The following is a 144,179-nucleotide window of genomic DNA, read 5'->3' as shown; positions in this document are numbered from 1 at the left end:
TGCAAATCTAGAGGTCTGAGGGTTCTGACATGATTATTTCATTAATACAACCACACTTTCAACATGTGAACAAAAACACTTCCCAAATGAGTCACTGAGAAAGCAATGCATTCTCTTTATTTCAACCACCAAAAAGCTGAAAGTGGATCTGTAACTCACATGGTATGGTGCTAATGTAGAGCAGAAAAGCTCTGGGGTAGCACCTACGGCCTGGGTTCAAGCCTAAAGTTTGGCACAAAATGAAATAAAAGCACCAGAAATGTGAAGGTTTCCAATCTTTTCTTGTAAGTGTTAATGATTGCAGATTTTACTTTTGCTTCACATTTCCTTTTACCTTTCCTCAATAGTAAAAAACAAAACAAAACAAAAACAAAAACACTAGTTTAGTCAGAACTAGTTACAACCTAGCAGGGGGGAAAACAAATTTTAAATCTGTCAAGGGCCTCTGCTGACATAGCCTTTACAGAGGTTGGGGGGGGGGGATTTCCTCTAAGTCACATCATTTTTTTTTCTCTTTTTCATGATTTTTGTTTGTAATTCTCTTTTATGATTTTCCTTCATGATTTTATTAGCCACTTTTAAGTTACAAGTGCTGGAGCGATGGCCCCACACTGGCAAAAATCCAAACACAGCCAACAGTTGGTTTCACTGACGGAAAATTCCCACTAGTCAAAACCACACTCTTGACTCGAGCTCTTTTTACAAGAAGCCTTGGAAAACACAGTCCTGCTTGGAACACAAATACAAATTAATAAAGCAATGCTTCCTGTAAAGGAAAGGCAGCTGAAGAAAGCGATATTCTTCCTATGCATTGATATTTAAGAATCTGTTTTACTGAGAGCACAACACCCAGTCAAAGCGATGATCAGGATCGTGAACACTTTATAGGTTTGAATGAAATCCCTTTCACTGCAGAACTCTGAAAAGTCTATGTGGGTCTGATGCACGTGTGGAAGGATATCTTACTATTTATTGGCCCAAAAGACTAAAGGGAACTTGTGTGTGTGTGTGTGTGTGTGTGTGTGTGTGTGTGTAAGACTCATAGCATCTGAGTCATAAGTTTGGTATCTATAACTCATGTTGGAGTCCCGTACAAAACAGAAATGGAAGGATCTAGCCAAACTACTTTTTCAAAGCCTTTACCTCTCTTTGACATGCTGCTAGTCTTGGGGGGAGTTAGCGTACTTAACATGAAAAGCCAACAGTCTCTCCAGCTCTTCCCAGACCAGGCCCAGAAATCCCAGGGTCGAGTGCCTTAGACTAGAGCAAATTGGTAGCTGGCAAATAGTCACAGCTCACTATTTTTATTCTCTAAAGAAAGTGTTTTCAGGGAGGAGCAGAAAGATGGCTACTGCCTCCTTGAGCCTGCAGGAGGCTTTAGGAAGGCGAAGCATTGGGGGGACTTCATGCGACTGTGTGAAACATGAAGGGCCCCTCAAAATAGGCAGGTGAGTCCAGCAGTCACAGGAATGGGTAGGTCCGCAGCCCTGACCTGGGTGCGTTTGGTCTGTGCTACAGGTAGGGAATTCCACTAGGGTGTCTAGCACTGCCCTCTGGTGGCTGTGATCGGATTCAAGCTCGTGGGATTCCGCCCCCCCTCCCCCCTCCCAAATACAGAATATCTACCTTCCTGGTGAAAACTGATTCAACTTCAGTTTACCTCAGATTCTAGATGACCATCACAAATGGACTTTTAAAATATGTATAAGTAAAGATGGTTCTTTTAAGATTATATTTGTTTAATTATATATATATATATATACATATGTTATCATTACATCATTGTATTTAATGATAATGATTTATCATTATATTTCCAAGTACGGAGGTGATCTCGCACACATTGATACGGGTTTTTCATTTCTTGGTTATGGCATTGCAAATCATCTGGAAAAAATGTCAGAGAAAAGGAAGAGACAGAATAATGAGAAGGAAGGAAGGGTGGGAAAGAGAGGTGAGGGTGTTGCTCATGAAAATTCTAGTATTTTTCCAACAAAGGGGAAAATCCAAATTGCATACTCCATTCAACTTCATTTGTCTCCATGATTTTGTGGATTTATTTATTCATTATTTTTATCCTTTCAACAAATACTGTGTCCTAGGCAGAGTACCAGTGCTGGAAATACATTAGAGAGTGGAAGAGAAGAGTTGGCTCTCCATTTCCACCAGCTTCACATTCTCTATCTATCTATCTATCTAGATATCTCTATGAATATAGATAGATATCTATCGACATATCTATATTGATCTATTTATCTATAGATAGGTGGATATCTAGATAGAGATAGAGATAGATCCAGTATTTCAGTCATAGAAATATTTAGGGAAAATTATGACTGTACTGAACATGGACAGACTGTCTTTGTTGTTCTAAACAGTGCAACACACACACACGGTCACAGAGCATTCATTCTGCATTTGGTGTAAATAACATAGACATTATTCAAAGTATAAGGGAACATGTGCACAGAACATGTGTATTATGCCCTATGTTCAGCATCTCTGGATTTGAGCATCCATGAGGAGGTGGCTCTGAACCTATCCTCTGCAGACACTGAGGGATGGCTGTAGTCACCCACGGAGCTTGTTCTACAGTGAGGATACAGGTGTCCAGCAAGCAGGAAAACTGATGAGAATATAATTAAATTGATAAATGCAAGGAATGAAACTCACAGGTGTTAGAGAACAGTGGAGTAGAGGCGAGATAGCAAAGGCTTCAGGAGATCATTTCCCTCCCTCCCCTCTTCTCCCCTTTCTTTTCTTTTTCTTTCTTGGCTTTCTTTATGCTGGGGTACTAGAGCTGGAACTTGGGGCCTCAAGCTCTTACTTTACAGTTTTGCTCAAAGCTGAGCTCTACCACGTGGTTGAGCCACACCTACACGTCAGGCCTTTTGCTGATTAATTGGAGATAGGAATCACTCAGATTTGTCTGCCTGGGCTGGCTTTGAGCTACAAGCCTCAGATCTCAGCCTCTGGGGTAAGATTATAGGCACCTGGCTCAGAGAGCATTTTCTTTAAACAACACTAAAACCATGTGCCAAGGAATGCACCAATCATGTCATGACTTTTCAGAAATAGATGCTTGTGGCTCTCCTCGACCATGTCTGGAAATCAGGAACTCTATGGCTTGGGTGGGCCTAGCAGCCTTCAATGGCACCCAATGAAGTTCATACCAAGTTCAGACCAAGCTCCCATGAAATGCATTTCTCCTACAGCCAGTATCATGCACTTTGGTCTGTGTCACTCATGTCATAACACCCCGTAGGCCTTCTGTAACTCTGAAGGCATCTTCCTGAGTTGTCTCTGATAGCCTTGCTCGTTTTAATTCTTCCCCTGTAGGAATGCTTTGGCCAGTTTCCAGAGTTAGTAATATTTAAACACGGAAGTGAGTTTCTTGTCTTTTACTTAAATGATCTAAAATGTCATTAATTAAGTGACTTCACTGGAGCTTTTTGATTTTCATTGTCCTAACTTATTAGAGATGTATCCTTTCCCTCAACACCTCTAGGTTCATACATACCATATAAAAAACACCCCCCCCAAACAGAAATATGACAAATTAAAACCAGCAGATGAATGTTAAAATCCTCTCATAAAGGGGAACCCAAAAGATGCCAAGTAGTATTACTGGAAAAGACAAAGTCAAATGGATTAAACATGGCTCATTTTTCAATGAGGAAGGAGTTTGCAAGGAAGAACAACATTCCAAGTTGATGTTTGGTGATTCCTCACAAAGTCTGGGAGAGACTATTTGCCATTCTCTATACTGCCATTAAAAGCCAGAGAAATCATGCTGATATTTGGAAAAGATGGTCCTAGATTATAGTTTCTTGTCATCATCTGTTGCTTGTCTGGCACTAAGTTACTGTAGGATGTCACTTACCTGCTTTCACAGGGAAATGAGAAATGACCTCAAAGAACCTCTGGCTGTCTCTCGGAAGTTCTGGCCCTTCTGTCAGTTTGGTCAAGTAGGAGTCTGTGAAGAAGCCCGCGTGCTGTTCACAGGGAGAGAGGTGACATTGTACATGGGTTAAGAGAACTGAATCTGCAGACTGTGTCTACCGTAGCTTTGTCAACTGCCTCAAGACCAGAGTCTTACTTTTCTCTGCCTCCTTTTCACCCACTTGGAAAATGCCCATGCAAATAAGATATCAAATGGACTTTGGAAGACTCAATGAATCAAAAGATATAAAGACTCAATGAATCAAAAGATATAAGCCTATATAAGGATCTGTAGGAGAGGCAATATACTTATTATTACTATGATTTAAAAATTTTTTTGGTTTTTGGTGAGTCCTGGGGCTTGAACTTGGGACCCAAGTGCTGACTGTGATCTTTTGTGCTCAGGGTAGTGCTTTACCACTTGAGCCACAGCTCCATGTCCACTTTTTGGTGGTTAAGTGGGGCTAAGAGTCTCATGGACTTTCCTGCCCTGGATGGCTTCAAACCATAGTCCTCAGATCTCACCCTCTTTTATTTTGTTGGTTGTGGGGCTTGAACTCTGGGCCTGGGCGCTGTCCCTTAGCTCTTCAGCTTAAGGCTAGCACTCTACCATCTGAGCCACAGCGCCACTTCCGTTTTTCTGGTGGTTTATTGGAGATAAGAGTCTCACAGACTTTTCTGCCCAGGCTGGCTTTGAACTGTGATCCAGGCTGGCTTTGAACTGTGATCCTCAGATCTCAGTCTCCTGAGTAGCTAGGATTACAGGCATGAACCACCAACACCCCACGATCACAACTTCTTGAATAGCTAGAATTACAGGCATGAGCCACTGGCACCGGCTACTATGTGGACTTTTAACTGGCTATGGACTGCTTATGGAGCGACTGTTAAATCCCTGCGCATGCCCACCATTCACGAGGGATCTTGGCTGCCCACCCTTTGCTGGAATTTGTCCTCCTCTTGAACCTAGTGTCTTGTGTTGAGCCCTCTGGGTTAATACTCTTTCAGGCAATAGTAGGTAGGAGAGAATTTACCTAATTATATACTGAATATTTTTACCTTTTAGGAATATTCATCTGCTAGTATGTGAAGCATGGAAAAGTAGAGCAGAGCTAGGACACATTGAACTTAGTCTGAGAAAAATAAAGGCCCAAAATAGAATAGTGCAATGCAACCGCAGTGGGTGGAGGTGGAAGAGACGTCAGCAGGGCTTGGTGACTGGCTGGTGGGAAAGAGAGGGATACAGTCTCAATAAAAAATCGTTAAGTCAACTGACCTTCACTGTATTTTGCATATTGAGTAACATACTTGTCGAGCTAATTATTTCTTTCATTAAGAACCCAACCAACAGAAAGAAAGCAATATTTATCTTTTTCTGTCATGCGCTTATGATTTATTTTTTTCCTTAGAATCAAATTTATTCCTATTTTTAAATGCTAGGATCTTGGCACAACAGAGGTTACATGTCTGTTAACTGAGAAAACCTGCATGTAAAGTACAAAATGTTTACCGATATTTTTCCATTAATCCATTCCCATTTGCTTGGTTTGGAGTACGGCTCTCCCAGCAGACTCTTTTGATTTGTTAAGTGTGTGTGTGTGTGTGTGTGTGTGTGTGTGTGTGCTGGTACTGGGGCTTGAACTTAAGGCCTGTACACTGTCCCTGAGTTAGAGGCTAGCACCCTACCATTTGAACCACAACTCCACTTCTGGCTTTTTTTATGGGGAAGGAGATAGTTAGTTGGAAATAAGAGTCTCACAGACTTTCTTGCCCAAGCTGGCTTTGAACCACAATCTTCAGATCTCAGCCTCCTGACTAGCTAGGATTACAGGTGTGAGCCACTAATGCCCAGTTCTTTTTTTTTTCTTTTTAAATGAAGTCTTCTTGTGTTATCTAGTCTGATCTCAAACTACCACCCAGCTGGAACTCCAGAAAGGGATGGGCATATGGCCCAGCCCTATAATTCCAGCCACTGGGGAGGTGGGGATTAGGAGGCCATTTCAGGCACAAAGTTAACAAAGACCCCACCTCAACAGCAGTCTGCTGTAATGGTGCATGTATAATACCAAGCCCCAGGACCAGCACACACACACAAGACAAGAATATTAGTCAATAGAAATACTGGTGCATGAGTTGTGACAAATGTCAATATAGAACATCGGGTACAGATATAGTTTGGGATAGTTAGTTGGCCTTCCATCTTTGTGGAGAATAGGTTGCAGCACCTCCTCACTGCAGATACCAGACTACAGCTGTTCAAGTCTCTGAACAAGAAATGGAGCTATATTTACACACAGTCTTGCTGTAACTTCCAGGCTGGCCTCACACTTACCATCTTCTTGTCTGAGTCTCCTGAGTGCTGAGATTACAGGCATGCACAGGCCTGAGCAGGCCTGGCCCAGAGAGTATTTTTAGGACATGTTTTTGTATTGGTTGAATGTATGGATGTAGAAAGCAGGGCCAATCATCCAGGTTTTTGTAATCAAAAAAGTAAAATGTAGGAAACAAAATGCCAAAGTGTGTATTTATCACATGTTCTTCATGATTGTTCTATTACTTTACTGAATACTTCAAAGAGATATGCTTAGCTTCATCTTAGGAACAAGGTTTGTTTTTTTTTGTTGGTGGTGGTTGTTTCTCTCTCTCTCTCTTTCTCTCTCTCTCTCTCTCTCTTTGATGTTGTTGTTGTGCCAGTCCTGGGGCTTGAACTCAGGGACTGGGTACTGTCCCTAAGATTTTACTTTTGCTCAAGCCTAGCACTTTACCACTTGAGCCACAGTGCCACTTCTGGGTTTTCTTTTGGTGATTAATTAGAGATATGAGTCTCATAGACTTTCCTATTCAGGCTGGCCTTGAACCATGATCCTCAGATCTCAGCCCCCTGAGTAGCTAGGATGACAGGCATGAGTCACCAGTGCTAGGCAGGATCCACTTTATAGCCAAGATTCTGTCACATGTCAGGTGCCTAGGGGAATAAGGAGCCTGGAGATGGGGGTGGGACAGGGGCTACTCCTCTGTGTGAATGAGGAAGCCCCATTCTCTACTTTAAAGATTCACAAGCAGTCTCCACGTTTGAAACCTCTCCACAGATCTGCCTCTCTCCATCAGTGGCCAGTCCCTCTCTTCTTCAGTGGCCAGACCCTCTCTTCAGAAAGAATCTCTAAAAACCCCTGAAAACAATATTTGCCTTTCAGTGTTTTGGATGAAATCCTCTATTGTCTTCTGCCTTTGAATGGTCTTCTCTCTTTTTCCCACAGAGAAGATCCAGATTTTTTTTGTTTGCTTTAAGATTGTGTGACTGAACCAGACAATCCATCTTGATCCTTTGCTTCTCAGCCTAAAACCAAAACACACACACACACACACACACACACACACACAACAGCCACTGAGCATGCTATGGGAAGCAACAAACATATGTACCTCTCCTTTCCCAAACCTCCATCAGCTGCATCATTCCAACAGCACTCACAGTAGATCGACAACTCCAAAGCCCATTCCTCCTGGATTTTAGTGCTGGCCTTCCACCAAGAACTTGCTCCAGCTGTGCTGGCCTTCCAGCTTCCTTAACCCTTTCACCTCCTGTATACTCCCTGTGAGGGTTAGGGAAGGAGGATTTATTCCTTCTGTCCACACACACTCACTAGCCATAATTGCCAGGAACTAAGGTCACAGCATAGACATGGCAGGTGACACCCCTGGCCACAGAGTAGTCAACACTCAAATGGCTGGGTAGCAGCCCTCGGGTTTTTATTACTTTACCAGATCTATCTGCACGTATGGTTTAATTTAGTGTTTATGATGTCGGCACTATCATCACCCTATTTTACTGAAACACTGAGACACTATTACTAACTTACCCAAAGTCATGCGACTACTAAGTGATGGAGTTCCAATACAACTCCAAGAACTCAACTTTCAGAATGTCTACTACTAGTGATTGTAATATTGATAAAAAAATCATTTTTAGTAGATACATACTAGACTACTCTTATCTTTCTCTTTCCCTTTTTATAAAAACCACCACACAATGCTTTGAACTGTATCTGTAATGTCTCCTCATTAAAATTCTGGGCAGAGAAGGAAAATGGTGCAGTTGACAGTCACTACCTGTCTTTCCCATCTCTATGAAAAGCTGTTCTCTTGCTTTTCCTTCCCCATCACAGACAGGTGGAGCTGACTTACCTTCAAGTCTATAGGTAGGCTCTGGTTGGGTATAAGCCAAGCATGTACTATCCTTCTGGCCACAATGATTGGTTCAGATAAGGTCAGTGCTATATGCGTGAGCCAATCAGCGCCTGATATCCAAACATACATCTCCAATAGCTATACAACCAGGTCTGAAGGGAGGTGAGGCTTTCTTTCTTCCTTGCTGGGAAGGAGGAAGTATATAACTCTAATTGCTGCTAATTGCCATCAGAAAGAAGGGAGGAACCTGGAGAATCACAGATAGAGGAAGCCAGAGCTCTAACCACATGATCCCTTATGGACATCACTGATTTCTGGACATTTCAGTTACATGAGTCATAATCTTTATTGTATAAGTCACTTTGAATGGGAATTTCTTGTACTTTCATTCCAACTCATGGCAATTGATATAAATAACTCAATATACTTTAAACATATATACCATTGATATTTGAGTTTTAAAAAAACAATTTCACAAAGGACTAAACAACAACAACAACAACAACAAAATATCAAGTTATCTGGAGAGCTTCAAATAACCAGAGGACAGTTATACACACATTTGAATCTGTAACTTACATGGAAAAAAAAAGAGATGAAGTACAAAACAAAATATATATAGCCTGGGTGATTGTTCTATTTCCCATATGAAGACGATCAAGGTTGTGAGTAGTTGGGACCAGCTGTAACAGATGCTCACTTAATTGGCTCATGCTATGCTCGTTTCAGATTGTAGCGTAGAATTGTCTTGGATTTTGTTGCTAGAAACACTTCTGTTTTTGCCAGACAACCCTGTTTTGGAGACTGGCCATCCCAAACACAGAGAGCTTGCTGCAATAAAGATCTGTGCTTTTAGAGGGACTGTAGGACACCACTAGATTATTATAATGGGAAGGAGGAAGACAGCCGGCCTGCGCTCCATTTGTCACACATTGCTGATGAGATTTAAAAGCACAGCTTCCTTCTGGATAACCAGTAACCAAGGGGGAAGATAATGGCGTTGGCATTGTTAAGACTTGACAATGCATGAGGAGATGGAGACGTGTGCATATCTAAGGACATTCTTTCCATGACCAATTTAATGTTCCATGGATTCCTTGGCCAGAGGTAATTGCCAGCCAGTAAAGCAGACTCATGTGAGTTTTACTCAATTGGGAAGATGGAGTCTGCAGAAGATGAACTTCCTCATCGGACAGATTCCATCATATTTTTGGTTTCTTTTAGCTTTGTGGGCCCATGCTGGCTCTCTAGAAGAAGAGCCAGGACAGTGAGAAAAACCAGCTTTTGTTTCTGCTCTTAGAATGAACTATTAAGAAGATAGACAGCTCCCTGGCAGTGCTTAAAAACAGAAGTGTCTAGAAGCCTTCACTTTCTATACCTGTTTCTTTTAAGATTCACTACTGCGTCTGACATGGATTGATACAAGCCATCATTTTTTTTTTCTCATCAGGAGAAAACACATCTGCATCTGTGCTCTGTTCTACTAAAGCAAATGAAACTCAAGTTAACTCACACATGTCAGGAGAGAGAAATGAGCTCTGAATAGATTATGCTCCCAAAGTCTGTTTTTATGGGCTCTTTGGAACTTGAAGCTCATTGCCTGATAGCATCAAATATGATTATCTGAACGCCAGCACACAGGTTTGCTTGCACCCGCCTTTCATGGAATGATGTGGCCCAGCGCCCCAACCACAGTGTGGGTAGGTGTTGTGGGAACAGTGAGTTGGAGTCCTTCTTAGCTTGCTGTCTTCCCCAGCTCCACTGGGACCGGAGGCTCCTTGTGATTCAGTGTGGCAAGGCTTGGGAGTAGGCCCAGACACTGGTACAGGGAGTAAGGATGAAGAGGACAGGGGTGTTACAAAGTCAGGGTAGCCTATGCCTTAATATCTGTGGGTATGAGCCATCCGCTTAAAACACTTGCTGGTCATCTTCAAGCAGCTCATTTTGCCTACGTTGGCTTCATGGATGGAGGAGATAATGAGACATTCTGTCAACTCAAAGCAGTGGGGGTAAACATGAGCCTGGATTTTTCTGATATTGAGTTCTAGCACTCTCCATGGATGACCACAAATTTTAAGCATTTGTGGTTATATCTGAAAGACAAAGTTGAGTAGATATTAGGGGCGGATGGTGTGAGTCAGTAGTAGAGTTTTCCTTGAGACCCTGGGTTTGGCTACCAGCATCACAATTTAAAAAAGGAAGAAAGAAAATAACAGAAGGAAGGAAAGATAGAATAAATATAAAAATGTGACACATAAGTCCCTGTCACAAGTTCATAGGACGCTTTCTTTTTGTCTTTGAGAAAAGCAAAATACAACTTCCTATGAAGACACAAGAAGAATTAAAATTTTATTTTTTCAGTCAGGATTTTTAGTTCAAATTTTATATTTGACATTATACATCAACTTTCTATGAAAAATATGCATGCAAATCTTAGTATATTTTTTGTGACAAACCTATTATCTATGAAATAAATTTGATCCACTTTTTCTTAGAAGAGCCAAATAGTTTTCATCAGTCTTTCCAAACATTTAAGTCTCCAGGAATATTGAGTTACTGGCTCTCCAAAGAATGAGAGTAGTAACTATGCTCAATTATTTCTAGTAGTAACTATGTTCCTATTTTATGTTCACTGTGTGATGGATGCTTTTTGAGAAGTTTTTTTGGTTTTTTTTTGGTCAGTCATGGGGCTTGAACTCTGGGACTGGGTGCTGTCCCTCAGCTCTTCAGCCCACAGCGCCATTTCTGGTTTTGTGGTGGTTTATTGGAGATAGAGTCTCACGGACTTTCCTGCCCTGGCTGGCTTTTACCTGCGATCCTCAGATCTCAGTCTCCCGAGTAGCTATTATTACAGGCATGAGCCACTGGCACCTGGCTGAGAAGAGTTTTGAATGTCCAATCTCTTGTTTTCTATTATTTTACATATATGATTTTCGGTTGCCCATGCATGTAAGGTAAGCTCTTACTGCTGTTTTAGTTAGCTTTCTTGTCCTTCATCTTCTTACTACCTCCACCTGCTCCACTTCGTAGTGAGTCTCTGCAGTGGCCATTCCCTTTGCCAGCCTTCTCTGATGCTCCTCTGCATGTTTTTCTAAATCATTTCTTCTATTATGATCTCTGTTACGTTACCAGACTTTGGGAAAGCAATTTGCAGATTCCTTAAATTCCTCCATATCCCAATCACTTTTTCCTTGGCAAGGAAGAACAGAGAACATGGTCATGTGATAATTACAATCCCCAACCATGCTCAGGCATTGTGTCGATGTCAGACAATAAACTTGGTGTGCCAGGCATAAGATACACGGCCTTTGCCACCAGGACTTAAAAATCCAGGCAGATGAAGCAGCCTGGCCAGATTCCCCCAAGGCCTTTTGTCACTCAGACAGGAAGTGATCATTTCAGTGCTATCCCTGCCCCCCTGTCTATCACATGGTAGTCCTGAGAGTTGTATGGGCACCAGGTAAATATGCCATTCCTTAGCCCCACTGAACGGAGGAACACACAGAGAGGGTGATCATTCTATAAACAAATTCATATAAAAATATCAACCACTGAGAATATTCCAATTTTCTTACAAAGAAAAAATAAGTCCCATTTCTGCTTAAGCCACTGTGACGATGCACCAGTAGTTTGGACAAGACCGCTTTGGACTTTAACCAGTAAATGCTTGCTGAGCACAGGTGGTTAAATTCTGGGTATCTAAGGGTACAACAAAGGCCTCACCTTCAGGAATTTGCAATCGACTGGCAAAAGAACAGATGGAGAATCTATTACATTGTCTCTTGCCAGCTTTCTCTTAGGCCTGGTCTAATTTCATTCAAGTTATGGAAGTCCTGCAAATAGCTGGTTCGGTTTGTGAAGTGGTAGCAAACTTGGAAGTCCTAACTCTCCAGCCTCTGGGGTACAGTGGTGCCTCTTATAATACCTCAGTCAGGAGTAGTAACTATGACCTGTTGGCTGCCAAGAATGGCATTATTAGTTGTACAGATCACTGTTTTTTTTTCTAGAGAGACCATTGTAACCTTAACAACACAGAATTGAGCCACAATAAGATCCTTTTGCCAAATTCTCCCACACTATAGACTGTCTTCCATTGGTTCACCTTCTGTGAAACTCATAAACATTCGGTAGATGTGGTCTACAATCGTACTAAGGGTTTTTCCAGATCCATTTTAATCTGATATTTGGGAAAACAAATGGCAGACTTTCCCCCCCAGAAAAAGCACGTGATGTAAGTCTCCAAGCACTTCGAAGCAAATACCCCCTCTGAATGGAGTTTCAGCAGTGTTAGATTTCACACCACTCACCCTAACACACCTAACACACAGTGGACAAACACATTACACATGTGTCTATTCATCCTCATTAAGACCCAGAATGTTCAAACACACTTGGAAACACAGACTCTCTGTAAATGGCACTGTTTGTCTTCCTATTCTTTCCAACATTGCAAACTCTCAGAAGGAGTTGGCGAAAACTGGTGGTGTCTCAGACCATTTGTCCTGCTTACAACGTGACACCTGAGTCTGGGAAGTTCACTTGAAAAAGAACAGGAATTTCCCATAGTTCTGAGAGCATGGGAAGTGTGGGGTAAGGGGGCCAGCCTCTAAGCAGGGGCCTCCTCTGTGGCAACATCACATGGTGGAAGGTGGAAAGGCAAGATGGCCTGCACATGGAAGCATAGGGAAGAAAACCAAAGCATCCTTGGCTCAGAATCCCACTCTGTCATAACTGACTGTCTCTCATGATTGCTGCTCCAATCTTCTCAGCAGGGCAGAGCTCTAAGGCTCTGCCTTTCCACACTCTTGCCTTAGGGATAACACATCGAAGTGATCTTGGAGGTGTTGGGTCCCTCTACAGCTAGTTCTTTTGACCATTCCACTACCACTTGGACAAGGGATAGAGTCCCTATTTCTGACCACCAGTGCCCATTTGTTACTCTCTACTGCTTAGGTAATCTAGGCCAACAAAGGGGGGAGGAGCACTCAGCAGCAGGCATCTGCACCCCAAGGCCTCCTAATGTAAAATCCTTGGGTCATGATGTTGTAGCTCAGGCTAACCAAGGCGTAGCTGTTTTATAAAGGCCCCTTTTCCTGATGAGGCAGCTGTTATGGATGGCAACGCTTGTGGAGAGAGGATACGGGGAGACAGTGGCCTGAGCCCATGTCCTTTGTCTACATATGGCACCAGCCAGCTGACCATGGGACCCATTGGAAATATTAAAAGTGATATAAAGATACTTTGGATGGCCTATGTGTGTGTGCAGTGGACATGCCTATGGGGTGATTAATCAGAAGAATGTGGACCATTGGTACCCACTCTCCTCCCGAAACTAAACACTCAGTACCAGAACTTTAAAATAACATGTGTCCTACTCATTGGGAAGATGGTAAAGGAGAAGGTTTTGTCAGCAATGGAGTATCTATAGTCTACACTTCCACCCAAGGTCTCAGGGAGGATATATATATATATATATATATATATATATATATATATATATATATATATAATTAAATATATTAATAACATATACTAAGCTATTAATAATTAAAATATATTTGATTTTAAGTAGTTGTACAAAGAAGGTGGCATATAACAAAGTGGTTTATGAATACAGTGCATCTTGATCAGTGTCACCCCTTTAACATTCTCACCCCACCCCCCTTTGACTCACCCCTTCAGGATATTTTTAAACTACAATTTTGTTATTAATTAGGCACTGTACAGAGGAGTTACCATTTCATAAGTCAGGTAATGAGTATATTTCTTTCTGGGGCAATGTCATCTCTTTTTTGCTTTCCCTCCCCCTCCTGTCCCTGGCCACAAGTGACATAGTTCTATGTGTGTACTGAATAGCATGACTGCATCTGTTCACCCTTCCTCCTTTCCTCCTGCACCCTCTTATGTCCCCCCAAAAGGGAAAACAGATACCAGCACCAACCACAATATCTACAAAACAAAACCATGTTTCTATTTCCTGAAAATTGTTTTGATAAATAGTATTTAACTGTTCTGTGGGGTTAGGCCCTGAGGTTTCGGGGGGGGGATATTTTTATAGAATAGTCTATGTAGTTGCCAAAAGCTAGCGGGAACAATCCGGTTGTACTCCGGTTGGCAGATGCAATCGGAGCATCTTCCCTAGCTTTCCCTCTGGGAATATCCTAGAGCAGAAGTTGAATCTGTTGATCAGCCTGGTTTTCCACTGCTCCTAGGTTCTGCTTTCTCATCTTCTCCCTCCCCTCCCATGTTATCAGTGCAGAGTTCTGTCTAGTAGAAAGTATAGATGAACCATTGGCCTATTTGGCAACATCCAATCAGAAGTGTGCTGATTCAAATCCTATTTATATAACATACTTAATTAGATATTTACTGAATGTTGTAGCTTCACCTAGCCTCCTTTAAAGGTGCGTGGCCCTTGATTAGGCAAAGATCAAGTTTCAAAATTCCAACTACAGTTCCTACTAAGCATTGTTTATTGGAAACTGTAATTAGGAATACGAGCTGTTCTGGCTGTGCCTGAATAAGATTATCTTTAATTAGTTATATAATTTAAAATCTGTAAACCATTGTCAGTATCTAACCTGACATGAGTTCACTCTGACTCTTACTTCTCTTCCAAGAGAGATCATCAATCCCTTGCCTATTATCTTGTGGTGAAAGTACATTTGTCTCCCATGAATTTCTGTATCAACAAGTGGTCCTTTATCTGGAAGGCCTTCTGTGTCCACTGATTTTCTAAGTATGAAACAGGCCCCATGGCAGGTGCAGTAGCTCACACCTGTGATCCTAGCTACTCAGCAGGCTGAAATCTGAGGATCACAATTTGAAGCCAGCTGGCGCAGGACAGTCTGTGAGACTCTTATCTCTAAACACCCCAAAATTGGAAATGGAACTGTGGCTCAAATGGTAGAATACTAGCCTGAGAAAAAAAATGTGCTCAGGGATAGCCCCCAAGCCCTGAGGACTAGTGTGCTCACACACACACACACACACACACACACACACACACACACATACACGCATGCACCCCAATATTATCCCCATACACTGCCTGAAGCCATAACATCTCTATGGTGTAACCAACCATTTACAGTCCAAAATCAGCTCGCCTTTTGGATCTTCCTGTAGACAGTGGTTCACATCTTTGTACTTTGAATCACCTTCAGAGTTTTTTAAGTTAATTTTTTTGTGGGGAGGCAGCATTCCTTCCCTGAATATTATGATTCAATAGACCCAGGAGGCGATCCTCTGAGTCTTAACTTCACAGATGATTCTGCAGACCAAAAAGTAGGCCATTTGAAACCTTCCAAGTCTGCTTCCATATGTTCACGGCCTGCTCCGTTCAGCCCCTGAGCCATGTGGATTATATCCATTCATACTCAGATGATCATTCTTGAGTAACACCTCTTCCCAAAATAAAACACAATGGCAAATGAGCTATGCATGCATGCACAACAGAATTCAGTTGTAGTGACTCACTCTTCTTCCTTGGCCAGAACATTGCCTTTAGTATCTATCACTCTTCCTCTCCTGCTGGTCCTTTACCATTCCTGGCACCACTGTTACCCTAACAGCTGGTGAGCATTAAGGAAGCTGTCACCATGTATGTATATCTAAGGAGTTTGATGACTAGTGCTGGGCCCTGACAGGCTGGGGATATGGTGGTAGGAAGTTTGTGAGTCTTGGTTTGTCTCTGAACATAATTACACCTTTTGCCCACTCCAGCTGCTTGCTGGGAGGCCCTAACTCCTCACCCTGCAGGTAACAACAGAAGTAATCTTGGAGCTCTCCAAACCCTGCTTTCCTGCCCCAGAATTCTATGAGATGCTCATCCAAGATGTCTGACTCTCAACCTCTAACCCTACGTGGATGTTGGAAGCAGTTCTGGGGACCCCACTGCATCAACATGGGTGACCGGAGAGTGTGGGGGGAGGGGGATCAAGGGAGCTAGATGAGGGAACTGTTATTCACTTCAGAAATACTCAAGTGAATTGTTAGGGCTCAGGTCTGGATAAAAGCTGGGAAGAGCCAGGCCCTCCCCTTCCTTCCTTCCTTCCTTCCTTCCTGGAGAGTCTGGCTTGGTGGTGGGAGCATTTCAGCCAAGTGAGCCCTTTTCTTGACTCGGCCCATGAAGATCCAAGGTTGTAATTCTCTACTAAAAATGGCTGCAGTTATTTGATCTAATCCAGGGATTGCTGCAATCTCTGCTCACACCCTATCGCAAGCCGTTCACCTGCCCAGGCTTCCCCAGCTTTCAGCCGCTCACCTCCCTTGAACCTCCTCCCTCCACACCTTATATCCCTTTCTGTAACCCTCGCCAAGGCTCTGGATTCCTGACTGGTGGTTTCACAGGGATTTGGTTGAAATTGCTCTCAACGATTCAACTTCTAGAGTCTCCAGGAGCCCACATAACAAGTATCCCTCACATCCTTCCCCAATTTCCTTTGGGTTAGAGCATTGTGACTGAGCTCCAGCACCTCAATCATTGTGTTTTGTATATTGCAGAGGTGTCTGGAAAGTTCAGTGAGACTGTAGGCAAAACGAATCCCTCTTACCATGTATAATGTGGAAATACCAGAATACTTGGGATGAAACGAATCCCTCTTACCATGTGTAATGTGGAAATACCAGAATACTTGGGATTTTTTTTCCTTTTAGATCCTTCAAACTATCCTTCTGACAGCATCATTAATTCATTGTTTCTTTTCCTATTAAAAAACTCACTGTATTGTTAGCTGTCAAAGAGTAATATCGTGGTGCATATACTTTGTTACCACCTAGGATCTGGTATAGCCTTTCCTTTGGAATAGATGGCTAAATAAGCATGATTGTATATAAAAGCACTAAGAAATATTGAGAAAACCATGGTTTCTCTCTGTACAAAGACAGAAGCAAACATAATGGAGTTAGGGACATTTCTTTGATTTATAGATAGAACCTCCTGGTTGAGTAACTGGTGGTCTCTAGGAATCAGTGATAGATAGGAAGATCTATCCAGCCCTTGCCAAGGGGGAGTGGAAACACAAACTCACAAAGAAAGTAAAACAACAACAACAAAAAGATTTATTGGGAATACCAAGGCTCTTTGGTCTGAGATGAGAGCACAAAATGCAATTTACTGTCGATTTTTCCAGATTCTTCCCTCCCAGTTCCCTAGAACTATAACTACGATAGCTTTAACCAGAGTGGAACTCTTTTCTGGAATCTTCTTTTTCCAGGCCCTGGGCTTTGTTCTGCCCCAGCTGTTCTGTGACATATTTTTTTTTCCCTTTCTTCAAAGTCTGCATAACTAAGCACAGGAAGTAACTAGTCTTTTGCTTATGTAATTGCTCCCAGTCCAGTCCTTTTTATTTTCTACCAACACAGGCTCTGGTTCAAGCTGGTCGCAAAAATCACCATTCAGTCTAGATTGGCCTTGAGTTTGTGATCTGCTTGCTTTTGCCTGGTGAGTGCTGGGATTACAGGCAGGCACTGGCACACCTGGTTTCAATCCAGTCTTTACATGATGAAACTTTATCAGCTGATTTTCATGGGAAGGTTTTGTTTTGCTCAATATGTTCTATAATCTACTAGCAAGATGCTTTTACAATTCAATGCTGCACCTCCTTGCTTTGTTCTCTCTCCTGGACTTACAGCTTTGGTGCTCTTTGTTTTCTGTGAGCAATGAGAATCTCTCTGGCTAGTTAAACTAATTCAGAGCAGTTGTTTTAAAACAGCTGGTGGAGTGATGCTTCCTGCTTGCGGTCTGATGAGGACATGGGTCCCCCTCATGCTACCATGACACCCCAAGGGGTTCAGATTGAAGCAGCCCCAGGGATCCTGGGCTCAGTGGCCTTCCTGGGACTGGGCCGACCAGCACAAAGACAATGGCTGCTGCTATTTGTAACCAGAAATGAAGGTTGTTGGGTGCTGGTAGGAGAATGCAGAGTAAGCAGCCTTGTAAATGGATAGTCAGTTTTGATTTGGTCATAATAAATATAATTTAATCACATTAGAGTCAGGGCTTGATTCTGAAAGCAGGGTGACCAGTGCGAGAAGATATGGGAGAAGACAAGACAGAGGCAGAAAGATGGGTAGGAGCTCATTACAGGAGGCCATTTAGGTCTCATGGCCGCATCATTTAGGAGAAAGGAAATATCCAGGATGCATAATGGATGGAGGTTATAAGGGGAGAAAGATTATGCGCTTGGAAGCCTAGAAGAATAGTGGCGCCACTGCCCACATTCAGGAAATCTGAGTAGGGCAAGCTGGCTGGAAGTTAATGAGCTGTATGGATGACAGTCTTTTGAGTAAGAGGCCAAGTGCCCATGTTGACTGGTTCATGTGTTTCTCAGCCTTGGGTTTCTAGCCTGGGCTTCAGCTCTTCTCCCTGGACACAGATCTTACAGAGGCTCCTTAGTCCCCTGTGTGCCAGTTAGCATTGAGCTCCAGATCTACCTTGTGGCCACATGTCTTACTGGTGCCATGTCTAACTAATTTCCACTTTTCTACTTTTCTATAGCATTGTCCTACTGCTAGCCTCTGTATAGCTTCAAGGGCTTGCCTGACTCTTCCTGGGGTCAGTCTTGTTACTCTGATCATTTATATACGTTTCATATTTCATAGTAGTTTATAAGAAAAAAATCATAATAGTAAGTGTAGAGTGTTTCATGAATTTCCCTACCCCAAATCTACCCAGTGGTGTGCGAGTTCTCTGTCTGTCTGTCTGTCTGTCTGACTGTCTGCCTCTCACCCTGCAGATGGAGAGAAGGGGATGAGGTAGGGAGGGAGTGGGAAAGAGAATGAAAAAGAAAGAGCAACCTGGGAGATGCATTTTTGGCAGCAGAAAAGGGTTCTCTGGTGCACTGCTTGGCTTTTGTTTTGTTTTGCAAGCAATAAAGCTGAGGGCTCAATTTGTTTTTGATTAGCTCCTATGGCTGAAAGGAGACCCTTTGTCTCTGGCAAAGCCAGGGAGGCGTTTGTAAGGCAGTAATGCAATCCCAGATATTTGATTTGGGCTCTGTAATGAAGGCCACCAGTGATAAGTGGGATCTCTAGAGGGGGCTGGGGCGATAATGCGTGAGAGGCGGAATATGTCCTAAATTCAAAAGACAGAATTTCAAATGCATCTGGAGTTGTGGCTAAATTTGCTCTTTGTAATGTAGGTGACTTGTTTAAATCAGAAGGTGCAGGGTTCAGTTCCCACAAGGTTCTTGCCAGAAGCTGCGTGTGTGTGTGTGTGTGTGTGTGTGTGTCCTAGAGTTTAGCTTTAAGAAATAAGGTTCAGATATAAGAGGTTGTCTTGTGTTTTCCTATTGTACAGCTTAGATTTTTTTTCAGTGGAAGTATTAAAAAAAATACAGTCACTGGAAAGTCTTTAGTGAAGCCATTAACAGCTCGCCAGCCCAGAATTAGGAAATTCAACATGACCCACTGATGTTCCTGAATCCTTGTGTGGATTGCAAAGCTTTTGCTGGTCGTTAAGACGAAGTGGCCTATAGCCATTTGTCCTCTTCTGACACATCTGTGATCCATGAAACTCATAGCACTGTCCCATGAGACCCAAGTATTGAAAGAATCATGCAACTTCCTTTGTGTTCTCACCAAACATCTCAGACCTCTGAAAACCAAAATATACACAACCACACACACACACACAAACACACACACACTAAATTTTAAGGAAATAAAAGAATTTAAGTCCAATTTATGTATATAGTCACAAAATCTATCAATATTTAATAATCCTGGAAAGTAGTGAAAAAAGTGCCTGAAATTATAACATTGCAAACTGTCATCCTATTAAATGGATTATATATGGAGAATTTCCAAGTTTTGCTGACAGCATTTAAAAAATATTACACACTAATACAGCTGTGGAACTTTTTATTAAGCCATTTAGTTTGTATTTCACATGCTAATTGTCCATACAGAAAAATATGGACAAGAAGCACAAATACAGTGCTGAAAACCTCATACCATCATGTCTAAGGGCCAGAATGTATTTTTTTCACACAAGTGAAGTTGCTAATATTTGACTCAGCCTATATTTTAGAAAACAAGTTCCTAGGTCATAATATTCTAGAGCTATATATAATTTTCTAGAATATTGAATTAGAATAAATGTATTTTTTCTTACAAGATGAACACATGGAAAAATATAACAACTAGGAATAAAAAAAGAAAAGAAAAGGAATCTCTAACTTGTCTTTACCAGATTAAATACTGTTAAGGCCTTGAGGTACCTTCTCCCAATTCCTTTGTGATGTGTCTATACATGTATGTACAGAGTAGAGTGATCAAAGGCCCTAGGGCAGAGGTATTTAGTTCCACAAATTGGGCAATCCTGAGTAAGCTGAGAGAACTGATTTGCATAGAGGCACTTATGTTTGCGCACATAGATGAGGAACAAATATAACTATTCTTACTGAAGACTTCGAATTCAATGACAACACTATGCTCTTTATGCGAATTACTCCTACTTTTTCAAGAGGTGTTTTTATTATTGAAAGTCTTGTCACACCCTACATCTATTTTCTAATGATGATAGAGATAGAAGCTGCTAGTTAGCCATAATATATATATATATCTACAGATATATGTATTTTGTTTAGCTCATCATTTCCTTTTAAATGTTTCCTATGATTTTCTACACTCAGAAATTATAAACTTTATATATCATTTCCTCTCTTTATATAATGCTTAAAAAGTCATCTTCTTTTCTAAGACCATATCAGAATAACTTTAAAACTTTCACCACCCCATCAGGGTGTTAAATACATTTGTTGTGTTTTTTTTTTTTTTTTAGTACAAGGTATTGGTAGACATGTGATTATTTTTCTTGTATGGATACAGGAAAGTTGCAGAATTAAATAATTCAGCCTCTTCACCCCTCCTGCCCCCGATTGAAAATCCATATATCAAGTACACATACAAACACACATGTTAACACATATGCATGGGTTCACTTCTGGACCCATTCTGTTCTGTTGGACTTCTATTTCTAGGGTTCTCTCACAGTAAGCTAAATCTTATAGCTCTGTGCTTAGGACAGGGTGGACAGAAAGAATACTAATTAATTGTAGCCCTAATTTGAGAAATACGAGAGTACTCTTATAATGCAGCCAGTAAAGACTTCCTCCAACTTTATCATACTCTATGGGGCTGGTTCTGTTCATTTGGAGGGAAAGGTCTATACTCATGATCACATGTTGGTGTTTTGCAGTTTCCATAGCAATAAATAGACCTGCCATGAGATAGATCCAACCTTGTGAAATTCTTAATAGCAGTAAGAGCTTTTTGCCTCCTGTCTGTTTTATTGCTACAAAAGCACAACCCGGTAGAAAGTGCCCTGTTCTTTCACGTTGAAAGTTCTGAACTCATTATTCTTTTGGGGCTGGGGCCAGGGAGTTCCTTCTACTTTCTGCACAAACATGGAAGTTGAAGGGATGATGAAGAAAAGACAATTTATAGTTCATAAAACACCCTTAAATCTGCAATTCTGGTCACATGTGGTTTCGAGTAGTTAATGGAGCATCCCAAGTTTGCCTTTTCATCCTCACGTACGCTATTTACTAGAATGCAAAATGAAAATAAAAATATTATTGACACTGCCTAATCAGCACTGATAAAAAGTGCTTTTCCTTGTTTAGTGATTGTATTGTTAAAAGCCTTAAGCTGATTTCAGCTGTTTGTTTGCTATATGTAGTTTATAGTATTTTATTTTATTTTTAAGTGCTAAGAAAAAAGACAAGCAATTTTTCATTTTGCTTATGCTGTCGTAGTGGTAGCAAATCGCTGTCTTATCCAAAACATGCTTGGCCTGTTTTAGATTTGCTTGGACTATAAACTAGTGATAAAAATAGACTGAAAAGTTTATCAAGCTTTGATTAACATGGCAAATGTTTTGTAGTCAAGTTCTTGAGTGTTGTGAAGAGTTTTGTCTTTCCTTTCAGACTTGGTGGTGTAGTTAGCAAGCAAAGGCATCCCAAAATAGTCAACTAAAGACAAAGAGCTTCTACAAGTCAGGCATTGTTAAGAGTTTATAATCAACTCCATGCATACTTAAAACTTAATTTAGTTCCTAAAGACTGCATTAAACTAGTGAGCTTTCAAAAGTCAAATAAAAATCAAAGATGGAAAGCATACATCAGTTGATCTACCAGCACAAAATAATCAAAAGAAGCACGGATTTCCTTGATCAATAAAATGGTGGAATGTGCTATTTGTTGTGAAAGTAAGTCATAAAATTACTAGAAAAATGGGGTCCTGGGAGCTCACACCTGAAATCCTAGCAACTCAGGAGGCTGAGATGTGAGGATCTCAGTTTAAAGCTAGCCCAGGCACGAAAGTCTGTGAGACTCTTTATCCTCAATAAACTAACAACAACAACAAAGCCAGAAGCAGAGCTTTGGCTCATGTGGTATAATGATAGCCTTAAGCAAAATAGCTCAGCGACAGTGTGCAGACCCTGAGTTCAAGCACCAGGACTAGCACAAAAATGAAACAAAACCCTACTAAGAGACATGCCATCCTGGATCTCTCACTTTTCAACTTCTTTTTCCTGCCCTCCTTTAAAAACTTTGGAACTGTATTCAATTAGCATATTCATTAATAAACTTTTTAAGTGTCTAAGGGTGTGCCAGACACCAGGTACTGAGTGTACAGCACTGAGCAAGTGAGATCTGTGCCCAGGTGTAGGAAAGATAGGCAACAGAGTAATAAACCAGTTCAGCTACGAAGAAATACAGCACAAGGGAAGAGATACAGCAAACACTTGCCTAGTACATGGCGGGGATGGGGCTGTTGCTCTTTGTGTTAAATTTTTCATCAAAAGGAAACCTGTAAAAACAATCCTGAAAGGATTCATTTTAGCTCAGCTTCAGAAATCTCAGTAGGTGGTTGGTTTGGGTCTGTTGAATTTCACGGCAGGTGAGGCTGACACATCACAGCAGTGACATCACAGTGGTGGGAAGGTGGTACAAAGGCTGCTCACCTTGTGGCAGCCAGGAAGCAGAGAAGAATCACAGCTGTGCTAAGGAGCTTCCCTTCCTTGCATTCCATCTGGGCCTTTAGACCCATTTAGGGTGAGTCTTCCCCCACCTTAATGAATTGTCTCAGAAGGGCTTCACAGACACACTCAAGAGTGTGCTTAACTAATCTCCTAGCTGTTTCTTAATTCCATGAAGTTGATGCTCCTTTTCCTGGATCACGAAGGCCCTTGGAACTTGGTGACTTTTCAGCTCTCTTTCCAGAGTCTCAGAATAGACAAACCAATACACAAGGACCTGCAATGGCCATGGCTAGTAAAAAGTGACCTCTAAGGCATGGTGTCAATTTGGGCTGCCTGAATCTCTCTCTACCCTGACTAGGTTTCTCAAGTAGCTCTCTAGCTCTTCTTCCTCCTTCTAGTTGCCAAATAAGAATATTCTCCTTTGTATGACTTACTGTTCCCTCACTTAGCCTGTATGTGAACACTTCATCCATATTTAGGTTGATAAATCTTCAATGTTAACCTTTTACCTAGATTCTAGCTGTATGCCTGTTTTCTGGTATCTAGAGAACTGGCCCATGTGCACTATCTTGGCTGTACTCTCTTCATGCCTGTCAAATTGGGTGTGTGTGTCCATGTGTGTGTCTGTCCCTCCTTCCCAGTGTGTCTCACTTTCTGTCCCTAAGGTATTCAGGTACCAGTCTTGCAAGATTACTTCCCCCAACCCCAACTTTCCACCTTGATTCCATCATCTGTGCCTGTTGGCTCTTCCATCACAGTATGTCCACTGCCTGGACAGTTCTCACTGTCCAGCTGTCCACTGTCCACTGAAGCCAGTATCATTTGCATGAAGTCCTGAAACAGCCTCTTTCTTCATATTTTACCTCCACATTACGCACTTCATCATATACCCACAAATACCGCCCCCCCCAATAAGTAGCCATATAATCTTTTCATTCAGACCTTAGCACTTTCTTATTAAATGCATTTCACTGTTAGAATTCATCTTGTCATCATGGCCTAAAGCTCCTGTATCACCTGACCTCTGTCTACTTTCCCCACACAAACATCTCATTCCTAGCTTCTAATCGTGCAAACCTGGTTACAACCTCAGGGCCGGCTTATGGTGTGTGTGTGGGGGGGGTACACATGCACGTGACAGTCCTGGGACTTGAACTCAAGACCTGAGCACTGCTTCTGAGCTTTTGTGCTCCAGATTAGTGCTCTTCCACTTTAGCCACAGCTCATAAGAGTATCACAGGCTTTCCTGCCTAGGCAGGCCTCGAACCATGATCTTCAGATCTCAGTCTCCTGAGTAATTAAAATTACAGGTGTGGGTCACTGGCACCTGACTTGTACTTGCTTTAACGGTACCTGGACCTGGGTTATTTTGATCATTTGGGTGTCACAGTTTCCTTGAGCAAGAAGGCTCCTACTGCCTCTAACTGTCCCTTTTATTCTCTTCCTATTTCCTAGTTTTTTAATTTCTTAGAATATTTATGTGGTATTAATGGAAATTATCTTATTTGGTTATAATGGTGGTTAAAGTCTGCCTCTCTGTAATAGAACATAAGATCCCTGAGGGCTGAAGCCAGTTCCTAGAAGCTACTGTATGCTAGAGCCTAGCTCAAATGACTTTGAGTTTCATTTTTTCAGCCCCTCATATTAAAAAATTATTTTTATTTCCTCACATTTTTTGCTTACCATGTCCAACATCAGTCTCAAACTAAGTCCTATTCACCTTTCTTTCCTATGTTTTATCACATCCCTTCTTCATCAATTTATTTTCCACAGTCTTTCTATTCTTCTATCATTGGCCTTAGTGATGCCAGACGGGTGTTTCTAAACATCTGGTTGTCCTTCTAAGAGACCATTAAAAAATGTCACTGTGAATACCTCTTAGGATATGGAATCCACCATGAGTTTTTCTGTGTATATATTTGTTGCTTGAATTCCATCCAGAAACTGCCAAGTAGTGGAAGATGTGTCCTTGGGTAACTTGGTGGTATTTAATTCTGAAATAGTAATTGTACGTGCTCATAAAGAATAAATTAATATAAATGCACAAACAAAACATATTTTATAATTGCAGGACTGTTTGAGGGGGAGTGAGAGGGAAGGGGAGAATAATGGGAGATAAGTAATATCAAAATATGTTGTGTCTATGTATGAAGACAGGCTAACCCACTGAAAACTGTTGAATGTTAGAGGGAGAAGATGGGAAAGGAAGTTTGGAACAGTAGAGGTTACTGATTATAGCATAATACATGCATGTATGAAATAGCATGGTAATCCTTTGTCTAGAATTAATGTCATAAAAGAAACGAATAATAGGAATTTAGAGAAAGCTCTGTTGGGAGGAAGGTACCAGTGGGATGGGAGGTGAATGGAGAGGGTGAATATGGCCATCGTCCTTTATACAGTGTATAAAACAGAACAATGAAACTTGTTGAAATTGTTTTCTGAGGGGGAGAGGATGAAAGAGTGCTAAAGGAGGTGGCCAGAGTATAGTGTATGCATGTATGGGAATGTCACAACGAAATCCCCCATATATCACTAACATATATGCTAATAAAAGTAAACAATAACCAGACGGAACTTTAGAGAGTGAAGGGTTCTGATCTGGTTTGTCTGTCTAGCATTGTAGTAGGGCTCATTTTGTTGATACCTAGAAAAAGCTCCAACGAGGCTACTTCCGTAGCAATGCAGGCTCCTCCCCTTCCTGCCCTGCCCCCCCCCCCCAGCTCCCATCTCCTGTGGAACAGGGCAGATCCATGCATCCATGTCTTCTCTCTAGGGCTCTCCATCTTACAATAACTCACTCAGCCTAATGTGTTTTTCTTGGCCCTTTTCACTCCCCTGCCCATAAACCCAAGATGAGGATGAGGGGGTGAACAATGACGGAAACTGGAGCAGAGCTCAACAGGGGAAGCCATCCAGAGCACTTGTTTTGGATGAGAAGGAACTGGGTACAGGAAGAAGGTCCTGTCCCCAGGACCTGGTCCTGCCCAGAGGCTTGCTTGGACTCCCTGCTGAGCCCTGTGTCACGTGTGACCTTGGGCCTTAAGCTCCAGGTTCTGCTTTGTCATCTGTGAAGGGAGGGTGTAATCTGAACTCTACTGTGTGCCCTCTTTCTAGTTGGCTCTTCTTGCTGAGATGTGGAAGTTTCTTCCATTGTGTATTCATGTCTTTTGGAGATTGGTTTTGGTTCCTAACTCCCCTCACTTTCAGTTCTAGACACTATCCTTTTTTTTTTTTTCTTCTTCTTCTGAAAACTATTGAACAGGGCTATTGGCATTTGGCCTCATTCTAATCACTTTCCACAGCCTCTTCCCGAGACAGGGAGGCACCAGACTTGCTCATTCTGATCTCAGATCCTGCATACACGAGTCCATGCTTAGCCCCCATCAATTCTCTTCCAGGATTCTAAAATCAAAGCTTTAGTCCTTCCAGCTCTGATTCAGTGTTAGGAGAGACAGCATCCTTTCTCCTAAAGCCATCTTTCCTATCTCATTGCTAGAGGTTTTGACCTAACCTTGCAACCTTACCTGAAGATTTATCTGGGTCATTCAACATCATCTCTTGGAATATGAACTATATATAACCCATGTCTTAGTATGGTACTGCCTTCCATGTTGCAGTCTTACCCAGGCTTACACTAGGTCTTACATTTCCTGAGGACAATTGGGAATACGACAGCTCCACATTGTTGAGAGAAGCCATCAACACGTACAGTTCCTCTTACTCTGAGTCAGGTAGAAAATAATGGTTGACAAGTGAGTTTTCCATTCAACACACCACAGCTGAGTCCAAATTTTTGTTCTGTAAACTGCTACTAGAACTACAGCTGTAAATATGATCTCATTATTGCTTCTAAAAAGATGCAAGTTCATTGGAGTGATCATTAACATAGTGAGGTCATAACTCATTTCTGGATCTCTTTTGGAAATACCTACTATTGGCCTGTTCCTAAATAGCTGGATTATTTGGGAGGTTGAATATAAAATATAGCTACTATTTTTGGCTAATGCACAATATGCCTGTGTACCTTCTCCTTCAAAATGGAGTATTTTCCCCTTATACCTCATTGTTAGCGTAGGAAGTAGTGTGTATTGATTGGCTGGAATATCAGTTTATTGGTTGGGAAATAAGCTGATAATGAAAAATAATGATTACAAACTGGGTACTGGTAGCTAACACCTGTAATCCTAGTTACTTAGGAGGATGTGAGTTGGAGGACCAGCCTGGGTAGAAAAGGCCATTAGATTCCATCCCAAAATAGTAAGCAAAAAGCAAGAGCAGGGGTATGGCTCAGGTTGTAAAGGACTTGCCTGACAAACATGAGACCCCCCAAGTTCAAATCCAGTACTGTAAAAAAATAAAATTATAATGCCCACTAATAATTGTTTAAGAGTAGAAAACTCAACACAATATTTAGAAAGATCACAATAACCCAATTTTCTAGTAAGAACTAATAGAAATCAGGTACCTTGTTGAAAGATACATAGCTAGTAAGTGGTTTAACTCTCCTCCCTTAGGACCATATCATTATGCTAACTTCTGGCTTATGAAGCTATAGCATTTAAGAAGGGTTTGGGAACTCTGCCATGTGGGAAAATATAATACTGGCAGTCTTAAAAATCATGTAAGTAAATTAGACTATATCAGAAATACAGTAAATAAAGCAAACACTATTTTATTTCCTGTTTCCACAGCACTGTGATTGTTGACATGACATCTTTCTCCCATTAAAATATATGTGTTAGTAGTCAAAATGTTTTAATGTCATGAGACAGCTGGAAACTGCTCACATTTTCTTTTTCCACTCAAAATATTTGTCCGGTATTAGTTGGTTTAATATGGACCATCAGCAAGTGACAAGAGGAGGGAATGACAGGGCGGGAGATGTGTTGATTGCGCTAGCATTCTTCAGTAGAGGTTTAGTATTACTTCAGACTTGGAACATAGCAGAAAAAGTATTTATACCCTCAGCCTTATACTCAGATCAAAATACCTTCACGGCAAGAACTCTGTCCAGCTTAGAATACGGAGAGCTATATAACCTGAAATAATGAATACTATCGTATATAGTAATGGGCAATGTATAATCTTTCTCTTCAATTAAATCAACACTGTAAACTGCATATTGCAATGGTAAGTTATATTGTGTGGTTACAGTTGAGAACATACTGTAAGGTCAGCAAAATATATTCAATATCTACATTATACATTTTTCATGGGAATAAAGGAAAAAAAACCCAGTGTGTGTACAAAATGACAGAAGACTGGATGACTGTTGTTCAACTCTGGGCTGGTGAATTTGGTGTGGCTGGAAACATCTCACCTATGTACGGCAACACTTCCTCTCAGGAAAAGGTAGAGAACAGGTATCTGTTGATGCCTCAATATGTATTTGATTGCTTTGTTTAAAACCTTATTTGATGCAATGTTCTTGTGAATTAAGATGAATACTGCCAGGCACTCATGGTTCATGCTGTAATCCAAGCTACTCAGGAGACTGAAATCTGAAGATCACTGTTTGAAGTCAGTCTAGGCAGGAAAGTCTGTGATACTGTCATCTTCAATTAACAACCAAGAAAAAACTGGATGTGGAGCTGTGACTCAAGTGGTGGAGCACTAGTAGCCTTGTGCAAAACAGCTCAGGGACAGAGGCCAGGCCCTGAGTTCAAGCTCCAAGACTGGCACACACAAAAAAGTTAAGCTTTATTTGCAACTTGATCATATATAAGACTTAGTATTTAGTTGCTAAGTGCACACTGGGACAAGTGGTCAGTCTGTATTCATTGTGCTGTGTTTTGCTAGCTGTTGATTATTTTTGCAAGTGTCTAACACTAACTTCTCAGGGCTTGTGGGTACCATGGTTCAGAGGGGTTCAGGGGGCAGGTATGAGGGTTGATCCAAGTTTCTTCCCATCTTTAAATTTGGTTGTCTTTTACTTTTGGATAATAATTCTTGTAAGTTCTAAAGTTGTTTATATATATTATACACACATATATGTGCTTGTTTGTATGACATGTATATATTTAATGCAGATATCTTGTCTCATTCTTAGTACTGCTTTCTCTCCACCCTGCCCACTCCTCCATATTTTTTTGAGATAGAATCTTGGGGACTTTGTTCCCCAGGCTAGTCTGGAAATGTGATCCACCCAATTTCAGACTTCCACACATTAAGGATGTGGGCAGTGTCACTGAACTTAGCTGTGGTTGAGGAGGGGTCATAAATGTGTCTAGGCTCACCTCAGACCACATTCCTCCTGAGTTCTTCCTTCCAAGTAGCTAGAATTACAAGTTGCAAAGGTGTGTAGCCTGTTTTTGGATCAGTCTTGTTTTTGATTCCACTGCTTTTTCCCACAATCTAGTTTTAGGACATTTCATCACTCCCCCAACAGAACTACACCACTAGCAGCAATTCCCCAGTCTTGCTATTCTACTCCAACTCCACCTTAGTTCCTGGTAACTGTTAATCCATTTTCTATGGTTTACCTTATCTGAAAGGTCCACATAAATACAATGATAAATGTAGTCATTCTTTTTTTTTTTTTTGTAGGTCATGGGGCTTGAACTCTGGGCCTGTGCACTGTCCCTGAGCTCTTCAACTTAATACGAGTGCTCTACCACTTGAGCCACAGCACCACTTCGGGTTTTCTGATGGTTAATCGAAGAGTCTCATGCATGTTCCTGCTCAGGATGCCTTTGAACCATGAGCCTCAGATCTCAGCCTCCTAAGTAGCTAGGATTATAAGCATGAGCCACTAATACCCGGATGTAGTCTTTCTCTTTTTATGCCAATGCTGGGGCTTATGCTCAGGGCCTAGGCACTGTCCCTTAGTTTTTTTTTTTGCTCAAGGCTGGTGTTCTACCACTTGAATCATACCTCCATTTCTGGCTTTTTGGTGGTTAATTGGAGATAAGAGTCTCAGACTTATCTGCTCTGACTAACTTTGAGTAATGATCCTCAGATCTAGCCTCCTGAGTAGCTAGGATTATATGTGTGAGCCATGAGTGAGTATTTCGTCTAAAAGTAGTCTTTTTTGAGTAGCCTCATTCAGCATCAGGTTTTCAAGGCCATCTATATTCCAACGTCAGCCATTTGTTTTGATAATTAAAATTCAGCTATATTTAAATTTGCACTCTAGCTGTGGATGAACATCTAGGTTGTTCCCATTGTTTGCTATTATAAATGACACGTCCTTGTTTCTCTTAGAAAAGCAGGAGTGGGGATGCTGAGTTATCTCTGTGCTTAACTGCCTTCTCAAGTGTGCTGCCACTTTCTATCTGTACAGCCATGTGTGATGATTCGCACATCTGCACATCTTCCTCCATGCTGTCTGTTATGTTTTTTTTTTCAATGAGCATGAAGTGGTATCTTGGTTTTGATTTTATTTCCCTAGTTCTACTAAGGCTGACAAACCTTTTTACATATTTATTGCTAGTGTCTGCCACATTTTGGGGCTGGCTCTGAGCCATGATCTTTCACCTATACCTTCCACATGGTTGGGATTAGGGCAATTTGCTACCATGTCAGCTTGTCAAGTTGAGATGGAGGTCTTTTTACCAAGTTTGGCCTTAATCCAGGATCCTTATGGTCCTTGCCTTCCAAGTAGCTGAGTTTATAGGCTTGAGATATCATACCAATCTGGCATTTTACCTTCTTTGATTATGTCATTTTAGGCAGTTTTAAATCTTGAGAAAGTCTAATATCCTTTTTGTCTTCCAACCTTTTCTGTTGTGATGTGATTATCTGATGTGATTACATGACCCACTGTTGCAGCGGACAACAGTGCCCATCTGACATTTGTATTTAAAAATACAATCTGTTTTTAAAAAAATACAATTTGTATTTAAAAATATAAATGTCAGATGAAAAACCTGCCTAACCCAAAGTCACGGAAATGTATTCCTGTTGTCTTATGTGAATTTCACCCTTTTAACTCTTAGAAGTATTTAACTCTTAGCTTACTAGTACCTACTTTTTGTAGGTGTGAAAAGCCCAGCCGCATCCTTTTGCATGTGTTTGTCTCAGTATTTTATCTCCTTTTATTTACTTTGGGTTTTGCCATTCTTGAAATGAAAGGCCAGCCTTCAAATTTCCAAAATTCTGAATTGTCTAATGTAGTTAAAGCTATACATTTCATCTTAAGCAATAAGTATGTTGATTCTCACTGCAATTTCTTTTTGTCATTTGATTCTTTGAAGGTGCGCTAACTTCCCGACTTTCAGGATGCTCGATCTTCCATCATACTGCCAGTTCCGTGTGCGATGACTACGGATGACTGTCGGTGGTGGTGGTGGTGGTACATCCACCTGGGAAAACGAGATCACGCTATGTATGTCTTAGTCATGCCTGTCCACTGAAGGTATCAGCTGAGCTTCCGGAATGGGAGAGAACAAGCTGTCCTGCTGTGGTGCCATTGAACCATTTGAGTGACTACATTTGTGAGAATGTTACCTTCACATAAATAAACCTATAAAGATGATTTTATGCCAAGAAGCTTTGGGATGGTCTGTTGTTGTACAGCAATAGTAACAGAACTATACATACTATTTTATAGGTAGATGTTTATGAGATCTACCATAAACATCTAAATTCTATAAGAGAATCGCATGAGAATTTACAATTTATGGAGCTAGTTAATTCTGACATAATGCACTTCATGTGCTTTCAGAAGCAGACACGATTAGGCCAAAAAGACTGACTTTTTTACAGCCTGCATTTCAATAGTATACTCTTGGAACAGAATGTCAGCAAAATTACCCATAAAATCTGGCCATTTTTTTTGTCCATGCTCCAATCTACTTACGTGTTTGTAAAAGGAAAAAAATAAAGCCCCAAACAAACATTCACATATGAGATATACTTCTCTGAAATGTGCAAGATCACACGGAGGAACTGCTTCCCAAGAGAAGGACAGCAGGCCCTTCCAGCTCCCCACATTTCAATTGCTTGGCATGAGCAAAGTGCTCTTCAGAGGACAGGGGATGAGGCTTCTATAGCTTAGCTCTTAGCTCAGTCAACACAGCTGCCACCCAGGACTTGTGCTGACAGCGTGGAGTTAGCAGAGCTTTAGTGAAGCTTAACGCTTGGTCTCTCAGGGAAGGTCTTTTCTGAGCCCATGAAGAATTTTTACATACTCAGGGTTGCTAGGCAGAAAGGGTTAAAAGCATTTACTTATTTTAAGCTACTAATGTATGAATGCAAAGTTAAAGCTAAACAAAAAAAGTCTTTATTTAGGCTAGTAGCTAGGATCATAATAAATAATGCGATATACTAAGGTAATAACAGATGTTCTCATGCAGTCAGGTATACAAGAGAGCTGGCTTATGGGGCCATTGGAACACAGTGGGAAAAGTGTACTTAGCAATACAGCCAAAGTTAACAGTGTTAAGACTATCAAACATTCTTTTTTTCTATCATTTTAAAAAATACATCCCCTCTCCACCTGTGAGTAAGCGGGAAGTTCCTAGTTTGTAAACATGCCAGGGTTCTGTCAGCTGTTCAAGGACCAGGGTTGGTAATTTGGTACTCATCAGTATTTCTAATGGAAAAACAGATTTTAGAAAACAAGTAACAAAATCAATTCCAGCATTTCACTGTGGAGGCTAACAACAGAATGGGCCCAAAGGAAAGAAAACCTAGAACAGAAGATTATATAAGTAGTGAATTTAATTCTTTTATGCTATTGTATTAGGCTCGTAATTTGAGAGATGACCAATTATCTGTCTGCAAGTAATGAATTCTGATTAAAGCTTAATTTTGCTAATAAACTTCATAGAAAGGGTTAAAATAGGATAACCTTTAACATAAAGCTTTAAAAACGAATAATTTAAACATATTTTAAACACTAAAATGTGTTTTGCTATTTACAGTTAATCAATGATACCAGTGTTTAGTTTAACTTAGCCATGTGCCGGTCACGAACCCCTCTGTTGTCATCTGTTATCAGTCTTCCTCATAAATATGTAGGCAAATCAGTTTAGGGAAGGCGAGCGATCTGTGGTCCAGAGTAATTCAATGCATGGCCATTTGGTTTGGAGACAGCGCTTGATAGGGGTGTCATCGGTCTGTAGCATCGTATCTTCAAACCCCATGACCACTGCAGTCCCTTCCACATACATTACCTGTGGGGGGGGAAAGCCACACCAGTCAGGCCACAATCTGAGCAAGTTCTTACATGGGATACAAACAATTTTTACAGGCTGTAAGTTATGACATGCTTTTTCATGTAGAGCTTCACATCTACATTTGTTTTTAAAGAAATTATAAGCAGGAAATATCTGCAAATTAAGGTGAGAATAAAACTATAAATGAGATGGTGACACACATTTTAATTGCTAGCTAACCAGTAAGCTTTAGAATTCAAGATCATGACCCATTACAAAGTGCACTCCAGTCACAGAGCATATACAAATTGATTCTGATCAGGAAAGCAGTGTTACACGACTCAATCTACACATCATGCTTTCGTTCTACCTACTGTGGGCACTGGGATACCCCGCTCCCTCAGGAGATGGAAAGCCACAGGGAAATACAGCTACGCCCTCTGAAAATAACTATTTTCTCCCTTTGGTTGAAATGGGTATCCAAAGCTGAAGACAATGAAAAACTGCTATTAAATATTTCTAAAGTTCAGTTCATGATTATACTTTATTCTGCAAATTTTTCATGAAGAAAAATCTTTAAAAAGATGCCAGGACAGAAGCGAAAATCAAGTCAAAGTAATCAGTACTTTACATGAGTTGGCAATTAGATACCAGAAAAAAAATTCTTTTAAAGAAAAAGTAAAATACTTGGAAGTAGTTATAACACTACAACCAACAAACACCCTTACTCATTATGAAGAGCTTCCATGGTATTCATTAAAAACCATAATTCCAACTCTTGGGTACTTTCAAAGGAATGAACATATAGATCAGTTTCTTGCACAGTATGTATCATTACTGTTATATATTCAGTATGGCTGACTGAGATGACTGTATCATGTTCCAATAAAAAGCCCATAAGGTATTTAAAGAGTTCAAAGAATAACTTAATCAACCTTAAAAGACAGTTTCTTTAACAGCACACTAAATATAGAAATAGAGTGTATTTTTTTTTATTACTACTAGGTCAGATTCTCATTTTTAGGACGTTTAAGAGATACTCCTTCATGTGAAATACATTTTTTTTGCATCTTTGGTTAATGTATTTATTACTTTGGTTAATGTGTTTATTTCTAATGTGGATTAAATATCTATTAAAACTTCGACTCACATTTTTCACTTCTCCAGTGCAAAAGTGATTCCTGTTGAAAAGCTGTCTCCACGGCCCAGAACTCCAGATGCTCACAGCATTGGAGCAGAAACCTGGGCGCTGCTCTGACTGACCCCTGGTGGCCTCATCTAGCTTTCTCTGCCTGGTGGCTCAGGCTCAGCATCCACTTGCTGCTTCCCTCGATGTTTTCAATAGGTCTTCACCATTAACTCTTAACATATCTAGCTCCTGAACAACTTCATGACATTCTATTTCTGTAAGTTAACGACAAACATGCTTTGCTTTTGAGTTATAGTCATCTGTCATGTTAATTCTATTCAATTTCTGATCTTAGTGTTAGTATGTCAGATGCCTGTGACAAGCATGATTTGGAAACTTACTATCCACAGGTAGCGTGGCCAAGCAGACCAAGGACAGGACTGGGAATCAGGAACTCAGTTCCAATCCCTGCTCTGTCAATGACTTGCTGTGTGACTCTGGGTGAGTCACTTAATCTCCCTGTCTCAGAGGCCTCATCTGTAAAATATGGATAATATTTGACTGACTACCTTGCAGGGACTGTGTAGATGAATAACTGTTGAATGATTACAAAGTACCTATTACAACAGCTCTGTAAAACTTCCAAGTCTAGATGAAGCACTCATTAATACACATTAAGAGACAACATGCAAATGTTCTGACAATTTATATTCTGCTAGCAATAAATTGCATTTCGTGAAAATATCTTGAACATAATAAAACCTCTCAGATTTTCTAATTTGTACTAAAATTGCACTTCTAATTTACATTATAAAGTATTTTCTGTCGCCATTTCCAGTTTAGATATTTAGGAAATCAGCAAGTAGAGGTCAGATTGAAAAGAAAGAAATGTTTGGCATTATTTCAATATTAATTGTATATCCTCTATGACTGATATTTGATCAAATGCACATAGAACAGACATACCACATGTGTGCACAAGATTGGTATACCTGGTGGTACACTGGAAAGATGCACCCACATGCTTTTGCCTATGGTTTTACAAATGTTAGTAGCAAAGCATACTGAGTAAAAAGCCTACTGGGCAAGACCATGAGTGTGAACTGGACTTTTAAGTTTCTATTCCAATTATGCCACTCCGGGCTGCTTGACTTCAGGACATTACTTACCTGTGCTCAGTTCCCTTCTCTGTCCAGTGAGATACACAGGCACAGGCAATATTTACTTGATAAGATGGTATAAAATTTAAGATTAAGGAAAGACTTAATACAATTCTAGGTAGATGCTCAATAAATACTAGCCATTATGATTATTTTAATCCCTTAAAGTATTAAAAACCTCTCTCTGAATGTAAGTAACAGTAATGGCTTTCACTGGCTAAACCATAAATACTGATTTAGAAATGCACACAAGGCAGGGTAACACTATACATGCACATGTAGTTCTGTCAATAAACTATTGTTCAAAGCCCACTTCAGAGCCAGATTAGTCTAACTGAATATGGTTAATTCTAGAATATGTTGTGGTATAGAGATTTTTGGAATAATTTCATGGGTAGCAACTGTAGGGGAATGAGACATTGTTAATACTCACTCGTATATGTATTTCATCAACCGAGTTGAAGGCAAATTACTATGTGAATTCTCATACCTTTTCATTATAATTTGATTGCTTCAGTCCATTGTAGTGGTAGACAGTAAATGATTCTGGACCACTGGAGCCCTAATATAAATAAAGTGCTATTAAAACTTTGTTTCAGGAAGTGGCTAATTAGCAGTAAAGACAAATGCAAGTTCCTGACATCTTCATTCTTTCACTGGGAATCATTTGAAACAACGCAAAACAGAAAACCTAAAAGCAGAAAGGCTGCTTTTAGAAAGAGACTGGGAAGTAGGGGTGTGCTGATTTTCATGACAATCTCTTCTGCATACATTTATGTTTTCTGCGATATGCCTTTTTAAAAAAATTTATTTCATTTTTATTTTTTTGTTGGTCATGGGGCTTGAACTCTGGGCCTGGGCGCTGTCCCTCTGCTCTTCAGCTCAAGGCCAGTGCTCTACCTCTTGAGCCACGGCGCCATTTCCAGTTTTCTAGTGGCTTTTTGGAGATAAGAGTCTCATGGACTTTCCTGAGCGGGCTGGCTTTGAACCGTGATTCTCAGATCTCAGCCTCCTGAGTAGCTAGGATTACAGGCTTGAGTCACCAGTGCCTGGCTGCCCTTAATTTTTTAAAGGATAAACTTCTTTAGAAATCTTCTAAAACACACCTTTGTCTTTTCTCTTGTAAATAACTTGTTCTTCATAAATACATGGTATTATTTTTATCAAAACAATACTTTTAATCTATGATTGAAGACTTGCCATTTGGATAGTTAACATTTAATCAGTGCAAGGAGCACTGAAGCGGTAATACATAGTGCTGAAAGAGACTTTCAACAAACAGGCAACATTCCATGAAGAAATCATGTCCTAAACATCACTACCAGCCTAAATTTGCACAACAGATCAAGCTCTTCTGTCTTAACCTAGCATTCAAGTCTGTGGATTTGAATGTGCCTGGCTCCCAGTCATTACCCTCAGGACCGACAGAGTCCTCAGTACCTATCCCCTTTACCTTCTGATGTATGCAGGGACAGACATGTGACCCAAGCAGGGTTAGAGTTCCTCCTTATTATTCCAACTGGAACTAAGGGAAGAGAGTTGTTGGCAACTGTGGCTCTGGCTCCTAGAGAAAGGAAGACGAGAGACCCTGGGCAGTGCTCATGACCTCTGCGCCAGTCTCTGACATTCCACGTTCCTACAGCCACCTTCCCTTAATGGGGCTTGCTGCTTCAATTTCTTTGAGCTGTCTTTCCCATTTAAGGTTGTGTGGTATTATTTACAAGCAAGACTACTAGAATAAAACACAACCTATTTTACCTTTTCAGTCTTATCTCTAACTACTCAACTTTCTGAATTCTGTTTTAGACAAACATGACTCATTTTCCCACGAAAAGATTTTTTTTTTGTTGGCCTTCTGTACATTTGTGAGCTTTTTTATTCCTAAAATGAGCTCCTCTAGTTCCTCCCCCTCGTTTTTTTAAGATCTGCTTCAAGCTAGCATTTTCTGGAAAGCTTTTCCTGAACACACACTAGTTGGATTCTATACTATTTTGGAAGCTCTATAAATAAAAGTTGCCAGAATAATTGGAGAATAGATCATATACTACTTTGCATTATCTTTTCTAATGTTACTGGAAGACTTTAAATTTTTAACTCCTTTAATTTTCCACGTTTTTATGTTCCTGACTAAAATCTAAACCTCCATATTTTTGTACCCTACTCAACATACCAAATAGAAAAACTAGAGTATGTGATCATTTAATTGTATATACATGAGTCAACGCAATTAGTTCCTAGAAGTGTAATTTGGCTGTTGCTTCTCTGAATTTGAATTAAGCATTTTACTATAATTGAATACAACTTATATTTTGTAGCTACAATAATTTACAATGGCATAAAATGCAGAAACACTGGCAACAAGGCAGTGTGATATGGAGAAGTGCTTAGATTGGCATTACAAAGAACCCTGTTGGATAGGTTCGCGAATCCTATTCCTTGTTGCCAAACGGGAAAAATAACAGTACTTAATTTATATTAAGGCACAGAGTGCCTGGTGCATATTACATTTTGATAAATAGGAGCTGCCTCTCGTCCCACTGTAAACAAACTGTCCTGGAAAGTTTACAGCTATTCCCACTTTCCCCCCCCCGTGTGGGCTTCTACTCACAATGCTCTTCCCATGCAGCTTGCTAAAGTATTTGTAAAGATTACTGTAGTCTCCTGCTGCCATTCCAGTTTCAGATGTGTGACTTTATTTCATTTGTTTCTGGCTAAGGAGCTGCTTACTGAGTTACCATTATTATGTTAGGTACTAAGTAGAAGTCATAGGATTAATATGGGAAAGACCTGTGACTTGAAGTCTCAGTTCTTTCAGGAAGTGAAGAGGTAGGGATGGAACAAGTCTTCCATTGAAGTAGCTGTTCTCAAGCTTCATTTTCTATCAGAATCACCTTTAAAGTTTTTGACGTATTAGTTGTGGGGCATGGCTTAAGAATCTGCATTTGTAACAAGTTTTTTTTTTTAGAAACTTCATTTTGAGAACGTACTGCTCTAAGGGAAGGAGGATCAGGGCCACGTGCTTGGGGTGAGGAAAGTACATGAACTAAATAGGAGTGCTGAGACAGACCAGCTCAGACGGAGAGTATGTCCAAAATAGCAGGGAAATCAGCCCAACTAAACAAACTAAGGGGAACAAATAGTACAACCAAATGAAAATGTCTTGTTTCATGAAAAATTAGGAGGGGAATAGAGCTCTCTTTTATTACCTCAAGGAAGAGTACAATTAAAATGTAAATTCCTTGAGCTAGTAAGTTGTAATGATTATAAGCAGCATTTATTTATACTAAGTTACATAAAGGTCCATAATTTCAAAAAGAATCCAATCAGAAAGCTCCTTTTAACAACTTACAAAGCTGAATTAAAAACTCAGAAAATTTCATCATAATTAAGAAATCAGTATCTGTAGCAAATGTTCAACAGCAGCTTTCTGGAAATACTAAAATATGATTGCTTCTAAGTTTTTAAGTGCAGCCAGGTTGGGGCTGGTTGCTCACACCTGTAATTCTAGCTTCAGAAGGCCGAGATCGAAGGATCATGGTTTGAAACTAGCCAGGGAAGGAAAGTCAGTTCATGAGACTCTTATCTCTAATAAATTACTCAGAAAAGCCAGAAGTAGTGCTGTGGTAGAGCGCTAGCCCTGAGCACAAAAAAGCTCAGGGACAGTGCCTAGGCCTTGAGACAAGCCTGAAGGCCAGCAAAACAATAACAACAAATAACAACAAAAACAATAGCCAGGCGCCCAGTGGCACGCCTGTATTCCTAGCTATTCAGGAGGCTGAGATCTGAGGATCATTGTTCAAAGCAGCCCTGACAGAAAGGTCCATGAGACTCTTATCTCCAGTTAACCACCAGAAAACTGAAAGTGGCGCTGTGGCTCAAGGGTAGAGCACTTGTCCTGAGCTGAAGAGCGCAGGGACAGGGCCTAGGCCCAGAGTTCAAGACCAACGACTGACAAATAAAACAAAAAAACAAACAAAAAAACCTAACAACAACAAAAGTAAATTAAGTGCTATAATTTATAAAGCTTTGTCAAGAAAGCTAAAACATGATTATAGATTCCAGAAAGGAACTAAAAAAAAAAAGGAAGAGAACCTTAAGTAGTTGGAATGTAACAGACAGAAATTATAACCCAACAGTGTCTTTCCAATAATTTCAGAACACAAATTATTTTTTCTACTAAACATATACAAGTTTGAAAAGGTCCACTTGCTTATAGTTTGATATTCTGAGTGACTTTTTCAACTTTTGTCACTTTATTCACAGTACTCATAACAGGTTTAGAAAATGAGTTCTTGTTAAAGATAATTTAACGGACACATCAAATTAACAATTATATCTCCAAACTAAATAATTATCTTGAAGTATTCCTTCAACTTTAAATAATAAGTTTTCTACTTATCAACATATTTATAACAGTCAGAACAGCATTTCCATTGGAACAAAGAACTTCAATTTAAACTATGCTGATAACCAATGAAATGCCAAAATACAACTAGGATGTATGATTCAGTTCAATAGTAAAATGTTTCACTTAGATAAAAAATGAAGACAAATGAACACAGAAATGGCTGGGTAGTTATACAGATATAACTAGCATAGGTTCCTAATAATGCCCCGGAAGGAAGTGGTACAGCTCTATGCCAAAACCCAAACCCAAACCCAAGCTTTTCTATCAGGCAGATGAAATGGTTCACAGCTAGGAACTCTTACCACCTATAAATCAATCACCTTTATGTTTTTTCCTACTATTTAAAAACTTTGAAAAATATATATGCAAATCCATTAACAGTTACTGAAAAAATAAAGGGATAGAAGTAAGTGGTAAAAGGGAATCTCTCTTTTTTTTTTTTTTTTTGGGTCCTGGGGCTTACACTCGGGGCCTAGCACTGTCCCTGAGATTTTTTTTTTTCAATGTTAGTGCTCTACCACTTGAGCTACACCTCCACTTCTGGCTTTTAAGGTAGATAATTCGAGATAAGAGTCTCATGGATTTTCCTTCTTTGAACCACAATCCTTAGATTTCAGCCTCCTGAGTAGCTAGAATTACCTGTGTGAGCCACTGGCACCTGGCATTCTTCCAACTTTTATTCCTATTTCCAACAGTATTTTATACAAATATATACACTATTCTCTTCTGAATCAATCTCCCTACAAAGCACTGAACAGCTCTACTGGTACCTTCAGTACACTGCTGCACCTGTACTAATACCCTCAGAGCACTGCACTACTATATAGATATACATGTAACCTGTGATCTCATTACATGGAAAAGTATACATATGTGTGTATATGTGAGTGTATACACGTGTGCATATATGACACCTTCTCAGCATCATATAGACATGTCAAGACATTTTAAAGGAGCTGAGAAATAGCAAACAATCACAGATAATAATAATGGATTTCCTTGACTATGTTACCTGATCAGGAAAAAATTCTTGAAGAAATGGTCCCAATAATATGATTCCTAATCCTTCTGGATCTAATTTATTCTTCATGAGATTTATACTATGGAGAGAAAAGAAGAAAAACAGTGGATACCCAAATGGAGAAAAACAAACCCTTTTTTCTTTCAGAATTAAATTACTGGTACTGCAACACATTCAACTGCCAACAATTCTAAGAGCTGTTCTTTTTAGAACCTTAATGACAAATACACAGGAATGACATTTAATTTGCCAAAACTTGGTTATTTTTAAACCAGAGTAATCTGTTACTATTTAAAATTTAAATTATGACGATGACTTTGGAATATTGCTCCTTATTAGGTAAAGTCATTTAAAAATCATGGCTTAGAAAACTCAGGCTCCTAACTTCCTAAAGGAACATTCTCTCTGTTTCATAGGTATGCTTGAATTTAACCATCAAATGAGGCATTTAACTTACAACCATGTTTACTTCAAGCCCAAGGAGAAAATAAACATGTCAAAGGGATACATTACATAATCTAAAACATCTCTTAAAAACCTGACTTCAGTAACTAAATGAGATAAACACTTCAAATTATTCGACCTTGTAACTTGAAGGTTAAAGAGGAGATACAACTCTGGAGCTTGAGAACAGTGAGTCTCAGTAAGTAGCACATTTTATTGGTGCAGCAGCTACAGTGAGATAGCTCAGTGCAGGGCCCACCATAGGTGTAGCTGAGACTGATCAAAGCGTTTTCATGGCTGACAAGAGAGAGGCAGACAAGTGCGTGGCAGATTGAAATGAAAATGTCTGTTCAGGAAGGTTTTCTTCTCCATGTTATCTTAAACTAAAAAAGCTGAGTTAAATCTGGCTTATGCAACAAGAAAAGCATTGTGTCTGGGGACTCTAAGGGGTTCTGGTTAACCAGTTTCCCAAGGGACCTCCTCTCTCTTCTGGCCACTGGAGTCCAAGATGACTTTAGACACATCCTATGACTCCTAGGACTTACAGTCAGCAGCTCAGAGGACTGCCTGCCAAGGAAGTTTTCCACCTGAAGACCATTCTCAGTGTTAGGGGACAAGTTTCCGATTATTGCACCTGTATTCAGTTGGGGTCACTTACCAGGTGGTTCTTTCATAAAGGTGTCTAACCCTCCTTGTTAGGGTAAGTGTTCATCTAAGGGTTATAGAAGTTGCACCTGTGCTAAAGCAGCCTCATCTGGAGACCCCAGCTGCAGGCACCAGTATGTGCTCCATGAGATGCCTGCCTTTGGGGGCATTTGGCTATCATGGATGACTCCTACATCATGAAATATCCAGTGTACTACACCAAGGATAGACCCTTTAGTAGGTCTGGGCAAGGCTAGAAGGTTATGTCATAAGACAAAAGAAGGCAAAGCAAATTATATATCTATACTCATTTCTTAATATGGCCTAGTTAATGAATCATATTTTACAAATGTAGACCAAAGCACAATCTTTAAACTACTTTTAGAAAAGTAAGTTGAATCAACTGTACTAACAATATTCTAAGACATGTTATATATTCTGATGGAAGAAGGAAAATCATTAAGGCATACAACTCCTAATAGACAAATTTGAAAACAAACAAAAAAGTAACTTTTTCTTTTTTCCTCACCTAAGAATCATCAGTAACTAAAATTATTTGAGTTTTATTCAAATTGTCAAATTAAAAAAAGATGGTCTCTACTTGGAAAAGAAAGTAATTTTATCTTATCACTTACTACACTAATTCAACTCTTTCTGAATTTTTCCTCTTTCAGCTAGAAACAATAAGTATGAAAATGGATAAATACAGCTCTAGGAAGACAAAGACATATTAATTCAGATATTATAAATATTCTGGACTTCCAAAAAAGCACCGCTGGGTTTCAAAACAGAATAGAACCAGGTTCTAAAGAGTGTATATTAGTGTTCCATGTTGCTTTTGCTGAATCTTTATGACACTTTATAAGCTAAAGTCTTTTCATGATAACAAAAAGCTTGCAAAAAGAAAAAAAACTATGGCAAAAGAAAAAGTTAGCACAGACTAAATCTTTTTTTCCATTTCAATACTTAGATTTTTATCAATATAAGGGATATTTTCTCATAAATAACAACTATCCTAAATCAATGAAGCTAAAAATGTAATAACATATATAATAGTGAAGAATGACAATACTTTAAAGCAGTCCATATACTGTAATATATACATAATCACATATAAACAGTTCCAATCAGTTAACTAGAAATGTTCCATATCTTTAGTGACCTTCATTTAACATGAAAAGTCAGAGGCTTGCTGGTTCAGTAGACAGGAAAACCATAATATCTACACTGTACAGAACTGTTGTTATGTTCAAAGAAGCTACATAGAGGTATGTGTGTAATCATATATATGTTAAATCAGATATGTGTGTATATACATGCATACAATGTTAAAACATGGCATGTTAGTCTGCAGAGAAATTTAAAATTTACAGGAAAAACTATTATTAAAAGGCACGCAATAAGTGCAGCTCATATTACATCTATTAAGAATGCTTCTCATACTGGATTCCTTTGATTTCTTCTCAAACCTTTGTGTAGGGCCTGAACTCAGCTCCTTGAATGCTTACTTGCTTGTGGCTGGCACTTGAACCATGCCTCTATCTGGCTATTTGCTGGTTCACTGGAGATGAAATCTCACAGACTTTACTGTCTGGGCTGGCTTTTAACCTCAAACTTCTACTGTAGATCTCAACTTCCTGATTACAGGTGTGAGCCACCAGTGTCCAGCGTATTATTTTGATCATGCAAACTTAGAATTTAAAATAAGGTAGAAATGTATCTTTTTTTACACTTAGTGGAATCTTTTTGTGCTGTAAAAGTAACATTTCCATTTATCTTACTATTCAGGGTCTGAAACGAGGTCCAAAGCCTTCATCACATCTTCTAGAAGTGAATCAGATATGAATCCATTATCTGGAATAAAGAAGAAATTTATTCTAAAATTTCACTTCAAAATGCTATTCTTAATGTCCAAATTCAGAGTTAGGGGTTGGATTCACATAAAAGACTAAATAGATTTAGAGGAATTGTATTACTTTTTACAATGTCTATTAACAGATACTCTTAAATCAATTTTCTTATGTAATATGCTATGACTGAGAATTTTCACACAATAAAGTTAACCATATAGCTGATAACTCTAATGAACTTTAAAGCCAAATTATCTCTTCCTTAAGCAGTCTTACCAATCTGTCAAATAGGTACAAGTTTTTTTTTTTGATTTTAAGAAGTTACACCAATTTACTAATTGGTGTTGAAGTGATTCTTTCAATTACCATTAAGAAATGCAGTTTTGAAAACATTTCTCTACCAACAAATTCCATTGTCACAATGTTATTTAGCTTCCTGGAGGAATGTAATTGACAACACGGGGGCAGGAACACACATCCTACAATGGGCCAATGGGCCCATGATTTAAGTAAGAGTACAATCCATGCTGATGGAAGCCTTGTGGGAGAAATGAGAGTACTTTTAAGCAAGCAAGTTCTTTATTCCCTTAAATGGATGGTGTCCCCTACCCATTTTCATGTTCCTTAAGATAGGCTCCATTTTAAGGCAACATTCAGCACAATGTCTTTGCCAGTGATTAGACTATTTTTTAAAATCCTGCCATGGAGAACAAGATGTCCAAAGCTTGGCTCCTATAATCAAACTGCAGAATAAAGTGTGCACTTGTGCATTTAAGCTGGGCAATTGTACACAAGCGGAAAGGAAGTTAGGATTGTACAAAGGTCCCCATCTATTTGTCAATGCTATAGGTAGTTTTAAAACAGAACACAAGGTTACAAATATACGGCTACAAATCACTTAAGATAATGTGCAATTTTCTAAAGGAAGAGTTACGCAAATTCTAAAATGCTGAGCTAACTCCAAACTTTTCTTTTTTGCTGGTCCTGGGGCTTGAACTCTGGGGCTGGGCGCTGTCCCTGAGGTTTTGTTCATGACTAGTACTCTACTACTTGAGCCACAGTACCACTTTTTGGCTTTTTCTGTGATGAATTAGAGATCAATTGAGGCTCAAACTGCAATCCTCAGATCTCATCTTCCTGAGAAGCTAGGGGCTTTCAAACTTTACATTTCAGTGTTACTTTACCAAAACTCCTATGAGATGCATACCTTACTACAAAGCTCAAATTAAAATAAAAAATAAACTATGGACTTCCTCAAAAGTGAATGTGTAAGGCTCAGCCTTGGCCTGACTCTCTTTAGGCTCTTAGAACACAGATTAGTTGAATGCCATTTCCTAATCTAGGATTCATTACTAAACTTAATAATTATAAGTGATATGTCAAAACACCATTCAAATTAAAATTTTAGCTGCATACCAAATGAAAATTAACAGCTCAAAAATTTTTTTTGACTGTGTAAAGTACAAATCAACATCAACAGAAATAGCAAGCACCTACATTCCTAAAGAATCTGAAAAGGCCCTTACTCTATTTGCTCAGGTAGAATTAGTGATTACCAAATACAGATTCTATTAAGAATTGCAGTTGAAAATAAACAGCTTTACAAACTAAAAGTGCCTATTTATGGAAGCATCTATGAAGTAAATTGGTAGTGAAGGTGGGTTTGATTTCCTAGTGGAGTATCTGGAATCTAGACTTTGTTCTTACAGTAACTCAAGCTGTCACAGTTTTCTTAGAAAGCAATGATGATTGCTTGTCTACCTCCTACATGAGTTCATGGCAAGGTTTTGACAAATTATGTTTTAACAGATTATTTCCATGCAAATACCATAATCATTTTTAGACACATTCTCATTTATAGAACAGGCTTATATTTTGAAAGATCAATAATAAGCCACTTTTTTTAGACAGTAGAAGATGAGATAATGTTCTCTGAGGCCTGTATATGCATATGTATGTGTATATGTATATACCTATATACTATATGTGTGTTCATGTACATATATACATGTACATAAATGTGTGGGTGTATATGTGTGTGTGGTTAGCTGGTCTGCACATGTTTGTATTTTTAATTCATGTGTCCAAGGCATAGAACGAAAAATGCTATCTCATGTCTGCCCCACTGTCAGATTCATGAGTAGCCAATAGTAATGGGAGGTGAAATGGCATAGGTAAGGAGAAAAAGATTCCAAAAAAATCTATTTTTTACGTCTCTTTAGATCAATTATCTGCAAGTATTAGGATGAGGGTGACATAGGTTGGCTATCCCCACACCAGCCTTTTGCTGAATGGAAACTAGCTACTCAGAAGCTTGTAAGAATCGTTTACATATGAAAGCTCTGAGAAGACTTGGTTTACTCATATCTCAAAATAAAGGCATGCTATGTTTGTGGGGGGGAAAATCATATTAGTTAGGTGAGCAAATTAGTTTGTAAGCGACTGAAAAGTAAAAATAAAAAATAAGCTTACTTGTTCATCCTCGTACTTCTTACAGCTATGCCACAAAGTGCTATTCAGATGGGAAATTAAATTTTGTCTTTATGACAATTTTTAAGTTATGTCCATATAGAACTATCTCTTCTGAAATAGATGAACAAGTTTTGTTTGCTTTTGTTTTTCTTTTTCTTTCTTTTGTTCAGGTGCCAGTCCATGGCCTGGGGCTTTAAGTCAGGGCCTGGGCGCTGTCCCTGAGTTTTTGTGTTCAAGGTTAATGATAGATCACTTGAGCTACAGCTCCACTTCCAGCTTTTCGATGGTTAATCTGAACTAAATCTCATGGACTTTCCTGCCGAGGCTGGCTTTGGACTGCAATCCTCGGAGCTCAGCCTGTTGAGTAGCTAGGATAACAAGAGTGAGCCACTGGCACTGGTTTCCTTTGCTTTAAAAATTCATTTTATAGTCTTGCTAAGTTGATAGACATAAAAGTTTGTAGATAAAAATTTAGTCAATTTTCTTTCTCTAAAAGAAACACATATTGCATCTCTCAGGATCCAACTCAAATATTGATGATTAGAAACTGATTTAGTACTGGTAATGCAAGACATTCTAATTTTTCTTGGTAAATTAGCAAAATAAAATTGAATAAATCATTGATTCAAGAATTTTCAAAAAGGATATATATTTATCCAAGTCTCCTACTTATGACAAATGTCTACTTAAAAGCCTTATTAGTTTCAGTGTCTTCTTTTATTGAGTCCTTCTGAGCATCTCCTTGTATGATCTCTTTTTGAACAAACTCATTCACTCATAGTTTCCATTTTTGGTTCTAGAACTTTCATTAAACATAGGACTATATTAAAAAAAGCATACACAGTTCTATTTATGGTTTTGGAATATTTAGGGTTGTTATACTGGGAGTCTTGTGATACCTCTGAATCATTTCAAATCAAAATTAAAAAAGTCTATATTTTGAAAACTTGTTCAAAAACTTTGGGAAGATGCCACTTTATCCATCATGCCACTCCATATTGCATGCTATTACTCATTCTATTCTGCAAGGACTTTCTCTGTCATAATGTAACTAATATCAGTAAAGGGAAACATGTCCCCTCATATACCCTAAAACAGGCACTGATAAGTGAATATATATGGCAGTACTCTCTAATGTGACGTAATTTTTTTTCAATTTGTGATATTGTTATTTATAAAATAAAAACATCTAAAAGGGGGCTGAATGGGGCTACATACAAGCAGAAAACAATGCGTGCCTTAATCTTTCAGTAGGTACGCCATAGGAAACTGTTCAACTCATTCTCTAAAATAAAACTGCAAGCCTCTTTATTCCCCAAACTCCTGTTTCCTGTTTTTCTACTCAGGCCAAGTACTTTATGGGCTTTTTCCTGTTAGACATTGCCATTTCCAGCTCATGTTCACAGACTCATCACCTTTTCTTCATTTAGTTTCCATTTACCAATGGGATCTTTCTCGAGTTTTCATTACTAAATTCAGTTTATATTTCTTTGAATCTTGTATTGTACTTTGAATTTTATGTTAAATTTTATTTAAAATTATTACTTCTAAAACTATGGTTTGTTAAGTTCGACACTTACCTCAACATATATTAAAAACATTCAGGGTCAATAATTACTCATTCTTATCTTCCTCAAAGAATTCAAAGTAGTAAGAGAGAGGTTATAGGCTGCCACCTTTCAGAAGTTAATGCAGTATGGGTGCTGGCTTACTCTAAGGCTTTTCTCAGTAGTTTGAAAATGTGAGGATATTAGTCTTTTACTTTCTTTTTTCCCAGAGCTGAGAACCGAACTCAGGGCCTTGCGCTTGCCAGGCAGGTGCTCTTCCACTGAGCTAACCCCCCAGCCCTAGTCTTTTACTTTCTTATCTAAATAATCAGTAAAACACTACCAATTGTTTAAAGCTATAATTAATTCCAAGAGGAAATAAACTATTATGTTTTGTAAGTTAAGAAAAGATAATGAAGCAAAGATGACAACTCAATCAAACACATCAGTAAAATCAAGAGCAACAGTTAACTTGAGGGATGGAGAGAAGACAACTCAAGATTATAAAGATCTACTCAGACTATAAAATGCCACAGAGAAAAGTGCTTTCTATAACATTAATAATTTAATATGTATGATGACTTTAAGAAATACACTTATTCTCTTTTGACAGCTAAGAAAGCAAATTTATACCAAACTCACTTAAACTTCTAATAAGTGGGGTGAGGAAAGATGTAATCCTAGAAGCTGCAGGATTCATATTTTCAGGGTAAAGGAGATCCCAATGGTAAAAGGTTTAAAGTAAAGTGAATTCACAAAGAACAATTTACTCAAGAGCTGACAAGGACTTCAGCGATAGTACATAAAACTTAAGTGTGTAGTGTTACCTAAGTGCATGAATACAGAGGTGGTCAAGTTCACCAAGCTTATGGTGACCTAGTGGCCATTTTAACGATTTTTTGTTGTTGGTGGTGGTGGTCATGGGGATTGAAATCAGGGTCTGGGTGCTGTCCCTGAGTTTTTTTCACTCAAGGTAACTGCTCTACCTCTTTGAGCCATAGCAACACTTCCAATTTTCTGGTAATTAATTGGAAATAAGAGTCTTAGGAACTTTCCTGCCTGGGATGGCATTGAACTGTGATTCTCAGATCTGTCTTCTGAGTAACTAGGACTATAGGTATGAGCTACTGCCACCCAGCTATGTCAATGATCTAAATTAAGTGTGAACTTTGCAAAGCTATAGATAAGCTTGGTTTCAAAGGAGAATGATAAAGCTGATATTCTTTCACATCCTTATCCTGGCCTAATCACAAAGAAATATTCTACATCTCTTTATTATTTAAGATTCACTTGGATGAGTGAAGAAAAAAGAATATTTGACATTTTTTTTTAAAAGCAGTGCTGGGCTCAGTGGCCTTGCATGCATGAGGCCCTGGGTTTGATTTCTCAGCTGGAAGTGGCACTGTGGCTCAAGTGGTGACAACGTGCAAGCCCAGAGTTCAGGCCCCACAACTGACACACACACACACACACACACACACACACACACAAAGCAGTGCTGGGGTTTGAACTCAGGGTCTCATGACTGTTAGTTAGGAACTCTTTCTGAGTCATATTTCCCAATTTGATTCTTGACCTCTGAAATTTATTATTAAACAGGGAAAATACTACCTTCTGGAGAAAGTCTTTGAAAAGTCACCCTAACTCAAGACCCTAAGAAACAAATACCTTATTAACATGGAAGAACCCTACTAGCACTTAGGTGTTCTTTTTTTTCAGGGGGGCAGGGGAGGGACTAAGGGAGTTCCATTTCTATTTCTATTATTTCCTTGAAAAATTTTTAAGAAATGCAACCTACATTTTGTTCAACAATATAGTTAAACTTTCTGAATAAAACATAGGGGAGCGTCAATATATTTCCAATATATAGAGATATAAAATAGAATTAATTAAAAAAATCTTTTACCTTCTGGATCATAAGTTTGAAAAATTCTCCTAGCTTGTTCTGAAGGAGCTTCAGGGGCAACTAAAGCCATGTCCTGGAAAGACAAAATGCATGCTGTCAACAAGCTACAGACAGACGGCTGTAGAAACAAAACACACGAGGATGAATGAAGAAATGATGGCCTGTGGAGATAGAAGACTGAGCTGCATCTGTATCACAAGACTGTGACCAGGGAAGTCACAAACGCTAGGTCTTAATTTTACATCTGAAAAAATGAGAATTTTTCAACTACAAAAAGTCATGGTGAGAATTACAAGTGTTTTATACTGATACTTGAAAAGCTTAACACTGCATAGATAATTGCTATAAAAATGCAATTCCCCCAAAACAAATGGTTTATACATTCATTTTATATTTCTGGATACATAAAAAGTAATATAGTTTAAAATATATCCTGGCTTTAAAGCAGTTTTCAAAGCTGTTTTGAAAACGGGAGATTTTGTAGGGAGAATGTGCTTATATAGATGAAAACCATCACGTCAGTAGGCACAACTGAGGCATGATCTGAATGGTAATATCTGGGACATTCAGTTTAATTCCTGAAAAACAATGCTCATTTCAGTAAGCATGACTGAGCAATACACCTAACTTCAAGTTCTACGTGTCTAGAATTTTAAGTCTTCTAAACTCAAAGAAAGATCTGAAGGCGGAATTTCTTTTCCTGATAAAAAAATTCCCAGAGACTATTACTTTTCATTCAAATTCTAAAACACAAAAATTCAATGTTTTCTTCTGATTATTTTAGTAAGGTTTATTTCTCATATCCTATAGTCAATACATAATCCTGTTTGGAAGTCCTAGGCCTTTTGTATTTGGATGGGCATCTCTGTCTTCAGTTTCTACCATCATTGTTGTTAATTTTTATTGTAAAGGCCTTCAATTCTTAGTTTAGTTTATTCCCAGTTTTAATCTTTTTGAAACTATTATCAGCTTATTATTATTGGTATACTGACATATGACTGAATTTTTAATGTTGATTTTGTATCCTGGTACTTGGCCAGGACCTATCAGATGTAAGAGTTTGGGGTGGTGGTTTTAAAATTCTTTAAGGATAGGCAATATGCTGAGAAAGACTTACAGACTAGAACATATTTGCAATTCTATCAGTTAAGGGGTTAATGTTCAAAATATGTAAGAGGCTCAACTAGTAAAAATAAAATCCTAATTTTTAAAAATGAGCAAGATACCACAGTAGATATTTCTCAAAAACATACAATGGCACAAAGGTACATAAAAAATTCTCAGTATTATAAATCATTTAGGAAAACAAGAAGTAAAGCCACAATCATCTCATACCCGTCAGAATTGGTTTTACCAAAAAGACAAGGATTAACAAACGTTGGAAAGGAGGGATAATTAAAGAGAGTCTTTGTGTGCTGTTAGGAACAAATATAGGTTAGTCCTACAATGAAAGAAAATGGAAGGGAAGTTCTTTGAAAACTTAAAAAGAGAATTACAGTAAGATCCAACAATCCCACTTTTGGATACTTAAAAAATTTGGGATCAAGCTAGGCGTCTATGGCTCACAACTGTAATCCTAGTTATTCAAAAGGCTGAAATCTGAGGATTGCAGTTTGAAGCCACCCTGAGTAGGAAAGTTCATGAGACTTATCTCTAATAAACCATTTTTTCAAAAGAAAACAAAAGCCAGAAGGTGAGTTGTGGCTCAAGTAGAAGAACCTTGAGCAAAAGAAGTTCAGCACCAGCACCAGGACTGGCACAAAACAACAACAAAAATTTGGGATCAAAAGATGTCTGAATTCCCATGTTCAATGCAGCACTATTCATGTAGCCAAGTTAGGGACCAAGATAAATATCCTTCTACAGATTAATGGATAAAGAAAATGTGGAATATACAGATAATGGAATACTACTCGGTCTTAGAAATGAAGGAAATCCTGTCACTTGCAACAACATGGATAAAGCTGAAGAACATTATATGCTAAGTGAAGTCAGGCACTGAGAGACAAATATTCTTGTTCTCATTTATATGTGAAATTTAAAACAACCAAAACTCGTAGAGTACAATTGTAGTTATAGAGGTCAGGATGGGGTGGATTCTCAATTGAATTCTGAATTTGCTATGCAAATATTAAATAAACTTAACATTAATATTTTATAATCCAAAGTCAAAATATTTCAATGAGAAGTATTGTAACTTCTATTTTTATCTTATTATATGTAAAGGGAACAAATTATAAAAGATGAAGTAAAATAGACATTCTATGTAATAACTAAGTATGAAGAACTGAAAAACGGTAGAACTAATAAACAAGGGATAAAAAGGAGTCTACCCCTTAAAGAGTTTCTATTTCACAGACTACTAGAGAAATTCCATAGTGTAACTGTCTACACACCTATAGTTTATTTCTTTTATCTTATCTTTACCACCACCCCAAGCCTATCAGGTAGTAGAGAAAGGTTTAGATTATGACCTTAAATGCATAAACTGATTAAAGAGGAAAATATATTATTAGTGATTAGCATTAAAACTAAATTAAAACACTCCCCCACAACTATTAAATTATAATTAAGCAATCAGATGCCAATGATTGATTCTCCTATTCAAGTAAGCAAGATTACTTGTGTTTTCATTATCCTTAGTTGTATCTTTTCCAAGAAAATTTCAGCATATGAAACTTTCTTGGGTACCACAGAAGGAAAATATCTTAAACATAAGAGCAAAATATTTAAATACTGCTTTAGTAGTTAAGCTCAGACTCACCATCAAATTTATCTATATTCTAAAAGCAATTCTCTACATTAGTCTGACACACTCAGGTGTGCTGGTCACAGGAATATTAAACAATTTATTTTCAGCCAGGTTACAGGGACTGCTGAACAATACAGCTTTAAAAATATCTAACCTCACCCCATCTTCAGTTAATTAGCAAAGTGCTGTAGAAGAGAGGAAATGAAAACCAACAAGCTACAATGGGACGATCTAATAACCTACATTCATGAATCACGTATCTCTTACATGTACTCTCTGTGTTATCACTATAATCATCCACTAATTACCATAAACCCTTCAAAATGTTGTAATTTTAGCTAAAAAGTCTAAATATGTTCTGAAATGTAAGGCCTATGTTGGGTAGTCATTAATTCATTACTGAGAAGGTCTTTTATTCATTATACCTTTCATCACTATCAAGATCATCAGCTTTCATGAATAATCAAAGACTTTCCAAGAACCTTACTTAAGTTCAGGAATGATTGAACATATAAGTGTTATTATGGAGTGCCATGAACAGACCCACCCCCTAAAAAAAGACAAAAGTCAATGTTTCTCTGGTCAGATTTCACCTTAAAATCACTTCATCTGTTTTATACTGACTCTGTTTTATACTTTACAGATGTTTAGGGAACTATTAATAAATAGACTTTATCAAACGTTCTCAACATATATCATTATATTTAGGGAAGCTCCCTATTTTCTTATTTTTTTCCTATTCTTTTCCAAACAATGTACAAAAGCCTCAGGCTATGTCCACTATCTCTATAGCAGCTCACTGTTAAAGTAGCACTAATTTGTCCTGTATTAGCCAAGGTACCAGGAGAGGAAACAATCTTTTAAAGTTCTTGCTTCAAAATAATATAAGCTCAAAATGCACAAATGGAAATACAGTAATAGGATAAAATGCTTTGGATGGATATGAGCTACTCTTATCATACGATTAAGAGTGGTTTATTAATGAGAAGTCTTTTCATTAATTTGCTTTTCAGTCATGCCTTAGATATTCATGTTTAGCCTTCCATATCAAGACAGATACTCATATAGGAAAGATGACTTAGGAATAAACGCAGTTAATTTAAATTGCTGATATCTGACCCCCCGCCAGTCTTTTCTTCCATTTTACTTTCCTAGCACAATTAGAAATGGTTTACATAGTAAAAACCAGTTACTATGTCCTAAATGTAACTTCCACATATCACATCTTGTTTTTTTGCTTTACCTTTTCCCCTAACCGGTAATATAACTCATGCTTTAAACTTCTGTAAGCTGAATCATGACTTTTCATTCATTTGTCAGTTCTCTTGTGCCAATTTCTCCACTTTCTAGTCTCTACTCTTTAGCAAAATGATTATTTTTTTGTTTTCCTAAGAGAAGGAAGCAGTTAAAATCACAGCGCAGGAATCAAGAGAGTTAGTTAGAACCTGGTCTTTGTATTCATTAGTTTAAAGATGTGAATTGTAATTGGTAACAAACAGTAAAATATAGAAGAAAGTGGTATTTATCTCACAGGAATAATTACTTTACAAGTTAAATGGGGAATGAATGTAAGATACTTAATGATGTACACAATGCTCAGTCAATTACTATATTTTAAATTATCAATAAATATTAATGATTAATATACTGTATTTCAACAGTATTTTATTACAATGTCAAATATTTGCTAAATGGGTATTGTAGGTAAACAGATCAATCAGGTACTGTCAATAAGAAGACAAGAACAGTAACAAGATGAAAGTAGAAGAATCAGCAATGCAAAAGATGTCAATTGCAGACCATAGATGCCTACTGGCATTTTTATAAACCACGAGTGCATAATAAGTATTATTTGAGACAGAGCATGCATATGCACACACATACCAACAACCAAACTTAAGACGTACAATGTATGAATACCTCTATGTGCTATCACTGAAAGTTAATTTTCTTTAAACAATGACTTAGATTATACTATAAGGAAAAATGAATTTACCAGGTGCCAGTGACTTAGGTCTGTAATCCCAGATACTCAGGAGGCTGATCTGAGGATTGTGGTTCAAAGTCAGCCAAGACAGGAAAAGTACAGACTCTTAACTCCAATTAACCACTCAAAAACCAGAAGTAGTGCTGAACCTCAACGTGGTAGAGCACTAGCGCTGAGCAAAAGAAGCTCAGGGACAGAGCCCAGGGCCAAAGTTCAAGCAAAAGAAAAAAGAAAACGAAATACTAAGGACCGAGGGTTTCTTCTAGGAATCAGAATAACTTCACTGACATGACTAAAAAATAACTAAAAAACAAAAAAACAAACCAAATACCAAAAAACTCAGAGTACAAAATCTAGTTATACAGCTATAGCTGCATGAGCACATATAAGATTGTAAAAAGAACATAAAAAGCAATATATGTTGTCTTTAAAGAGGCAAAAACATTTACATGTTTTTAAAGATTTTGCTTAAAAATAATGAAGCATGAAAAGTTACAAACATGATCATAACTCCAAATCATCAAGATTAGCCCAAAGTGTGTTAAGCAGGTAGAAAAATTTGTGTCTAAAAAGACAAACATTTGTAATACTGAAATAATTGAAAGTGGATGGTAGAATTGTACTCAAACTTTCTCAGTATTTAACATGACTACCTCGGTTATCATTTTTTTGTTATTCTTATTTTAGAAGACATGTGTGAAGTCACACAAGTTATGATTTGTTAAAACTGATTTATTAATCTCTCAAATTTATTACTCCTGCGTAGTAAATAAGGAATGAAATCTAAGTGTATACACAAACACTAAAATTAATGTAAGGTAGATGGGGTGACTAAACATTAATATTTGAGAGAAAAATGCTGTAAAATGTCTATGAAGTGATATTTAAATTCCATGAGGTTTGCCAATAATTAAAGATGCAAAAAGATCAATTGTCTTAGTGAAGATAAAAGCTACAGAGAGCATTATAATATTCTGAAACACTATTGATAAGTAGAGAAAAGCACAATCGTTAAAGCAGAACTGTGCAGTTTTCAAACACATAACTGAAGGCATCTACCATCTAATTGCAGCGGTGTTCTGTGTGTTACACCAGGTAACACACAAAGCACTTGCTCTACAGAGCTGATTCTGCCCCAGACGCCCAGTAACAGACACCACTGTAAGTTCTTACCCTGTTGGCTCACCCAACAGTGAAATGCCTTGTTTCTTCTTCTCATTAAATTCAATGTCTTTTTGTAGTTCATGTTTAGATCATAATGTGTTTTCATGTGTTCTTACAAGAGAGGAAAAGTGCTTTATCATTGAAAAGGTTAAAGGTGATGCTAGGCACACACAGTGTCCTTTATAACCACTGCTAGAGGATAAAAAAGGATGTAAAACTCATCCCTACTTCAAAAGGAAATCTGAAATGGATTACCAAGGAAATTAGTCACTGATGTTTAGAAGATGAAACTAGATGCCACATAGACAGGTTCCAATGATTTCTATATGGGGTCAACAGCTGTCACTCCCTACTGAGATTCAAATACATGGTCACAACTAAAAACAAACATGTCTGCTATAATACATAGTTCTATGTATATATTAAATGTTATGAAATTATACATCAATTGTGTATATATACATACATTCATAAATTGTTTCATATAGATTATTTTATAATATATAATTTCTCAAGACCCATGCCCAGAGCATGCTGCTTCTCAATACACCCACCTAAAGGTTTTACTCTGCCATAACTCAGATAAGCTGTCTGGAGATTGCTCCACCCAACCTAAGACGAATTAAGTTTCCTTCTTTGAAGAGATCTATTTAGTTACTGAATTTCACCTCAATCACAGCTTCTTTTAGAAGGTTCTGTGGGAATTTTGCTGCTTACTGACTTTGGAGTTCCTGTAAGGTTCCTGCAATTAGGTTCTGTTATGTTTTCCCCTTATCGTAACTATGAATTGACACTGGATACCTTGTGTGCATTTCTCAAGCACCTAATGTACTATGTGAAAGAATACAATGCAAGCTTTGTTGTTTTACAGTCTGATGTTTAGTTTATAAGATCACTTTGAGGGAGAAAATTCAGATGATGTATAAAAGATGGGATAGGTTAAATTTTAAAAATTCAGAAAAATACTTCATAAAAGTTGAAAATCTCGGGGCTGGGAAGGTGGCTCAGTGGTAGAGTGCTTGCCTTGAATGCCTGAGGCCCTGGGTTCGATTCCTCAGCACCACATAAAAAAAAAAAAAAAGCCAGAAGTGGCGCTGTGGCTCAAGTGGTAGAGCGCTAGCCTTGAGCTGAAGAGCTCAGGGACAGCGCCCAGGCCCAGAGTTCAGGCCCCACGACTGGACCCAAAAAAAAAAAAAAAAAAAAAGTTGAAAATCTCTAATAAAAGATCAACCTGAAATTTTACAGCATGCTCATAAAAGTATTTTCAAATAAATTGATTTTCAAATAAACTGACTTGTGAAAAAATCTCTTCCACTCTCATGAATGTATTTAGCAATTAAAAAATATGTTAGAAAGAATGTTACAATAAAATTGAAAAGCTAAGCGTGGGCTACCATTAGACATCTCAAATATGAAGCAATAATGATTAAGGAAATGGTTGAGCACATGAGTGTACTCTTAAAAAAAAATCAAACTGTTCATCTCAAAAAAACAAACTCAAAACACAGTTAAAAGGTTATTTCACTGAAGAAAAGCCATTTTTTCTTTATCCATCCTCAAATCATGAAAGTAAATCTTAAATAGAAAATATGACTTTGCCGGGTGCCGGTGGCCGTAGCTACTTAGGAGGCTGAGATCTGAGGATCGTGGTTCAAAGCCAGCCTGGGCAAGAAAGTCCATGAGACTCTTATCTCAAATAAACCACTCAGAAAACTGGAAGTGGCACTGTGGCTCAAGTGGTAGAGCACTAGCCTTGAGCTGAAGAGCTTGGGACAGCGTTCAGGCCCAGAGTTCAAGCTCCATGACTGACATTAAAAAAAAGAAAGAAAGAAAGAAAATATGACATGTAGAAAAAATGGACCTATGAAAGCTGTGGGCAGGGATGGGAGGGACAAACTGGGGGAAAGGAAAAGAAAGGGTGACACTGTCCACAGAAAGAAATGTACTACCACCAGACTTAGAAAATGATGGCTCCTCAGTCAAACACCTTAGTAGTAACAATAAAATTACTTAAAAAAAGAAAATAATTTGACAATGCTCATTTATAAATACTCATCACAGCTGTTTTATAGAATATTGGTGTTAGTGATGAGCTCTTCTATGTTATTATATGCTATAATTGTTATTAAGAACTATTTCTTGTAAGCTCAGAGACTACATTAGTTTATGTTCCATTGCTGTAAAATACTCGAGGCTGGGAATTGGTAAACAAAAAGGGTTTGTTTGGCTGACAGTTTTGAACAGAAAGTCCAAGCTTAGATAGCTGTGGTGGGGCTTTTTTTTTTTCGTTTGCTTTGCAACATGGTGGAGTGGGAAAAGAAGCTGCTGCATACAAACACTTCTGCATCAGCAAGTGATGTGGCCTCAATTTATTATGACCTCTCCTATCCTTTAAAAGCAGGGTTTGAACACAGGGCCTCATGCATGCATGCTTGCAGGTTCTCCACCACTTGGTGATGGAGTTTGGATAAATGGATTCTAACTGCTCTTGCTAGTGCTATATTTCAATTAAAAAAATAAACAGTATTTACATGAAGTACCACACAGAGTAACAGATCTTCTCCCTTCATTACTTCTGGAGGGAAATACAAGAAGGAAGCAATGTCAGCACAGCCACAGTGTAGTTCTACCTGTCTTTCATCTCCAGCTCCACTTTCATGAAAAGTACAAGTAGTGAATAACCTGTTTTAACCATGGGTGAGAAGATTTAACAATGGCAAAACTCCTAAGTACACAACTTTCTATGGCACTGTGGTAACCATTAGCAGCAAGTACTACATTAGATATTTCTACACCTCAGCTAACAAGTTCAACACTTCACCAAGTTCTGACATTTTACCTCAGGAATCAGCCTCTCAAATTCATGTACTTTGCTGGACCAAGTTAAACTTCCTGCTTACCTGACATATGACAAAAGTCTTACTTGGATGTATTTCATAGATTATCCTGCATATCTGCTGTTGATTTTCACCAGGCTGGTCTCACTCTTCTCAGGATAAAGAGCAATGTAGAGGGCCTACTTTCATAGCCTCACTTCATACCTCACTCCCTAATTCTAGGGCCTCCCACTCTTCTTTCAGTTTCTTCTTACCATATTCCTTACCTGGCCATTTGTTTCTTCCACTTGCCATGGAGCAAATGCTCTCCCCGCACCCTTGCACCAGTTTTATCCTACGGATGCCTCTTCAGTGCTCATTTTAGATACTGACTGTTCAAGGAAACATTCCAAATTTACAAATCTAAGATAAATTAAAGTTTTTCTGGTATCCATCACACTTGTAATTTTGTCTGGTAGCCTCCCTCCAAATTGAATGTCTCATCTACCTTTGCTCACCATTGCATTCTCAACATGTGACATAGGCTACTCACAAACTATGTCTTGTCAACATTTCATAAGTGGCTATGAATAAATGAAGTCTTTGGCAACACTTTATCAATACAGTGCATGATTCCATTGCTTTTCACAGGCATTTCACAACACTAAATTATAGGTTGTCTAGAAAAATCTAAACATTGCTTTTTAACTTAACTGTAACCAAAGAAGTCAGCACATGATACACATATCAAGTTTTATGGAATAGTCTTATATTTTTATAGAAACTATAAAAATAGTTTATAGTTTATTTATAAAAAGCTGTCTGTTTCAGTCTATGGAACACATAACCAAGTAAAAACACTCACCAAAACCAACAAAACTCAAAACAGCAACAAAAAAACCCATGGACAAAAGTGTTGTTTAAGTGTAGAAATATTAAAGAATAACCAGAGAATGAGTGGATCTTGTCACAATTCCAAGAACAGCAAAATATCCAGTAGTTTCTACATGGCAAAATACAGCCATACTACTTTATATTTACAAGCATGTAAAGTTAGACCTAATAAATGTTACTATCACTCTAATTTACTATGTACATAATCTTCCAGTTTTGTTTTTATTTTAAAAAGAAAATCTACCTGATCTCAAAGAAAAAACTGATCTGCAAACGAGTTTACTAGTACCATGTTTAAACAATCCAAATCTAGTGTCTGAAAAAGAAATCAACTACGCACTTAAAAGTTTCAGAAAGAGTCATGAGATGTGTTTGAAGAGGCTTTCAATATCACTGGAACTCAAATGTGGAAAATTCATGCATAAACTTTATTCATTCAACCAATGAATCCTCTACCCACGGGGCTAGACTATATAGCAAATCCTGAGAACGCAAGGTCTGTATCAACAGAATTGTTAGTAGTATCAAATTAAACCTGTCTAAATATGCAATAACAATACAAAAGATTCCTAAGATTTGTAATAATCTGAAACTTTACCACTAAATCTCTATTAAACACACTATGAATATATGTATTTCCTGACATGTCTGTCTGTAATTTCAGGGATAGAAATAAAAACAGATTTAATTTCTTGTGTGATTTACATGGCATAGACAAAAATTATGTTTCGCCAGGCTTATGCCTGTGTTTATCTCTTATGGACACTGTCTCTAATAAAACATTTCATTGCATTTGTCTGGAATCTATAAATAAGATGAATGAGACACAGTTCTGTCTGTCCTACACTAGGCTTTTTTCCTACACTGATGCACGCAAAACAGTATTTTACTATTAGATTTTGAGCTATTTTCTAAGAAGATATAAATAAAAATTTTATATCCTTCTTAGATAAAAACAAGTAAAAACTTAATTCAATTGTTTCTTAAAGCAATAACAGAAGTCATTTCTAAAAAGAGCCAAAAGCAAGAGCTCTAAAGCTGGAAAAGGTAAAGCAGTTATAAATAAATCATAGGAAGTCTTAGTGAAATGAGTCCAAAATTATAATAATATAACAATGTGTTCAGTATTAATTTTTGGAGTAATATATTTATTAGTGGTAACAGATAATCCTTCACAAAAACAAAACTAAAGATGAACTTGTAATATTTATTTGCCCAATGTCATACTCTGTAAGAACAGTCCTGCAACAAGCATACCTTAGCAAAAAATACGGTGAGGTGAGTTTCACTGCCAACAATCCAAATAGGGAATTTTGGAGATTTCAAGTAGGAACCAACCTAGAACAAACATAGCAAAATATAACAAAGGAAACAGTATAGCACCTGGTAAGTGTATGCTCACAATTATTTGAAGTATAACCTATATAGTACAATCTATATACCCTATATAGACCTAGTCACATTTAAATGTAATAATGTACTGTGAGAATGCTGAGTGTATAAAGGAAGTGTCTCAGGTGTATATTATAACCTTTACATCAGAACAATAATAATGAAAGTTCAACATTGCAAGATATAGCTAGCTTAGTCCTAAGGGTTACTCTCAAATTTTCTTGAAGTTCCTACGTGCAATGAGCACTTCAGAATTTCAACTTAATTCCTCAAACCCAAGCCATACACTTTATAATTTACAAGGAAAATAATTATACATTAACAAGCTTTATGAATACATGAAGGGAAAAAGACATAAGAACATAGTTTTCCTCAAAGAATCGATGATACCATGATGATGTCTCCAAAAAAAACAATCTAAAAGCAGTAAGGTTAAAAATTCTACAGTTTAACTCATCATGGTAAGTTATTTCAATGTACAATATAGTCTCTTTAAAATGTTTTAAAAACCGTACTTACATTTGTCTTCAAATGTACATACCTACATGCCTGTTATAGTATCAAACCTTGAAAGGTATTGATGTACTGTGAGAATGCTTCACAGGTAAAAGAGGATATTTTTGAGGGAGGCAGTGCTGGGGTTTGAACTCATGCCCTTATACTTGTTGGGTTGATGCTCTACCATTTGAACCATGCCTCCTGTCCTAGTATTTGCTGAATTTTTTGATATAGTGGCTTTCAGACTTTTCTGCCTGAGCTGGCCTTGAACCACTATTGTTCAGCTCTTAGTCTTCTGAGTAGTTAAGATTACAGATCTAGGCCAACAGCATGTAGGTGGTAAGACTATATACTGAAGAATAAGTAAATGCAAAACTCCAGAAGTATTTTGTAATAATAAAAATAAGTTAAGAAGGCAAAAATATTGTAGCCATTTTGAAAAATAGATGTAACAGTTTCTCAAATATTTAAACAAAGTATTACCATATGTGTGTGTGTGTGTGAGTGTATTTACTTTAGGGTATGCATTGCTGAGAAGTAGGTAGGACATAAATAAATACAAGAAAATTGGAATAACTTCCTGAATCTAGAAATCAGTAACAAGAGAAACCACAGAAAATATTCTATGACATGGAAATAGAACAATTCACATTAAAATTATCAGTGGATCTGAAGAAACAGGAGAGGAAATAAAGTTGCTAGAAGCAAATATGAATGAAACCACAAATATCAGCACTTTGGGTCACAACACAGACAGTGCTGACAGGAAAGTTTATAGCCATAAAAAACAACATTAAAAAATAAGAAAAAGGGCTGGGAAGGTGGCTCAGTGGTAGAGCACTTGCCTTGCATGCATGAGGCCCTGGGTTGGATTCCTCAGCACCACATAAGCAGAAAAAAAAAAGCCGGAAGTGGCGCTGTGGCTCAAGTGGCAGGGTGCTAACCTTGAGCTGAAGAGCTGAGGGACAGCGCCCAGGCCCAGAGTTCAGGCCCCACGACTGGACCCAAAAACAAACAAACAAACAAAAAACAAAAGAAAAATTACAAATAATATGGTGCACCTCAGGCTCTTAGAAAAACATGAACAAACCAAACCTAAAAGCAGTAGATGAAAATAATAAAAAGCAGAAAAAACTTAAAACCCCTCAGAATTATAGACTAATTTTCCTGATGGAAATAGACGCAAGAATTCTTGATAAAATACCCAATATCCATGAACTGAACTCAAGAGGACACTAGAAAGATGACACATCATGATCAAGTTGGGTTCATCCCAGGGATGAAAGGATACAGCAAAATAGGTAAATTAGGTAACATAATACAGCACTTAAACAGAATCAAAGACAAAAAAAAGGTCATATAATCATTTCAGTAGATGTAAAAAAAAAAACAAAAACAAAAACCTAGGAAATTCAACACCGTTTCATGATAAAAAGCCCTGAAGTAACAAGGAATATAAAGAATATATCTCAATATATTTAAGCCTAGATACAGTAAATGCATATCATCCTAACCAGAAAAAAAACCTGAAACCATTTCCTTTAAGCTCAGGAACAATAGTATTCTCCCCATTATATTCAATATACTCCCAAGAATTCTTAAAAATAAGGAAAAAGAAGGAAATAATAGGGACAAATACAGGAAGCAGTCAACTCTATTTGCAGATTATATAGTTCTATACTTAAAAGGATCCTAAAAGGCAGTCCTGGGCAAAAAGTCCACAGAGACTCCATCTTCAATTAATCAACAAAAAGCTGGATTGGTGGGATGGCTCAACGAAGTATAGGAATGTAAAATGGATTATGTATGCGGGTATCAGAAGGAACGAGGGCAAAAAGAGAGGGTATGGATGTGGGTAGATACAGTCTTAAGTATTTTTTTGTTAGTTGTGGGGCTTGAACTCAGGCCTGGGCACTGTCCCTGAGCCTCTTTGTGTTCAAGGTTAGTGACCTACCACTTGAGCCACAATGCCACTTCCAGTTTTTGAATGGTTAATTGGAGATAAGAGTCTCACACTTTTCTGCCTGAGATGGCTTTGAACCATGATCCTCAGATCTCAGCCTCCTGAGTAGCTAGGATTATGGGCATGAGCTACTGGTGCCTGGCATAGTCTTAAGTATTTTATACACAAAACTGAACAATGAACTTGTTCTAAGAAGGGAAGGGATACCAGAAGGGATGGGTTTAACTTGGATACACTGTATGCATAAATGGAGACATCACAGAGAAATCCCTGTGTACAACAAAGAGATGCTAATTAAAGTTACAAAACAGTTTATTTACTTAAAAATATGTTTATAAAAAGCATGCTTGTCCACAGGAGCATAACTGGATAAATTTATAAGACTGACACATTATACGAGAACATCATTTAATTATGAAAAGGAACAAAGTACTAATAAATGTTAAAACAAGGATGAACACTGAAAATATTGCTAAGTTAAAGAAGTCATATATGCTGGGCATTGGAGTTTCACGCCTGTAATGCTAGCTACTCAGGAAGCTGAAATCTGAGAATCACGTTTCAAAGCCAGCCTGGGTAGGAAAGTCCGTAAGACTCTTATCTCCAATAAACCACCAGAAAAATGGAAGTGGCGCTATGGCTCAAGTGGTAGAGTGCTCGCCTTGAGCTGAAGAGCTGAGGGACAGCGCCCAGGCCCAGAGTTCAAGCCTCACGATCAAAAAAAAAAAAAAAAAGTCATATATATTACATGATTTCATTTACATAAAATATCCAGGAGAGACAAAGCCATAGCAAGAGAAAAAAGAACAATGGTGGCCGGGGTGGGAACCAGAAGTGAGGTTAAAGGTTACAACTTCTTTATAGCCTGAGTCACACTCTGAAACTAGATAGGGATGGTTCCAGCCTGATAGCATACTAACACCCGCTAAAGTGAGTAATTATTATTATTATTGTTTTTTTGGTTGTATAGGTCATGGGGCCTGAACTCTGGACCTGGGCGCTGTCCCTCAGCTCGAGCTCAAGGCTAGCACGCTACCACTTGAACCACAGTGCCACGTCCGGCTTTTTTCTTTTTGCTTATGTGGTGTTGAGGAATCGAACCCAGGGCTTTATGCACACAAGGCAAGAACTCTACCACTGAGCCACCATCCCAGTCCTAAAGTGCATTCTTTGAAGTGGTGAATTTTATGACATGTGAGTTATGTCTATCTTTGAAAAAAATGAAGCCAAAAGTACCTTAAGTCACATTCTTCTTTGTCAGGCTGTGTGTTCATGTGGATAAATAGGAATAGAGAGATTTCATCACTGAATATGTATGGTTAAAATGATATGTGAATGTTAATTTCATCTTTAAAAAATAACTTGTTAAACTATCAAAAATGGAGAAATGTATAAATGTACAAAATTAACACAAGCGTAATTACTTCTGCTAACCCATTTCTCTAAGCATCTAGTGAAAAGTAAAAGCACAGAGATCATGAGACCTCAGATACAGATCAACATAACATCGTGTAATGTAATTTCTCTTTTTAAAGTGCCAACTTGGCTTAGAGGTCTTGGCTAGAAACTAGTCAGTTTTCTTTAAAGAAGATACCTGATTAAATTCACAACTCAGTTACCTTCCTTATGAGTCTTTCACACACCAAACCATTAGGGACCCTACCCTTCCATGCCCCAAGGCCACAGACATTATCCAAATTAGACAGTTCACAAGGATCCCCAGAAGCCTTGTTAACCCTATCAAACCTGCCATATACAGGTATGCTGCTCCAGCTTGCTGGCCTCCTGTCCCCCAATGTAGCCCTATACCACCCTGTCAAGAAGCCCTCTATCTTTTACAGTACATTTTGTTGGGCTATTAAAAGAGCTTTTCAGTGTATATTCCTTTAGAGGAAACAGGGTATCACAGTCGTTATTTTTATGAAATAATGTGAAAAAAGAGTAACTAAGCATTCCATATCTAGGCAGACAGACTATCAAGTACCAACACTCAATGATATTTGACGTTATATGTTATATGTTTGGGAAAATGATAGGATACCAGTTTGGCTATAGAACAGGAATAAAGAGAGAAATGAAACTGAAAGATAGGATCAAGATCCTGAGGCTCTTACAAGCTATATGGTAAATATTTCAAAACATGCGATCTCCACAACCTAGCCTCCTAGAACACATGTGGTTGTGTGTGCCTATATGCCCATTTCCCTTCATGACAGATGAATGTGTGTGCTAAGGGAGAGGAAGGATCTGGATCTCTGGTTGCCAACTGTCTTGGGAGTAGCTTTGGGCTGTATAATTAAAATGACTGGAAAAGAAGAAGTTGCTATCATTTACCCAAATTAACCAGTGAGGGCAAGATGAGCCCTATCTGATTATCATACCCACCTCACTCTAAATGCTCTCAGGAAGAGGAATGCCATCTGTCAAACTAACACACATGCACGTGTACACACACAGCAAGAGAACAAGAAACTTAATCTGCTTAAAAATAATCATCACCATTAGAACGAACCACTACTATGGCACCACCATTCTAAAATTAAAAAAAAGAAGTTTAGTCAAGCACCGGTGGCTCATGCCTGTAATCCTAGCTACTCAGGAGGCTGAGATCTGAGGATCGTGGTTCAAAGCTAGCAGGGGCAGGAAAGTCCATGAGACTCTTATCTCCAATAAACCACTCAGAAAACCAGAAGTGGCACAGTGGCTCAAGTGGTAGAGTGCTAGCCTTGAGCTGAAGAGCTGAGGGACAGTGTTCAGGCCCAGAGTTCAAGTCTCATGACTGATCAAAAAAAAAAAAAACACAACAAAAAAACCAAAAAAATTAGATCTACTTTTTCTTAAGATTTTTTCTAAGATTTTGACATTTGAATACAAATAATGTGCATTTAAAATTACTTGAAATACTCAATTTTATTTCAGATTGCACAGAAAGTCAATTAAGTATATTGCACTAAATGAAGGCTTCATAGCAGTTCCTAACCCTTGTACATGTGTAAAAAGAGTTTAGTGTTGTAAAATGCTTGGGATTTTATTTTATTTTTTTAGTGTAAAATCATTTTTTTCAGATGGAAAAGATAAAAGTCAGAATTTCAGGCATTTGGAAAATTCTCTTTTGTTGCCTGATAAGGTATTTCCAGTTGTTATGGTGAGGCATACTCTTCATTAATGAAACAGTGTCTCACTTTTCTTCAGCCTACAAAATAATGTATTAATAATTAATCATAGATTGCTTTGATTTATATATGTTCTAGATTCTACTATATTCATCTCACAGGAGAGACAGAATGATCAAGAATAATCAGGCAGTTTAACTCCTTAATAACCCTGTCAGTTTAGGGTAGGAAGTAAGGGAGGAACTGAAGAGATTGGTATTACAATTTTAAGTAAAAATGTGTCATCACAGGAACAAAAATAGCATGCATAACACTGGGTATGTGATTATAAAACATTTAAAGAACCTTAAAAATGGACTCACCTTACAGTATCTTAAAGCTTCCATTAATGTTAAAAACCCTACAGCTGCTTGTTCATGTATACCAAGAAGTTCTGCAAAAAATAAAACAAATGACAAAGTTAGCATTATGTTACTATATATTAATCTGAAAAGTACATGCAGATGTATAATAATATATACTCAACATACTAATATACTTATACATATATTTGTATCATAAGCAAAATTCCTTTTATTCAAAACTACACTTTAAAATGTACCATATATTAAAAGGTCACATCACTATACTACTCATTACCAAATACCTTTAGTGGCTAGGCATGGGTTTGCATGACTATAATAAAGAATTCTTTTTCTGAATCCAAAGATTTATTGGCAAAATAAAGTAGACTTAGATTTATTTGACTCTGAAAAACAAGTGGGTATGTTAATCACAAATAGAAAACATATCCCTGGGTTGCTGTGACCCTGATACATGGTACTTATTAATGGACATCTCATACTACCCCCTCTGTAAATGAACCCAGACACTATGCTTAGACTGGAGACATAATGATAAATAGTAAACAGTTTCTGCTTATAAAGCTAAGAGTTGACAGAGAAAGAAAAATGAAAAAATTTGCGTGCTGTCTACAAGCGCACGCACACACACACACACACACACACACACACACGCACACACACACACACACACACACACAGAGTTAGGATAGTAGTTGCTAACAGTGTTAAGGAAGGTTTACAGATGTTGTAACTTTTGAGTTCAGTCCTGAAGCATATGCAGTAATTTTCCAAGTCAAAGAAGATAAAAGAAAATTGAAAGCAAAGGAAACAGCAGAGGTATGGAAATCAATGTACTCAAGATGAAATATTTGTTAAAGCTTCCTGTGCTTTTTCAGTTTTGCTTTGTGCTGTTTCTTGTTTTCTGAGAAGGAGCATACAATATTGCCTTCACTGGACTCAATGAAGACCTAGTAAACAATCCTCTAAACTCAGCCTCTCCAGTAGATGGGACTAAAGTTGTGTGACACCATACCTGTTTCCTTAAACACATCTAGCCTGAAGACTCTGATAATAATTAACTTAAAAGTATGGTCTGTAGTTGGATGGACAGAGATCATAACTTTGCTTTTCCAAATTTGGGTATGTTTGTGACTTCTAAATTGTAATAAACGGGAAGGTAGGCTCAAAACACAGGAAAGGCAAGCCAGGGCTGGATATGGATGGGAATCACTGGCAGAGAGCATTCACAGAGGTAGACAAGACAGAACAGTCTGTACAGAGAAAAGGGAAGAGATTATTCCATACTGGGTTATAACTCACAATATATTTTTTCATAGATGAGAGCCATTAGCTAATGTACAGTAAGCAGTAATATGATAATATGTATTTAGGTCCATAAATAAGTCTAAAAATTCCTTTTTCCTCATTAAAAACCACATTTACTATAAATATAATATATACATAATTTTGCATCCTTTTAACCACCTGGTCATAACTTGTACATTATCTTACCATACAATACAATAACATTAAACCGCATCTCTGTTCTGAACAGATATATACAAAACAATCCAAGTACTGACAGATTAGTGTTTGGGGTTTGCAAATTCAAAATTAATAGAGGAGCAAATGTGGTGGCTTATGCCTGTAATTTCAGCTACTTGGGAGGTGGAGACAGGGGGATTGCAGTTTGAGGCCAGACTTGGCAAAAAAGTGAGACTCTATCTCCAAGAGAAGTAGATTTTTATGGTGTATGCATGTAATTCCAGCTTACAAAGTAGGTAGGATGGCAGTCTAAGCTTATCCAAGCAAAAAGTATAAGGTTCCATCTGAAGAATGACAAATGAAAAAGCTTGAGGGGCAAAGCACTTGCCTGGTAAGCAGAAAACTCTGGATTCAAACCCCAGAACTACCAAAGAATGTAAAATAAGCAGAAGGCAAAAAGAAATACAGTTTGTATTGTCACTAGCTTCTTATAGGTAAGGATGAGCTAGACCAATGATCCTTATATTGGGGTTTATTCTTTGGGTCCAGAAGACACTTTTGGATACTGTGTGAGATCAAGATGCTTCCCTCTTACTCTCTCATAAGTGCAGTTTTACACAGGCCAAATGTATTACACCACAGCAGACTGATTTCATAAACATACAAAAATCCAGTAGTCTACTAATAAGCTAGAGATTAAGGAGAACTGAAAAAATGCTAAATAATGTCAATCTCTAATTTTGTTTAGTTTTTCATTTACAATGCTATTTATATTAAAAAGTAAATAGCCATTTAAGTTCCACCATTTAATTTCTAAAATCAGTTATCACCACCTAGTGTTATGATTAGATACTACATCTGTTTCCTTGAATTTTAACTTGTGTAAAATAGTATGTTTGCAAGATATTAAAAACAGCTTATTAGCTTTTCATAAATTTTGGGTTATAAATTATTCAGATTCAGTTAGCAATCACATGCTTAACTGAGATTGGGAGGATCATGGCTCTAGGATGATCTGGGCAAAGAACTTTGATGTGAGCTCTTCTCAACAGAAAAAGCTGAATGTGGCAGGGCACATTTGTCATGCTAGTGCACACTTGTCATATCAGTATTGCAGGGACACTTGGGTAAACAGGAGGACTACAGTCCAGATTAAACAAGACAAACAAGCAAGACCCTATAAAATAACCATGGCAGAGACAGGCACTTGTAGCTACCACCTACTACTTGGGAGGGTGAAATTAAGAGGATCAGAGTTTGAGGCCTTAAACTCTGATAAGCTCATGAGACACCATTCTCCCCTCCTATTCTCTTAAGCTAAATGGGAGGGTGAGACTAGAAGAACTGTGGTACCAGGGCAGAGAAGTTCTCAAGGTTCTGTCTCCACAGAAGGGAAGCTGGACTTGGTGGTACATGCCTATGATCCTGACCAGAAGGCTAACAGTAGGTATGAATCATGGGTCAGTGTGTGGCTGGGTGAGAAGTGAGAGCCTGTCTTGATTGGATAGATCTGTCCATTAGAAGACTCATTCAGTTCCTGTTTGACTTTCAGGGCTATGAGATATCAGATAACCAGACAGCATGAGAGAAATTAAAAACTTCTTTGGCCAACTTTAATATCTAGTTTATCTTTATTGATTCTATTGGTTCTATATATAACACTCCTTGAAACACATGTATATTAAAAGGATGGCTAGATGAAGCTAAACAGCAAGTTCACTCACATACTTATTTTAGGGAAAGAGGGCATTTAACATTTACTGTTGGTGCTTTTCAAGTGCAGAATACCAATAGACACCATATTTCACAAGAAAACTCTTAATCGTGTGTGTGTGTGTGTGCGCGCGCGCGCGCGAGTGTGTGCGTCCGCATGCCAGCCAGCACTGGGGCTTGAACTTAGAGCCTGGATACTGTCCGTTTGCCAGCCAGCACTGGGGCTTGAACTTAGGGCCTGGATACTGTCCGTTTTTTGCTCAAAGCTGGAGCTCTATCACTGGAGCCACAGCTCCACTTAACAGCTATTTGTGGTCAATTACAGATAATAGTTTCATGGGCTTTCCTGTACAGGATAGCCCTCCTACTGATACAAACAAAACAAAACAAACAGAAGTACTTAGTATGGTTTTTTCAATATTACATAACTTCTGTTATATTGCTAGAACAGCAATCCAATAAATGCCGACAAATGTATAGATTTTTATTTAAGCTTACATAGTTGAAAACACAAGCAAGTTCAAATGAATATTGTTAATGACTGAAGGAAAATACAAGAAACATACCTTGCCTGTTTTCTTTCTGTTCCAAGGTAATTATTTGCTTGGTTTTGGTCTTTATACTTAATCCACAGCAAAATACAGTCTTGACAGGCAATATTTCAGAAAACATAAACCATGAATTTGTATATATTAAGAACCTCAAACTTGATAATTGATTGAAGTGTTATTTAAAGGAAGTAATACACTGACTGTAAGAAAAAGAACCTACGGGGACTACAAGAGGCTGATGAGAAGCCTAGATAGAGACAGAAGAATTCTGGCTGGGGAGTAGGATAGGTTGAAAGAAAGTATAGAACGTGTAGAAAAATTAACCATAATAACTAGTAGCATGTGCCAGAGAAATGTACAAAAACCAAGTAGAGTTAGAGCAACAGAACACAGGAGGAAGCAGCAAGGACAGAGGCCAAGTGGGAAGGGGTAGGCCCTTCAACCAGAGTTCAGCAAAGGCAAGCAAGTTCAGCTATTCCTTCTAAATCACCTCAAGTTCTTAATCTCAGGGCCCAGAAGCCATTGGGAGAAGAGAAAGAGGTGGTGTTTGGGGGGAGACCATAAAGCCCAAATATTATCTAACAGACTGGGCTATTTTTAGCTTGCAGGCACAAATGCTTTGAACTATGAATCAGAATAGGTTTCAAAGGAGTAGGATAACCTGAATTCTGGGAAGCAGATTAAGGTAACCTGCTAGTTTCTTTCCCCATGAATTTCATTCTTTAAAATTTGAGAGGGAAAGAGGGAATAGCTTACACTTAGCAAAAGGAAAGAAATGTAAGTATCACCTGATGTGAAAGAAATAATTGTATTGTCAAAGCTCTATAGACCATGATAATGACAATTTGCCTTGTGAAGGTTAAAATGTGTTTGTGACTTTAACTAAGTATCACTATTCCACAATACTGTGAAATATATGAAATTTATGTAATCAACTAATCTCAATTTTAAAAAAAGAAGAAAAGTGAGAAAAGGGGTGTGTTAGGAGCGATGGGTGACAATGTTATTAGACACTTTGTACTCATATGCTGTTTTGTAGAATGGGAACTTCTTTGTACAACCACTTAAAGATAGTGAAAAATTAAAAAAAAATTGGCTTTTATCCAAAAGTAGCAAAACTAAGCTCTCAACCTCATCAGTACATGAATGTGTTACCTAATGAGAAGGGGAGTAAAAATCGTTCTGACATTTCTGAAACAATAAAATGAAGAACTAGATCATACTACTGTGCTTTTTAAATTCTGGATTTTCACATAAATATATATATATATATATATATAATTTTTCAGGTAATTAAGTATATTGATTTCTAAAGCTTGACAAAATTTTATACTTAAAATTCAGTCATCTAAATGGAATAAAAAAGTACTAGTTTCTCAATCATAATATTTGGTTTTGTTTGATGACTATTTTATCTACTTAAGAATTATTAAAAAAATAGAGAGTAAATTTGCCAATGAACTCTGAGAACTGTGGAACTGCATGCATGTCTTTTCTCACACCTAAGTTGAGTTAGCAAACAAATTTAGACAGATTCCAATACAAACTGTGGACAGTTTTGGTCACAGTTAATCAGCTTTTCTTAACAGAATGTGTTTTCATTTGATGCCTCTGACAATGAAAGAAGTTATATGAAAGAAATATAGTAAGACACCTTATTTACAAATTTGTTACAATGTGGTTTTTAACCAACTGTAGTACAGAAAAGGTAATTAAAAAATCTCAAAAGAAAAAATTTTAAAACCCTGCTTGGTTGATGCTGAGTTCTAAGCTTTATGTTTATCATTCATTGTGTTTAAATCATTGTGTCATCTGCTGAGTTGATTCCCTGAGCTTAATTTTTTGAAACTGATTCTCCAAAAGCAAATGGTGTCCAAAAAGTTAATGTGCTTAAGAGATAAAGTGAAAACTTTAGATTTGGTGAAGTCAGCTTGTCTTTAGCTAAAGTTGGGTGGCATTATGGGTAAAGTGAATCAAGCATCTACAGTACAATACTGAACATTCACCATGTTTCCTCAGTGGAAGTCTCCTTGAATCACTGACATGGATACCCAGAGCAAGAGGGTCTATTGTAATTGAAGCCAGACAGAAAAGTGGCAATGGAAGTCTCAGTAGTTTAGAAGTCTCAGATAAAATCAATGCCAAGCATTTTAAAAAAGAAAATATGCTTATTAAAAGTAACATACACAGGCTGGGAAGGTGGCTCAGTGGTAGAGTGCTTGCCTTGCATGCCTGAGGCCCTGGGTTCAATTCCTCAGCACCACATAAGCAAAAAGAAAAAAGCCGGAAGTGGCGCTGTGGCTCAAGTGGCAGAGCGCTAGCCTTGAGCTGAAGAGCTGAGGGACAGCGCCCAGGCCCAGAGTTCAGGCCCCACAACCGGAACCCCCCCCCCAAAAAAAGTAACACACACACAAAAATCCTCTAGATTCTCATAGCAAATACTTTAAATTTCAAAGCTTTGTACTTTTTCCTTAATTTTAAGGAACAAATATTGTACCGTGGTAAATACTGAGATTATTTTTTCTAAAGAAGTTAGCCCTACAGTCCCACTATCATACTAGAGAGAACAAAGCCCTGAGAAAGTTTATAACTCGACTGAAGACATGTACTTAGGATGGGAACTCAAGATTATCTGGCTCCAAAATCTATACCCTTATTGTTATGGGGCCTCAGAAACTGTAAAGAATTCTTCTATGAGAAAGTACTTACCTTCACCCCTAAGTAAGGTAAGAGCCATGAAATGGATGAAAATCAATACATTCCACTGAAAGAGTACTCACATAAGAAATAAAGAGTATACTTACGCATTCCTGAGCATTCTCTATCACCATCCCATACATTAGAAACAGCATGTCCTGTTAGTAGGAGGTTAATCAAACTTTGGCTAGAAATAAAATTTAAAAGAAATTAATACTTGAATAAAAATAATACCAAAGGAGCAAAGTCCTGGCTTTTTATATTAAGTTAAGGAAAACCTTAAATTTCCCATTTTATAAACCCAGCCTTGTTAAAGACATCACAATACATATTATCACATGGTATCTGTTATTAAATACATACAGATACACACTTAACTCTAAGATACCATACTTAAGTGGATAAAAAATGATATATAGAGCCTGGTGCTGGTAGCTCACACCTGTAGTCCTAGCTACTCAGGAGGCTGAGATCTAAGGATCATGGTTCAAAGCTAGCCTGGCCAGAAAGTCAGTGAGACTCTATAATCTCCAATTCACTGCCAGAAAACCAGAAATGGTACTATGGCTCAAATGGAAGAGTATCAGCCTTGAGTACAAAGAAGTTCAGGAATAGCACCCAGGCCCTTAGTTCAAGCCTATACCAAACCAAAAAAAAAAAGAAAAGAAAAAAATTATATATAGACTGATAATTAATATTCCTATCTTTAACATGTAATTATTAATATATACAGATTTTAATGGAGGATATATGAATTTTAACCACTGAGGCAAAGAGGTCTAAAAAAAGGGTTCATGTGTAAAAGTGGATTAACTGTTACTCTTAGAATAATTTTGGTTAACCTAAGCTAAAACTAAAAGCTTAAGAGGTAAAATGGGGATTTGTTTCTCCCAATAAAAAAAAATTCTAAGAAAACCCTATTTCTAGGCAAAAATGAGATTTAAAAACATCTCATAAATGAGACATAAAATAGAATTTGTTAGAATACCTTCCCACAATCATCTTAAAACAAAATGTTCTGACACTAAACATAGTGCATACATTAACCTAAACCGAAAGTTAGCATGACACACATAAAGCAAGCAATTTGTAACGCACAAGACTTACAATTCATGGATGTTAAGTGTGAGCAGTCCTGATTAGCAAGATTACCTGACTCAATCATCTACCAGTCAATTGATACAGAAGCCCCCAGGAGGAGATTTAGTTCCTTACCTGCCATGCCCATATACAGGATCTATCAATGGTTCACTTGTATCTTCAATTTCATTTTTTATATTTTCAATGCCCTAAAGAAACCAGTAATTCGTTGACTTACTTTAAAAACTAAAATATGAATTATGGTCAGTTTAGTATGAATTAATAAAGTGCAATCTTTAAAGTAACGTTTTTTTCAAAGAAATATCCAGACTTGAAGAGGGAGTGCATTTGAAATGAAAACTGTAACAAGTAGCTTTCTAAGAGTATCTTTTATTTGCTCTCATAGGCTGTATATAAAGAAAATGGATGGACTTGTATGTAATATATCTAATGCTGGTCAAAGGGGAAAAATAAAACTTAACCTTGAAGGGAATGGAGAATATTTAACAAAATGGCAATGTTCATTAAAAATCAGGCTAAATTAAATTAAAACCTAATATAACTATTAAGGCTACTAAGTGATTTTACATTAGGTCATTTAGACAACTTACTAATACTTATATAGAAGCATGGCTTTCAACAGACATAAATTTAAGTATATGAAAGTACAGCTGGGACATAAGAAAATGTAAATCTATTTGATTGCTTTCTCTCAAATATTGATAATTCAAATGTATACCAACAAAATAAAATGGAAATTAAGAATAAGAAGTTTCTTATTTTCTTGAAAATAAGATTTTTTGATACTTTTTAATCTCTCAAAAAGACAAATGCCAAAGTAAAGTTCTAGACACTGGGCAAGGACAAGAAAATTCAGGATTCTAACTTCATCAGCTCCAAATGATATGAGGTGACATTAATTTGCTATTTACATAATTCTCACCACTACTTCCATCACCTTATAGACCACTTCTAAGAACTAAATAGATAATTAACAGTCAAAATATTCAAAGACAGCAGGGGAAACAAACAGATATGTGATTTTGTGCCTGCCATCCTACAAACAATCAAGGAGACTACAGTGAAGTCAAAACAAATAACAGAAACAAATGACACAATCCCCTTCAAAGAGCACTCAGAAAAATGACTAACATAATGATGTACTGGTTGAAAAGGAGAACAAGCAAGAAATATCAAATGTGTTGGGCATAAAACACTGGAGAATGAACAATAAAGTGCTCATAAGCAACCAGTCATGTTGGCACCACCTCGGCTACTCCCAACACCTATTCAACTGTTTCTGGTTCTTTCTTTTATTTATCTTTATGTTGTACATCCAGTAATTGTCTAACTTTTCCTATTTAACTTTCTAGATTTCTTCCCTTTTTTCACTGTCTTAAATTAGGATTCACCTATAATACTCACTTTTCTAATTTCCCTAAACCTAGACTTATATTTCATACATATATCAAGTCTCTTAATTATAAATTCTGACCCCAATTTAAGGCATCTCGTACCAACAAGATCCTAGCCCTTCCTTGTTGAAAATTTTACTGGTTCCAATTTTGAATAAAAACTTAAGTATTTCTGCATAATACATAAGACCTTTCAAAGAGACATTTTTCCAAAGTTGACTAATCTTCCACTATTTTCCTTCTGGAATATTATGCTGCATTTGTACATAATTTATTTCTCAAATATATGTTATACTTCCAATCCCTTATACCTCTAGACTTGCTTCTTCACTGCTTAAAAAAAAATTCCTTATGCAAATTTTGGCTCATCTGTCAAGTCCCCAAATCCATCAAACTGTCCAATAAACATTAAATGATAAAAGATTGATTTCAGACATGGTATATCTAGTAGAAAATTCAACGGGGACTAACAAGCTACCAGAAGTATGAGACTGGCATTTGAGAGAAAGGCTAGCATACATACTAGAACTAGCCACTCCATAAGTGGAGAATGAACTATCCATAAAGCAACTGCACACAGGACCAAGCACATGAAATGTTTGTAATACTAAAATTCAGAAGGGGAGAGTAAAGACAAGAAGATAACTTGTACAGAAAATATTGAAAAAAAAACAACAAATGACAACAACAACAAAAAGAATTGTAAGATGTTATAGGAAGAACACTAACACAGTGGTTTATCAGATTAAGTCAAGAAAATATTCCAGAAGCGTGTGAACAGGTCAAGTATCAGACATTGCTAAAATTAAAAACAAAATTCAAAAGAACTGACAACATTTCATAATTGGAACATTACCTATTACCTCTTCAGTCCAGAAGAATAGAGGTAAAAGTTAAGTCTGAAAATGCTTAGTAAGTGAATGAAGAGGAAATGAGTTAATTTCTTATTAACAGTCTAAGATTTAGAAACAGCAGCGGGAAATGGGCTATTCATCACAGCAGAAAAACAGTACTAAAATAATAAATGGCAGAAAAGAAGCATCTTCTTAAACAAACCTTGGTCAGTAACACAGAATACAGAAAAAGCAATACTCCAAATTTGTTTCCCCACATTGAATACTGATCCAAGACAGCATCTTTTAATTCGGATAAACTTCTAAATGATCTTTTACTGGAGAGGAAAAAGAGAAGTAAGTATTAGTATCATGGTGAGATTTGTGATATTTATAAATGGGAGAAATTTAGATTGCCTCATACATTAAAAACATACAAACAGTACATTTTTATTACATTTCAGGTTTCTGAATACTAATTAAGCCATTCCAAAAACAAAAAACAGCCACTGCTGACAACTACCACTACATACAATGTATACTACAAAGACAGACAGTTTACTTGACAAGGAATCTCTTCATCTCTTAGGTGCAACACTTCTCATCAATATTATTGAAGAATGTATCTAGAAAATAGAGTGGTCCTCTTTAGAGAGGTATTTAATAACCATGAAAATGCTTCTGAAACCTGAAAATTATTTGACAAATGTCTAAGCACTAGTCCTATGGTATACTTTTGTGGCTTTAAAAATAAAAGTGTTAACTTTCAAAATAAATGCCACCTACAGGTTCTATCAATATAACCATCCTTACCTTTTGTTCTGTAATAAAAAAAAATAAAATAAAAACCTGGGCATTTTTGATTAAAATATTATAGAACGCATACTTTGGCAAATAAGTAATTCTAGTATTTACCTCACTAAAAAAACTTATGTTCATTCAGGACAGAAAGACATAAAGCTAAAATTATTTTCTTTCACTGTTAATGATGGAAGGATTTAATGTTTTTTAAAAACTATACTTTTATAGTTAATTTAGGGCATTTCATAATTTAATTTGCATATATAACTCATCTTGTAATTTGAAAGCAAATTAATCCTCAAGCAAGGTATTTAAATTGCACATTTAAGTAGTACAGTATTATATAAAATAAAATCTAGGAACCTTTCCATAGAATGAACAAACTTAAAATGGCAATGTGTCCACAAGTTAAGTATTTTAAATGTTCTGATGTTACTTACTGAATTAATGCATGAAATCGCTCAAAGCCAAGCTCTTCGACAGCCAAGGCAGCTATACATAAAAGACACTTTTCAGCACTACACACGGCAAATAAATGACACAAGATACACAGCAGGCTGTAAATACTGTCAAGCAATCAAAATTTCCCTATTTCTTTACTCCTTACAATTCTCAGTGTATTTTAAACTATACAATAACATCAACTTACATTTCAGCATCTTACTGTGGTCATAACTAACATGGATGTCATACTGAGAATGTGGAAGTTATTACATAAAAATATTTCCTTTTGATTCAGCTATGCTAGGGAAGTCTGTACATGAGGAAAACTTAGTACAGTGCTTCACACGTCACTTTCACGTGTCCTGCACCTTTTTCAAATAATCTAAGTAAAATCATCAAAGCCAATCTGCCTCTTACTTAATATAAATTTTTAGGTTTAATGCTTTATTACCAAACAAAGCACTGAAATTAATTACACAGGTTCACCAACAGCTTTAAGTTTGTTTCCTTATTTTTTTTTTTGGTATAACAATTGAGTTTTCAGTAACTTATTTAGATGTCAATGAAGTATTAGAAAATGAAAGCATTTTAATCAAAAGAATGTTGGTAAGCACTTTACTGAGACCAGAACCTTCTGTAAGTGCTGTGACAGTTTGATATCACTGAATCAGCACACATCATCTCCTTCTCCTAGGACCGGGATGTGAGGCACGGACAGGACCCCTCCTAGCAGCAATAAGCACCAGCACTGACACTCAAATTCGGTCTTTACAAATAGCTGCATCAAAATGTCTGCTTTGTCACAATTTCTTTGAACAATTTATTACATTTTTATAAAGCCAGTCTTACTGCTTTCAAATAAAAAATACCCATTCCTCAATTAAGGAAACTGATTCATTATAGATGCAAAATCCAATTCTCTTAAAATTTAAAATGGTAGCATTAGATTAGCTGTTCAAAGCCTAATTTTAATTCTCCATTGCTTCAAATTACTTTGTAGTATCTTGGCAAAGTCCAAATAGACTAAATAATCTTCAGATTATATGGGAAACAAACTGAAATTGAACCCGAGTATTCGTTACTGCAAACAAGTATGCATTACCGACCAGCCAAAAATATACACACCACATAAGCCAATGAAATTAATGTTTGTACACAATGTACTATTAATGAGAGGAAAACACACTTAAGATTTTAAGATAAAAGTAAAAAGTCTACCTAATCTTTTCCAAATTAAACCCTTTTGTAATTCTTGATTATCCCAATAAGTTTATTAGTAATACGATCAAAATAGAGATAAAGAGAATAATTTAGATAACAGAGGCAAGCAAAAGAAAAAGCTTAGCAGGCAGGAATGGTGGAAAATAAAACACAAGAAAAAGAATGTAGCTAGGAATAAAGGAAGGAACAGGTAAAATAGATTGTTCTATGAAACAAAGATTTTAGTGCATGTTCAGTTCATTTGCCAATATCTGATAAACTCTCAAATTTTTAGTTACCAAAATGTTTAAAGATATGCAAAATTAGAAACATTTTAAATGTAGTTTTAGTTTGTGCCAACTTTTATGATGAGGCACAAAATAGAATGGGATATATTTTTTTGGAGAAGAATTCATATTTCCATCTAAATTAATGCATCTAAATCATATATCCATCTAAATTAGTTACTGAAGTGGCATGTCAGGCATAATGAGGCTATTTAATCTGAAACAGTGTAACTATCAGTATCTGAATAGCATCTTCCACAATAAGTACTCCATACAGTATTAACATCCTGATAAAAAATATTATATAAAAAGATCATACTATAGTTTTTCACATATTTAATGCTGACTACACACATATGTTTTACTGTACCTTTTAATGAGTTCAGTGTTTCTTCTCTCAAAATTTCTATGTCCAAAATGCATCCTTAATGTTTTAAAACCAATCTTAAATAAACTGTTTTACTATCATTTTTGTAAATGCTTTCCACTTAACTTCAAGTGTCATTATCAGCAGTAACAATGTTAAATTCTTTTTGAAAGGCAATTTTTCAAAGGCTTGAAGATAAAATATCACCCAACTGTTTAAATCTTTAAAACTGTTTCTTGCTAATGTGCTCCTAGAACCTGTCCAACTCAAGACATTTTAGCTGCAGAATATTAAAAAGATGACAAGGACAACACAGGACATTTCTACCCTAAGAGGCAAGGGTACCTGGTAAGATAAATCCTATATGGAAAGCAGGGTACATATCAAAAGCAATTGAAATTGGTTTTCTAAATGTCAGGTATCTAATAAAGAAGAAAAATTTCTTTACAGATGGTATTAGTGGCATGTACTCATGGCAAAGTAAGTCAGTAAGCACTTGGTATAGCTAAAAATCACCTGTGAGCAAGATTACTCATCAGAAGATGAAAAGCAATTCTTAACTAGTCTCTGTAGCACTGAAGTCTCCCTTTCACTTGTTCATTGTGGCCAATCACATAAGAATTTTCAAAAACTAGAAGCTGCAGCTGTTTCTTCTATCATTTTATGAGAATAGCTATCATTTTAGCTTTTTTAAAAAAAACTTTAATCAAGATATAGAAAACACAAGTAAGATTACCTTAAAATAATACATATACATAACAATGTCCAAAATTGAGGGTTAAAAAAAACAGAATGTCAATAAGAAAAATGTCTCTATCTTTACTCTAGAAAGCAACTAAAGGTATTTCAGAAATTTAATGAAGTCATAAGCCCCATTTATTTACAATAACTGGGAAAAAAATAAGACACCTTCATAGTATACAGATGTTCTTTAAACTTTCTAAACAACAGTGCCAAATCTGTGGGGAGATGGTTATCAACAAGATGTATTTCTTTTCTCTCTTTTTTTTTTTGAAAAAAAAATTTCAGTACTTAAAATCAATAAAAGGAAAACAAAATATTAAGATTTATTAGTTAAGTTTAGGCTTAGTGATATATTATGTATGAAAGTTAAAAATATTTTCTCTTCTAATTTTTCAATACTTTACTAAAACAAAAGCACAAGAAAATACTTTACTTCAGGAAAAAAATGTATCTTACAAGAATGTTCCACTTGGCAACTAGACTCTGCAGGAGTCCCAGAAATACTAGCGGTTTCCTCAGCTGTCCTTCCTCTTAACCATGAAACGAAGCAGTATGATCCAGAGTTGTCACAAGAAGCACTTTCTAAAATATCACATAAGGTATGACAAAGGAGCTCCTTCTGCTCTTCCTCTAAAAACAACCAAAGTACAAGTTATAATGGTTTTCTTTGAAAAGAAAAAATAAAAATCCCGTCACAAACAGTATTAAGAACATATTCATTTTATAACAAAAATCAAACATTTTAAAAATGGGGAATCTATATAATCTACAGACTGCAGACAAAACTTTGGAAAAACAATGTGCTGTGTGATACTAAAACAATGTGATTAACTAAAGTATCACCACTATGGGAAAATACATGATGTTTGGAATAGCCTCATGGAGATGATCTCTGTTAGGCTGCACACAGAGCTGTTAAGTTCTGCTGACTGCAGAACTAAGCACCAGATCAAGACCCACTGAGACCCCTTCCCCCCTACTAAATTCTGTCCGACCATCCTGCCCCAGTGGAATGAGAATACTGTCAGGACACATGAGACCACATTTATAACATCAGCAGAATCCTCAGGATGTGCTGCAGAACGTAGAAGCTGCTGTTAATATATTGCGGTAATCTGAGCATTAAGATTGTTGCAAATGGCAGAAAATATATGAGATTCACCTCCCCCCTTTTCTAGCAGTGTTAACTCCCCAGAGGCAATGTCATTTTCAGAAACCTTCAAATACTTTCTATAGGATGTGAATATATTTTCACATTCTCTCTATATCTATTTACACTCTCTAAAAAGCTAGATCATACAACATGGTCTCTATCTCTTCTAATGGATTATAAAAAGCTCGATCATACAACATGGTCTCTATCTCTTCCAATGGATTACAAATTCTTCAAAGGCAGGATCTGTGCATTTATTCACTTTAACATAGTCAAAGTCAACTATCTTTTGAATAGTTCCATCAATAAATTTTGTATTTAACAAATTATATACAATAACAAGAATACAGCCAAAATACTTTAATTCTTTAAATTCAAAATCATTAGGTTCTGTTGTCATGGTTTGGAAAGCTGCTACAGCCTTAAATAAAAACTACATTGAATGTATCTAACCTTTTTGGAAATTATTGTGAGGTTCATATGGAATTAAGTAAATGAAAGAAAAGATCTTTGTGCCAGGTGAGAGTAATACAAACATTTGTCATTATCAGGTAGCACCATATATTCCCAAATAAATCATAATATAGTTTCATTTGAAAACTGATTCAGAATTATTTGCAGTACTTGCATTAAGCAAGATGTTGAATGCAAAGGTATTTTGATATCTTTGCCAGCACTAAGACAAACATATATATATACACACACATATGTATGCATATATCTATATTACTATTCTCTACATGTGACATCATCCAGAAATTTTGGGAACTGTATGTATGCTTTAGCAGAGCACCCAAAGTTTTTTTTTCCCTTAGTTTCATTACCTTGACTTACATCTTTTAGTGATCAGGAAAATCAATATGGAAATAAGTATTTAAAAATTTTGAGTCACTATGAAGTTTCACATTTAAATAAATTTCAGGGGAAAAAAATCCCACAATTTTTTTTTTTCAGTGCTGGGGAGCAAACCCAGTCTTCTGATTATGGGGCAAGAGCCCTACCACTGAGCTATAATACAACCCTTGTTTTATAAGACAGTGACTTACTCAATAGCCCCGACTGGTCTCAAACTTTCAATCCTCCTGCCTCTGCTCCTGAGTGTACAGTACTGCACCACTATGTTTGGCATTCAGTTTACTTTTAGACAGTTAATTTTAATTGAATTATTGAATGAATGACGCAGAGACATCTTTAAACACAGATGATGAACAAGTTTTAAAAGAGCTGGCATACCTGAGCAATCCCGCCATGATGACTTCTCAGAAGAAAACAGAAGCTTCTTCAAAAGAAATGCCTTTACACAATTAAAGCAATAATGAGAATGCATTATAAACATAATTCATGTAATTGCAAAATGGGAAATACTAACTTGAAACGCCTTTCTGATCTTTTGAATAATTCCATAAAATTTCAAATTATTTCTCTTCATAGTCAACAGTTAACTATGCAGTAATTAATTAACTTGGACTTTAAGTTTATGAATTTTATTGTATGTCAATAGAGTTATCCATCCCCAATACAAATTTTCTAACAAGTAGAAAAAAAATGATTCAAACTATAGTCACATAAGTAGAAATTACAAATGCTACTACTCTATTTACAAAGTGAATGTCATATAAAACAGGAGTAAGTCTAAATTTCTCAGATTTCTAGGGCTAGTTACACTTAAATACAGAAATGGTTCTTCCCTATTAGCTCTGATCTGTGAAAGAAAATTTTCAATAGTAAGAGTTTAAGGAGTTTATACTTTCCTGGTTTAAAAAACATATGGTCTAAAAGAAAAACAAAATGACAGAAAGGAGTTGTGTGCAATATAGTTTTTCCCTTCTCAAAGGGCAATTCATCTGAATTGCTTTGTTTAAAACAGAAGACCTTGGGCTCCACTATTAAAATCTGAATCTGCAGAAGGCATATCCAAGATAAAGAAGTTTGATGACTCTCTAGGTGTATTTGACAACAGAATTTGAGCAGAAAAGGGGGCTACGTTAAGACAAGTAGAAGTAGGTTTAGAACTTGGTTCACTACTTTATTAATGATGGTGCAAACTACAAAGGGTACAGTGTTCAGTATCTGAGAAAATTTATGTGAGGTACTTTGCATATATCTGGAAACTCATGAGTAATCGAAGATTTCAACAAACTAACTCACTGCTACCAACATAAAATGGAGCAGTGTAACTAAGTACCTAAAAAATTTTTGTGGTAGGACAAGGACACCTAATATTCCAACATGAATACAATCAATATTGGTATTCTGATTTATAGTATAACCTTCTAGTCTTTTATTTTTTATGTGAGAATCATAATGGCTATATTATTTCTCATGTTTTCCCATAGGAATTCATAATCATAACTGCTATATCAGTATTTATGAACCTATCAAAATTTATATAATAATTGCACATTTAAATTATGCTACTGGATACCGAGTTGTAATTTTTTTGTTACTATAAATATGAGCTTTTTTGAATACAATGCTTTTCACATGAAGGATTTCTTCTGGAAAGATTTACAGAAGTACAATTTTTGCATTGTTATGATTCAACATGTAATGTAAAACTATTTCCCAGAATTAAAGTACAAATGTGTACAAGATAGTGTAGCTAGTATCAGCCCACCAGTACATTCTCTGTTAACTATACTTTTATATTTACATTTTTTTTAAAGAAATAGGATAGTACTTTGCTTACTCTTTGGGAATTCTAGAAGGAGTGCTTTGATTCGTTTGTTTTCTAGCATCATTCCACCTGTTACATCTGCATAGTTAAACATTTTTCAGTGACAAACTGCCATCTTAAGTGAAGGTGACATTATACTGTAATGTCTTCTATACTTACTTATAATGAACACACAATACTGATTAACCTTTATTTGTATGGTTTTAGTTTTAATAATGTGAGGGATTACTTTATGATGTCTCTCTACCTACTTTATATTCTTACACAATGAAATTTCAAATTATAAGATTTGTGTGCCTCTTAAAAATAAATTACTAGGCTGTGAAGGTGGCTCAGTGGTAGAGCGCTTGCCTTGCATGCATGAGGCCCTGAGTTCGATTCCTCAGCACCACATAAGCCAAAAAAGCCGGAAGTGGTGCTGTGACTCAAGTGGTAGAGTGCTAGCCTTGAGCTGAAGAGCTGAGGGACAGCTCCCAGGCCCAGAGTTCAGGCTCCACGACCGGACCCAAAATAAATAAATAAATAATTATTATTTCAATGGTCCATGATGATAGGCTTAGGATTTTTAAAATTTATTTTTAAAATTAATTCATTTTTATTATCTTTAGAAGTAGTTGTACAAAGGAGTTGTCAGTTAACAAGGCAGTTTATGAGAACCATATATCTTGATCAATGTCACTCCTTTCAACATTATCACCCATCCCTCCCCTACACACCTCTTCCTTCGCACCATTTTTAAGTACACTGAATTTTAAACTCTTACGATGTCATAAGTTCAGATTTAACTATTCATAGGCTTTCATGGAAATCCCTAATAATATTTATTGACAAAGAGGGTTTTGTTTATAAAATCTAATTTATGCATTTTAAAGTATGAGCAAAGAAATAGTTTCAACTAAGCTAAGTTTTATTTTCCAATTGTAAACATATCTTTCCCTTACCTATGTTTTATTGCAAACCTAGGGAATCATTTTTGCCACTGCTTCTTTTTGCAAATTAAATTCAGGCATTACAGGATAGGAAGAATGTGTGGCACTTACCAGGCAAAAAATTTTAAGTTTACTGAACTATACATGATATTTTGAGTAAACCTGTCTTCTGAGTGCTTTTTTGTTAAAAATGTCTTAGTAAGCTGGGCACAGGTGGCTCATGCTTGTAATCCTTGCTACTGATGTGGATGAAATCTCAGGATTACAGTTCAAAGCCTACTCAGACAGAAAACTTCCTGGGTCTCTCATGTCCAACTAATCACCAAAAAGCCAACGTCAAGGTGTGGCTCAAGTGGTAGAGTAGTAGCACCAAAACAAACAAAAATTTTTAAAAAATGAAGTTAAAAATGAAGGGGTGACATTGTCCAAAAAGAAATTTACTCATTACCTGACTTATGAAACTGTAACCTTTCTCTATCACCTTTGAATAACAATAAAAATATTTTTAAATGAAAAAAATAAAATAAGATCTAACTTATACATAGAGAATCTTCAATTTGGACAAGATTTCCTCTTGATGATCACATTTTTCCCAGTTTCTCAGTGCAACAGATTTACTTCTAGTAAATCAGTAATTCTAATGCATAATCCAGACATTCAATTTTTCTTAATTTTAAATAATTTTACTATTGCAAAAAGTCAACATATTTATTCTTTAAAGAAAGTAATGATCTTGAACATATTTTGGCATTAAGCATTAGAGGAGATTTTGTTTTTGTTTAATAATATTTAAGTCTATGGAGAATAGTATTTGCGGGAAAAATGTGCCTTGTAGCTAGCATTTTAAGACATTCTTTATGCCTAGTTGATAATCACATTAAATATCTCTTTTCTTTTTTGGGGGGGGTCTGGTCGTGGGGCCTGAACTCTGGGCCTGGGTGCTGTCCCTCAGCTCTTCAGCTCAAGGCTAGCGCTCTACCACTTGAGCCACAGCGCCAATTCCGGGTTTTTTTCTTTTTGCTTATGTGGTGCTGAGGAATCGAACCCAGGGCCTCATGCATGCAAAGCAAGCGCTCTACCACTGAGCCACCTTCCCAACTCTAAATATCTATTTTCAAAACATGATTAAGACATAAATTACGTGACTAAAACATATAAATTAGTTTATTTTATAATACTAACATTATACTGCTGTTCAGACTGAAAACATTTAGACTAACAAAACTGAAAATTCTTGATTTTTAAAAATAGTATAATTAATGTAATTTTATAGATCAGTCTGAAATTCAAATATATCTAGATTAAAAATCAAATTAAAAAGTTTTTGGTTTTTTTTGTCAGTTTTTAGGGCTTGAACTCTGGGCCTGAGCCAGGATGTCCCTCAGCTCTTTTGCTCAAGGCTAGTGCTCTACTACTTGAGCCACAGCACCACTTCCAGTTTTCTGGTGGTTAAATGGAGATAAGAGTTTCACAGCTTTTCCTGACCAGGCTGGCTTTGAACCTCGATCCTCAGAGCTTAGCCTCCTGAGTAGCTAGGAGTACATGCATGAACAACCAGAGCCCAGCTAAAAGATGATTTTAAGACATTAAAAAATCAAATTAAAGAATTCGGATAAGCCCCAGCTTCTATGCAAAAAGAAAAAAATAGTTATGAAATTCTGTTTGAAATCAGTTGCTACTCATTTCATCTAGAACGGACAAAACCATTGCCCCAAATAGTATATATTGTCAAATGATTTTAACTCTGAAAAAGTTTCAGGCCATGAAAATACAAACTCATCTTTTAAGAAACATCATTTTTGTGCAAAGAACAAATCACAATGGTGAAATTACTTTGTATCTATATGGTATATAGTCAATAGGATACATTAGAGGCCAAGATGAGTAACTCCTAATCTTACAAAAGTCAGGGAACATTTACTATTTTTTCTCCTAAAAATATAGTTAAAATGCTATTGACTCATAAGCAAAAGTTAAAAGCTCATCAGGTCTTGTATACACAGTATAAAAATTAGAAAACAAAAGCCAAGGATGAATCATTTGACTAAGTCTCTCTAAGGAGCCGATAAAGTAGTCGATGTTACCTGAACGGGTGCAATAACAGCACAGGGGCCACCTTCAAACTGTTCTAATGCAGTTGCCTCTGATTCACTAAACACAAAACCTAAAAATGAAAGCAAGTACCAAAGATTAAAAATATAATTCAAATAACAACTAAGACAATTTTTCACTTGTTTTTTCATTTAATTTGCTGATATTTCCCACAACAGTAAATACCTATAAATCATCAGACACAGTGTTTCTTTTGAGATCAACGAATCCTCTGGAAAAGCTATGGAGCCAATGCCCCTCCTCCCGAATATGCATACACACAATTCTGTACCTAAGAGATCATGGTAGAAAATAAAGTAGACTTGAATGAAAGGACACTAAGTCTATAATTTTTTTTTTTTTGGTTGGTCATGGGGTTTGAACTCTGGGCTTGAGTGCTGTCCCTCAGCTCTTCAGCTCAAGGCTAGTGCTCTGTCACTTGAGCTACAACACCACTTCTGGTTTTCTGGTGGTTTATTGGAGATAAGAGTTTCACGGACTTTCCTGCCTGGACTGGCTTTAACCGCATCCTCAGATCTCACTCAGTCTCCTTAGTAGCTAGGATTACAGGCGTGAGCCACCAGCGCCCAGCTTAAGTCTATAATTTATTTCATAATACTGGTGAATGATATGAAGGTCTCAGGCAATATTAAGCATGTACACTACACCACTGAAATACATTACCAGTTCCTAAATCTGACTTTCTAATAATTTAGTTTGCTCTAGGGAAGACTAAAGAACTTATAAGACAATTTCCAAACAATTTTTTTCTTTTTTTAATTTTTATTTATTTTTTATTGTGAAAATACTGTACAGAGGGGTTACAATTAGATGGGCAAGATAATGAGTACATTTCCTAACAAGCATTGTAGCCTCCTCCTTTGTTTCCCTTTCCTATCCCTTCCCAGCCTCCCCCCGCCCCCCCCAAACAATTTTTTAAATCACCTCGATCTTTGAATCACATTAAAAAATAAAGGGCATCAGAGATGGTTAAGAGTGCTCCCGATGGCTCTAATTTACTTCCAATACTTCCAACCAGCATTAACTGATAGCAGCTCTAAGTTTCTCAGAGGGCCTTGAGGCAGATGTCAGGAGAATCCAGTTTTAATCTAGAAACTTTGGAGCAATCATTTCACCTCATTAGACCTTATGCTTAAAAGTGTCACTTTTTATCTTAGTATGCTAGAAATCTATCAAACTTTATCAAAGGCTAACATCCAGTAAACTCAGACATCAAATATTTAATGAACATCAGATGTTATTCCAATAATCTGGGATAACATTCATGAATGTTGAAATCTTTGGTCTGAGCAAACTGACAGTCCCACCAAAAACAAACAGATAACAAAAACAAATGAATCTAAAAAGAAGAATGAAGAGGGTGCTGTCATTTCAGAAGGCAGTGACTTTTCCTACATCATAAGAAAGGACCTTGAGGCTAGTCTTGATGAAATTTCGGTAAAGACAATACTAAAGAGATAATATGTCTATGAGCATGGATTCAGGGAAATTCAATGCAGCTGAAGGGTAGGATGGAAGAGAGGGCAAATGGGAAAAAGAGATGACATTGTCCCTTCCACTTGGGTTCTTCTTGTTCTACCTTTCCCTTCTCAATTTCTCAGTCTCCTCACCAGCTCTATTCAAATCCTGGTGATCTCTACCCAGGTCCCGGCATTAGGATATATAATACTTTTCTTTTGATGTATTTTCTTTGGGTAATTTTGTTTGCTCTGAATTTCCATTATTGATTATAACCAGTTAATTCCCAGATTAGAACCACAAACACAAAGCACCTAAATTCTTTCTAGTGGTTCTATATGATCTGGCTTCTGCCTCTCTCTTCTATTTCACTCTTTGCCATTTTCCTCCTTCAGCTTTCAGTCATGCTGAACTTCTTCAAGGTCTTCAAATATTCCTACCCAGGCCTCACAGTGTAGTTGTGTGCCACCATGCCTTGTTTGTTTCTTAACCTTTATGCATAATGTTCCTTCTGCTTCAACACCTGGCTAACCCTATCTTCAAAAAATAAAAAATTCTGACATCTTTCAGGTTTCACCCTAAGATTAGGTCCTCTTGATACAAGGCACGGAAAGCTCATAAGCATGTTTGTCTGTATTCCATCTCTGGTCCATCTATTGTTTGAAGGCTTTATCTCTCACTTAGAGTGCTGTTGCAAGTTTCAACTGTGTCTTCTAATTCTTTACCTCCTGTTTGTTTTTTGGGAGGAGGGGAAGTAGTGGAGTATTGGGGCTGGAACTTAGGGTCTTGTGTTAGCTACTGTTTGCACCATACACTCAATCCTTTTTTCCTTTATTTTCTCAATAAGGTCTTGAAATTTTGTCCAATCTGCCTGGATTATTATCCTATTTTTTGCTTTCCATGTAGCTGGGATAACAGGTACATGCAACTATACATAGCTTTTACTTGGTTGAGATAGGCTCTTGCAAACTTTTCTTTTTTCCTCAGCTAGTCTTGAACCACAATTTGTGAGTCACTGTGCTTAACACCCACCTTCTTTAATGACTAGCTATTCACAGAATTCCCCAGAAGAATTCTTTAGAAACAGAAATCAGATTTTATCACAACCTGCTCAATATTGTAATGGTCTAATTCAAATAGAATAAGATCCAAACTCCTTTTCTTAGTCTGAAGACACTACAGGATCTTCTGATCCAAATGAACCCTAGTCTATCCACACTTTCATTAGCTCCAATAACCCTACGTCCTTAGAACATCCCAGTCTTTTCCTGGAATGTCTATGCTTGCTCTGGATTGACTATCCTCCTATTCTGTTTACGTGACTAAATCACGATCATTTGTTGGGGGTTCAAGTTAAATGTTAAATCATTATGGAGATATTTCCTGACACATCTATGTTAAATCCTTAGATAGTTCCTGACAAGTCTATCAAAATAGTCATGCCTATCATCTTCCTGTACATCCATACTGTATTATTTACCTCACAGGCAGGCAGGCATCTTGTCTATTTTATTGGCTTCTGTTTACCAGCACTATGTTGCACCCTCATTGCTAGATTAATGCTTATTGAAATTTCGGGAGGGAAGACAAGGAGAGTCCTTTGTTTCAAAGGATGCCAAGTTCAGTTTCAAAAATGTAAGACAACCATTTAGCAACATCTACAAGTGGAAGGGAGGTAGGGGCCTAGAGCTTCAGCAGGACTTAGAAGTGAAGAGAGCAACTTGGAGCTAGTGTATCAGTTAAAAATGAATGAGAATGTGCACACCGAAGATAATGAAGTTTGAGTGTTAAAGTGAGCAGAAGCCGAGTCAGTAACAGACTGGTGGAGATTAGAAAACAATACATAACTTTGAGTTTGACAGCATCTCAATGCTTAAAAATACTTCTGATAAGATCAGTGTTTAGAGTAAGAAATGTGGCTTTTGATATTAAATAATAAAATTATTCAATGACAAGATTATGATAAGCCAGTGGGCCAACAATTTGGAAATGACCAGAGCATGTTCTTATAAATTAAAGAATGGGGAGGAGATCCATTAAAGGCACAAGACAGACCAATAAAGGGAAAAGTTCTCTGATGCAGTCTTATATTATTACATACTACAACCAGCTTTACTGGCTGAGCATTAGCATACTATCAAAAGAACACTCAAAGTTGTTTGGATACATATTTGTTTTTTGCAGTACTGAGGTTTTGTGCTTGCTAGACTAGAGTTCTACAACTTCGGCCACATTCCAGCCCTTTGTGCTTCAGATGCTTTATAGATAAAGTCTTGTGGTTTTGCCTGTGCCAGTCTCAGACTGCAATTCTACTAATGCCATGAACTCCTTTGCAATTTTCTAATACCTTACTTTCATATGTTACTACTTATATTCAATACTGAAAAAGTTTGACAACTATGGCCTCTCTAATATTCCATGTAAACTCACAGCTAAAGAAAGACCTGGCTTGACTTTAAGTCAACTGATCTTGGTGGAGTCAAAAATTGAATTGGGCCCCACTTTCCTCAAGTTAAAAAAAAAATAGGGTAGCTATACCTGTCCTTTGCCATCTTTTAAGGTCACTGTAAGAATTAAGATTTTTTGAACACATAGCATATAATATAAATGTGTGTGTGTGCATGACAGGCATATTTAAGTCTTTGAATTAAAGAAAACCACTAAGGAATTAATTTTGTCAAATATGCTTATAAATTATGAATTAAAGAAACTCATTTGGCCAGTTATAATTTAGGTATGTTAGAAAATAAAAAGAAACTATACTTAAGAGAAATAAAAAGCTTCTGAGCATAATAAAACTGAAATTATATGACCCACAGTATTATTATCACTTGGAAAGAAGAATGATACTGATAGCATTTTACTTGACATGTTAAACCACACTATAGGAAGTGCCAAAACTTTCAAACTTTGACCCAAATGAATGCATTTTAATGCTTTTTTTTTTTTTTGGTCAGTCGTGGGGCTTGAACTCTGGGCCTGGGCACTGTCCCTCAGCTCAAGGCTAGCACTCTACCACTTGAGCTACATCGACACTTTCAGTTTTCTGGTGGTTTTTTGGAGATAAGAGTCTCGTAGACTTTCTTGCATGGGCTGGCTTGAACCATGATCCTAAGATCTCAGCCTCCTGAGTAGCTAGGATTACATGTGTGAGCCACCAGTGCCCGGCAAATACTTGTTTTTTAATGGACACTACAGTTCCCCTAATTATTACATATCATTTTTTACCTCATTTAAACAAGATTACTCTCATCCTTAATAGTCTTTCCATAATCTCCACCCAAAGAAAACCACTACACTGATCTTCTATAAATAGCAAAAATGAGTTTCTACCTTTCTGCGTAATCTTTAAGTAAGACAAAATAGCCTGAAGGGGAAAAATGGTTTCTGAGTTTCCACAGTCCACACCAGGGACAGGCAACCTATGGCCCTCAGATGCTTTCATAAGCAAAGTCCTATAAAAACCACCCTTTATACTTACTTAAATATACATAATTAGAACAATAAGACAAAAGGGGGAAATTAAACCAAAAGAAAAAAAAAAAACAAAACACCAGAATAGAGAGCACTGAGTGACAAAGGCCTCTTTACAGAAAGACTGTCAACCCTCAGCTACACAATCAATACTGAAGAGACTCAATTCCTGGGTAGGTTAGATGCTTCCATTTATAGGATATATATTACTTCTGTTAGATCTAGAAGACTTCTGTTTTGGTTTTGTTGGGATGTGGTTGATTTAACCACTATCATCTCTACTACTACTACTCTCCTGGTATAAACAACCACTGTTCCCCTGGAATTCTGCAGCTGCAACTATAACATATCTTAGCTCATCTTAGTGTCACTTTATCCACTGCAGTCTATCTTCAAACTTAGCAGCCAAATCTATCTTTTTGTTTGGTGGGTCATGGGGTCTAAACTCTGGGCCTGGGCGCTGTCCCTCAGTTCTTCAGCTCAAGGCGAGCATTCTACTGCTTGAGCCACAGTGCTGCTTCCGGCTTTTTCTACTTATATGGTGCGGAGGAATTGAACCCAGGGCTTCATGCATGCAAGGCAAATCTATCTTTCAGCAATTTGTGAGATCCTGTGTCTACCTTGCTTCAAACCTTCCTTTTCACTTAGAATAAAAGTCCTGACAATGCCGTAGTGCAACTTGGGCCATATTATTTCCTACATCAAATTCATTGTACCCTCCCCTTCTCTTCCTCCTTTCAATCCTCAGTAGCTTCTTTCCTGCTCTTTGAACAGCATAATGGGCTTCTGTCAGATGTCTGTTTGACTAGCTTAGTGACTCCAAGTGTTTGTTTAAACCTCATCTTAACACTAGGCCTATCCAGGTGACCCCCATCCCACTCCTTATCCCTTTACCTTCTAACTACTGTACACGAATAATGTATGCTGCTTGCTATGTTTGTTGTTTGTCTCCCCTCCCATCCTAAAAAGCTTCAACTACAAGGATCTGGAACTGGGGTAGTCTGTAGGAAGAGAAAAAAAGTGGTGCTAACAAACCAAAGAAACATAGAAAAAAAATGTTTCCCTTTAAAAAGTACTGTAGGCAAATGTGAAGAAAAACAGGGAGTAAAGAAAAAAAAATCCAAGTTTGTTGTTTTTTTAAAGCCTCCATCCAGCCTTTAAGTGCAGGTTGTCGTCAAATAAAAACTGGCCAAAAATAATGAGCAAAGAACCTACTCCACATTTTTTTAAATAAAAGGGAGAATTGTCTAAAAATAGCAAACCAATTAAAACAACTATATGCCATACCTGTAGCTTATTGTTTCAACAGTCATATCAAAATTATTTAAGCTGGCCAATATAGCTTTCTAAATAGATATATACATTAAACACTTTACACCTGTATCTTGCTTTCAACTGGCCAAGACTGCAGTTGTAAATTCAAAGTACAATTATAGACTACAAAATGAAGCCAGAGTTGATGTCACATTACAAAATGACTGCCAGAATAACAATTTAGCAAAGACCTCTAAGAATGAAAGAATACAACAGTAAATAAACCCCAACCTGTAACAGATCATTCAAGGTATCTATCTATCTATCTAATCTATCTGGTTGCTTTGAAATTTTGACCAACGTAAGATCTTGAAGAATTACACAATAAAACTGTGCCTTGTGGACAGAACAAAGTTTTAGGTTGATATGGGTCCTCACTGAACTAACCCATAATCTTGTTAAGGAACTTGCACCTGACTAAAAAGTGGTGACAACAAGCAGAGCATTCTAAAGTTCTATTTAGAATAATAGTTAAACATTTTCTTCTAATTGTCCCGGCAAAGCCACAGGAATCTATGGCTAACCTTTACAATTTAAATGCTTTGTAAATTAGTGTCACAGTAACTATTTGCTGTGTTTATGTCAGATATAAAAACAATATTACCTTTTTTACATTGTTACACACTTAATAAGGGTTGACTGATTACAAGGGAAGAAACATTTTTCTTACTCATCTCCAGGTTTTTTGTATTTTACAACTGTTCATTATTAAATAAATCAAAGTGGGCAGTTTTAAAATCTGCAAATGCAGGCATTTAAGGTATTAGAAAATAGTATGTCCCTCTCCCACAGTATAACCCTGCTTTCACTATATTTGATGTCAGTATAACTTGAGGAGGAGATGGGGAAAAACCAGTTGTTTAAAGATACAGGTGGACCTGTTGCAACAATGAGAAGTACAAGTTGTCATGTCCAAAACGAGCTTTACAACGTTGGTGGGGGGGGAAGGGGGGGAAGGAGAAAGATTGGGATGGGGGGGAGGGGGGAGGCTGGGAAGGGATGTGAAGGGTAAACAAAAGGAGGAGGCTGCAATGCTTGGTAAGAAATGTACTCATTATCCTGCCCATGTAATTGTAACCCCTCTGTACAGTATCTTCACAAATAAAATTAAAAAAAAGATATTAGAAAATAGTTAACTGACATAACTGAATGAGTAAAAACAGCCAAACTAAAGACATGTAAGATTTTAAAGCTCATATAAACTAGGAAATAATGAACACAGAGCTATATTAAGAGTTGGGAGACTCAGAAGTCACTCCTAACAATTTGTGCAAGTTTGGCCCAGTCATTTTTTTAACCTTGACATCTGGTTTTCATCTGGAAAACAAAGAGTGACCAAATAAGTCACTGTTCTTATTTTACCAGCTTTAAAAGATATGTGTAAAAGGGAAGAAAGGCTTACATCCTAAATGTCTGTAACAATACACCCATTTTGAAATACAGACTTTTACTATGTAAAAAAAAAAATTCACCAAATCTTTTGGCTCCAGGTGTTCTGTAAATAATAGTGGTATGTGTATGTGTATAGCCACTTGGACTAAACTTTCCTAGTCACCTTAAGTAATACATTGAGTTTTAATATCACAACTTAAGAATTAAGGATAGGGCTGGGAATGTGGCTTAGTGGTAGAGTGCTTGCCTTGCATGCATGTAGCCCTGGGTTCGATTCTTCAATACCACATACACTGAAAAAGCCGGAAGTGGTGCTTTGGCTCAACTGATACAACCCGAGCCTTGAGCAGAAGCAGCTCAGGGGCAGTGCCCAGACTCAGCCAGGATGACAGGAGCTCCAGTGGCGCAGTTGGTCAGTGCAGGGTACTCACAAAAATTAAGGATAATTGCTAATAGCCAAGCCCCCAGTGCAGATCCCTGATACACTTCAGGAATGGAATAAATGGTTATCTTCGAGTAAGTATTATTTGTATTAGCAATTAACTTCTTACATATGCAAAAAAAATACTGTGTAGGTAGCACAGGAAGTGCTGTGATCCATATTCCCTTTTTTAACTGTAACAGTCAGCACCAGATACAATCTTTCAACTGAAGATACTTTGGGCCGCCAGAACGACCTGTAGCGAGCAAACCCTGGTTTTTTGTTTTGTTTTGACTGAGTACCACGCCCAGCCACATGATTAAGCCACAAACAACAAAACTGCTTTTTGGCATCAGCCAGTCTGATCTTTCCAAAAGGAATTTAAAAATAAAAATTAAAAAAAAACTCACTCCCTTCTTCTCTCTCCCAGATAACAGCAAACACAGCTCACAGAAAAGCCCTGCTTGGGGTGTGTGTGGAGAGAGTGTTGGGAGGAGGGCGAGGGGTGTGTGTGTGTGTGTGTGTGTGTGTGTGTGTGTCAAGATCTGGAGGGTCACAGAAGCCTTGGAGAAACTGACACCTGCGCAGGGTGGGCTGGAGGTAGGGGCGTCCCCGCGCGCGCGAGCCGCCAGGCCGGGCCGGGCCGGGCCGGGGCCCACCACCCTCTACCCGGCTCCCCAGCTGGAAGGTGGGGCAGCCGCTGGGCGAGAGGCGGAGGTGGGGGGTCAACGTCTCCACTGAGGCCAGCTGCAGCCGCGTCCCCCCCCCTCTGGCTTCCCCCTCCCCGGCGTCCTCCCACCCCCCAACGCCGGGGCGGGCTGGGCGTTCCGAGAGCCTGGGGCTGGCTGGACGCTGCGCCGGGCCCCGGACGGAGCACGGGCGTCACCGGGCGGGGATCCCGGGGACCGGGGCGGGCCGGGGTGGGGGGGGGGGCGCTGGGCCGGGGGGACGGCGGGCCCGGTACCTTGCGTCCAGCGGCAGAAGATGGTGTCGGCGAGGCCCGGGCTGCCCTTGGTGCCCCACACCAGCTCCAGCAGCTCTTTGGTCAGTTCGGACATGGTGGGGTACCGGCGGGCGGATCTTTGCTTTCAGGACTCCGGCCCCGACACATAAGGAAGGGGGGCCGAACTTCGGAGGCCCAAGCTGCGCGATGGCGGCGAAGGCGACGGAACGTTAAGACCGAGACCAAGTGCGGAGGGCGCCCCGGGCAGCGACCACGCCTGTCATGCCCGCCCAGGGCCGTGAGAGCTCTTCCCTGCCGGAAGTGAACGTACTTCCGGTTATTCAGCTCCACCCCCCCCATACACACACAGAGGGCCCCGGAATCCCCTCCCCGGAAGCGGAAGTGAGGGGTGGGAAAAGGGCTAGGAGAGGGTCCTGCGGCCTTTTGGGCCATCTGAGCCCTTTAGTGCTGCTTTGGGATCAGGGGGACGTCCCGGAGGGCAGACAGGTTTGTCTCCCTCTGCTGCACCTCCTTTCCAGAAGGAGCTAAAAGCTCTGAGACCCGAGCTGCAGTGCCTCAAATATATGCCCATTCCTGAGTCTTTGTAGTATTAATTATGCCGAACTATAAAGCAGTGGTTGGGGCAGTTCAGAGGTAATGTCCTTGTCTGTATGGAGAGCTGTGCATAGATTGGAAGCCATCCTCCTCTGAGCCTTGGTGTCAACTCACATGAAGTCAAAGCAACTAGTGCTTGGAAACATGAGGAATATGGCGTCTTCCATTAGCCATCTTTCTACCAGGTAGAACACACATTACACACCTATGTGCAGATAGCAACACAGAACAAAGAAATCTGTAAGTGAAACAGCATTTTCATTCCCAGTTCTAGAGATGGTAGGGTAGGGTCTGTGGCTGCTAACACCTATTAAGAGAGACTAGGTTTTATTCATGGACTTCACATTTAGTTAAATTTAATTTGTGAAAAAACTTGGTAAAGTTTGAAAAGAAAGGAACTTACATTGCTTTGTATTTTAAAACGAAAGAGTAAAATCTGTCTTTTTAAGCTTGTGGTTTTTTTGTTTCGGTAGTGTTTCTTGGAAACTACCTTAGGATTCAATATTGCCTAGTTGTTAGGAGGCCATTCCCTGGTTCATACAGATTCTGACTCTTAGCTTTTGCACGTACTAGCAAATTGTCCACTCTCTACCTTTATTGTTTTCTTGCTAAGATAGGACATACTTTTCACATAGGAATAGAAGGAAATAAAGGAATATAAGGAAAGGTTAATGCATGGAAAGGATTCATGAAAATAGAGGTATTCATTTAACTTGGGGCATTTTGTAGGAATTTGATGGAGTACTAAAATTTTCTGACATTTTAAGTTTTAGGCATTTTAATACAATAGTAGTAAATGAAACAAGATGCAAACCCAGAAATTTCTGATTCAGGATCTAGCATGAAGCAAGTTTTAAAAAAGGTAGTTTTAATTCCAGAGCCTATGCCCTTAATAGCTATGCTCACTCTCACCTGGTTTTTATTAAGTGTTCCTTTGAGCAAGAAAGGAACTTATGAAACATTTTTGTGTCACATGATAAGATCATATTTCTTTTTTATAATGATAACTGCCAGGAAGAAAAGTGGATACAATGATCTAAGGTATGAGAATCTGGAAATGGCTGGCACAGGAGTTAGCTGTAATAGTCATGAAGAAATGCCTATGGCTTGAATTAAAGCACTAGTACTGGTGATTTCAAGAAGCAGTAATTTCCACACATTTTAGAATTAGAATGGGTTCAACTTGATGAATTACTTGGTAACTATATACATATGTATGTATATATACATACATACACACACACACACACACACACATACACACATAGAGATAGCGAGAGTATTTACACAAAACTAGGATTAAATGCAACTGGCATCTCTTTACACATGAATGAGAATGAGTTGAGCCTGCTCCATTGCAGGTATGGACACAGGACTTTGTGAATAGGAATCTGGCTTCTGAAATCTAACATTCTGAAGCCACCACATAAAAACTGGAGGTTAGAACAGGCTCCCATGCCTCTGAAAGAAAGTCAGAGGTGTTGGGGGGGGTGAGGGTATGATCACTGTGTGATACAACAGCAATAAAGAAAACATAGAAAAGTATACATGGGAAGAAAATGGGGAGGCAGCTTATTTTCATAATAAATTATCATAAATGTTGTAGCATAAACAACAGAAATTAATCCTACAGTATTATAGGTCTGATGTGTGAGAGGGATCTAACCAGGCTAAGTCAATAATATATCAGCAGGACTGTAGGCTTTGGGAAGGATCCACTTACTATTCTTTTCCAGCTGTAAAGGGTAACTTGCATTCCTTGATGTATCATACTCATTATTGTAACATTCCTTGTTGTGATTACTATTATTATTATTATTTCCAATACTGGGACTTGACCTGTGGGCCTGGGTACTGTTCCTGAGCTCTTGTGTTCAAGGCTAGCTTGAACTTGAGCCCCAGCTTTTAGGCACAATCCCCATATCTCAGCCTCCTGAGTAGCTATGGTTACAGACGTGGGAAAATTTATTTACTTATTTATGTGTGTGTATGTGTGTATGCATGCATGTGTTGGCCCTTGGGCTTGAACTCAGGGCATCACTATCCCTGAGCGTTTTCACTCAAGGCTCACACTCTACCAATTGATCCATAGCTCATTCCTGGCTTTTTGGTGATTAGTTAGACATAAGAGTCTCCTGGTCTTTCCTGCCTCAGCTGGCTTTCAACCTTGATCTTTAGATCTTAACCTCCTGAGTAGATAGGACTACAGGTGTGAACCATGAGCACCCTATTTCTCCTTGTTCTTTGACCTAGTTTCTTGGACTGAATGTTGGTGTCTCCCCCAAATTTGTAAATTGATATCCTAACTGGCAAGAAAATGGTATTAGGAGATGAGGTCTTTGGAAGGTGATGAGATCAAGAGGTGGAGTCCTCAGATGGGGTTTAGTGCCCTTAGAAATGATGGCTCAGTCTTTCCTTCTACCACGTGACCATGTAAGAAAGTCCCATTCTTCAGTTTCAAAGGAGCCACTACCAGCCTACAAAATCTGCCAGTACCTTGATTGTGGACTTTGCAGTCTTGGCAACTGTGCAAAATAAGTTTCTGTTGGTTTCTAAGCCACCCAGTTTGTGGTAGTTTGTTACAGAGCCCTAAACTGACTAAGACATCTAGAAAAGTGAATTGAAACCTTCTAACATATTGCTCTGACCTTTCCTTCTCTTTCTGTTTTCAACTTTTAATAATGAATGTAACTACACTGAGCCTACTGACCTACTCTAGGATGCTCTTATGTTAAGGTCAGCTGATAAGCATCCTGCCCCATTATTATGACAGACGTGGGTGTGTCACCTTTAAGAGGAGGGCCTTATGTGAGTGGGGATCCCAGCCTATGTTCACTCTCATTTTTGTTTTTTAGCCAGGAGCGGAGCAGTGTTGCTTCATGTTCTTGCAATGATGTGATACCTTACCCCAGGCATGAAAGCAAGAGGGCCAGTTGATAATGGACTGGAATCTCTCAAATTGTAAACCAAATTACATACTTTCTCTTTATAAGTTGATTTATCAGCTATTTGTTGGGGCAACAAAAAGCTAACACAGAGCAGTCCAAATTGGTTGGCTTGATATTGGTGTTGGAATGCTGGCTTAAAAACTAGATGAAAATGTGTCTGATCATAACCAACTATGTTTGTTCTATCAGGGTCATGATCACAGGCATGGTGGTTGAATGCCAGGAAGACTGAGGGATAAATGACCTTGGCTCCTGGACCTTTTTGTGCCAAACATTTATAGCTTTGAAAAACAGCCTTAGTAGCCAGGTGCCGATGGGTCACGCCTGTAATCCTAGCTACTCAGGAGACTAAGATCTGAGGATTGTGGTTCGAAGCAGCCCAGGCAGGAAACTCCATGAGACTCTTATCTCCAATAAACTACGCAGAAAAGCCAGAAGTGGCCTATGACTCAAGTGGTAGAGCTCTAACCTTGAGCAAAAGAAGTTCAGGGAAAGGTGCCTAGGCCCAGAATTCAAGCTCCAGGACTAGCACAAAGAGAGAGAGAGACAGAGAGAGACAGAGAGACAGAGACAGAGAGAGAGACAGAGAGAAAAGGCCTTGGATGAGAGTGAAGCCTTGAAAGACAGACAGACAGACAGATTTGCCTTACATTTGTGTGCATAAAATTCCGAAGATGCTTCCATTTGCTTCAATTTCGATTTTAGTTTTTAATATGTATTGGTGAATTTTCTGTCATCCTGACAAAATACCTGAGATAACCAACTTAAGAGGGGGAAAAATATTTGGGTTCTTCAGAAGTTTTGGTCCATGATTACCTGGCTCCATTGTTTATAGTCCTGTGTCATATCACGGCAGGAACACATAGGCAGAGCATGGTAAATAACCACGAGGTTGTTTTGATCATGATGGCCAGGAAGCAGAAGGAGAGAGAGAGGGAGGAAGGGTGAGGACCAAGCATACCATTTAAGGGCAGTCTCCCAATGGCCTGCTTCCTTCATGGAAGTCCTACCTCCTAGTTTCAACTACCTTCCAATAGCTCACTATCCATTGAAGGATTAATCCATTCATAAGACCAGAGCACTCAGAATTCAAACATTTACCTCACAATCTAGACACAGAGGCCCACTTCTTCAAAACCTGAATCTTTGGGGACATTTAAGATCCAAAACCACTATAATATTATCAAAATTTTCTAACTATGAAAAAATGAAGAGAATAGTTAAATAAACATGTCACCTAGATTTAATAATTAAGTTATGTGTTTCATCTATTTTTGGTAAAATACAAAATGCAAATTGTAGATTTCATAACAGCTTAATCTTATTTCAGTATGCATTTCTAAAAACTTAAAACACTTCTGTATAATCACATTCCTTATTAAATCTGAAAAAGCAATAATAATTCTCTACAATAAGTTAATACCTTTCTTCAGTTCCATTTTCATTGGGTCTCAGCACCTTTTAAAGTTAGTTTCCTCAGGCCATGATTTTCCTCAGGCCAGGTTTGCTGATACCATATGGCAACTTCTCCATGTCTAGTGGTTTAGACTTTATCTAAATTATTGCCTGAGTCTATTATTCCATTGGGAATTACAAAATGGTCCTCTTCTGTTTATTGGTCATTCTCTTTTTTCTTGAATTGAATAGTTAGTGCATTGTTTTTCAAATGTTCAAGTACTTTCTTATATGGTTTCTTTAGTGCTATAAAAGTATCATATAAGATTCATAGCAGTTTTGACCTGTAATATTTCATAATCACCATTCAGGTTATATATCTAATAATTCCTACTTTTCTTCCTTAACTGCTTACTTTGAAGTAGGTTTTTAACCCTTTAAACATCACAGGGAGGTGTTTACTGTAAGCTTGCAGCTTAATTATGTTTTATTCAGAGAACACAGATAATATTATCTTGATATATGTGTATTTGTGAAGGCTTGCTTTTAGGCTCAGTTCATAGTCTTTGTAAAATTTTCATGTGTGCCTGAGAATATTTCTCTCTAGGTGTACATATTACCAAAATATTAAGAGTACAATTCACTATTGCCTTCCTACACCACCAGCAATATCATTTGAAAAAAGATATTGCTAAATCATCACTATTAAGATAGATTTATCGACATATTCTTGTGTCAAGCATTGCCTTAAATATTGTTAGATTATATATTAGATGTCTGCATGTTTGAGTTGTTACGTTGCCAAATCATGCTTTGCATTTGTAAGGTATACTAGAATAAGTGGTTGTAGCCTCCAATATTTGTTCTCCCTGTTTGTATAATTCCCCCAAATCCTCATGTTTAAATAAACCTTAACTATAGATTCATTTTCTATAAACTAATCTTAATTATGTATTTTCTTAGGTTCCTACAATGATTAGCCCTTAATTCTGCTGTGCAGAATGCCAAAGAGTCAAAGCAACAATCAATGTAATTGATGTAATCAAATCAAATACCTTGTATCATCTTAGTGTGTCATTCATTCAGTGGTCAATGACCTGTGTCCTAGTCTTTGATTAATTACCACAACACAAAAGGCATCTCTAAAATGTTATTTCTGATAACCCAGAACTACAAAGAGATTCCATGGTAGACCTATGGCTAAAAGTTGTTACATTTAATGGCTTTTGTAAAAGAAGAAACCAGTAGGTACTGAGGACATTCCTTGAGTTTTAATTTCTTGTAAATACTTAATATTGTGTTGTTTTCAGATTTCAGTTCTGCCATTTTATCAACAGGTGGTGCCATTGTATTGTAGTTTGAAATTTGTGAAAGAAGAAAATGCTTCTTTTGCATATAGAAGCATCTTTTTTGTGGAGGCTTCAGTCAACGTTTTTGCACCTTAAGAAAGTTTGATTTTATAGTGTAAAAGTGCATGTGGTACTGGTGGCTCACATCTGTAATCCCAGCTACTCAGGAAGCTGATATGTGAGGATTATGGTTCCAAGCCAGCCCAGGTAGGAAAGTCTATAAGATTCTTATCTCCCATTAATCAGCAAAAAGCTGGAAGGAGAGCTGTGGTTCAAGTGGCAGGGCAAAAAAGCTCAGGGGCAGTGACCAGGTTATAAATTAAAGCCCTAAGAGTGACACCAAAGAAAGTGCATGTGGTAAAATCATATCATAGAATAAATTGAGTGGATACTTCTAATGCATATTCAAAAATCTAGAAATTACAAGACATTTATGTGCTATTTTATTCACAAAAGCAATTAATAAACAACATAGTATTTATAATAAAGAGGCATGTGTGCAGATAGCTATGGAATATTTGCTTTGATTTGATATTTTAGGTCATGAAAATTCTTGTTTTAGAATTTTGAAGACATTATTGTGTATTAGCAAACACCCAACCAAATCAAACAAAAAATAAACCAAAATACAATCCTCTTCATTTCTGTTCCAAGAGTATCAAGATAATACCCAATGCCTATTTATGTGTCTTCTTTTACAAATGCTATTAAATGTAACACTGGCCATCACTCTGCTAAGAGATGGCTTTGGAGTTGAATGTTACCAGAAATAGCACTGTGGAGATATCCCTAATGTCATGTCCAGTTACATGGGGACAGCTCAGTGTAGGTGTGACCACATATGTCCTGCTGCAAAGAGAATGAAGAGAGAATGATACCAGGTTCTTTGGCTTTCCTCGATCTGAGCTCTGCCTTGGATCCACATGGAAACTGGTTGTCAGGGTCACAGCACAATCACACAAGATGGTAATAAGAAGTTGGCCCAAGTCACAGACAGAGATTAGTTTGAGGCTTCTTGAGAAGAAGAATTGCAGATACAGCTGACTCTCCCAAACTGATTATCCCTATGTTCTTGATGTAGAAGGGCTAAACAAAATCACCGCCAGGTACTGGTGGCTCACACCTGTAATCCTAGCTACTCAGGAGGCTGAGATCTGTGGATGGTGGTTCAAAGTCAGCCCCAGCAGTAGAAGTCCCCATGAGACTCTATATCCTCCAGTTAATTTCCAGAACACCAGAAGTGGTGCTGTGTCTCAAGTGGTAGAGCATTAGCCTTGAACACAAAGAGGCTCAGGGGCAGCGCCCGGCCCTGAGCTCAAGCCCCATAATTCACACACACATACACACTGTAAGTAATACTTTAGCAATACTATAACTGTAAGCAACACTAACACAAAGGAATAAAACATTTAGACGTATCGCTGTCAATTATGCAAACAATTGGACAGCACATGGAATATTCAACTTCAAAGTAGATGAACAAGTTTTTTGGAAACAGAAACCAGGGTTAGTGCTTATATATGAGACAGGGTGGTGGAAGTAACAACATACTAGATATACTTTGTTTTGTTTTTAAGTAAAATTGATGGTATGCTTAAAATTCTTGTTCTCTAATGTAAGTTGAGTTGACAACTCCCATTTAATAGCATATTCCTATGATTCACAGGCAAAATGATTTAATCTCGGATTAATTCTTGTTTACAACTCTGTAAAAAAAATAAAACAAATCACGAACAACAATCCTATATCCCAACAACCCTATTTCCCAAGTATGTCTTCAAATGTGTTAAAATTAAATATTATGACCCAGATGAAAAATCAATTGGCTCTAAGTTATATGGTCCTTTTGTGGCACAATGTGGACTGACAGATTAAATTTTACTATAATTAACTGTGGTTGCTCCATGGCAGAGAAAGTGAGAGAGAAAGGGCAGTGCAGAAAATAGTATAAATGCTAATTGTACTTAGGTATGATAATAGAAGTTGCATTCCTTTCTTGCCCCCTGAATTGCACCCACATATTTTTCTAACTTCCTTAGGGTTAAATTTGGTAGGCAGGAACTCTTTAACTTTCAGGTTCAACAACTGGGTGAATAGGAGTGGGAAATATACTTTGTTACTATTCATGCTTCTAAAGTTTATCTGTAGTTTCTAAGTCATTCTGTGAAAGACAGTTGAATATATGTTTGTCCACTCATCCTTCCTGTATCTGAAAGTAAATAGTGATTATTTAATGAGGAAAGAGTTTTTACTTTCTTTAAGCAGTTTTTGGGTGAGATTAGGAGAGATCAGGAAGAATGATGGGTGGGGTGACATTGGACTCATAAATTGGCAATTTAAATTTAAAATAGTTGGGCCCTGGTGGCTCATGCTTGTAATCCTCGCTACTCAGGAGGCTGAGGTTGGAAGCCCACTTCAGCAGGAAAGTACTTGAGACTCTCATCTCACACACATACAAAGCCAAAAGTGGAACTGTGGCTCAAGCAGTAGAGTGCTAGGCTTAGGCAAAAATACCCACCAACAGTGCTCAGGCCCAGAGTTCAAGCTCCAGGACCAGCATGTATGAGTTTATGCACATATGCACAAATTAATGAGAAAATATTTCTATGTGCTAAATATAGAGAAATTTAAAACCAAACAGTTGAAATCCCACATGAATGCCTAAACATGATATAACACGCCTAGAAATAAAAGAGATGTGCCGGGCTGGGAAGTTGGCTCAGTGGTAGAGCGCTTGCCTTGCATGCCTGAGGCCCTGGGTTCGATTCCTCAGCACCACATAAGCAAAAAGAAAAAAAAGCCGGAAGTGGCGCTGTGGCTCAAGTGGTAGAGCGCTAGCCTTGAGCTGAAGAGCTGAGGGACAGTGCCCAGGCCCAGAGTTCAGGCCCCACAACCAGACCTCCCCCCCCAAAAAAAGAGATGTGCCACAAGTTAAAATACAGACCTTACATATTTGAACTTAAAACAATCTTTATGATCTTGAGGATAAACTGAATATACTTTAAATGACTTTGAAATAGAAACCTATAAAGTGACTCATGTAAATGAATATTGAGTTGTTCTAATGATCTAATGCATCTTAGAACAAGATCACTTGTTTCTGTTTCTATTGAACTGTTACATATTTATGGATGTGTTTTGATAAATGATTGCATAATTTGGGGGCGACTTGGCAACAAAGTCTCAAAAGTCTTGAAAGATGTAACTACTATTTGATCTAGCATATCAAATGCATATCAAGGGCATATCAATGCTTTAAATTTACCTAAATAAATATTTATTAATACATACATTTACTTAGTACTTATTTAATAAATATGTAGATATGTATATAAATGCATTTATGAGTATAAGGAATACACAGAATAGGGATTGCTTACATGAATTATGGTACATTTATCAAGGTGAAACTAGTTTTTAATGGTAGTTAATGTAAATGAGAAATATTAATATTAAAAGCATTCTTGTATTATTAGCAGTAGTAACAAGGAAAGATAGTGTATGTGTATTCACACGAGTGTATGTGAGTATACGTGCAAAATCCAACTTGAATTAAACAAAGTGAGAACAAAGGGTATTTACTATAAAAAATGAAGGGATTTCTCAAAGATTCCAAAGCCACTTAGGAGAAATGGCTAAAATGCGTATTAAAGAGTTGTCAGTGTTCTTTGTCATTTATCTTTTCTTCTGACCTGTTTAATTCCATGATCTATGAGGAGGATTATGGTGATCCTTGACTTCATATGTTGCAGTCGAGCTGTATAGAAATGACTTGGCACTCTTTAAATTCCAGTTTCAAATTCTTGGAGGGCCTTGGGTTAAGAATGTACTAATACACAGTGTTTATGCTTAGTGTTTCAGGTACAGCCACCGCTGATGTGCCTGGCAGAGCCTGCTCCAGTGACTGCAGAAGTATATCGAGCATGCCCAGGATACAATGCACAGGTTCATGTAAACACATTTAAACATATAAAGTGACAAAACTTAGCAGTCATCATTTTACATAAACAGAAGAACAACATCTTCTAAAAACTTGAAAAGCTATTTTGATCTTTATTGTGGTGTATTTGACCAAGATTCCTTTAACTTCCCTCTTTTCATTCTTCCTTTCTCTTTTCCTCCCTCATCCCACCCCATTACTCAAAGCTTGATCCTCTCTCCAGATTATAAGCCTTATAGTATATATGTATAATTTACTATATGTATGGGAAAAGTTGAAATACATGCAACAAAGTCTTCATATTGCTTTAGATAAGAAGGTGAGATTGTGAATGATTTAAAAACTTCATTTTCACATTTATTTATTTTAGTGTTTAATCTTCTTGAGCTTTTGAAATTTCTCATTTTTAAAATAGTCATTGTAAATATTTATGGAGTGCTATGTGATATTTTGCTGCAAGTATACATTGTATAATATTCCAATCTTAATAAACATATCCATCTCCTCAAACTTTTTGTTTCATTCCTTTGTGTGGAGATTATATTCAGAATCCTTTCTTCAAGCTTGTTTGAAATATATGGTTCATTATTGTTATCTATAGTCATTCTGCTGTGCAATTCAACACCAGAACTAGGTTCCCACAACTTTAAATACGTATGCATTTGTTTGTAAAATTGAAAAAATAGACTATGTAGAATAGAAGCACAGAAATACTTATAATGTATAAATTACTCTCATCAATATTCCTAACATATTATTTTATCCAAAGCACATCAAAGTCTCCAAATCAAAAACTTTGTTTTCTAAGATGCCTCAGGCAACCCGTTTACCTACCCTAGTGATTTCATATATACTTTAAAAAACAAATGAATACACAAATAGAAGATCATTTTGTAGTTTACAAAGCAACTTAAGCAGCACAGCTTGTAAAAATTATGTAACTATGGTTAATATATGTTTTAAGGCCTAGAAAGACTGAGTGTAACTCTCATAATTAAATTGATTTCTAATAAGAATTAACTTCACCATTTTGCAAATTGTGGAAAATATATCTTTAGCAGTAGTTACGTGAGTGTTTAGTAAAGTCCAATGCTGTTACATATACACACACATGCAGATTATGCTGGGCATGTGCTATGGTATACAATGTATACACTCTGGTATAATGGTGTAATTTTCTGAACTAGAAGATATAGTGGAGTTTTGTTGTTGCTACACAGTAAGAAACTTAAATTACCCCCAAAGCTCAGATGTTAAAAGTTTTAGCTCCCAGCTTGATACTCTTGTTAGGTGGAAATGTTAAGAGCTGGGGCCTAGTGCGAGGTCCTCTGGTTATTGGGGACTTGACCTTGGAACTGGAGCTTCTTCCTCTTCCAGGTCGTGAAGGGGGCAATTTCACTCTGTCTGGAGCTCCTGCCATGGCATGCTACCTCGGCCAAAGGCCAAAAAGCAACAGGGACAATCAGCCAGGGACTGAAACTTCCAAATCTGTGTTTCCAAATGAACCTTCTTTTGTTTATAAGATGGAAATCTTGATTGCTTATTACAGTAAGAGAGGGTTGATTGGCACACTTGTTAAAAATTGAATGTAGTCCTTACTTTTTACATGCTTCTTAATATTAAGAGAAACTATGCTGGACTTGGGACTTGAGAGCTTTGTCTTGTAGGCATGTACTTGTCTTTGTCCCCAGAAGTTGGCCTTCCCATCTTTCATTTATTTGATGTTAGCTGTTCTTGTCCACTCCTCTTCCCCAAATCACATTGCCCAAACAATGTTTAAGTAAGATGCAAGAATAATTCTCAGGCAATGCGTGGTTATAATACATACTTGTATTTCTAGCTACCAAGGAGGGAGAAATTGGGAGGATCACTGTTTGGGGACATTTGTGTCAAAAAGTTAGCAATACTTCCATGTCAACCAACAACCTGGCCACGGTGGGATATCTGTCATCTCAGATACATAATTGAAGGATTGTGGTATGAGGCTGGTCACAGGTAGAAACAGACGACCTTATTAGAAAAAGAACATGAACAAAAAGGGGTTGGAGATGAAGCAGAGCAGGGTCTAGTAATCCTAAGACCCTGAGTTCAAATCCCAGGACTGCAAAATAAATAGATAAATAAACTATTAAATAAAATGAATAATAAATTCTCTAATCTCACCTAGAGCCAATAATAATTTCTTCACTCTAGGCTCTTGACTCTAGCCTTAGAAAACACTCCATCTTCCTCTTGAAAACTTCTGTTGGACATGATTAAAGCCGTTGGCTGAGATTGCTCTGGTAGATTTTCTTCTAAATATGAATCATGACTAATAGAAAATAGAACACTGCTAAAACGATTTCAGACCCACTAAGAATTCTGATAAAGCCAGGCACCAGTGGGTCATGCCTATAATCCTAGCTACTCAAGAGGTTGAGATCTGAGGATCACAGTTTGAAACCAGCCCAGGCAGAAGATCTGTGAGACTCTTATCTTAATAAAGCACTCAGAAAAAGCTGGAGTGGTGTTATGGCTTAAGTAGTAGAGCACCTTGAGCACAAAGAGGCTCAGGGACAGTGTCTAGGCCCTGAGTTTCAAGCCCCAGGACTGGCAAAGAAAAAAAACCTGAATGATGTTAGAACAGTGAAATGAGGTTAACCATAGGAATTAGGTTCTTTTTCAATGTGTGCACACTGCATACAAAATGTAAGATTAAGTCTTTAACACCACAAAATCCCTTATAAGCTAGCTCTCATGACTTGAACTCAGGATATTGCCCCTTAGCTTTTTTTTTTAAACTAAAGGTTGATACTCTACCATTTGAGCCACAACTCTATTTCTAGCTTTTGGTGATTAATTGGAGATAAGAATCTCACAGACTTTGCTGCTCAGACTAGCTTCAAACTGCAATCCTCAGATCTCAGCCTCTGGGGTTGCTCAGATTATAGGCATGAGCCACTTGAACTCTTAAGTAGCATGCGTAGAAGCTACTTGCCAAGCAAGTGTTCTTATTTGCATCAAATGTGTGTGAATTTGGACTTTGTTGATAGGGTAGAGAAACTGAATTTTATTTGTCAAAACTGTTAGTTAATTTTCCAAAGTTCCAAACTGAATCCTATTTGTTCATTTTTCAAATTCTTCAAAATATCTAACACCTTGGCTGATATATTGGTAAATGAAGATTTAAGGATTCAAATGTATGCTTGACAAAAATGAGCTAGTCACTATATTTTTAAGGTGAGGAGAGGTATTTTTTCAACCTGTAAAACTGTGAAGGGTGTAATTCCATCAAAATTTGCCCAGTCTGCTTTTGGGACTGACTGGGAGGTATTACTGGAATTGCTTAAGACATCTTTTAAATTGTAGAAGATCCATTTTCTAATTACATTAGAAAATAACATATCATTTCCTAGTACAATTCAGTGGGTTTTTGATTTTTTTAAGCAGTTTTTCTAAGACTGGAAAAAAGGTAAAGTAATAGATTCCATTGTAACTCCTTGCAAAATAAATTTACAGGAATAGGTTCTGTGAGATTCCAAGAAGCTCCTAGGTAGTTGTCATTTGGAATTGTCACTGTGTCACTCACTGCATGATGGACAATTGAATGTCATTAGCTAAAACCTTTCAGGTGGACAAAGATACTCTTTTCACCTTTGTGCACTGACAGCTACAGATAAAACAGAACTAGTCTTTGCCTTGTGTTCTTTTGCGTTTCATTAAGGGATATATTGGGTAGCCTAGGTAGCATGAACTAAAGACAAGTTGAAGAAGAATGAGCTCATGATTTCAAGAGAGACAAAAGAGTATAACTGATTCCTCATAGGAGGAAGATGAAACATTTGCCTAAGAAAATTGCTAGTTTCTTGTTGGAGGGAGATATTTGAAGGATATTTGATGGCAGGGTACAGATTCTAAACAGTCTGTGATTAAAACAAAATCAGACATGATGCCTTGTTCACTATTGTTTTGCCTATGCCAACTATGTTTTCCACACATGAGAGGTACTCAGAAATACTTTACTTGGATGAACAGAATGATTTGTTCTTGAGAAAAAACATTTTTGCAACAAAACAAAAAATGGTAAAAATTTACATATGTTGGAAATTGATTTACAGGAGCAATCAAGAAAAAACCTGTACCTTAGGGTGCATGGATTTTTAAAATGACATAGATGATAGTATGACCCCTTTAAATTATTAGTAATACTTTGATTTTCTGCTACATCCTATTAAAAAAGGTTGACTTTTTTTGGCAATCAGGAAGCTTCTCCACTTTTCTACAGAAAACTCCACATTCTGGGAGAAGATTAGGTGAGTTAAACTTTCAAATAGAGTCTCATGAATCAAACACATGTCTGGTAACAGAAGAAAGAACACAGAGGATGTATGCACACCTGGAGAAAGTAACTGAAAGGGGATTCTTAAATATTTTTGTCTTTTCATTTTAATCAGGAAGTACTCCTACCTTGTCTAGGTTTGGAGATGTTATTTTTTAGACAATCTATTCCACTGACAAGAAATAATGATGATTCATTGTTAGACGACAGAGATTTGACTTTCTAAATACTTAGTTCTTTGTAGCTAACAGAGATCCAACAGTGACATTTAAAAATTATTCTGTTTCTGAAACTCAGCTACTCTTTAAACCAAGAGGACGAAAGTACGTGGAATGGTGAACATCTACATAACTCATGTCAGTCCTGTACCTACTACCAAATCTCAAATGTGTCCCCACATAAATCAGTTCTGAGACCCAAGGAGCTAACTCATTAAAATTTACTTGGTATTCCTGTAACCTTTTCTCAGGAAGCAACAGCAGGTATAAAATGTGCAGGTTTTTTTTTTTTTAAAGAAATGTGCGTAAGACTTTAATTCTATCTTACAAAAGAAATTCTTCTTTGTGAGTAGCTGGAAAATGGGGCAGCAGGAGGGTGAGGAAAACCATGGAATTTTGAAGTGTGACATGGTAGATTATGGTAAATTAGAAATTTGTCCAACTATTGATGGGGAGCTGCCAGGCTGAGTGAGAATTTTCCAGTGTGCCTAGGTGATAGTATAGTTTACCAATTTGGCTCCTTGGAAAAATGGCATTAACATTTTTGTTCACTGGGATGGATCAAATTCATCTCTCCCAAATGCAGCATCTATAGTGGTAAATCAGTCTGTAGATGTTTATAGTTAGTGTTATACTATTTACAGTTTCAAAATCGAGTATTTCCACAAATCTCATGATATTATCTTGCTTTTTTTTGGCTTGTTTCTTTTTTTAAAAAAAAATTATTGTAGAGTTGATATACAGAGGGGTTACAGTTACATGAATCAGAAAATGAGTATAATTCTTTTTGGACCATGTCTCCCCTTTGGTTGCTCCCTCCTAGTCTTTTCCTCCCACCCCCGCCCATCAGGTATCTAGTTCATTTCCCCACCAATGGTTTCTTAACTACAGAATGAAGTGTCAAACTACTTAGCTCGATGGACATCTGACCAGCTGCACAGAGGTCATTGCTGAATGCTACCACACAGCTAGACCTCATGTCAAGATTTGAATTCATTTGAATTCTTTCAGGTAAGCCACCACTGCCTTTACAGTCTCCCGATGTTGCACTCACAACCAGGAAGATATCTTTCCTATCTTGAGGGTAGGAGTCATAATTAATCCCTACATGAATATGTAATCTTTCTTATGCACCTGCTACATAGCTGACTGCCACACATATTTGTTAAATTCATAAATATATGCTCAGTTTTATTAAATAGAATATAACTATAAGTTAAGTATTATACTTGTATGTGCAATTGGCGATCTACATGAAATATCTCAAAGACAATCTCTTTTCCTTTAGTGTGGTGAAAACTCTACTTTGGGTGAAATATGACCCCCATTTTGTAGATGATATGTACAATTATTGCTTATTTTATATAAAATATATGGTAAATGGACATATCAGGAGATCTTTTATTTATTTGTCTGTCTGTTGTGGGGCTTGAACTTAGGGCCTTGGGCACTGTCCCTAAGCTCTTTTGTTAAAACCTAGTGTTCTATCACTTTGAGCCACAACTCTACTTCCGGTTTTTAAGGTGGTTCATTGGAGATAAGAAGCTCACAGATTTTCCTTTCTAGACTGGTTTTGAACCTCGACCTCAAGATCTCAACCTCCTGAGTAGCTAGGATTATAAGCATGAGCCAGTAGTCCCCTGGTTAAGCCAACTTTTAGCTGATAAAAAGGAGGAGCCAGAGAAAACCATTTAAAAGGAAATTAGATTTTCTTTTGCTACTTTTGAAGACAGACCAGGCATCAAGAAATGTGGGTAGTCTCTAGCAGTCTGAGGTATCTTCTACCAGATCACTCGTAAACAAATGATCACATCTCTTAGACTTCATGTATTCAAATGTTTTTTTTTTCATTCGATTGTTTCTAACACATTTATAAGATTATTTTTTGGTTGCTTTGTATGTCCCTCCCCCACGGTATAACCCCTGCTTTCACTGTATTTCATGTCAGTATTATTTGTGGAGGGGAAGGGGAAAAACAAATCGTTTAAATAGGGATACAGGTGGACCCATTGCAACAATGAGATGTACAAGTCATTATGTTGAAAATGAACTTTACAACTTTGGTGGGGAGGGGTGGAAGGGTGGGGGAGCATGGGGAGGATGGGAAGGGATGGGAAGGGGAAACAAAGGAGGAGGCTACAATGCTTGATAAGAAATGTACTCATTACCTTGCCCATGTAATTGTAACCCCTCTGTACAGTATTTTCACAATAAAAAAAAAGAAATGGTCATCTCAGTCCTATACCTGCACAGGAACTGAATTTTGCTAGTACCTGGGCGAATTTGGACATGGATTCTCCAAGATCTGGCAGACAACAAATAATGCTGCTGTTGACATCTTGATTTCAGTTTCGGGAGATCCAAAGCAGAGAACCCAGTGTCCATATCCTAGACTTCAGACATAGCTGATGAACACACAAAATGTGCTCTCTAAAGCCACCAAGTTGAGGTTCACTTGCTTTGCAATAAAAGATAGCACATAGTATGCCATTGCCACAGACAACTGGATTTGTTATGTTCTGCTCTGCGTTTGCTTATGTATTTGTTTATTTAAGTTAAAGTTTCTTCCAAATTAAATGTTGTTTGTTAGCTACATTAGGGTGTTTGGTCATTTTTCAAATCAAGTGATGAAAGGTTACTGGGTATATTCTACCTCATTCATGATTCTGGGTTCTTGCTGAAATCCAGTCTAGTAGTCAAAGTAGCCTGACCTGACTTACAATAGTAGAGACATCATTGCAACATTTTATGTGTCAAACAGGTGAACATATAGTCTTAAAGTTGGACTATTTCGAGGCCTGTGCAATTTATTTTCTAATACAGTTTGATTTGATTCTTTGTCAAATATTTATAATTTTCAAAGCTTTTAAAGACTTAAAAATATTTTTGTAATTAAAAAAAAAACTCTTTCTCTGGGCACCAGTGGCTCATATCTGTAATCCTAAGTACTCAGGAGGCTGGGATCTAAGGATTGTGTTTCAAAGTCAGCCTGGGCAGGAAAGTGACACTCTTATTTCCAATAAGCTATAAAAAAACTGGAAGTGGAGCTGTGGCTCTAGTGGTAGAGTGGTTAAGCAATAAAGCTCTGGGACCGCATCCAGGCCTTGAGTTCAAGCCTCAAGACCATCAGAAAAACAAAACAAAATTTTTCTTTGGTGTATTTAGACAATCTGAAGCATTTAAAGAAATATTTGCTAAATTTTATCTTTTCTAAAGCTTTAATGTTGGTGTGTTTGGATTAACTTATCTGGTAGAAATAAAAACAATGACAACTTTGGTAGTTTTAGAATGGCTATGTGATTTCATATTAATGTAAGGCATGCTTTTATTGAGGCAATAATTTGTGTGTGTGTCGGGGGTGGGGGTGGGGGTCCTGGGGCATGAACTCAGGGCCTGGGCTATTGTGTTCAAGGCTACTGTCTACCACTTCGCCACAACTCCAGCTCAACTTTTCTGGTAGATAACCGGGGAGATAAGGTCTCACAGGCTTTCCAGCCCTCATTAGCTTTGAATCTGCATCCTTAGATCTCAGCTTCTTAAGGAGCTAGAATTACAGGCATTTGCTATTGGTGCCTAGCTGGAAGCACTGATACTTTGAAAGGACTCATATACTAGCTCCACTAGCAGCCTGAAAATATAAACATCATTTATCATCAAAACTTTGAATTTAATGATATTTTTTGTTGTTGTTTTTGTTTCTTCAATACTGAGGATTGAACCCTGGACCTTGTACCTGCTAGGCAAGCACACTACCACAGACCTGCATTCTCCACCCATCTTTAAGACCTTGTATCTTGAGGTATCAGACAGCAATATAATGGTTACTGTTCATGATTATGGTAAATGAATTGAGTGTTTATCAAGAGCTTTAGGGTGTGGTGAATTGTGCAAGATCCCATCATACATGTATTAGAGTATCTAAATAATTTAGCCAGGAACCCAATCCTACTTCTAACCTATTTATTGACCATGGAGTAGGCTACCAGGCAAACACAAGTCTTCAGGCATAAAGAATGTCAAACTGCAATAGAAAAGCAAGACTGAGAACATTGTATTAGTAAAACTTTCCTAAAGCTATGCACAGAGTGTGATTGGAATCGACATTTGAGTCATTTGGGGAACTATAGAATGGCAATTTAGCCCTGTGTTCCTCTTCCTGAGATCTCTCCATACTTTATCCACCTCCCCTTACCATGGACTAAGTTAGCCATTATGAACAAGAAGGGTATCTATTTATTAGCTTTTTACAGCTGCTCATATATTGATAAGAAAGCAGTACGCACTACACCGCATTGAGGGGCAGGTCTAAATCATGACACCAATGTAGGGTGGAGAATGTTGAGACAAAACCATGGCGGTCACTAAAGCAGGTGATGAGACGGGAGGCTTGCCACAGGTAAAGCTCTAGCTCCGTGTGTGGGTGAATTGTCTGCAAAGAGAGGACCAATGGGAGAGGGTATAGTGGCTCTGGATAGGGATGTGTGCAAATGAGACAAACCCAGCTGGCAGACAGACTCGGCTCTTGCCAGAGAGAGGTTTTAAAGTTGATCTACTAGACAATAGGGAGCTATTCGCTCTTGTTAAACAGGTGGTGCTAATTAATTGAGGGTACTTGGGAGTCAATCAAGTTTTCAGCAACAAGTTGGCGGGGAAGAGTTTTAATTGAATAAGGAGTATTTGCATTGGAGAACTGTCTCCCAAATGGGGTTAGTAACAGTCACCTGGGGACAATTGCTGGAAGGGAACAAAGCTAAGCGGTTTCTTGGGGGTGCTTATGTTCTCCTCAGTTTGAGATAAAAAGTCTCCCCCCCCCACAAGCTCACAGAGTGATCCGTATTGATTTGTAACTCTCTTCTAGGGAGTTACAGAGTGTATTTAGTAATGGACATTGTGTTTCTCTCTGGAGAGCTCTAGTTAGATTATTCAGAAAAGCAACCTTGGGGAAGAGAGTAAGAACTTTGGTGAGCTTTATGTAAGCAATTTGGTATCATTTAACAGCCTTAAAAGACTCTCCCAACTTTTTGAGTCTTTTCTTTCAGTAGTTCCTTTCTGAATCATAGTCTCTATAAAAAAAGAAACACTTGTACAGGTTAAAATAAAATATACCAAGAAATTATCAAGAAATGTTCGCTCTTTTCCTGTATTATACTTACCTTTCAGATCAATGGTGTCTTTTCCTCCATCTGACCAGTAGAGGGAGCAAAAACTCTTAATATAAATAGCTTGTCTTTTGGCAGTCCAAAATAACGTCACCGACTCACCACTCTATTTTTGAATTATTATAGCCTAGAATTTATAAGTAATATACTGGAAATGGGATGCGGTGTGTATTTCTTTCATAATTTATAACTTGGGTCTTATTTCATTGTTTATGATATGCCTTGTTATAAACTGCCCTATGTGACCTTCTTTAACCAGCCCAAATGGACTCCATTTCCAGAATAGGTGTGCCCTTTGCTGGGCTTGTAGTCTTATTTTCATCTTTTTGGTGAACATCAGTGCTTATTATCTGTCTGCATATGACCTGCTTGCTGGAGGCTCAGTTTAGAAACAGCTCTAATGAATCCTTCTCGGATCTTCTGCCTTTCAATTTATGTGGTGTGCGTAGGTTCCTGTTTTACAACCCTTACTACAACTCTTTATTTGAGGTTTATTAGACAAAGAAATGGCTTTCATTATTCTCTTTGTTTATAATGGACCTTCCAGATAAAATACAGGCTTCCAGTTAAAAGTTTTAGCTGAACAATAATTTCATATTTTTAGTGTAAGTATATTCCATGAAATATTTGATTCAGACAAGCTTCTGAATCTAGAATTCATAGTTAACTGCACATTTTGTATTTTTGGTTTGCTGAACTTTGAAACTCTGATCATAAACGTGATGATTTCAGAGTCTTTGTCGCTCATATAGCCGTGCTTCAGAGCATCATCTCTGCTCATACATAGTGCTTTCTCCATTAATTCAAGGGTCCAAATGTCCTAGGAAACTAAGTTACTATGTGATGTAGGGCTAGGACTTTTGGATCAAATACCTACTTTAAAACATTTGCAATTGTATTACATTACTGTCTAGACAGTGAACTTTTATTAGCTCTAGAAGACAAAATAGTCGTAAGAAGGAACTTTATGCCAAGCAGAAATTCAAGGACTTAAAAATAAAAATTGGAGAGTAAACTGAAAAATATATGTGTCTTAAAATAGGTCTTTGAGTTGTTAAAAAAAATCTCTTGCAAAATGAGTATGAATCCCCCATAAAAAAGAATTTAAAAAGATTTTCAAAAACATACTTTTTTTGAAACAAGATGTGAATTATATATATATATATATATATATGTATATATATATATGGTGTCAGTTCTATTCACTATTTAAAACAAATTCATTCTCTTGCCTTGGCCCAAACTTGAAAGAAAAAGTACCATAAAGTACTATTCTATATAAATAAATGCATTTATATACTTAATTTAAATTGTAAGTATGATTATTGCAAATCAAACCTGGAACATTCAAAGTTGGGTAATGCAAAGATCTGAGACCCTACCTGAAGATAAAATAAAGCCAAAAGGGCTGTGGGAGTAGCTCAATTAGTAGCACCCCTGCCCTGCAAGTAAAAGGCACTGGGTTTAAACCTCAGTACTATCAAAAGATCCCAACCAAGCAACAAACACCAACATTTCCAACTATCGCATAACATCTTTAAAAGTAGTGATCCACTCGATGTTGGCAGCACTTCATAAGCTACTGGTGAGGGTGAAAATTGGCACACCAATTCTAGAAAGTACCTTGGTCATGTATACTTTTGGTATATTGTGATGTATGTATCTAATACAGACCTAAAAAAGTTTGTACATGTCACCTACTAGAGTTCTTCCATAATTTCTTGCTAAGAAAATATACAGAAACTCACAGAATGACCAAAATGCAGATCATTTCATGGAGTTTTGAGAAAAGAAGAGCTGTACATAGTTATTAGTGGCAACAGTAACCCTCAGAGCTTGCCTTGATGGTGAGCTATACGGGCTCAAGTTTGACTTTTTTGTTGTTGTTGGTCGTGGGGTTTGAACTAAGTGCCTGGGCGCTGTTTCTGAGCTTTTGTGCTCATGGCTAGCACTCTACCACTTTGAGCCACAGCTTCACTTCCTATTTTCTGGTGGTTAAGTGGGAGATAAGAGTCTCACTGCCTTTCCTGCCTGGGCTGGCTTTGAACCATGATCCTCAGATCTCAGCCTCCTGAGTAGTTAGGATTACAGGAATGAGCCACTAGTTCTTGGTTAAGATTTACTTTTTTTTGTGGGATCATTTTCCTGTGGTCCTGCTATTTGTTTGTTTTTTTGAATCCTTTGTCCCCTCCCACCTTATCGACCCAGTCCTTCCTTTCTGCAGATGGCTTTATGGGGACTTAATACTTTGTCTCATAGAGCTGCTCTTCTTCTGTTCCTAAGTCCCACTTTCCTCCCCCTTTGCATGTGGTTATTAAACAAATGGAAGATTTCAGATTGAGGTCCTATATGTGAATCTAGAATGATTCAGAGGAGGTGAAAAGGACCCATGGGGAAAGTGGACATTTTATTTTAGTGCTTCTACTTGTTCCCCCTCTCCTAGTTCCTTGCGTTCAGGGAGGAAAATAAAAACATGTCTATTTTTTGGTAGCTTACTCTCTGAGAATGAGGTCTACTGCATCCTTTAGTCAACTATATGTGTCTATCTTATAGATGTTCAAATTTGAAATACATTTCTGTTGGTGGTGGTGGTGGTGGTTGGGGGTCTTGAACAAGGGTGCTTCCCTTGTGATCTTTTGCTCAAGGCTAGCACTCTACCACTTTGAGCCACAGCACCACTTCTGGTTTTCTGGCTGTTAATTGGAGATAAGAGTCTCATGTACTTTCCTGCCTGGCCTGGCTTCAAACCATGAGCCTCAGATCTCAGCCTTGAGTAGCTAGGATTATAGGTGGAGCCACTGGTGCCCGGCTTAAACACATTTTCAAGAAAAAAATATTAAAAGCAATCAATCTGTCAATTTAAACAAAATTTGGGACTACCGATAATCTTTTGAACACCCCTTCTCAGAGTCTGACTTGCAAAATTGGGTAATTCTGAAGACCTTTGGTATTCTAACCACTTTTCTTCTAGTTAAATTTATTTAATTATTTCTGCTTCTTTGCAACAGGATAATATATTCCTTACAATCATTAAAAATTTAAGGTATCTGGTAACTGGTTTCTACCTGTTCAAAATGAATCCAGATGTTCTCCTATTGAAAAAGTGCCAGCTTTTCTTTTCTTTTCTTTTCTTTTTTTTCTATCATAGATTTAACTTAGGAGAATAAATTTGGAGCAATTCTTCAGGGACTATTGGTCACAGATGGCTGAGTGATGATAAATCCTCAGGTTGGGATGAAGCCCTTCTGGTTTGTAGTGCTTGAACTGATTTTAATAATTTAAAATACTCTGTATCATCCAAGTCAACAAGAGGCATCTCTTAGGTGTTTCTTTGTAAATAAAAATAGACAATCAGCTTATGGCATTGTGGTTTTGTTTCCATAGTAATGTTATACTATAGCCTTTCCCCCCAAAAAATTATTCCTGCCTTCCAAAGTATAAATGGGCTAAATTTCTTCCACTTGTAAAAATAATCCCTTTACCTGTAGAAAAGTTTTGCTGAGTTATATGCTGCTTTTCTTATTCATTATTGTCTCTATAACAATAGCATTGTAATTATTAATGTACACCATCTGAACTCCTTAGAGGTGGGATTGCTTATTTTTATATCTCCACTGCTTACCAGAGTGGCTCATATTAATAGGTACTCAATGAAGAATAGAAAAAAGCTTTTTATGGTGGTGCTAGGGATTGAATTTAGGACCTTTCACATGCTAGGCAAGTTCTTTACCAATGAGCTATATAACCAGCCTTGAAGATATCTTTTAAGTTAGGTTTATGTGAAGTAATATAGATTGTCCTGTAAAGGTCAAAGGCAAGGTTGTGCAAAATTCTTTAGTCATTTTAGTTAAAATACTCTTAGATATTTGTCTGATAGGCAAAAGAGATTCAAGCAAAACTTCTGATTCAAGGAAGAATTTGAACATAATTCCTAAGTGTGATTTGTTATATTTGAGAGCTTGAAACATGTTCTTGTTGATTCGTTTTATTAATCAGAGCCTGACCGCATTCTTGATACATTAAATTAGGATAATTCACTCGTCAATTGGGGGTATTTTATAAAGAGACTAGATAAACGAAGAGGCCAGGCATTGGAGACAATCTAAGATGTAGTTCAGTGATTTGGGGTTCAAGTAGAAGGAATGAGACTACTCCAGGAGCATTGGGAAGAGGGGAAATTGGACAGAGATGATTATGTGGGCATTTTCTGGAGAGACAGGAGCACTCTGAGGAGACCCTACTGAACTCCTCTTTATCCCAACAGCCTGATCTTGCTGTTGGCAAGGGCAAACCCAAGGAGAGAGCAGAAGAAACTGTCGCTGTTGTCCTTATCGGTTGACCTCCCAAGCCAAAAGGCAGGAGAGTGAATCTGAGAATGGATGAAGAGGGGCACAATATGGTTGCTAATCATAGGGAAGGTACTTTCTATGGGGAATGTTCATACTGCTGGACTAGAATCCCAAAGCAGCCGACAAATGCCAACTGTGGCAGGACTTGCCCTGTGTTTCTTTTTCTTCAATTGAAATTAAAGCGATCCTGGCCTTCAGAATCTGCCTTGGATGAATACAATGAGCCCATGAAAACCTTTGATGGCCAGCACAGCATTCGCTCAATTGTGGGCAAACTGGGTATGGCAGATTGCATTGCCTTTGACCCCAGGGCTGCTTTCATATGAGAGTTTGGAACTAAATTGCACTAATGGGATATTTCATCCCATAAGGGAATGTAGTTCTCGATGTGCTGAAATGCTTTTCTCTTGCAACAGTCTTTAAAAAAATAATGTAGAGAGACTTTTTTCCAAGTGGGTGCATTGTGGATTGTCTGCAAAATGCAATTTTTAAAAATGCTATATTATCTTAGTCTACTACCTTCAATTTAAACTTGAGTAAATGGTGCTTTAGTGCTGTAAAAAATTATGCTCTGCATTGGACTTAAATAGATAACAATTTTCAAATATCTGAATAAAGAGATTATTGATGTCTAAATAAATTTGAAAGTAGAAGATTTTATGCACATTGATTTTAGCACACCACAGATAGGAGACATAGATCTGCTACATGAAATTGACATGCTGACAGAGCAAATAAATACCTTTAAAATATGCACAAATAGAAGAGAACACATATGTTTTGTTTCTGACAAACATGCTGAATGGCTTTCAAACAGGAAAAACAATCGATTTAGGCAGCAGTCTCTACATTGAAACTAATAGTTTAAAAATAACTAGATCATGTACAAAAATGATAGAAAGCCAAGCTACCACATCATTACAAATGCCATGTGCCATCCTTGCAAGTATACAAGGTTAAAGTTTGAAAGCTCTGAAGTTCATCGTAAAAAATTAACTGAGTATATCCAGAAAATGAACACATCTTTAAAGGAAAACCTCAGGCAATGAGGGTGGGTGATCATTTTAATAAATCATGTCATAGTGGGCCAGGTTTTGTTACAGATAGGAATTGTAAGTTTTTCCTAAATGGCAACAAGATAAGGTAAAAATCACACTTGGATTCCATACATAAACAGTCCCATACATTTATAAAAGAGTGAGGAGTTTAACCTTTTAACAAAATCCTTATGGAAACAAATTAAAAAATTAAGATGAGACTTTTGCATAGAGGATAATATTCAGAGTCAAGACTCAGTTGATCTAATTACATTTTAGAAAGGGAAAATACATTGAAATGGCACATCTGGAGACAGGAAATCTAAGATTGCATCTGTAAGGTTTTCCACTGAGTTGGAGGATGGTTAACAGCTTGGGACCTGTAGCCTGGATGTCTGCATTTGAATTCCAGCTCTACACCTTTCTAGTAGTCACAAGAGTTGGATAAAATTACCAAGATTCTCTGAACCTGGGTAATATGGCTATCCTCAAGTAACTACTAAATAGTATCCTACTGGACTTAAAAGTTAATATATGTAAATTCTTAGAATAGTCCATAGTGTATCAGAGTGGCATACAGATATTAGTTACTGCTATTAATTATTGAATTGAGTACCACTCTAGTCATTTATTTTCCTGACTGTATAAGTTACTTAACCTCCATACATTTCATTTTAACCACCACCAAATATGGTGAGTGTCCAACTTAATCTGAAAGCTTTTACGATGATCTTCATGCACCTAACATTGGTTGAGTCTCAACTCAGTACTAGGCACTCTGATAAATGTGAAGAACCACACTGAGTAAAAGAGACATAGCCTCACTGGGTGCTGTTGGTTCATGCCTGCAATCCTCAGAAGGCTGAGATCTTAGGAGAGTGGAATGGTCGTTCAAAGCTCCAGCCTGGAAGACAAATCTGAGAAAATTTTGTTTCTAATTAACCAGCGAGAAACTGAAAGTGGAGGTGTGGCTCAGAGGTAGAACGCCAACCATGAACAAAAATGCTAAGGGAGCGCTTGAGGTCCTGAGTTGAAGCTCTAGTACCAACGAACACACACACACACACACACACACACACACACACACACACACACACACAGAGAGAGAGAGAGAGAGAGAGAGAGAGAGAGTTTCAGCTATTGTGAAGCTTTAGCCCAAGTGGACACCATGACATTCTTAGGAGTAAAGCTTATGATTCTATATTTGGGTTTGAATGGTAGAAGGACCCCCAATTTCCTAGTTCATGGATGACTCTAGCTCCCAAATGATCTTGGGAATCTTGCATTTCTCCAGGTTGTTATGCACAGCCTGTCTTACTCTTTAAGGCCTGGGGAGCCATACAAAGTTCAAAACCTTAGGTCACCAATCTGGAATTGTGCAGAGAAAAGCCTAAAATGCCAGGATGTCTGTGAGACACATTACCTAGAGAAGGCTATGGGCCGTGTGGTTCCACATATCAATTCTTCCTTCTCCATTTCCATCCTGGTTCTTCATCAGTGGCACATTGCCATGAATGTACCATACCACGTCCTCCCTGGATGCTCTTGCCAGTGCCTAAGAAAAGGACTTGAAGATGGAAAATGCCTACTTCTTTGTCATACTTTCTTTGTAGTCTTGGATCTCTCCTAAGACAACACGTTGTGGCTGGTTTGTACGAATGAAAATGCAACTAGCTTGTTTGAGTCATTCTTATTTTTGTCTGTTAACATCAATAGCTGGAGCTCTTTGGAGCTGATTATGTTCTGCAACATTCCTGCTCATGTTTCTTTGTGTTATTATGCTACTTTTGATGCTTAGCTATTGTCTAGTTGGTGCTAGTTATTGCAGTTACAGAACTGTTTATAGAAATTATTTCAAACATAGGATATCTTCCTCCAGAGAGGGCTTTGCCTGGGCTTTTGCCAGATTCCTCGAGAGCTCTGGCAATCTTTGAGGGTCTCAGAGAAATTTCAGAATCAGAGACTCTCTGAAGCTGTCTTTTTCTTCCTGGGAGGGGTGTCTGCTTCCAGTTCTTCCCCAGTTCGGCCTGCAGAGATGCACACATTGAACTCAGCAACATAAAGTGATTTCCCCCTTCCCAGTGTGGATGTCTCATTTTGCACTCATTAACAGTCTCTGAAATCAGTATTATTTGTAGCCTTAAAACCAAGGAGGAACTAAAGGGGACAAGTGGGGAGGGGGGAGGAAAAGAAATGTAGACTACTTGAAAAATGTATGCGCCAGGAGCCTGGGACAATGCAGGGTAAGATGCCTAGAACCATGAATGAAAGGGAGAGTTTTTAATTCTCTCTTGGTACTCATTAAGTGATGTTAAGAAGCCTTCATCTCTCCAGCCAACTCACTGACCAGTATATACAGAGTATTGCCTCCTAATATACTTTGTAATCCTGTGGTTGAAAACTTGACATTTCGATCTAGTAATGTGATAGCTATGCCCAGCACATTTGCTTGCTTTTTTATGCTTGTTTACTTATTATATTTTTAACTGTTATAGTTGTCTCCATGCGAAGGTTCAGTCTGGTACACTCAAAACTTCTTTTATTTTTTTCCCAGTCTGCATCTTTCCACCAATACGTGAGGGCACTTCCTAATTTTCTCCAAATATGTTGTTGTTTATCCTAGCCTTTAATATATTTTTGCCCCCAAATGAAAACAACAACAACAACAACAACAACAACAATAACAACAGAGAAAGGGGATATATAGGCACCCACTTTTCAAATCCCCCCTAAGTCAGCCATAAAAAGGGGAAGGGTTCACGTCATTGTGAGAAGGTCCAACCACACTGGACACCTGTATCTTGGATTCTCTGTCATCAGAGGTAGTCATTAGTCACACAGATATGTGCTATTGGGAGGATAAGATCTTTTTATGCTTATTTTGGCCTGCTCAATGTATGTGCAGGTTACTCTAAAAACACATGGCAGCTAGCTTTCTGCCATGGTGCTTGAGGTGGAGGATGGGTAGCCACTCTTCTGTTCAGAGCTGAAATTATAAAAAATTGGCCACAATCTACTGTCCAAGCCTCTTTCCTGGAAGTTGTAAGTCTTCAGTACACTCTAGAGATTCAAAATTGCCTCATCAGATAGATTCTGCCAGTGCAATTGTTATCAAGAAAAGTTGAAGATTCTTGGTGCTTCCTACTCTTCAATGTTCTCTGAATCCATTGTCTAAATTTTTTTGTTGGTTATAGAGCTCTAGATAAAGGATTGGAAAACTGGTTGGTGGACCAAATCTGGTCAATGACCTGTTTCGGTATAACTTGAAAGCTAAGAATGTTTTGTTGCTGTTTAATGTTTTTACTTCTAAAATGCAAAAAGTCTATTTGTCATGTTTCAAGCCTTACTATAAATTGTATAGAGATATATGTATATATGTAGTTGTTTAAATAAAAATTAAGTAAAAGTGACTATGCTTTATGTGTTTCCACACATAAAGCACATATTAGTGCCATATTTGAGTATTAACTTATTTTATTCTTGAAATAAAGTTAGAAGATAGGTATTGATTTTCATACAGGGAACAGTAGACAAAATATGGAAAGTACTGTATAGCATTTGCTATTTATATTTTTTAGTGAAGTCAAGAAAATTTCTTTTTACCCTAAGTGTATGAAGGATTCTCACAAATCCCTTTTCACTTCCATATAGATCGTTATGGTAAATTATATTAAGGTCTTCGTGCATTTCCCGAACAAATCCTATTAGATTTTGGTATGTTAATTTTATCTTTAAGCCTTTGCAAATTTTAGGAAAGAGTATGTGGAGTTTTGATCGAAATTATACTGATATTATTGCATATTGAGTGCTGACTTTCTAGTAATACTATTATTATCTTTTCATAGTCACTCTAATTTTGGTAAACATTTTTTTTTCAGTTAAGAAAAGCATTTTCTTAAGAAAAGCATTCATTTAAAACCTTGATCCAATTCAGCATAGTTTATGGATGTATTTTTCCTTCTCTTGAAGTTCTGTTGGGTACATCTTAGCAATGAGCCATTTCTACCAGAGAATATTATGTTCTTGGAGGGCAAGGACAATATTCATCTTCTTCTTCATATTCTAAGATCCTAGCATGGTGTCTGTTGGAGTAATTCATTCTATCTACTTGTTGCATAGACGTAGCTAATGTTGCTTAGGTAAGGTACATTTTGCTTCTTGTTGACCAGATCTTACCACGAGTGTGCTTCAATATCTCTTCTACCACCAAATGGAAGGATGACAACTAAGCCTGAAAGAAAGGCAAGATTCTGCTTGCAATAAGTGATATCCTGGTGAAAACACAGCCATTCTGTTCCAATGTTGGGACCAGTGATGTTTGCTCCCAGTTCTGCCTGTTTTGCTTAAGATTAAGAAACATAGAGCGACCCATTAGATAAGTTTCTATTAGACCCACCTGTTAGTGGATATATTTGGCAGGTCTTTATTATTTAAGATAGATAATTTCACCACCAGTCATCAAATGTCAAACATAGGGCCTTATTATTAGTTATCTCTGGAGTCAGGGCACTTTATAGATGACAAAAGTCTGCTACTAGTATTTCTTTTTCTGAGCCAAAGAATCTCTGTAGTCTATGAGTTTAAATCTGATCTTAATATAATATATGCTTCCTGTAGATAGCAAAGATGTTCCTATTCACAGTGGTATCATTACTTTGGATTATGATTTTCAGTGTCACATTTTTAAAAATAAAATGTTTTAATTTTCTTTCATCCGAAGACTGCAAGCTTTATTTTTAGGACTGAAAATTTAATTCCAACAGGATATGTTTAGAACACCCATGTCCTAGCTTTCTGAAAACATTGAGTTTCATCTTATTATGAGAAGTGTAAACAAGTTAGAGCTTTGAAACAGGTGCTGGAAGAGTCAGATCTTTGAACTTCCTAGGGATATCTTCCAGCTGCGCACAGCAGATTGCTCACGTGTGATTCCAAATAACACTAAATTAGAACCCAACATCTTTCCACCCCCTCTTGCTCTTTGTTAACTGGCAGGACATTGTGTAAACTCCATTCATGTGCAAAACAAAAAGCCTACCCTTCTCAATTTTGTCAACACAATTCCACAGGAAGCCCTACATGTAAAGAAGCAAACAAAATCTTCAAAAATGTTTGTGGATATAGTAGAACTGTGATTTTAGTCTAATTGTATGTTTAAAAAAAGTTAACATGATTGGAGGATCACGATTAGGATGCCTCCTAACAACTAGCAAAAAAGCTAGTGGAGGCAGGGCTGAAGTGTTAGAGCACCAGCTTTGAGCAAAAAAGCTGAGTGAGTTCATGAGGCTCTGAGTTCAAGCCCCAGTATAGCATGCATGCGCATGTGTGTGCACGTGTGTGCCCCCCTCCCCCACATATACTCAAGCAACAAAAAAAGACACTCTTGTTAAGTCTTGGCTCTAGGGAATAAAGGAATGTGAATCTCTTCTCAAGGTTCAGAGTTTGAGACTGTTGTATCCTATTGCAGCTCTATGTCAGTGTTTTGTGTCTGTAGCATTTTGCATTTTTACCAACAGTGGAGAAATTTTGGCTATTTGGCTAAACTCTTGTTATTACTCATTATATACTTTACTTTAGTGTACACATTGATATTGGTGGAGAGGTCCTGCTAACTATTGGAGAGGTCCTGTTAACTATTATTACCACAATAAAATTAAATTAAAAAGAAAAAGTATCAGGGAGAAGGTGGGTATCCAACACTATGGCCAGAATTACAATTAATATTTGCTTGGTGTAAATCAGTTAAGCATCAGTGTTTCAAATGCAGAAATCTGTATGAGTCTTAAATCAATTAAATACAACTTTTGTGTAGCAAGTACATTCCTCCTCCCAATGTGCTGTGTTTGTAAATAATGGAACACTGTGAAATGAATACTTAAAGAAATATAGGTCTATTAAAATAATGTACCATTTGCTTAAGTTGACATCATTAGCTGGATCTACTATAAATACAAATCATTCCAAAATTGACTGCAGTGTTCCATAAACTTAATGTGAGGATAATTTGGCAAGAAACCTATTAACAAAATAAAATGGAGGAATGCTAAGTAGTTTCATTTATTTTTCCCTAAATTAGAATTATAAACCACATAACTTTGCTATGTTTAAGATTTTTTTGTAGATATTCTCACATAAGTCACATAGGAGTATTTCTATAAATTATATTTGGATGCCATATACATCTTTATGCATGCACACAGGTTTAGATGCCTGAAAATTGGAATATTTTTTAAAAGTTGCTTCTGTACTGAACATAGATTTTTTTAATTTCTTTTTTTCCTTTTGTGTTTTCAATTTTATTTAGCTATTAAAAATTCTATTATCTTTAAGTAGTTGTACAACGGAGATGCCATTTAACAAACCAGTTTATGAACACAGTGCATTTTGATCAGAGTCACCCCCTTCACCATTCCTACTCTCCTACAATTATTCATACAGTACTTGTATTAGGCATTATACATAATCTAGATGTATTTGAAAGTATGTTGGAGTATATGCTTAGGGAGCAAGAAAATACACCTTCTGATAGAAGGTACTAGAATAGCTGCAGACTTTGGTATTCACACGGGTTCCTGGAACCAATTCCCTATCGATACTGGGAAGTGACTTTTGAAGTTCTTAAATATTTGTGTGTATTTATTTATAGGTATGTAAAAAATTCTTAGCTTATATGGAGGCTTTGTTTATTTATTTATTTTTGCTGGCAGTTTATAAGTCTTAAACCTTGGAAATCTTAAGTGGATCATGAATTCTTCTGCTCTGGGACTACAGATTCTGGGTTAGTTCCATTTTGATAAAATTTGTCATTGATAAAAGAGAGTTCAAGCTTCTCTAAACCAATTAAAATGTTTTTGCCTGGGGAGGTAAATAAAAACACATGATAGAAGGAACACAGAGTGGAGGGTGGTAATCAGTATACTAGTTCAGTATTGAACAATATTGAACTCAGTAACAATAACACCTAATAAATCATTCTGAAAGGTACATTGGATGTATTTTTTTCAAGGACAAATAAAGTATGCCCATGAGTATCAAAAGGATGCTTGGATATTTTTTCTAAAGTAAACTTTAAATTCCTCTAATGTATGAAACATCTACCTCAATACTTGAAGTCTGTCATAATATCTTTAAGCACAGTAGGAACTGAGTTGTAAAATTGGCTTAGAGACTTATATAAATCTAGTTTGGTTCTTATTTAATTAAAATTCAGTATTAAAATGTATCTATCGCAAAAGGCTTTTTAGTGTTTTAAACAAAGTGTAGCTGTTATTAATTTTTATTTTAAAAATATTTGTCCACTCAGTTTTAGACAATGGAACTGTTAAAATACCAGTCTTTACAACAAATTACAAATTAATACTACAGCTTTGTTACTGTCTTTTTTTTTGGTCAGCATCTCCCTCATACTTAATGATTATGATGCCAGAATTAGAAGATGTGGATTCAGGATATGAGCATAGTAATTTTAAAGAAACTTGTTTGCCTCACCTACCCCTTAGTCCATCCATTTTCATCCATCCATCTATCCATCCATTGATCTATCTATCCATCCTCATTCTATCTTTCCCTCCAGCATCCATCCATGCATCTATCCTTGCCTCCTTGTTCCTTCCTCCCTACCCCCTTCTTTCCTCCCTTCTTTCCTTCCTCATTTTTTTATCCTCTGTTTAGCCATCAACCCATTTATCCATTCATGCTTCCACCAATCTACTACTTTTCCATTCTTTCATCTAACAGTTCATCCACTCATCCAGACACCTACTAACTCAATCATTCACCCCTCTATCAACTTATGTACCCCATCCTTCTATCTGTCTAGTCAATATTTTTAATTTTCTCCCATGTCAGATGATATTGTTATTTTTCCTGAAAAATGACTGTGTTATCAGAAAAGAGAAAACTCCTGAAGATGACCATAATTTTTGGAAGAAGAATACATCAGACAAATGGTTTTAGTTGTTAATTTACTTCCTGTCTGTTAGGAAGCAGACCTATATGAGAATGGGTATCTTCTGTAACCAAAGACGTAGTATTGTTAAAAGTAACTGATTAAAACTTCAGTCGTATTTTTTTTAAATAGATTTTTGTTACTGTGAAAGTAAGAACATGTTTGGATACTGTTAAGAATGGAATGTAGAGCATAGCTTTGTAAGTTAATTTAGTCATGTCACCACAATACTTTGAATTAGAGATAATGTTTCTTTTTACCAGAGGCAGAGAAAAGGAGAGGGAGAAAGTTTGGTCAACGAGTTCTAAACTATACTTAGGAGAAAACATTATTACTTACTGCATAGTTACATACATGTCTTGAATATTGAATCCACACCCTATGTATACAATTGCAGGTGTACCTCTCATCTTTGACAATAGTGGATATTATAATTTTTAATCTTTTCTAATGTAAATTGAAACTTTTCTCTGTTCACTAACTGAAATTTCTTTTGATTATTTGGTGTTAATCTTTAGTATGTGGTCACTTGTTTCAATAAACCATGTGTTTGTGCTCTGATATTTGTCGATATCCTATTTGGATATATTAGTTTTTCTTATTGAGTCATATGACTTCATTGTGCTAAAAGAACTCATTTCTGTCACTAATACTGTATAGATATCGAGTTTCTTTATCGCAATTTCACTTCTATTTTAACTTAATTCTTAACTTATGTTACTGTATGGTTCCAAAAACCATGTGACCTAAAACTAAAATACTTAATAATACAAAACATGCCTTAGTGTAATATCTTGTAGGAACTTGATGTCCATTGGTTTGTCATTAAGATTGCAGAATTCAATGTTAGTCTTTATAGAAACTACATATATGGAAAAACAAACTGACATGTGTATTTTATTACAGACACATTAAAACTTATTTGTCAGTGTAGTAAGGAACTTAATCAACTGCTTGCAGAAATAAAGCATTATTTCTTTGTGTCATAACAAGAAGAACCTGAAAGATAGCCAGGAGTTGATGATTTTCACAAGGAACAATTCCAGTAAAGTGAAAGTGAGATTATTTTGCATTTCATTAATGAGGTGCAAAGGACATTTAGGTGGTAAAATTCTTTTATGGCATTGAACTTTTGAAAATTTAATAAAATAAATAAAACTGAAAATAAAAGTTCCTTTGTAGCTCTTTCCCTTTGACCTCCTGGAAACGATCAGCTGTGAAGTGAGAGCACATAACTAATGCTGACTTTTGATGATATTTAACAGTGGAATCTCCTTAAGGCATTGCCTTCAATGCCACTTAAATGATAAAGAAGCAAATATGGACAACTCAATATTTTAAGCTCCAGAATTGCCCCCTGTGATTTGTCCTCTACATTACATATTATTTGTATTTAGTTTCCTTAGCTGGTCTCCCTAACAGCATTTATTTGAATGTACAAACCTTTCCTTTATTATGTATAGGTTAAAAATTATTTACTTGGCCAGAGTTGAAGCCACAATTTGGTCTCTTCTGAAAAGTTGAGGAAATGTGTCTAGTCTTGTGAAGTGCTCATAGCACAGCAGAATTCTCTTGCAATGCCACGACAGTTGGTAAATTTGGCTCTATAATCCCTGGGCCAGGATGTAAGCAAGGATTTAAAGGAAGACACTTAAAGGAACTTAAAGTATCTGAAGAACTTCAGTTAGATTATATCAAGAGAAAATGGTCAATGAGGTTTTTTTAAATTATAGGTTAGCCTATTTCTGCAAACATAGTAGCCCTAAATTAACTTCAAATTACTAAACTCATTCTCCCAGGTATCTGAGTGCTATTATCTAACAGAGTTCATCATCCAATCCAAGGTATCTTTTTTTATGTTGTGATAAGTATTGATTTTTTTATGATAAGAGAAGTAGGCATTGGACTTTTGCATTTCTCCTCTATGAGTATCTTTTAGTCTCACTGTGTGTGAATGCCTAGACTGCTGTATAATTTATCAAATCCTAGTGTATGTTAGATCTAGCTTCCCTATATGAGAGAAAACATGCACCATTTATTTGTTTTATGAGCTTGGCTTACCTCACTTAGCATGGTTTGTTCTAGGTCCATTCATTTCCATGCAGATAACATGGTGTTATTCTTTGTAATGACTATGTGAAATTCCAGTGTGTAGATACTGCATTGTTTTGATCCAATCATCTCTTGTTGGGCATCTGGGCTGTTTCAATAACTTGGCTATTGTGATTAGTGCAGTAATGAACATGGATGTGCAATTGTCTGTTAGATATCCTGGTTTGTGATATTCTGGGTAGATTCCCAGGAGTGGTATGGCTAACTTGTATGTAAGATCTATGTTTAGTTTTTTTGAGGAACCTCCAGACTGTTATCCAGAGTGGTTGTACTAGTTTACATTCCCACCAACAGTACAATAGGATTCCTTTTCTCCATATTCTTGACAACATGTGTTATCGTTTGAATCTATGATGTTGGCCAGCTTACCTGGGATGAGATGGAATCTCAGAGTTGTTTTGATTTGTATTTACTTTATGGCCAGAGATAATGAACATTTCCTCATATGTTTCATTGCCTTTCTTACTTCTTCTGAGAAGCCTCTCCTTAACTCCTTTGCCCACTTAGTGATTGGTTTAATTAGCTTTGGGAAGGATTAGTTTCTTGAGCTCTTTGTGAGTAGTTTGGATTTTAGGCCTTTGTCTGATGTATCACTGGTAAAGATCTTCTCCCAGTCTGTTCACTGTCTTTCTAGTTTAGTAACTGTGTCCTTTGCTGTGCAGAAACTTTTTATTTTGATATAATCTTATTTGTCATCTCTCTCTCCTATCTGCTGTGTCCCTGGGACCTTTCCAAAAGAATTTCTGCCTATGCCTATGAGTTGCAGTGTTTCTCCTATTCCTTCTTGCAGTAATTTTAGTTTTGGGTCTGATGTTAAGGTCCTTGATACACTTTGAGTTGATATTAGTGCATGGTGATAGAAAGGGATCCACTTTTAATTTTCTGTATGTGGATGCCCAGTTTTCCAAACTGCCTTTTGTCCACTGTTTATACCAGATAATTATAAGTATATAGTTTTGTTTTTGGGCCTTCTAGTCTGTTCCATTGATCTTTGGGTCTATTTTTATGCCAATACCAATCTGTTTTGGTATTACAGCTTTGTAGTAGAACTTGAAGTCTTGGATTGTGGTACCACCAGCATTGCTTTTTTTTTTGCATGGAAAACTTTGGCTATTCAAGGTCTTTTTGTTGTTCCATGTGAAGTTTTGGATTGTTTTCTCTATCTCCATAAAGAACCTCATTGGAATTTAGATGGGGGTCGTGTTAAATTTGTAAGTAATTTTTGGCAATATGGACATTTTTATAATATTGATTCTACCTATCCATGAACATGGAAGGTCTTTCCATTTCCCAATATCATCTTTGAACTTACCTCTCAACATTGCTTTTTCCAATATGATGTGTTTCATTGAATTGTAAGAAATTTCTGATTTCCTCCTTTATTTCTTAAGTGATCCATGTGTTGTTCAGCAGTATGTTGTTTGCTCTCCATGTGTTTTAAGTTTTATATGTAGTATCTTTTGTGTTTGAGATCTATTTTAATTCCATAGTGTTCAGATAGAATGCAAGGAATTATCTAGACTCTTTTGCATTTGTTCAGGCTTGTGTGTGTCCTGGGATATGATTAACTTTGGAGAAGATTCCACGAACTGCTGAGGTGAGCTATTGGGTGAAATACTCTGTAGATGTTTATTAAGTCCATTTGGGTTATGGTGTCATTTAATACAGAGACTTCTTTGCTGATTTTTTTTTGGTTGATCAGTCCTTTGGTGACAGTAGAGTGTTAAAGTCTCTCACTATTGTTGTGTTGGGGTCTATTATGTTCTGTAAGTCTAAGTATTTGTTGTATTTAAACAATCCATTGTTTGGTGCATGTATATTAACTACTGTGATTTCTTCTTTAGAACCATTCTCTTTATACACAATGATCTTCATTGTCTCTTTGTACTGATTTTATGAGAAGTCTATTTTATCAGAAAATACTCCAGCCTTCTTGCAGGAGCTAGTTACCTGAAAGGTCTTTTTCTATTCCTTCACTCAGAATTTGTGTTTATCTTTGACTGTGAAATGGGTTTCTTGGAAACAGCAAATGGTTGGATCTTATTTTTTGACCCAATCTGATCTGTCTTTTGGTTGGGGTGTTGAGCCCATTGATGTTTAATGTTATTGTGGAGAAATATGTTTCCTGTCACTTCATTTTTCTGTAGTGTGTCTTTCCTTTTCTTGTGTTTACTAAACTAGTCTTCTAGTGATTCTATTCAATGCTGCATTTCTTTGACTTTGTTTTCTTTAGATAGTATGCTTCCCTTTAGTCTCCTTTGTAGTATTGCCTTAGTGTTTGTGAATTCATTTCATTTTTGTTTGCTCTGAAAGATTTTAGTTTCTCCATCAATTGTGATTATTAGCTTTGCAATTAGGTTGGCAATTGTCACTCAGAACTTGAATTATACCACCCCACATTCTCCATGCATTCAGAGTTTGTGTGGAGAAATCTATAGTAATTCTAATCTTCTTTCCACTATAATAAAGTTCATTCTTTGATTTTGCTGCATTTAAAATTAATTCCTTGTTTCTTAAGTCTAAAGTCTTCATAATGATGTGTCTAGAAGTATTTCTTCTTAGATTCTAGCTGCTAGTAATTCTATGTGCCTCTGGAAGGTGAGATTCTCTCTCTCTCTCTCTCAATCTTTCTCTCAAGATTGGGGAAATTTTCTGTTATTATTTTGTTAAATAGGTTTTCATGCCTTTAATTTTGAATTCTTCTCTCTCGTATCCTGAGTATATATAGATTTGATGTTTCGGCTGACTCTACCCATTCTTGAATGTCCCTTTGGTATGTTCTTTTTTTGGAGAGTATCAGATTTTATTCATTTATTTATTTATTTTTAAATATAATTTTATTGTCAAGATGATGTACAGAGGGTTACAGTTGCATGCATAAGGTCATGAGTACATTTTGTACATTTTTTGTCAAACATTGTTACACCGTCCCTCATTTTTCTCCCACTTTCCCTCTCCAACTCCCTCCCTCCCCCCAAGTAGTAAAGTTCATTTCCAACATATTGTCTTGTGAGTATTGCTGTTGTAATGATTTACCCTTTGTCCTTTGTCTCACCATTTTGTTGTTTGCCTTCCCTTTCCCAAATCAGATAAATGTATATACAAGGACAGGGTACCCAAATCAAGTACAGTGACAATAGAGGGTAAATCAAAGGAAAAAAATGAAAGAAAAAAGAAATAACTTCACACAGTACATTAAAAACAACAAAGAAAAACTCTTCTTTCCTTATCTTGGAGTTCATTTTGATTAGTATCATTTTAAATGTTCATATGTACATAGCTATTGAGCTATTGTGAGCCTCTACTAGAACTATACTAGACATATACTAATTATTACAAATGAGGAAACCAATGGAACCTATGTTTCTTTGGGTCTGGCTTACTTAATGTCATTTTCAAGGTTTTCCATTTCCTTACAAATGGGGCCATGTCATTCTTTCTGATGGAAACAGAATTCTATTGTGTATATATACCACATTTTCTTAATCCATTCATCTACTGAGTGGCATCTGGGTTGGTTCATATCTTAGCTATGGTAAATAATACTGAAATGAACATGATTGTGCTGGTAGCTTTAGTATGGCCTGGTGTGGTTATTTGCCATGTTCTGAGGATTTTTCCCCCCATGCCTTTGGTTATTTTTGTTCTAATTTCTCTGCTTCTGATACTGTTTTCTACTTTATTTACTCTATTGTCTATGCTTTCAACTGTGCTTTGCAATAGGGAGATAGAGCCTTTCATATTTTCTAGCTCTTCATTGATGTCAGTTCTCATGGTATCAATTTAGTCTTTCATTTCCTTCAATGAAGCTTGTAAAATTTCTGTCTTCTTGTTAATGTCTTGAATCTTCTGCTTTTTCTTCATCAAGTCTTCCCTGAATTCTGTTGTTTTCAGATCCATTCCTTTATTTATTCAGCCAATTCTCTAATAATTGCTTCAGTGGTTCTTTTAAGTCTTCTCTTCTTTGCTCTCACTAGAGTTCTCCTCTGAGTTGTTGGTTTGTGAGAGTGGCATATTGTCTTGATTGTTCATGAATATTGTCATCTTCTGCTGTGATTCAAGCATTTGGGTTCAGGTTTTGTAACGGCCATGTAGATTAGGTATTAGGTTCACTGATAATGGGCTGTGGTTTTCTGGTTTTCTTGTGGTTGCTGTACCATTGGTTTTCCCTGGAGAGGAGAGGCATAGTCAGGCTTTTGAATCAAGCAGTCGAGCTGAGTGCTGTCTCCAGCGTTGTGTCTGAGAGTGTTATACACAGGAACCCACGAAGGCTTTGGTGCTAGTTAGGCGTTAACGATGGCGTTATGTGCTGTTGGATGAATCCCATATAAAGATGTTCAGGTGGGATTTAGCTGCGTGTAGAGCTCCAATGCTAGGGGTAAAGCATGGTAAAGCACAGATGGGCTTTTGGGGGCCAACTATATGCAGAGTGTTGCTACGGGTAGCGATGCCCCAGAGGTCTTTAGGGGTTGTCTGGGTGCAAAACTCGCTGTGCTTGGGGGCTTCTCATGTGGAAGTGCCTCATCGTTTCTGGGAACTAGCTGTGGCAGATTGCCCTTCCCTGACTTCATTCTGTGACCCTAATGCTGTAGGCCAGCAGCATTCCTATAGATGTGCAATGGTGCGACTTTGGGCCTGACTGGGTATAGACTCCTGTGTGTGTCCAGTGGCATCTTTCTCAGGGATGCATGGGAAGGCTCAGTTGGGTGGCAACCTTTGGTGAGCACTGGCAGTGTGACTTTTGGTGGCTAATTGGAAACATAAGTCTAATGGACTTTCCTGCCTTTGAATTGCAATCCCCAGATCTCTGCCTCCTGAGTATCTAGAATTACAGGCATGAATCATGGGCTCTTGATATCACTTGACTTACTCACTCAGAGCTGGTGCTTTACCACTTGAGGCCCATGTGCACTTCAGACTTTTTTGCTGGCTAATTTGAAATAAGAGCCTCAAAGACTTTCTTTGCCTCAACTGGCTTCAAACTTTAATCCTCTGATCTCAGCCTCCTGAGTAGCTGGGATTAAAAGAACGAGACCACAGGGTTGTCAGGCTGTATGACTCTTTTAATCAGATATTTTGATTTCTACTTTCTTTCTCTAATTGATCAATACTTTATTTTTATGAGTTGTCTCTTCTTTTTGCCTGTTTCTTATAATTGTTCTTTCTATTAGGTTAGTGAAACTACTTATATATAAAGGCCACTTGCTTTTTTTCTGTCATTGATTGCCTTTTGACTTTTATTTATAATCTACCTACCTGCTATACTTTGGTTTAACATATGTGATTAATTGTTTCATATTTTTCTTTGTTTTGTAGGTTGTATACTTTGGAAAAGACTTTTTTCACTCCAAGATTATATAAACTTTGCTGTGATTTTTCTTCTACATTATGATCTTTTTTCTTTTTAAATAAAGCTCCTTGTTTACTATCATCCTTGAGATCTTGAATGTTTGAAATTGCCTATTACTTTTAAAAAAACAGATTTATTTACATAGGATTCATATTCCATGTAATTAATTCACAGAAATGTACAGACGACTCACTTTAACATATTCAGAGTTGTGGAACAGCACAATCAAGTTTACAACATTTTCCTTATCTGCAAAAGACACCCCAAAGCCCTAAGATATGAACATCAATTCCCTCAGCTAGTCCAACCTCAGGAAATCACTAACCTACTTTGTTTTGTAAGTTTTACTTATTTTATATATTTCATAAATATGCAATCAAACCTACTTGTGTGGTACTTTGTGACTGTTTTTTTCCACTTAGCATAATGCTTTTTGTGTTCCTGCAGATTGTAGAGTGAATTTTTGTTGCCTAAAATCATTCCACTGTCTGGATATACCATACTTAATTTACCCATTCATTGATTGATGGACATTTGGGTTATTTCAGGGATTTAGTTTTGTTTTGTTTTTGAATTTGATGCTATGAATATTTATGTCTAATTTTTTCTGAATATTTTTGTTTTCCTGGGTAAGTTCCTCAAAGTAGAATTTCTGAGCTTATGATTACTTTGTGCATAGCTTTTTGAGGAAATGCTGAAGTTTTATTTCTTGAATATTTTTATTATCTTTATGTAGGTGTACAAAGGAGTTGCCATTCAAACAAAGCAGTTTGTGAATATAATGCATCTTGATCTATGTCAGCCTTTTCACATTCTCATCCACCTTTCCTACCCCATCCCTTTCCTCACTTTTTTTAATTTTTAGGTTATGTTTTGAATTTGTTTTGCCATTTAATAAAGCAGTGTATGTACACAGTACATCTTGATCTGTGTCAACCCTTCAACATTTTGACCCACCCGTTCCCTTATTTTCCTCAATGAATTATTGACTGCATTCTGATCCCTTTTTCCCTTCATTTGTCTGTCCCCTTCTCCTTGGTTCTAATCCCCTCTTGCAAGTACCCATTTCCTGGTATTTATTTTGTTGGGTTTTGACAATCTTTCTAAAGAATTATACTATCTGAACTCTCCATAGAGTCTATTATACTTTAGTTAATTCACTTGGAACTGCTTGCATACCACCCAATTTGTTTAGTTACAGATTTACAAGAACATTCTAGTTACCAAAATGAAGGAAACCATTTGTTTCTCTGGATCTGGGTTACTTCTCTTAATATATATATATATATTTTTTTTTCCAAGTCTTTCCATTTCCTTATGAATGGTACAATATTATTCTTTCTGATGGATGAATAGAGTTCTACTGTGCATATATACTGCATTTTCTTGATCCATTTATCCATTGAGAGGCATCTGTGGCTGATGCCATATCTTGGTCATGGTAAATAGTGCTACAATGAACATGGTTGTGTTGGTGGCTTTACTGTGGGCTTCTTCCCCTATCCTTAAAAAAAATCTCTATTGGGGTTAGAACTCAGTGCCAGGTTAGCCTGGTGCCAATAATCTACCATTGAGACACTCCTTCAATAATTTTTGTGCTGGCTGTTTTTTGAGATGGGATCTCTCTTTCTATCTAGGTATGAGTCTGGATTGCAATATGTCTATTTAAGTTTTCCTGTTGTAGCTGAAATGATAGCTGCAGTTACCAAGCTTCTTTCTCTTGAGATAAAGTTTCATGGACTTTTCTGCCTATTCAAGTCTCAAATCATGATCCTTTTGACCTCAGCCTCCCAGGGAGTTAGGATGAGAGATGCATGCCACTGGGCCTAGCTGTTGGCTGAGAAGCGATCTTGTGAACTTTTCTGTTCTAGTTGTCCTCAGACTGCCATCCTCTCATTGTTTGCTTCCCAGGTAGCTACAATTATAAGCACGAGATACTGGTGCTTGGTTTGGGCTGTTTATTGGTTTTAAATCACTTTGTATTCTGGCGAGCAGTGTACAAGAAGTCTGACTTCTTCACATCCTTTTCACTACTCATCATCTTTATTGAAAATTTGCTATAGCCATCCAGTTGTGCATGAAATGGGATCTCATTATAGGGTTTGATCTAAATTTCTCTTTTGGTTAATAATTTTGGACAGTTGTTCAGACAAGTGATTTTTTAAAAAGTTCAATTTTTAGATTGTGTTTTCAGTATTTGGTTGGATCCTTTGGAATGCATAAGTTTTAAGATTTAATGGGTTATATACCTATTTTTATTTTGATTGCTTATACCTTTGGTGCCACATCAAAGGAAGTTCTGGATACTGATGGCTCATGTCTGGAGTCCCACATATTCAGAAAGTTGAGATCTGAATATTGTGGTTCAAGGCCAACCTGAGCAGAAAATCTGACAAACTCTTATTACTAATTAACAAGTAAAATGCTATTAGTGAAGGTATGGCCCAAGTAGTAAGGCACCAACTATGAGCAAGCAAGATGTACAAGAATGAGACCCTGATTTTAAACCCTGTTATTGATATTTTGCAACCACCAAATACCCAACATCCCTTAATGTACAACATCCTTCAATAAATAAGAAATGATCTAGTAGTTGAATATCAAGACATTTCCTGAATATTGAAAATAAATAGAATGGCGTACATTTTCATGACCTTTGGAACATATTTGTGCTTCAGTTTGGCACAAGTTTAAGACTTTTGACTAGTGACCTATTTTTTTAAATCTAGGCAAGTTATTAAAGTTTACCCTAAAAATGAGCTAATGTCTTGTATTTCCTAGAGGTTCTGTGATTTTTTTTAATTGGGAGAGTCTTTACTTTCATGAAGCTTAGCTTAGAACTGAGAAACATTAACTGCCAGTATTTAAAATAACACTAAGAAGAACCAGGAGTTTATTGAGCATAGATTGAAACCCCTAATAAATTCAAGAAAAACTCATAATTTAATTCAGCATTGAGTTGTAAAAATAAAAGATTAAAATTCTACATATTAAAAAATAATCTTCTCATTAATATTTTAGTGTGCCTTTTAAGGGACTGTTTTTCTAAAAAGTAGTACATTTATTGTAGAAAATCTGGGCAATACAAAAAATGTATAAATGAAAGAAAATTAAAATCACACATAATCTTGTCACATAGCAAAAGTGTTTTATGCATATGTGAACATTCTTTTTAAAAAAAAACCTGTTCATATTTATTGTACTTTTATATCTCCACTTGGAGTATACATTGAGACACAATTTTAATAATGTTTAAAAATTTTTATAACCTCAGTCTTTAATTTTCAACAATATCTTGTACAGATAATCTGTATTTTAACTAATACCTTATTTTGTAGAGAATAATGGCACAAAGACCTTTGAACATACATATTTCTCTGTAGCTAAATTTATTTTATTAGGATAATTTCTTAGAAGTTTAATCATTGGGAAAATATGAATACTTTTTCAATTACTAAATTTCTATGGAAAAAGTCATAGATTCATTTATGTTTAACAAAGTCAAAGAAAAGGAGAGAGGAAAAAAAAGTAAGTTTTATTGACATCTTTCAAAATGCAACCTCCATTTCCCCTTCCAGACACCAGCTCAGTTACTATATTTTTCCATAAATACATTTTGCATTTTGGGAGATTTGAAGCAACAGGAGGTGGAGGCTGGATGGAGGAAGGTGGTCTTTGATGGCTATATCTTGTCTTTGGGGTCAGTGTCTTGTCTTGGGCCTCTTTAATTCTCTATGTTTCTTGTCCACCATGAAGACAACAATGCCTTTTCCTGTATATATCCTCACCATTTCCTTTAGATTCATCACAGGTTCCAAAGTAGTGGGACTACACATTAATGGAATGAAATCTCTGAAGCCATGGGCCATCATAATAATAATAAATGATTTGGGGCAGGTATTTTGTCATAGTGATGATAAGACTGATAACATAAAAAACTGGCGCCCGAAATGTGGGTTGTTGTTGCTGTAACTTGAAAGGATTGTGTAGTTCTTGAGCCTTTGGAAATGGTATGTGGGAAGAATTTCAAAGTGGTTTTAGATGTGGGCTTAAGAAACCCTACAGTGATATGAGCATTAGTGGGTAATTCTAGTCAGGGCTCAGAAAACCCGAATGTCAACAGGTACAAGAGCAGTAAACCTTGTTCTCATGAGGTTTCATAGGGAAATAAGGACTCAATTGGCAAGGGGACTAGAGGCTATCATATTTATTACTATCCTGGCCATGAAATTGTCTACATTTTATCCATCTCCTGAGACTTTGTGGGAAACTGAGTTTAAAAATAAATCTGGTGGTGGAAATGTGTAGACAGCACTTAGGCTGTAGTATGGTTAGTGTCTGCATTTAGCCAAGTTTACAGTAAAAATTGGGAGCAAGGAGAAAAGCAGAAAGATTTTAAAAGTCTGCAATTGTGTAAAAACAGCAGTGTCAAGTTGGGGAAGGCATAATTTATGAAGATAATTAGAGCCATTAATGGAAAGCCAACTATTTTGCACCTGGAAATAAGCAAGGTGCTTTGAGGATGCATAGAAGTTGGCCAAACTCTATCCATCACCTGCCTTAGTATGGGGCCTTTTGCATTTTAGATGCTTACAAAATATCCTGGTAGTTATGAGGCACTTTGCAAATAGTTGCTCCGCAGTTAAGTTTAATGTCATTTTGAGATGTGAAGATACAGGTCTTATTAATGTTAGAAGCATGAAAACATACCTGATTGGTTTTTCTCCTGGTTCTTGTTTGTGGGAGTTGGTGCTATTATTATTGTAATTGTTGCTACTGGTATGAAATTGCACAAAGTTTACAACTTTCTGCATCAGGTTATGAGTACAATGCTTCTTAGTCAATATCACCCTTCCTTCCTTCATCTCTTGGCTCTTACTGGTGTGTGTGTGTGTGTGTGTGTGTGTGTGTTTGTGTGTGTGTATGTGTTTGTGTGTGTGTGTGTGTGTGTGTATGTGTGTGTGTGTGTGCCTGCATGTGGTGAGAGGAGGAGAGAGAGAAACAGAGAGAAAGACCCAAAGAGATATGCTCCAAATTCTGAGAAATAGGTTTTAAATAATCTCACCTTCTCTTCCATTTTCTTAGCAGACAGCAGTTTTTAAAAAATCATGTATTTATTTGCAACACACTGGAATTTTATTTAGCTCTAGTTTGGAATTGAAAAAAAAGATGGATGAAATTATAAAAACAATGTAAAACTACTTAGAATTGGCTAAGGGTTTAATTTGATTCATCATGATTATGATAAAATTTTAACTATATCCACAGAGAGAAGATTGGCTGATAAATTATTGTTTACAAACCTAGTTCCTGAACTTCAAAGGTTTCAAAATTAATCCTACATGCAAAACCTTCCTGTCAAATGCAAACCTAAAGAATTAAATAATTACACTCTAAAATCAAAATCATACTTCATTATGTTAATATGATAGGAAAAATAGACACTAGACCATTTCAGGATATAAATGGATGGAAAGAAACACTTTAAAAGGCTTTAGTTTTAATATTAACTATATCACTTCCAATTAGAAAATATTGATACATTTTGCATTAGTGCAAAAGTAAAGAGTATTTCTTCACTAATAATAATAAATGGTAGCATTTAGCATCTAAATGGTGCAAACTCTTAAATTACCTTTACTTTTGCTATCTGAGTGCAGCTGAAGAAAATGTAATGCATTTTTTACATGGTATAATTTTATCTTCTTGCTCATACAATGTGAGACGAGTAATAATGATATTCGAATATTAATATAAGAACAAAATATACATATTGATGAATAATAGCCGTGTTTTTCAGACCTCCTTGCCAAGTCATATTAAAATGACAAATAATTGCAATTGCTTCCCAGAGAAATAGTGCAGGATCCTTAGTCAAAAGCACATTAGGGAACAGCCGTGACCATTTGTTATCCTTTGTCAGGAAAACATGGCTCCTAATGAAAGGGAATGAAGAAACACTGATTGAGGATGGTGACACTAACCTTTTACTTGACAAGAGTCATGACATGGGTATTAATAAGAGGATTGGAAGGTAAAGGCAATGCTTTGGTGCTTACCTTGCAATATAATCTCCATTTGCCTTTTGTTTGACTTTTTTCCCTTTTTATGAAAAAAAATCGCAGTATTGATTTTGAGGGCTGGGGCAGTCTGGCTATGAGGGAAGAGTCAATATAGAATGCAGGAAGATGCAGGGAGAAGAGGTATCCTAAAGATAACCCAGGGTCAGTGTTGTGGAAAGGATTCCCCAGGTAACTCGACATGGCATTACTTAAAAGCTGAACAACGCTCAATTCAGAATGGGAATGTCTTTTTAATAAGAAAAAAAAAAGGTTCCACTAACTTTTCCTAAACATTAAACATTATTTTCCCTCCTAATGGTCCTATTTTTAAAAAATATAGTTTCTTTATATATAATATTAATTTTTGACAAGCAAAAATACTTGTTACAAGCAAACAAGAATATATGATTTCAGGGAACAATATTCAGGAATGATGATGAGTTCTTCTAGACCCAAGTATATACAGTTTCATTTCATTTCAACCTTCTGATTCTTATTCCAACAATGTTTAAGGCTAGTACTTCCTGTTTCCGAGAAAATAAATATGGATGCATATTTCTATAAGCATGTAAGAAAATAGCCTTGTAGTTTCTCTAGCAGTCCATTAACTATTTATGTATGTAATATCATGTATTAGGCACTGTGGTACAAGGTACTGTTGTTGACCATTGATTAAAAAACTAAATGGAGTAGTATCAAAGTGATTTGAGGGAAGAAATGACAATATTTTAGTGGCAAATTTCCATGTTTGTTATGCATCTACCTTTTAAAGTTGCATGTTAATCCAATGGAAAGTATGGTCTCTGCTTTATGCTTTATGTAAAACAGAAAAAAAAACAAAAGATGAGTTAAATTGTTCTGTATTATATACTATTACTATCTTTTTGTTGTTTTCCCCCAGAAAGGGTTAATTATAATGATTATCCCTCAAAAATAAAAAAGCTAAATATGAACAAATAATGCCAGCTGATGCTTACTGAGACTAGACTGTCACATCAATGCTATTATTGTTGCTATTTTACACATAGGCACCCCTGGGTGTGCACAGGGAAGGCTATTATATCATCCAAGGTCATGTAGCTCCATAGTGCTGAAACCAGGTATTTAACTGAGGACTATTCCAAACATTGCACTTTTTGTTTTGATGTTTAGCTGCAGA

At 37.2% G+C, this 144,179-nt stretch overlaps 1 protein-coding gene across 1 annotated transcript; it reads right to left on the bottom strand.

The window, feature by feature from the left end:
* Positions 1-32,325: 32,325 nt before the first annotated feature.
* On the bottom strand, positions 32,326-96,522 carry Fam188a (family with sequence similarity 188, member A). Its single transcript, XM_013014708.1, has 15 exons — positions 96,242-96,522; positions 87,191-87,270; positions 82,734-82,794; positions 80,804-80,977; positions 77,746-77,797; positions 76,728-76,842; positions 74,392-74,465; positions 73,284-73,363; positions 66,749-66,819; positions 60,678-60,758; positions 49,808-49,880; positions 43,814-43,886; positions 40,935-41,022; positions 36,005-36,076; positions 32,326-33,243 (listed from the first exon to the last, which is right to left on the bottom strand). Exons 1-15 carry the CDS (start codon positions 96,333-96,335, stop codon positions 33,094-33,096), a joined length of 1,338 nt encoding a protein of 445 aa, XP_012870162.1. The 5' UTR covers positions 96,336-96,522; the 3' UTR covers positions 32,326-33,093.
* Between the last annotated feature and the right edge of the window lie 47,657 nt (positions 96,523-144,179).

The sequence above is a fragment of the Dipodomys ordii genome, unplaced genomic scaffold, assembly GCF_000151885.1.
Source record: "Dipodomys ordii isolate 6190 unplaced genomic scaffold, Dord_2.0 Scaffold24, whole genome shotgun sequence".
Lineage (NCBI taxonomy): Eukaryota > Metazoa > Chordata > Mammalia > Rodentia > Heteromyidae > Dipodomys > Dipodomys ordii.
This window is presented reverse-complemented; position numbering and strand designations above follow the sequence as displayed.

What these genes read in the sequence shown, in the direction of transcription:
- Fam188a (XM_013014708.1), bottom strand. Translation starts at nt 96,335, where the DNA reads ATGTCCGAACTGACCAAAGAGCTGCTGGAGCTGGTGTGGGGCACCAAG. An exon ending in CTGTTATTGCACCCGTTCAG is followed by an intron (nt 82,795 to 87,190) that starts GTAACATCGACT and finishes AATTGTGTAAAG; the next exon opens with GCATTTCTTTTGAAGAAGCT. An exon ending in ATCATGGCGGGATTGCTCAG is followed by an intron (nt 80,978 to 82,733) that starts GTATGCCAGCTC and finishes GGTTGTTTTTAG; the next exon opens with AGGAAGAGCAGAAGGAGCTC.